The sequence below is a fragment of the Eublepharis macularius genome, chromosome 5 (genome assembly GCF_028583425.1).
Source record: "Eublepharis macularius isolate TG4126 chromosome 5, MPM_Emac_v1.0, whole genome shotgun sequence".
Classification (NCBI taxonomy): domain Eukaryota; kingdom Metazoa; phylum Chordata; class Lepidosauria; order Squamata; family Eublepharidae; genus Eublepharis; species Eublepharis macularius.
The window spans coordinates 55795538-55939716 of NC_072794.1; the positions used below are offsets into that span (position 1 = coordinate 55795538).

Consider the following 144179-nt stretch of genomic DNA (forward strand, 5'->3'; position numbering starts at 1 on the left):
GATCTGTGTTTAATAAGTGAGTGAATTTCAGACTCTGTCACTGAAATCTTTCATACTAGTGATTTTCTATTTTCCATTGTTGTTGTATGATTAGCACTGGGTTAATTAGTCCAACAAGAGATGATCTCTCGCTAGCTCTGTAGCCTTTTTCTGCCCTGTAGGGTCAAGGCAGCTACTAAGAATTCGATTTTCTATGGATGCCAAAGTTAGCTCAGCTGTCCAAAAATCAGAGCTCCTCAAAATAAAGAAGAAAAATGGTTATGGGGACTTGGGGTTCGGCTAGATCTGTTAAGCAAGTCTAGGCCTGGCCAGTGCCTGGATGGGGACCTTGAGTTCCAAGAAAGAAGGTGGGATTTAAATGAATTTATTACATGTTTTGTGCCTGATTCATCACAACATAGTCCTTGTATCTGTTTTCAATGCCAAGGGCTTACGCTGGCAAGATATAAATAAACAATAGGACAAAGTGTCTGTATATAGTACAGGATACATTTACTTTACTGTTGAGTCACTCTTTGTTTTCTTATGATTTGTTTTGTGAATTAGTATCTTACCTTTCTGCCTCAAAGCAAATGGCTCACAAAATCATACAATGCAGTTAAATAAGAGATTAAAATTCGAGTCATTTTCCAAAGTAGAAGCTTTTGTGAATCAAAGCTCACTTCAACAGATGAAGCATCTGACAAAGCGAGCTTTGACTTATGAAAAGATTATACCCTGGACAATCTTTAAGGTGCTACTAGACTTGAATTTTATTTTGCTAGCACAACCACCTACATAAAAGATTAAAATATCCTAAAACAGTATAAAAAGTCCTCAAGTAAAACTACAATCTTAATACACCTTAGCTATGAAGAGCCCTTGAACATCAGGAAATAGGGAAGATACAGACGAGAGATTTCAGCCCCTTGCTACAATTGCGCGAGGAATAAAAACATGTTTTGCAATCTAGCTTCTTATATTACCTTGCAGGGATTTTTCAGACAAATGGTCCAATCTAGCACAGAATATATGTTAAGTGCCTATAGTTATCTAGATCAAAGTCTAGTTTGTTTCTCAGCCAGTAGTACTTGAAAAAACACTGCTTTATACTGAGTCAGGCCACTGACCTATCAAGATCAGTACGGTTTGCTCCGAATGGCAGCAGGTCTCAGCTAGCAGTGTATCTTATCATGTACTGCCTGGTCCTTTTAATTGCAGATGCCAGGGTTTGAACCTGGGACCTTCAGCATGCAAAGCAGATGCTCCACTGCTGACCAACACACCCTACTTGTACATTACGACTAGTCCATCAAAACAAAAATGACCTGATGATTCTGATAACTTTAAGACTGATAAAACTGCTCCTTTATTAAAGATATTTTAAAAGTACGACGATTTCACAACCCATTGTGGCCAAGAAATCAGCGGGATCTTCAGCACAGGGCAAAAATACTAATTTTAGCTTCAAGTGCAAAAACCTTCTGAGAAATATTAATAGCATGACAGTATAGGAGAGCTCTTTACAGATTCAGTTTAAATGTAATAGAATCCCCCTTTGCGTTATCAGATTCATATGTCTTAGATAACCTGTGTCTCATTGGTAGTGGGGATTGTATAAAGCAACTATGAGAAAGTGTGATTAGAAATGCCATGGGGAAGGAGGCTCGCCCTCTCTCTCTTGCTCTATTGGCTGGAATACAGATAAGGTGGCTTGTATGACTCCATAAGCTTTAAAGTGGTCTTAGACCACTTTTGTGTATTTGAAAGGGGAGCGATGATTTGCTTCATAAAATTTGCTTGAGGATGAATAAGTAAGCATTGCAAAGAACTATGTACACTTAGATCCTCCTGACTACCATCTGCCATGGGGATAGAAATTCTGCCATGGGGATAGAAATTCTGTGATGAAAGTGTTTGAAACTGGCGTGAATTTTTCCAAAGGAGTGGATTCTCTGGGTCTTTTACAAATTAGCACTGTGGCTTCTTATAGACTTAATAGTGCTGTTTTCAGTTGGGGAAATAAATCCTTCATTGCATGAGAAAGACAGATGAAACGGATCTCTATCTTTTACTAATGTGGGCCTAATGGGGAAGGAGAGATGCAAAAAAAAAAGCTGCTTTTAGGATTATTGAGCGTTTCAGACAGCTGTATATTGTCTGTATTCATGACAATACCAACATTTTGAGACCTTGGGTAGCATTTGCAACGATTAACACAGAAAGGGCTAGACTTCAGGCACGTCAAAGTGAAACTTCATAAAGAGCTAATATCCTAATCAACCAGGCAGTGTGTGCAAAAGAGGATCTGAGCTTTGCTCTGCCTGCTGATTGAATTTGGCCCATGAAGATGCTTGATGATTAATCTGTGAGGGTTTTTTCCCCTCCTTGAACTATTAATGTTCCCTGTTTTGGAGCAGTGGCCCACAGCTCATTAAAGCGTAGAAAATTTGAATTTAAGTGTGAAGGACAGTACAAAAATATTCTCTGCACATCTTGTACTTGAGCCTTGGAGATTAGAAAAATAAAGTGGTGAAGAAGTTCATCCTGTGATAACACTGACCCAATGCTTAGGAAAAAAAGTGTCAGGCCTGTCAAGAATTATTTATATAGATATAGGCAAAGGAGGGACTGATTATAAAGCTGTCAAGAATTGGAGAATATAGGAAAGGCAAGCAGCTGTTAAGGTACCAGTAGATACTTCACCTTATGTTCGTACTCATAGAAAGGCATGTGCCTGTTTAAACAGGACAACCACAGTACAAATATAAATTGGTTATTTTAATTCAATGTAACCCTGATGGTTTCTCCCAAAGGAACATAGTTTAGTATGCTGAGCATTTTTAAGTGAATGATCCAGATCTACTGGGTTACTATGACTGCATTCTGGAAGGTGGTGGGCCCATTTTTGGGCTTCAAGAACTCTCTTTTTGTACCTCCAACATAAAGATTGCACTGTATGATAACTTCATTGTCCTAAGGACGAGAATGTGATACCTAGAAACCCAGTAGGCCATATCCCATGCTTACTTTGTTCAACAGTATTTTCTCCCTGATGTAGAAATGGACACACGCTTCCCTTACCACCACACACCACCTGCATGGATTACGCATACCTGCAGTCACTGGGGAACTGTGAACTTCGGGAAGCCTGTCTTTCTCCCTAGTGAGGGCACACCTGTCAAAAACTGGAGGACTATCTTAATCCAGCCCCAATATGTATCCCATGATGAAGACGTCTGAGTTTACAAACGAGCAGGGAATGGATTCCTATCCACCAACCAGCATGTGAACAATGATATAGCAGTGGAACATTGAACACTGTCAGGAGTGGAATTATGAATACAAGTTAGGTGCAAATGGTTGCCAACTCTCTTTGTATTCCAAGACTCTTGTGCCTTTGAAAGTTACATTGATAAACAGCAGAACCCGCAGGTGAAGCTGTCTTTCCTCATCACTATATGTGGTGGTTAAACAATGCTCTGTTAAGCAGTTTGCAATTGTGGAGGAGCAAGATGAGAACAAGAAAGTTGGCACCTCCTTGGCAGAGCAGTTGGAAGCACACTGGTCCCTCAATGTAGGCCCAGCAGGTGGTTGAGCCTATAATGTAAGTAGATTCAATCCTTGCCTCTAGCCCCTGTTGATTTGTTATAATTTTTATTTGAATTAATTCCTATTATTTTTAACGGAAATGTCACACTTGCCATGCCTTGATTCAAATAACCCACCCCTCCCATTCTATTGGCAGTAGTTAACTAGGTTGGGAATATTGATATTTTTCACACATTCAAATCACAATTTAAACAACATTTAAGGATTTATTTTTACTCATTCTTTAAAATTCCACCATGCCAATTAAAGGGAATTCAAAAATAATACTTCTTTATCAGTCTAATAACGCAATAAGACATTAACAACAATTTAAAAATCCGCTTTCTCCCTTCATATATTGTTTATCTTTGATCACCTGTAGACAAAGTAACCAGCTAAATAATGATCATCTTATCATATGGACTGTTAAGTTATTAATTTCTTATCCTAATGCAGTCACAGACTGCTTTGAGAAATTACAAGTACAGCTCTGAAATTGCAAAGAAAAAACTCCAATGTCAACTTTCTTTTGATTTGAAATTTACCAGTCACATATCATGGTGAAGTCCTTGAGCTATTTACTTAGATGAACTGATTATATCCCTTTTTGAAATAGTGGATATGTAAGATTTCGCTATTAAAGTGCTGGAGTAAAATTTAAATCCTCTCTAGTAATACCTAAAGACAAAGAAAATCTTTCAAGAAAATTAAACACTTCATCAAAAAGGTAGAAGGGTTATTGTTGAGATTATAAAGATTATATAGGAAGCTGAGTTTTCTTTGACAATAACCATCAGTTTACAAGCAGGGAACCTTTTATATAAAAACAGCTCAGATTACCTTCTTTTGCTTATACAACTATTTCTTTTTCTTAACACAAAGACATGATTACAACTCAACCGGGTATAGTAGTTAGGCTGTTGTACTAGGATCTGGGGGGCCCAGGTTTGAATCTCCACTCTGCCATGGAAATTTGCTGGGTTACCATGGGCCGGTTACACACTTGCTACCTAACTTACCTCATAAGGTTGTTGTGAGGATAAGATGGAGGGGAGAAAAGCAACACAAGCCCTTTGGGTCTCAAATGAAATAAAAATGCATTTCAATTGAAGTATGAAATAGCACAATCTTTATATGTGAGAAAAAAACCTTGGGGAAAGTTGAGATTACAAGAAGGGGGTCCACGAGGAATTAGGAGGCACAGTTTGTAAATTCTGTTTCAATCCTCAAAACTTCCTTAGCTAGATTTCTGGAAGCTCTCATGAGATGTGAGCAGGATAATGTCCTTCTTGCTTTGTTTTACTTGATTCCTGATTGCTCTTGCCATTTCATGCTCCTGCACCTCTTTTTCTTTAGGTTATTTTTCTTTTTTAATGTTTCAAGTTATTTTTTACTTTAATGATAACGAGAAAAAGGGACCCCCTTTGAAAAAATACACCATGAATACTTGTTACAAACTTTCAAATAGCACAGGAGATAAATTATTGTTAATCTTAGCATCCCTTGACATCATAAACAAAGTTCATCTTTCTATAAAACTATCAGCCCTTTAATTTTCTTTATATTTTACTCTGGTTAAATTTCAAGGTTATATTTTCGATATACCTGGGAAGTTCCCCAAGTATACAAATATCTCTACCTTGTCTGTGGATGGCCAGCATTGCTGCTTTCATTATCAAACAGGGAGTAGTCTCTTCAGTAGCAGATACAGTGACAGGCTTGGGGCCCGCAAGGAATTGTTGGCGGGGTGGGTATGGGAACAACAACTCCCTTCAAAGTCTTCCCCTCCAGAATTTTCTAAGTCCTTAGGGGCTACTTATTCCCCCCATTTTCCTCAGGTTTGCCAACACTGGGTTGTTTCCAGGAGGTCCATAAGCATGGTATCAACAACCCTCCTCTGTTGTTCCTTTCCACCAGCAGCTGCTATTCGAATGTAAATGTCTCTGAACATGAAGGTTTCATTAAGCCATCATGGCTGATAGTAAACGTTAGACCACTTTATTCATTTTATTACATCTGTATTCTGCTCTCCATGAAAACTAGGCTCAGAGCGGATCACAGAATAAAATACAAAACATTGCACAGCAATTAAAACACTTCAGTAAAACCATCATGGCATTCTTAATGCACAATCCCTCTATATACAAGAAACCCATGGAGATGGGTACCAAGCTGCCTGATGTTCAGCAGACCAGGGGGGATTATATCCCCCACCCAGTAGGAGGCCGACTGAGAGGGGAGGATGCTCGCCTCAACCACCATCTGCCTGGCGGAATAACTCCGTCTTGCAGGCCCAGCGGAAAGATGATAAAGCCTGCCACATCCAGGTCTCTACAGACAGAAAGTTCCACTAAGTGAGTGCCAGGGCCAAGAAGACCCTGGCCCTGGTGGAGGCAAGACGAACCTCCCTGGGGCCAGGGATCACCAGCAGATGTTGATCTGCCAAATGAGAGGCTCTCCAGGGAACATATGGCGAGAGGTGTTCCTGCAGGTATGTTGGTCCCAGTCCACTAAGAGCTTTAAAAGGTCATTACCGGGACCTTGACCAGGTATCCAGAATTCTACTGGGTACCAGTGCAGCTGGCGCAAAACTGTTGTTATATGTGACTGGAATAGAGTCTGGATCAGAATGTGCACTGCCACATTCTGGACCAGTTGCAACTTCTGGAGTAGGGACAAGGGCAGCCCAGCGTAGAGTGAGTTGCAGTAGTCCAATCTGAAGTCCATTCTTCCATAGTTTTGCCAAATCCTCTTTTAACTAATCAAAGATATAAATACTGTAGTACTATTAATACTCGTTTATACAATACTTACAGTGCAATCCTAAGAAGAGTTATTCCAGTCTAAGTCCATTGAAATCAATGGGCTTAGACAGGAGTAAATTGTTTAGGATTGCACTGTTACTGTGTGGAGTTAGAGAACATTATTTGGTAAACAACACCCGTGATTAAATTTTTTCTTCTCCAGGAATTAAATTCCTTCTCTGTTAGCAATCCTATAACTGAGAGGAAAGGGGAAAAAAAAGATTGGGTGTAGGGGTCTAGAGAGAAGGAAGAGTTCCAGTAAGTTGAAAATGATGAGATGCCCTTGTATTTTGGCAAGCTATGGGAACTGGAACAATGCCACTTCTTCCTTCACTGTTAGGGTAATCTGAGTAGTCCTGGACCAGAGGGAGGAGCCACTGCACTTTATTTCTTTCCTCCCTATGACAGCATGATCTCGCTCTTTATGACTGATGTTCATCTGAGAAGGTATACTAGAGCTTCTCACTGTGGTGTTGAACTATATCTAACATCACAGGTCATAAGAAGGAGCTAGGGCTGCCAATTCTGTGTTTGGAAATTTCTGGAAAACTGAGGATGAAGCCTGAGGACGACAGAAAATGGAGAGGGAAGGGAGCTCAGCAGGGATGTGATGCCATAATGTTCACCCTCTGTAGTCTAGAGTTCGGTTGGGGTTGCCAGCACCAGGTTGGCAACTGGCAGGAGACTCAGTGTGTGTAGGGTGGTAGTGGTAGCAGCAACACTCTGATGGCATTTCCTTGCACCTGGAAGTGACATTAGCATATTGCTAATGTCTAGCATTTGGGTAGAACTCTGCTAGAGCATCCCCGGTACACATTACCCCTTTGTTTTCCCACCATTTTCCTTCCACCACCCAGCTGAATGGTGGCAGGAAACTCATGCTGGATCCCCTACCACCACGGGGATATGGCAAGCCTAAGATCACTTGTAATTCTGGGAGAACTCCAGGCTCCATATAGTGGAGCAGATCTCATTATCATCAGGATAACCTGTTAAGGTGAAGTTAGTAGTAGTACTGATAAATTCATGCTCCCCAGGATTTACTGTTAAACATTAAGTTCTCCAACCTCTCCACAGTACCAGGTACTGTCAGAAGTTATTTGTAAATGATCACATCTGTTGTTTTACAGAATAGCAAAGTTCTTTCTTTCTTTCTTTCCTTTCCCTGCCTTCCTGCCCAGTGGGGACCTAAAGTGGCTTACATTGTAATCTTCTCGAATTTATCCTCCCAGCTACCCTGTGAAGCAGGTTAGGCTGAGGGACTGCAACTCGCCCAAGGTCATCCAAAGAGCACAGACTACATTTCATAAATATGATAAATTATATAAGTTTATATGTTAATTAAGTTATAAATGATATATATTTACTGATATATTTTTTACTACCTAGTTATTCTGCTCTCTGGACTGGCTGGTTCCTTTTCTTGTTAAAATTTCAAATTGCTGTTGCTTTTCAGTTTTGAATTGCTGTTCTACACCCTGTTATTAAATAGTTAATAATCAAGTATTTTTATGAGATTATGATGGTTATTTTAGTATGTTGTTAACAGCTTTGGCCATTCTGGGATAAAAAAATATTTCAAAATAAATAATACAGCCATCTTGTTCTGCAGTTTAAAGTGAATTAAGTGCTTTTTTTAAACCACCCCTTTTACGTTTTATTGTCAGAGTTTTTTTTTTCCAGGGGGAACGAGCGGAATGGAGTTCCAGCACCTCTTTATAGTGTTCTGACACCCCTTTATGGAGTTCTGGCACCTCTTGGGCATTCAAACATCATGAGTACCAGCACCACTTTTTAAGGGAAAAAAGCAGTGTACTATTAAGAAATGATAAGAGCATTTTTGTCTGTACACTGAGTTACTTAGTGCTATTATTGCTGCTGTAATGCGACTTTTACTGTTGCAATTTTAGCATTGTTTGGGGGGATACACTTTTGGTGAAAGGCGGGATATTTATTTATTTATCCCGCCCTTCCTGCAAGGAGGTCCGTGCTATTTGCTGCACGGCCGAGAGATAAGTCACTCACCCAAGGCCACCCAGCCCGCCGAGACCAGCAGGGATTGGAACTTGGGCTTCCCTAGCGGCAAATAAGGCGATCTTTCCACTGACCCACCTTTTTGAGGAGTTATCCCTTGAGCTACCTCCTGCCTTGGATGGCAATACTTGCATAACATTTAACTTGCCCTGGAAGGAGTTTTGCGAAGCAAGAAAGAAAGGAGGGCAAAGCCGGAGCAAAAAACAACGCGCATGCGCCTCGCTCATCGACCAGGGCGAAGGGCAACGTGAGTGAGCGAGAATCAGAAGTGGCGTAATGTCGTCATGACGCCGCACGTAACCCCCCCAGTGACGCACGCCCTGGCGAGCCCGTGAGTTTTCCGTTATGGATATTATTGTTGTTGTTGTTGGTTAGTGCAAGTGACGGGGGGGGGGGCCGTTGCGCGGCGTCGAGAGCCGTTGAGAGGGCGCGCACGCCGAAGAGCCGGGGAGGGAGGGGGCAGAGAGGCGAGTGGGGGAGGGGTCTCGGCTCCATCCTGTCGCATCAGGGAACATGGCGGCTGCCGCTGGTGCAGCAAAGGGACTTGACCAGGCCGGGCCGCGTCCGCCTGGGGTGAGTGGAGACAGCGGAAGGTGGCTTCATAAGTGGCGGTGTTCCTTCCAGATGATTCCGGGAGGTGACAGAAGGGAGCTGGAGCGGCCTTGTCCTCCGAAGCTGCCGCGGTTCCTTGAGTGGGCCGGACACAAAGGGCTGCTGCTCCGAGGAGGGTTTTGTTCGGTCACATGAAACGGCGTAGCCAGTTAGTGGGGAGACCACCGGGCAGGAACTTTGGATGGTGGGCGAAGGTAGAGTCCAGGGTAGTAGCTGTGGCGACCCTGCGAAGGCCGCAGAGTGAGGTCACCCTGGCAGCGGACGGGCACCGCGCTATAAAATCCTACAGGGAGGGAAGCATGTACCACCTGGCCTCGCTTTTCCCTCTCTTGCCAAGCACGGGGTTATAGATGTACATATTTCCTAGAGGGAGGGAGTATTTCGTAAGGTTTAATTGCTGGTGCAGCGCTTCAAATCCACGCAAGCTTTGCCCCTGTGCAAGCCACCCCAGAGTCAGCTGGTGATGACTTAAAGCCTGCAGCCCAATGAACGCTTTCTTGGTAGTGAGTCCCATTGGACACAGTGCCTCTTCAGGAAACATTCTTAGGGTCTCACTACGTGGTGGCCCGTACTGTGGCTCCTTGTGGAGTTCAGAAGCTTATTAACTAATGCCATGTGTGCTGCTTTCTTCAGTGTTGAGAATGGAATGCTCTAATCAATGCTTTTCTCTGTTGTGCGCGTCTTAAATTTTCTGTTCTGGTCTCTGTTGACTAATGTGGCCTACCCTTGCCTTTTGTAACTGTAATCTTTAAAAATGGAGGAGAGCAGTTCTAGTACATGTAAAGTTGGGGAGGAGGAATAATGTTGATGTGTAACTAGCACAGATCAGTGGTACTTGGTATCAGCAGCAGCCTTTGCACTCTGTTGTAAGGCATGCTAACTTGCTAGGTATTGAAGTTGCTGTGTATGTTATGTACCTTTCTTTATGTGTCATATTTATTTGTGTAGTAAGAAAAGAGTTTTAGTATATCAATTCTACAGAGCTTCGTCACTTTTAAAGGAATTAGTAGTTATACTGTGTAATGTTATGTACAATCATTATTTAAGAATGTAATTACTTGCGTTGTATTTTGATTGGTGAACTAATGTTTGGAAATTTTTACTATATGTTTTTCTTACAAAGGTGCAAGATTCAAGATGTGAAAGAATTTGGGGCAGAAGAATTTCCTGCTTGAGCATAGGTAAGCCTCAGGTACACCTCAGTTTAACATGTTTTGCTTACTGCTGTCTGATGAGAAAATACTATGCTGAAAGTCCAGAGCAAGCTGTACCTCTAGGTGCACCAAAACAATGCTATCATTTTTCTTACAGGATGATAGTGCAGAGAAGAGTGACAAGTCTTTTGTTTGCTAGCACAGGTGATACTGGTGGTTCAGTGGAAAGTGCTGGCTCTAGAAATTGACATTTTGTTCAGTTGTAGGTGCTGTAGAAAAAGTTCCTATCTGTCAGAGCATCTCCAGATTTTGTTTTTTTCCCTATATGTGTTTAAAGGTTGAGATGGGAAACAGAGAGAACAAGGGTCTAAAAATGTGAACTTGGATCATGTCAAATAATGAGATTTGACAGAAATTTGCCAAGCTCTAGAAAGTTTACACCACAAAAAAAATATTGTCCACCAGTGGCCCTCAGTTCCCTCTTTGTATAATGAGAAGAGTAGTGATTTCTTTTTGAAATGTATCATGATGCCTCATTTCATAAAGATGGTCAAGTAGCTGACATACTACTACCGTAAAAACAGTAAGCGTGGTTAAGACTCTAAAGTGATGTGTATGCCCATGTGGATTGTAAGTAAGTAAAGCAGTTTCAAACTACTTTCTCTCATAGGTTGCATTCCTCAAACCAGTGATTTGGGAATTTTGCTATAGCATTCTTATAAGTTACTAAATTACTTTCCCTCCAAACACAGTTATCTTCTCTGTCCTTTACTTATTATCACCTCATATTGTCCCCAAGGATATCATTCAATCTATATAGAGGAATCTGTATGTAGAATATTGTTTACATACAGGTATACCTTAAGAGGCTTTGTATTAGCACTGGAAGGAAAAGTACTTTGCAGTGTCAGTCATGAGTAATGATATTAAAAAAATGGTCAGGATTGGTAAAAAGCAGTGTATTGAGCAGCCTGTATATCTGGTAGTCCAATTGAAATTGTGTAGGACCCAGCTGTAGAAGGATTGCATAATCATTATCATGAGCAATTAAATGGTTCTAAACAGTGATGGGTACCCTCAGTTTGACTTTGATGTAACTTTTTGTTTAATTCTTAGAAAGAATGTTGGACTTGACCAAGGATTTGAATTCTCCCTCAGTCATGATGCTCATTGGGGGACCTTGAGCCACTCGCCCACTCTAAGCCTAACCTAGTTTGTAGGGAGGTTGTGATAACTGCCTGAGTGTCATTCTCAAATTATTTGGATCAAATGAGCTATGCTTGTGATAACCTTTATCAAAACTTGACAACATTATCTTTGAATTGGCACATCTCACTGCTTTTCTGGATGAGGTCAGTGCATTTCAAAATGTGTTGAATTTACATTTTTAAAATTAAAAATCCTAATGAGAGCAGTAGTCAAATCCTTGCAAATTATGTTATCTCATGAAGGTAAAGTGGTTTAGGAATTGTTATGGGACCACATTTTGATGGTCTTCTAATAAGTTTTATTTTCAAAATTAAAGGATATTTATTTTGAGTACATCTGCATGTGTTCTGACTTGGGTTTAGTAAAGTCTGTGGTTAAGTACTTATCTACATAAAGTGAAAGTACACTGAGTTTCAGATTTTGAAATCACATTTCAGCCATATACTCACTTGGTAGCAAACCCTTTTAGCCTCTGCCCTTATTTGCGAAAAGGGGATATAATACTGACCTGCCTTGAAGGGGAGTTGTAAGGATTACTATGATAATGGTTATTAAGCACTGAGTGTTGAAAGCCATATATAAATACCAAGCATTATTATTTATCTTACCAGAAAAATGCCTTTTATGTTTTGAAGAGTAAGGAATTTAGCATAATCTGTATGTTTTATGTCTGATCTCACATGTTTCGCAAAGCATATGCTCTTTGAAGTATCTAACTCAGTTTTATCCTGCCTTTTCTCCAAGTAGCTCAGGGTAGTGTACATGATTCCCCCTTGTGTCCTTAGAACAACTCTTTGAGGTGGGTTAGATTGAAAAAAAGTGATTGGTTAAAGGTCATCTCGGGAGCTTTATGACTGAGTGGAAATTTTAACACAGGTCTCTTTTCCCCTTTACCATACTAACTGATGTAATATATATTTTTCAGCTCATTCCCCAATATTTTCTCATAGATACATTATTCTTTGGAGTTTAGTATTCAAGATCATTAAAACAGGTTATATATGTTCTTCCTTTAGATGCATGAGAATTAATAATCCTATTCTTCTGTATTGGCTAGTTGAAGATTTTACTAACACCATAAACAATTTGTCAAGATGATAGAAGCTTATAAAATTATGCATGGTGTAGAGAGAGTGGACAGGGAGAAAAACCTCTCATAATATTAGAACCGGGGGCCACTCACTGAAATTGAGGAGTGGGAAATTCAGGACAGACAAGTACTTCTTCATAAAGCATGTAGTTAAATTGTGGAACTTGGTGCCACAGGATGTGGTGATGGCTGCCAACTTGGAAGGTTTTTAAAGGGGAGCGGGTAGATCTATGGAGATGAGTCTATTAATGGCTCCTAGTCATGATGTATATCTACATTATCCAGTACCACATGCATTATGCTTCTTTATATCAGTTGCAGGAGGATACTGTTGCAGGCGTCCTGCTTGTGGGCTTCCTAGTGGCAGCTGGTTGGCTACTGTCTGAACACAGAGTTGGCCTAGATGGGGCTTTAGTTTGATCCAGCATGGATCTTCCTATGGCTAAACTTCCATATTATTAGAGTGCCTTTGAAATTATTATTGTTTGGGATTATGGTAGTTTTAGAACTGATGAGTTATATGTGTACCTTAAAAATAGTACTTGCTTAAGTATTCGTTACTTTGATAATTTAGTTTCCTTGTAAGATCTGAGAAAAATGCATAATGTGTTTGATAGTATATCACTGGCTGACTTACCTATTAAAAAAATACACTGCCCCTCTAGAGACTTCCTTGACATTAGTGAAATTAAGATACCTAGGCCCCTTCTCCTGTTCCTTGTACATGATCCTAGCTTCCTTGCACGTCCATTCCCTTCTTTGGTGTGCATCTTAAATAGATAGAGGAAGTGGGTCCAGGAGGCAAAGTGGGGGGAAGGGGAATGCAGCAGGAGCTTCTCCTGCATCGAAACTCTATAATGGCTTTGCTCCCACTTCCTGTGTCCTAGCCACCATCTAAGCACTGTACAGCCATCTTTTATCTTTCTGCAGAGGGGAAAACACAGAAGTGGAGCAAGTGAGAAGGCACTTGGGCAGGTGCTAGTTATCAAGGTGCAGGCCCACCTCTCTATAAATTCAGATTACTCCTAGAAGGTGAAGAGAATTAAAGGAATTGCTGCAGTGTGCCCAAACAGGGTTCTCAGGCAGCTACTAGTTTTGCTAATTTCTTCCTGCCTCTGTGTCACCAGCGGAACACCTAAACAATCTATCATATTTGCTAACTCAGAAATAACACAGTATGGTTAGGCAGATTCTAGGCTCCATGTTTTTTCTCCATTGGAAGAGAGGAACTAGAAGCTGTGCACAAGGTTACCCCTTTCTTCCAGGATTAGCACTGTAATATTAAGGCTAGAACAAGAAGTGAAAGTCTGTACAATCTTCAGAATGTAGTCACCTTTACTACAAAGTCCTTATCTAGAGATGGGGCTCAGGGCTATTCCTTTTTCTCAGGACTATTCCTAATGGATATTGGAAACACCATGGTTCTAGGGAACAACTTTGACTTGACACAGGCAACCAGGTGAGCAGCTAAGCCGATGGCAGCCAAAGTAAGTGGGACAAGATTGCAAGTCTTGCGTCAGTTGGTTATTAAAGCAGAGCAGCCATCAAAAGAGTGAGTAGTCAGAAGCTAGCATTTCTTGCACCCTCAGGCCAGAGACTTTAAAAAGCAGTGAAGATTCAGCTGCTGGATTATTAGTTAATCATAGAACGTAATCTTTATACATGTTTAATTGGCATGATTGTTTAGGTTTGAGGGTTTTGTTGCATTAAAATGTTGTATATGTATTGTCCAGAGGCAAACCGTTATCATTGGCAAGCTATTGGAATTTCTTTGCTAGGAATAGGAAACTGTGGCTAAAAATGTGAAGGTTAGAAAGAAAACTGACCTCCAACATTTTTTCTCTCCTGGTGAGTTGCTAAAGTGTAAAGTTTCCTCCAGTTGGGTGCTGAAAAAGATTCTTTTAATGTCCCCTCCCCCCCTTTGTTTAGCTGCTATTGCTAGACGGCAAGCAAATTTACCCAAATTTCTCAGTTTGCAGATGACTGGTTTGTAGAAGGAATGAGAATATCACCTCACTTTTGACTCTTTTAAGTGATTATCTGCCCTCTCTGATTAGTTTTAGTATCAGTCTCTCATAGTATCTGTAATAGTTGTATGAAAGAGTTTGAATGTATCCAAAGTTTGTGTGTTGTAATGGTAAATTTTATAATTGTATAAATGTACACTTTAAGTTATAAGATGACTCTGGAATACCTCCTGCTTTTTTATTTATTTGTTCCCTACCTTTCTCCCCAGTGGGGACTCTATAGTGGCTTACATTGTTTTCTCCTCCATTTTATCCCCACAACAACCCTGTGAGTGTTGTTAGGCTGAGTGTATGTGACTGACCCAGAATCCCCTAGCCATGGCAGGCTGAGGATTTGAACCTGGTTTTCTCAGATCCTAGTCTGACACTCTAACCAGTACACTACAGTGGGTTCTGCTGTGAGTTCTAAGATCCACCCATTGTCTTTAAAAGCTATACTAGCATTATTCCAAGAAAACAATTTCTATATAAAACTTTAAATAGATTTGAATATAACATTTAAATCACAGTGAATTGATATTTTCCCTAATCAGATCTAGGACATAAAATGAAGATAGTATGGTTTTAAAATTTTGGTTACTAGATATGGTATAAATAAATGCTTTAAATCAGATCACATGGTGTGTGTGTGTGTGTGGGGGGGTTATGGCAAAAATATTTCAAGCAGTATCTCTAAGACCTTGTGGACTTTTGGAAATACCACCCAATACCACCCAAATTGTGTTGTGATTGCCCTGCTACAATGTAAGGAAAGCCACAGTTTAATTAAAATACTTTTAAAAGTATTTGTTTTATTGGTATGCCTCTGGATTTGGAGAGAAGACATAGAAATGTGTTAAAGCTTATATATCACCTTCTTTCTCCCAGTCCATTCGGACTCCACAGCAAAGATAATCCAAAACATTTTGCTCCACAGAAGTTGCAAGGTATGCTGTGTACCTTCTATTCTACAAGGTTATAGATGCACACAGTGAAATCATTCTTCTGTTCACTTGAATGCGCAGTAGGAATTTTGGTCCTGTTATGGAAGAAGTAAGAGCAAGCTGTCCAGAAGCTTCTTGATAGTTGTGAGATTATCATTTTCCTAAATGAAAGTTTTACTATGTGCACTGGGTTCTTCACTAGCTGTAATCACATAAACTGTGTAACTAGCAGGAAGTATGCTCTTTCAGTTTAATGTTTCGATGTCTCTTGGTTGGTGTCTCTCCGTTATGTCATCTAGAATGTAGATTATGGAAAGGGAAGAGGTTTAGAATCTGAAAGGCTCAACAGTGGTTACATTTCATGGGATAATTGTGTGTTTTATTCCTGCTTGTTGATGTGGGTTTTTTAAAATGCTTGCAGTGACTTTAAATGCAAGCCTCTGAGGAAAGAAGGGGGGTTGGATGGGGGAGTGGAGTGTGATCTGAATAAGCTGTAGCTCAATCCTAGGGGGCAGAGTGAATGGAGGTTTTTAGTCAGTGCTGAGGGGAAATTTTTCAGTCACTCTTTGTATATCTTCGAGACAGATTATTCTAGTTAAGTCAGGTAACCTGTGTGGATCCTGAACTGCTTCTGAGAGAAAGTATTTGTTCTGCCAAGTTCGGTGAAACTGTGTGTTCCTGAGAGAATCTGTGTGTTTCTTGGAGAAAGGATTCGGGCTAAATCAGGCAAGCTGTGTAGAAGCCTGAGAGCCTAATTCTTTCGTAAGTCAGGCAAACTGTGCTCCTGGGTTAGTCTGTGTATGTCTGAGCGAAAGATTATCTAGGTCAGGCAAGCTGTGTGGAATGGCCTGAGTAAATCTATATCTGTGTGGATGTGATGAGAGTTTATTCTGTTAGTGAAGACCTGTGTGGAAAATCTCTCTGAGTTTGTGAATATATCTTTAAGAAGAGAGAATTATTTGCGAAACCACCAAGCTTAAGAAATATTCTGAAACCAATATGCTTATCAAAACTTTGCAACTATCATGCTTCTGTTCTTAAAAGTAAATTCTACTTTTTTCTAACTGCTTTTTAAAACTTCACAGCATCCCTCACATGCTAACCATCCTTTCAACCTGCTATGTATAACAAGCTTTCCTGTATTACAAGTTGCACTAAGGAGATCTAAGGCAAAAAGCTTTTGGTGGCAAGGAAAACCTTTTGAGGGAGTCAGGAAGGGATCAGCATACAGGTCATGCAAACACAAAAGGGAAGGTGTACTCAAGGTAAAATTAAAATGTGTGTTGGCTGTGACCAGAGCCCTCCTGAGGTGTAAGTTTAAGTTAATGTAAGGAAGACCTGAATTTAAGTTCCAAAGCCAGCCATGAGTTTCCTGGCACCTATTGCTTTTTCCACAAAGCAAAGAGACAATCATGTCTCTCCTTTATTTCATTGAGGAGGAGGTATCATTTTTGTGTTTGCAGGGACCATTTATGTGGAAGCAGCTTGCTATATCTGAAGAGGATGCTTGGTTTGGAAACTGTTAAGAACCTCCCAGTATATTATGATTGGACCTGGACCCTGTGGCTGTTGTTTTTGTGGTTGATTCCATTCACCTCCAAAGCAGCCATTTTATTGTAGTGTCCACTACCTGAAGAATACAAGTTAATTGAGAGAAAAGAGCAATCATAAACCTTGATTTATGATTTAGTTATGTTAAGATATTGTGTGGATAATAACTGATCATATGCTTGCATTTTAACTTTATGGGGAGATGAGGTGATGTGTGAGACTGGCAAGTTACCAGTTTATCTTCAGTTCTTGAAGCCCTTCAGTCGTTTGCCATTCTAAAGTTTAGACAACAGCTGAAAATGAAATACAGTTAATTGTCTTCATATCTGGGGCATTCAGTTACCAGAGATTCTTGTGGAAGGTGATAAAATAAAATCTAATTTATTGTTCATTTATTACGTAATGTATTACTTGATGTTGGGGATGCCAGTGCAAGGTTAAATGATTGCTAAAAGAAAAAAAAACTATATGAAGGGATTAAAAATCAAAGTGGAAGAATATTCAATAGAATACATCCTGGTAATATTATCCATTGGAGTTTCAACAAAACCTAACATTGAATGTTTTTTTGTAGATACATACTGTTTTTCAGTGGTTAAGGTGGCAATTTAAGTGATAGGGTCTGGTTCTGATCTTGTATTAATATAACTTGGAAGTAAATGAATATTTCTACTGCAACTGGCACTTTTGGTTTACTCTTACTACTTTTTCTCATTCTCATCTTTGAGCTCTTTTCTTCAGTTTTCAGATCTGCCACGTAGCTTGCCTTTTCTGCCTCCTGGTTTGATCACAATTTTTCTTTCTGTTTGGCAGAACAGAATACGGAACAGAAGTTTAAAACAAATGCAGTAAAGAAACAGAACCCAAGATATATTCTAATCATACTGAAAGTTCATCATGTAATCTCAGATAAACCCCTTATTAAGTATCAGAAATTCATTGTTGTCATTCAAGGCCAGCCAAAATAAAACCTAGAGTAAATCTACTTGGCTAAATGTTGTATCATTGGAACAGGGTATTGAAAGTTTGGAGTGCAGTGAGGATTGTGAGGAAAGAGACTAAAAATAATGCAGTTGAGGATCAAGATAAGGATAGGCAGAGCGGAATGGTAAAAAGACATGGCTGGAAGTCTGCCTGACAGTCCTCATGCCCTAGGAGCATTGGTTGAGTGTCACAGAACAATTTGGAAGAAAATCTTCACATTGACTAGAAACTGGTAGGGTTCTGTGCCATTTAATGGGAGTGTCTGGAGGAGCAAGAAGACTTAGAGTACTCTTTTCTGTGGATTTTTGCTTGTTTCCACTTCAAAAAATTCTTATATATTGTTTTTGTATGTTGTAATGTGGTTTGTTCCTTTGGGATGAGTAGGATGAACTATTAGCATAGCATGCATTTAAGTTTGTTGATAAATTATTAAAGCATGGAAACTTTCATCAATTTTAAAATCAGGTTTTGTTCTGCAGCTGTATGTAGCTGAAATGTGGTTGTATGTTGAACTAGACAGCAATAGTACTAACTTCATAAAGCTTGAAAAGAACACAAGTTAAATCATTGCCACCTTCAGGCTTAAAGAGAGAGTGCAGTAAGACGTGTCAGTGTTTGATATGAAAAGAAAATGGCTGCCACAAATCAGTCCTGGTATGACAACATGCCCTGTTTTCATACTACTTATCAATCTTTGCTGTGGTTCTGATTCTAAATCTCAAAATAATTGAAAAGCATTATATATTTGATTTTTTTAAAATAAAGAATAACAGTGACTAAATTTTAATCCGTCTGAAACTAAACTTTCTAAACATAGTGGTAATCAAAGCATTTATAGCATAATAATGGTATTTTTCAGAAAATACAGAAGATAATGAAGACACTGATCATTGTGTTAACCCTTAAAGTATCTCATCCATATTTGCAGATGACCTGTGTTACTCACGAAAGTGACAAGTCAGTCACCCTTCTTTATTTTTATTTTTAGTCTGCCTTTCTCACTGGGAGTCAAGGTGGATAAAACTGTGTAGCCAAAATCCAGAGTACTGCCATTAGTGACATGGCTCCATAGGGCTGGGAAAGGATTTTTACATAAAAGAAAGATTTAACACAGTTGCTCTAAAGTCTGATGGTTCTAACAGCTTTGAATTGGTCTTATGAACCTCACTGTATTGAAACCAGTTGGACAACTGAGCACTAACATTCAAATATTCTATGAAAGTGGGAAATTTGGTGTTCTGTTCGTGACCATTGCTGGTGGAATGAGGACTGGATCCCAGAACTTATCACTCAGGTAATAAGATATTTTAGAATTGCTAGGCCCTATGTCTAGTGTGTTGATGTATTTTTTATTTTCACATTTCCTCAGCCTGTGTAGATTTCTAACTGCTTCCCCATTGGCTTTCAAATTTCACTTTTTGCTTTTTCTTTTTATACCCAAATAAACTGTGCCTAAATTTCCATGTGGTGGATTGTTTCCAGTGATAGAGAATAGAAGACAGTGAACTTTTGAAGAACACAGAGAGATAACAGATATGTTGAACATTCTTTTTCCATGTGCATCTGTGATAGCTTGGTATCTGTATTGTCTTGGTGCGAGAGTTTGGTGACAAACAGAAGTATTGCAGAGTTACAGAATAAAGATTTTATATACGTGAGCTATAACTGCAGTTGAAGGGTCTGTGATGAAATAACACTGGGCTGCTGTCATTTCTCCATGTTTATGGTCTTCAGTTGGAGCACAGAACACAGGAGATGGGCCTCAAATTATATTCTTGACATAAAAAGCAATTTGGAAAAAAACCTTAATTCCTCTTTGTGGAGATTTATCTCAGTAACTTTCAAAGTATTTATTTATTTACATTATTTATAGTACACCTTTCTCAGTGAAACTCAAGATGGGTTGCACAGTCTTAAGTCAATACTATTCGCAGCTGGGACAGTTAATAAACAATGCAATAGGAAATGCAAATGCAACATTTGCAGAAATTAAAAAAACAGGCAATCCAATATAGACCTGAAACAATGCTAAACAAAAAGCATAAGCCTTTGAACATTACATATTAAACAGTGCTGAAATTACCCAGTAGGAACATACAACAACAGACAGTATTCAGTAGTATAATCTATAGTCTCTCTCTATCCCTTTACCAGTGCACTTCTTTAAGCCATTTCCTTACAGTACAGCCCTCCTACTTATATAAAATTGGTCTACTGTTGTGGTTATTGATATCCTGATTCACTTTTGATGTATTATGGAATATTTTATCAATTCTTTGTATTTGAGTGATGACAATGCAAAGCTTTAAATTGAAAAATACTTTCATTTCTAAACTAACATGTATCTTTCTATTAAAATGTCAGAGTATTTTACCACCCTCATAATTTCCACATTTATTACTTTAGTGATTTACAGTGAAATCCTAAGCAGAGTTTCTCTAGTCTAAGCCCATTGATTTCAGTGGGCTTAGACTGGAGTAACTCTGCTTACGATTTCACTATTAAGATTGTAATTGGGAAACTTGGAAGCAAAAATGTATGTGTTAGATTTGTCATAATTGGCATACAAGTTTTAAGTGTAAATTTGAATTCCATGTAGTTGCTTTGTTAACCTCAGTTATTATTAGTATCTCCTTATACAGCCTGTTTCCTTATCAACATGGTTTTAAGATAGATTTTATAAAGTCTTTTATTTTCTGTTTATAGGTTTGTCTTTGTAGTGGGTTTGAACTTGCAGCTTGAAGATAGTTAACCTGAAGTAAGTACTGAAAACTTCTATAAATACATGGCTCAATTGAACCAATAAAAGATAATAAATTACTCAAAATGAACTGTTGCATTTTTAGTTGCTCTTCTTTGTGATATTCCATGAGAGGAGTACAAGTTACTGTTTCCTCATGAATATTTGCTAATAGAAAAGTTGACCTGAGTAATTGAAAAGTCAAAATGTATATTTAAGAGACTGTTCTAGTCAAAGAATAGAAAATGAAACTTCCTATTATACTGTTGCCACTATTCATGATATCTCAGTAGGTAAGAGAAGAAAAAGAATTATAGCAGCAATTCCTTGAGGAGGTTCTGGGCAGAGAGAATGAAGATGGAGTGGTGGTCAAAATAGTACAGAGTTAAGTCATACATGGTGGTATGGCTACACATTAGAATAGATTGGGATTTGGAATGGAATGACGTGCTGAAAGGAAGGAGCCTATTTGTACTTTCACGGGAAAGGGACAGGCCTTCATCATAAAGCTGCTTGGAATATCTGATAGAGGGCAGGCAAAAGGAGACAGAATACATACGCTTGTTTCTATTGGAATATTTGTTTATTTTAAATTCTGTTTATTCTTTGTACTTCTTTGTACATGTACTAGCTCCTTATGTCTTCCTCAGTAGATATCTCTCTGTTTAGGTGCATGTTGGGTGCATTTGATTGAAACCTAAGATGGGTGATGGACTTCTGTATCCAGGGAACAAATATGTATGTGCTGTCTATTCAGCAGTTGGATTGTAATCAATCATGTAAGCATGGCTTTTGTGGAATAGGAATAGAGTATATGATTTGAATGATGATGTAGACAGTAAAGTTAATATTGTCATTAGATCATCTTATTTTATATTGTGATCAATAGGTTTTATTTTGAGATTTCTGGATCATGCCAGTGGTCAGAATACTGAACCAGATATCAACTTTCTGTTGATCTCCTTTTCCCTGGCAGATGTTAATCCATTAATAACTCATTCTGTTGTCAGATTTTTGACAGTGGTGGTTTCTTTTAGGGTATTCTTATGATAGGTTTTAATTTATTCTAGTAAACAACTAATTTATGATGATCTTATTTTTTTACTCTTATATTTATTCATTGTTCTTCTCCTGTATCCAGTCTCAACTGTTTTTAAACTGATTTGCAAATGGTTTTATATGTACTGGTCACAGATTGTAATAATAAACTTGACTATATGCTTATTTTACGTATGACTTTGTTATAGTATTTTATTGATTTTATTGATTTTTGCCCAACACCTGATTAAAGGAGCTTATTAATAAAGAAAAAGTCAATATTACCAAACTTTCTTATTTCATAAACATTTCAGCATACCTTTCATTGCAAAGTATTCTAATATAAGAATTGCCTTACTGTTTCAAAGGAAGTTGCATCTGTCCCAGCATTGTTTTATGGAACATGTGATATTTATTATGGTTTTAAATGATGTGATCCGCCCTGAGCCTGCTTGTGAGGAGGGCGGAATAAAAGTCCCAAATAAATAAATTTCAAACAGTGGTCAGGCAGGTGTTCATAACCAGCAGGGTGATAATTGCATTTGTACCAGACACACTTGCTGGAGCAGGTTGAGGATCCATCTAATATAGTGTCTTGTTTACAACAGTTATTAGCTAGATCCCATGGGAGATTTGCAAGCAGGATATGAAGAAGCACTCCTTACTCTGTCACTCCTTAGCTGCCAATGTTCAGAGGAATATGGCCTCTTAACAAGTACATTTCACAGCAATCATAAATGATACAGTTGTCCTTCATGTATTTGCCTAATGTTTTTTTTTAAAAAAAAACCTCAGCTCTATGTGGCCATCACCAGTGGTGGCCAGGAGCCTGCCTTTCACAAGCTCCAGCTAGTGAGCCAGCCATGGCTCTTCCTGGGCAGGAAAGATCTTGCCATTGTGGTACATGTCTTGGTAGGATCAAGATTAGATTACTGCAGTGTGCTCTGTGTAGGACTTCCTTTGAAGACTGTCCAGAAGCTGTAATTGGTACAGAATGCTGTGGCCAGAATGTTGGCTAGAGTGGGAGTGATTCCGCACACGTTGGATAATGCACTTTATCAATCGATTGAGGTGGATTTTTCTTTACACAAAAAAATCCGTTCCAAATGATCTATAAAGAGGATTGGAAGTGCATTATCCAACGTGTGCGGAATCACTCTGGGTTGTAAGGACCATATCATTCCAGTCTTGCTCCATCTATACAGGCTCCCACTTTGATTTTGAGCCCAATTCAAGGGATTGGCATTGGCCTTTAAATCCCTATATGGCTTGGGGCTAGCATACCTTAAGGACCACTTTTTCCCAGTATGAACCTACCTGTCCATTTCATTTGTCTTCGGAGGCCTTATTTCAGTTTCCCCTGCCATCTGAGAGCCAAAACACACGAGAAGAAATACCTAGGTTCAGCACGTGTTCTCTTACCTCAAGGTTTGCTGGGATCTGTAGGCGTCCTGGAAGCTTAAAGTTTAGCGTTTACAGAGCAGCAGGAAGGGAAATACAGGCGCCTGTATTTCCCTTCCCCTTCCTGCTGCTCTGTAAATGCTAAACTTGTTCTCTTACCTCAAGGTTTGTTGGGAAGTGTAGGTGTCTTGGCAGCTTAAAGTTTAGCATTTACAGAGCAGCAGGAAGGGGAAGGGAAATACAGGCGCCTGTATTTCCCTTCCTGCTGCTCTGTAAATGCTAAACTTTAAGTTTCCAGGATGCCTACAGATCCCGGCAAACCTTGAGGTAAGAGAACACGTGCTGAACCTAGGTATTTCTTCTCGTGTGTTTTGGCTCTTTGTCTAGATGAGTGGCACCCTAAGAAAGGACTTTCTCAGTCATGGCATCAAAATTTTGGAACTCCCTCCCCAGAGAAATTGTGTGCTTTCCTCAGTCACTCTTCTGCCAACAGGTGAACACTTTTGTTTGGAGTACTCCCAGTAGCTCTTATTGGCCTCTTCCCTGATTGTGCATGTGTTCATTTGTTTGTATGTCTGTGTTTTTATTGTATTTATATATATCTTTAAAGGTTATTTTAATGTTTTAATATGTATTGTTCACTGACTCGCAGACCCTATTTGAGTGGAAAGTTGGCATATAAATGTTTTAAACAAGTAAAATCAAAAACTTATATAAAGATTTATTAAGCTACCTTATCTTATGACAGACCGTTTATCATGGTTCGTATTGTTTGCTGTGACTGTCAGTGACTGTCAGTAGGCCACATAACCTACTACCTGATTCTTTTAGCTGGAGATGTCAGGGATTTACCATGTGATCTTTTACATGCAAAGCCGATGCTGTACCACTGAGCAAGACCCCTTACTCATGTTTCCTTTGTAGTTTAGAATGAAAAGTCCTAAATGCCTTTCTTGTAGAAAAAATACTCCTTTTTCATCATGTTGGTTGTTCAGTTTTATACCACTTCCAATGCTCAGGTAGTCTTCCCTGAAATAGAATTGTTGGAAGTGTATGCAGTATTCCAAATATGATCACACCAAAGCTTTATATAATGATATTACAATAGTGGGAGTTTTAAGTCGCTTCTTAATTTTCATCATTATGATAAGATTAGTGAGCTTTTTTTCTGTAACCAAGATTTTTCTTGGGCAGTTACAGCCACTTCAGATGCTATTAGCAAACATGCAGGTAGCCCCCCAGTGTGCATTGCTTTGCTTTTACATTGATTGAATTTCAGTTGGTGTATTAATGCCCATCACCTAGAAGATCTGTCAGTTTTTCATTGTCTTCTTTGAATTTTACCTTCCTGGATAATTTGAGGTAGAAGACAATGATGTTGGGACCCTCTCTGTTCACCATGTGTTGGCTGCCCTTGGAAATAAGTCTGCTTTACTGGACTACTAAATCTACACTTCTAAAACTGAGTATTATCTGTTAGATGATGATGTGGTTGGCAAGGTATGAGCTGCAGAGCCTTCAAGGACATCCTTCATTCCAGCGCTGCAGAGCTCAGTGCCTAAAGCCTTATTGGGAACCCTGCCCATAGCCCCATTGCTGTGCCAACAGAGGGCTTGAGTTGTATTGAGCTCTGACTCTGACAGCAAGGAAACAACTTACAATGCACTACTGTAAGAGAGCTGGCTGATCTGGTGGAGCTACAGCCAATGTATGGAACTTTTTTTACAGTGTAGTCATCTTTACTCTGGTTTACTTTCTCACACATTTCTGAGTTTTCTGTACAGTAACAATGTGTAGGCATCCAGAAACTGAGTTGTTTTTCCATGGCTAATGTAGAAATGTTCTCCATCAGGAATTACATTAGGATGGTATTGAATGATTTGGTGCTTCAGTCAGTAGTTACAGGTGGAAGCACTCTTTTCTTTAGCACTGTGGATGAGCAGGCAGCGAAGTACCAGAGAAGAAGACACAGAAGCAGATCAAACATTCAGAAGAGGAGGATGGTGATCTGTAGGCAAGAACTCGCAAAGTATTTATTGTAGAATACCAACTTGCTTCTTATGTTAGAAGTTACAGTAAAAGTAACTTCATATTATAATTTAGTTTGTATAAAATTGTAGATATACATTTTATCTGGTTCTTTAAAATACTTGTAGTAAAAATTGCTCTCTGAATTACAAAATGTAAATAAAAATTAAATTTTATATGTAATTCCACTATATTTTCTAAAAAAAAAAGTCCAGTAAAAATAACCAATCATTTTCTTTTTGTCATACATAGAGATTTAAAGGCTGGATGAACTGTAAGGATTGTTTGGGTTGTAGTTGTAAAATCAGCTTGGCATTCTACTTAATTGCATATTAGCGACATTGTCTTACAACAGCTGTAAAAAAATTCATTATTTTCACTACATCCTTACCTCATTCAGGTCCGCATGTTCAATAAAACTTGTGTGAGATTAATAATACAAACACATTGATACAGAGATGTCTCTGTTGGGCCTTGCTAGCAGTACTGAATATTATTGAATAAGTGTTGTTGAAATAAAAGAAATATTTTTATAGCACAGAAAATCAGATACATGAACTTAATTCTGTAGGAGTTAAGTCCATTGGTTTCTCAGTGGTTTTAGATTTGTTATCCTCTTTATAGGATTTGTCTGCTAGGGTTGCTGGGTATCCCTGGCATTGGGTGGGAGGGAGCTGATTCTTACTAGGCTCAACTTTTGTGTGTGTTTCCAGCCGGGGCACAATGATGTCACTTCTAGAATTGATATCATCATGCTGTCTGCTGAAGTGCTTCTCAGCTTTGCTCAAGGCTGATTTTTTTTTTAACAGTTGGCCTGTGGGGTGCCAAAATTAGCCCTGTGTGAAGTGCATGACCACTCTCACAGCCAGCACAATGTCACTTCTGGAAGTTCCCTGGTCAGTGTTACCCAGTCTCCTAATTAGTTGGGAGAAATTAGCTTAAAGGAGACAAAGCAAGAGAGGGTAACTAGGATTCTCCATCAATGTTTATGGGGATTTTTCCTGGAGAGAACTCTCAAAATCAACCAACGAGATGTTCAGCTGGATCAGGGAGGAGATGGAAGAAAGCAATTTCAGGGAAGGCTTAATTACCAAGATGGAGGTCTGCCTCTCTCCCTGCCCCCCCCTTTCCCTCCCCTCATGTAAACATAGTGGGCTTAAATAGGAAAAGTTTCAAAATAAAAGAACAGATTAACAGCCAGCTATTTTTGTACTGCCTCTCTGAGCAGTGTCTCAGACCCTTCTCTCTCTCAGTCACTCTAAAGCCTCCTTTTCCCTCCAGCGGACCTCTAACTCTGATTGGCCCAGTATTCTACCCACTCCCATTGGCTGTCTTTCAGGATAGGCGAAGCCGGAGCCAGTCCTGTCCATTCCCACTTAGAAAATTGTGAGCCTTGAATATTTTCACCCATTTCCCAGGGCCTTCCTTGAAACTTGCTTAATTGGAATTTCCGTTTTGCAGTAGGCAAAATTGTTTGGGAACATTTGCTCATTTCCCTTTCAGCAATAGTAAAAATAAAATTAGTGCCTATCAGTGTATATGTGAAGCAGACTTTTCTCCTAATGTGCATTGCTTTGTATTTACTTGAATAAAATCCAAGCTGCCCTTTTGATATCCTCTAATTTGGTTATGAAAGATCCTCTTGTAGGTCTTTGCATTTCATGTAAGAATTGTTTTGCTGAATTACACCAAAGATGCTAGTGGAGTATTCTGTTTATAAAAGTAGTTTCCAGATGTTTCTAGCCTTCTTAGGAACATAATGTTATTGTTATTCCTATTAAGAATTCTGAGAGGTCTGTTACCTCTGAATTTATAGGTAGCAGCCATGATTGACGAATCCTCAGTGAATGTATGTGTTGGCAAATCCAAAAGTGTCATCACCCTTCATGGAATTGTCTCTTTGTAAAACACCTGCCTGATCTTGTGACTAGGGGTGTGATAGATATTATGGATAACACAGACTGGATCTTGGGTCCTCACTGTGAGTTCTGAGTAACTGTCACATGTGAATTGTGGATTCTTTTTGGTTTTTGGCTGTGTGGTGCCTGATTGAGTAGTGACTGTGCCACATATAAAGAACGAGCTTCAGCTTCCCTCCCCATTTTCCCAGCCTGCAGTGGGCCTGGGAGTGTGCTGTTTAGCCTTTTGGGGAAATCCTCATATTTATGAGTTCTTTTAACAGGAAAACTGTTGCTGCCCCCCCTGCCCAGTTGCTCTTTTATTCTGGGCCCCAGGACCAAAGTAGGCATGATGGAGGCTTCCCCATCTAACAGTGACTGCTGCTATTTTAAGAGTGCATAATTTAGCGAAACTGAACCCTGCATTAACTCCTGTGTAATGAAGTATGATGACAGACTGAGGCACTGTTTATCATTTTTTCTCCCCTCTGCCTTTTTTGTATTTAAAATATTTCCTACTGTATGAACCGGTGGATACATGCATGAATACACACTGATCCCTCTCATGCCATGTCTAGTCTCATATTAGCTGCTTTTTTTCTTCCTGACATTATGCCCTCTTGCCTGATCTGGCAACAGCTGAGAAACGTGGAAGGAGAAGAAATTAGTTTTACTGGCTTACTGATGACTAAATCTTGTTATCACCAATATCGTGTGAAGAAATGCCCTTCACCCTAGAATTTACCCCAGTAACTCAGCCATTGGGACTACACTCTATAAATTGGAACTTTACTGCAAACTTAGCTGGTGGAAAGGAGGAGGCTGGGGATGAGCCATCAAGCCCCAAGAACAGCATAAGTTAGTGATTGCAGATGCTAATGGCCTTGTCTGAAGTAGAACAAAAGGGTTACCATCTCACACCTCAAGAGACAGACATGAACAATCAAATGGCTAGAAAATAATTCCTTTCTCTTGAAGGAAGATCCGAATGCCACAGAGGTGAACTCCCAAGGGTAGATTATAGATACGCAAGACAAAGGGGAAAAATCACTGTACCATCTTGCTTTTTGCCTTTGGATGGGCACAAGCCTTTACTTAAGAACTCCAGCTTGTACATGTGGCAAAGGTCAATAGAGAGAAGTCCTATTAATTAAAAACTAAGGTAATGATGGACTTTTAAATTTTGCTGCTTCAAGAGTTACTAGCCTACTCAAAAACACCGTTTAGAATAACTCCTGAGTGCAGGGTGAGTCGATGGTATGTTTTCACCTTTTTTTTGTATCCTTGCTCAGCCTAATGTTTGAACAGACCATGTGCACGCTATTTTTGTTAAACTTTCATTTAGTTTCTATGCTTGAAGCCTGATCTCTGTATACTTACCATACCAATTCAGTCTTGCTTTCCAAAGAGTGGTAACGGGGAGGAAGAGCAGGTAAGCTTGCCATCCATTGAGTGCAGTAGGTTAAAATTGTGAAAGTGTGATTGATTCTGGGCTAGCTTGTAGAAGTGAAGTGGGAGACGTGGCAACTAGGTGGAGCCTTCAAACAATGCAAATAGAGTGCTGGATGTGCATATCTGTCCAGCAGGAGACACCCTCAAATTTGCTGGTCTCAGTATTACTACCTAGATTCATTTTGGTACCCATTTAGAGTAAGGGAAATGGGCAGCATGACTGAGTGAGACTTAGGATGACCGTGGGGGTTTCTGATCCAGAACCAAGAGAGTACAGTTATTGAAAGTTCATTCCTTCACAGCAAGAATATGTATCTTCTTGTTGGCTAAAGGACATCTGTGCCAGGATAGACATGTATGATCACGCCAGATCTAGGCAAGGTTCAATATTCCTCCAAACAAGTATGAAGAAGAGACTGATGCATAACACAGCAAGGTACAGAGTAGCAAGAAAAGTAATGGCTTGGACTCCCTTGTGCTGTAAATGAAAATCATAATTACAGTTTTTATTGTATCAGCAAATAGCAACAGCACACGGATTCCATCATAATAAAACCCTGTCTTTAATAAAATAAATTTAAGATACATAAAACACAAGATAAAACCATGATAGTACACCTTACAGATAAGCAATTTATTAATCCAGTGCCTAATGACCTAAAGTAGAGCAATTAATCTGCAAGCCAACTGTGCTTATATCAATGTGTCTATAAAGTAAGATCACAAATCCAGGCAGTTTAGTTATAAAATATAGTAGATTTACTTGTGGCAGCCCAATAAAGCATCCACCTTGTGAAATCCTAGTGTCCAATTGTAGTTACTTTAACTTGAAACGACGTGTGCTTTCCACATGTCTAGTCCAAGAGAAGAAACCACCAGTGAGCAGAGAGTTGTAGGGCTCTCCTGGCAGAAATGCAGAACTGTGATTGATATAGGAAAGAAGTTTAGTCAATCAGAAATGAACAATAAAAAATGAAAGATTCAATTGCTACATAAGTAAGTAATACAACATAAAGAATAAAACAGATAAACATTGATAAATTTTAGGAAAGAGAGGAAAAAAGTTACCCAAAATTATTCACAATCAACTAGGAAATACCTAACAACTTGATTAGTACAGTAAGGATTCTGGTCAGATAAAAGATAGAAAACTAACTGCTCAACAGGATGACCTTTAAACTTATATAAAAAGGGCTAATTAAAGAATTCTATCAACTCAGTATAAGAATTACAGTTAAGCAACACATGAGAAACTCAGGAACTCTATCCCTACATAGGCAGAGTCTTCAAGAGAAAAGTTTGGATGAAGTATGGTTAGGAGAGTGGGGAAGGGCTATCAGGGACAGGTGGTCACCTGGAGATTGGGATGGGAATTTGTTGATTAAGATAGAAGCCACTTCTTTTCAACCATTAAATGGTCAGTTCAGCATCACACTGGAGATGTAAATTCCCCATAGAAAGTATAACTGATACGACGGGGGAAATGTCATATAACATCCTCTTTCAGGCATAAAAAGGAGAGAAATCAATTTGTTTTTGTATTTATCAACCGCCTTTTCTGCACATGTTTTCCTTTGGGAGGAAGTAAGCCCATATTTCGGAGCTCAACCCTGGATAGACCAAATGGATCCTGAGAGCTGCCGCTATGGCAAAGGACTAATCTTAGTAAACTGGAAAAATCCTTTACTACTGGCTATTAGCAGAAAAGGTAGGGGAGATTCTTAAGTTGTCTAACCATGATCACAAAAATGAAGACTGTTACCAGGACATATGACTCACCCTTATAGGAACATATGCCTGAAAAAATATTCCCATATTTATTTCCCTACATTAAAGTAATGTTTTGAATAAGGAAAAAAAGTGATATATAAAAAATAACCCCCAGAAGACACTTTACCAATACACATGGTTATACAGATCACATAGCTAAAACAGTACCTTTACCGGTCAAGGTGTGTATGTCCGTAAGTAGTCATCATACTCTCATGTTTCTGTCTACCTCTGTGAGTACCCAGCTCTCACAAGAATTTGAGCGTTTGTATGTGATGTTGGGAAAGGGTGTGCGCTGAAAAATGTTTCAATTTTAAATTGGGGGTTTCTGAACGAACTTCATTCCATTATTGGTTTGTTCTGGGTGGGCTTTTTCACTGTCTTTTGTTGCATGCACACAAAGCAGGTATTGGCTGCTTGTGAACACATGCATGCTGCCCTTTTCAAGAGGCATTGGGGAAACAAGGCTCTGGAGCAGGTGTTTTGCACAACAGCACCAAAACAGAACAGTTCTCCCTCCAAATTATCCATCCATCAAATTTGAGAATGCACACAGCAATGGGGTTCGGTGTTTATGGGCCCTGGAGAATGCTTAGGGAAAGGCATCAAGGTGAGTGTTGGGTGGGTGAGCACATGCACTCTGTTGTTTTCAACAGGGAGTAGGAAAATGAGGGTTTATTCACAGATAACCCAAACCTGCATTGTTAGCAACTATTAGTCCCTCCCTCCTAGTCCAAAAACCCACTGATCCAACGAGTCCCTCTTCAAGAACAAAACACACACAGAACAATGGACCCTGAAGAAGGCAAGTGTTGGCTCATGCACACAATGGCGGGAAACTGGTTGGCAGAGCAGAGGTGGGACAGCTCCCAAGCAGGAAAGTGCTCTGTTGCCAAACAGTAGTGAAATTTGTAAAAATCCTGCTTTATGAGATAGTGCCAGCAACTAACCTTTTCACTCTGATGCAGCAACAGAGTGCTGTTCCTTTGCGCTCTGTAATTGTGCTCCTTCAGTGAGTTGCAAATCTTTCCTTTTGAGGCTGAGGAGTTGCTTGCCATCCGACTGAGCTCTGCTCTCAGTTCTGATCTGAACTCCTGAACCAAGAAGAGCATCGTAGAGCTTTTTCCAGGCTTTAAAATTAATAATGAAGTGTTCCCATAAAGGCCTTCATCTTCTTGTCACAGTGGACCTGCTGTCACAGTGGAGAGAACAGCTGGAACTGTGGCTGGTACTTCGCTCGATGCCCCCTGCCTCTTAGCACTTGCTGTTCTTTGAAAGTTACTGGTTTTTTGACCAGAATAGACCATACATATCACATTACCATGATTGTTTGCATTTGGCCCTCAATCTATTTTTACCTAACACTATGCCATAGGTTTCACGCCGTGCCCAAAACATGATAGAGCACTGGCAGAGAAACATTGGGGGGTGCTGCTATACCATCAACATGGGAGTCAGTGTTAGGTTTATATAGCTTATATATAGCTTATATAGCTTATATATATTCATAGCTTCCTACACCAGTGGTTCTTCTCTTTCCTACAACAGTCTACCACGTTGAGATTGGGAGCAGAGAGTGTTTTTTTAAAAAAATACTACATTTTAAAAATTTATTTGTGCAGAACAACAACAAAACAATAACACTGCTGGCAAATCTATGCACAAGTTTCTATAAAAAGGTCTCCAAATATCTAAAAATAAGTCAATACACAATTGCTGTCTGTATGTGATACATTCAAATATTGATAAGTTTATAAGGTCTTCATTTAATGGGACAATCTGTGTCCACATGCAACTGTGTAGTGCACAGACCTGCTATCTCTGCTCATTTAACAGTTAACAGTTTCAATCAGAGCCCAGAAAAGACTTGTAAAAGTGGGACATTAGACAGGTCACTCAGTCTTTCTTTACTACTAAAACTATTAACCCAGAGTTGAAGGAAATCAGAGGAGGCAAAATGAATGGCAGAGCATTATGAAAAAATTGGGCCAGATTGGTCTCTCCATATGAAATACTCATCTGGAAAGATGTGGTGTGCATGTGTGACTGTGCATAGTGTCTGCTATTTTCACAACATTAACACTTGTTTAACAGTTTTAATCTGAACAGCCCAGAAAAGACAAGTCTTTCTGGACAGGACGAAGTTCCTCCTGCTGTTCCTCAACCTGTTGTCTTTGGAAGACATTTTTAGTCACAGTGATGGCACCTAAGTGAAGGACAGCAGCAGAAGACCACTGAACGGGCAACCTCCTCCACATGCCAGGGCCCTTCTCAGTGCAGCTGTTCTTTAATAATAATTTATTATAAATAAAATAAATATTTCCAATTTTCATCCTAGTCTGCATAGCATGAGCCTTTGTGGCAGCCAGGGATTCAAGAGGCTGGAGGACACCCTTCCTTCCTCAACCCTACATGTGCATGTCCGCGTGGACATCGGTTGCTTACCAGCCTTATTTGCATTCTGTATAAAAGTGCACAGAAAGGAATTGGTGACACAATGCTGATGGTGCTGTGGTGTCTGCAGCACCCTTTCCTGGTCTTTTGTGAATGAGAGCCACCCAATGCCAAGGAAGAATGGCGAATTGATGAAGTAGTTTTGTCTGCAGCTCCCTGATCTCAACTAACAGAGGGTGTCTTACCTATGATGTTGGTGGGAGAGAAGGTGATTTTTCTCTCTCTTTGCTCTTCTGGTAGATGGCACAACTCAAGGTGACCTGTTATGAGGCAGATAAGTCTCTAATTGGCCTGATTTTCATCAAGTCTGTGAGAGTTTGAGATTGGCTTTGCCAGAACAAATCTGCTTTATTCGCTATTTTCGCCCCTTCTCTTCTTTATATATATATTTGTTAAATGCAGGATTATAGGAGGTTGGGGTGGGGTGTTTTTGCTTTTGTTTTCATTTTTTTTAACCTATTACAAGGATTTTGAGAAATAAGTAGAAGCTAGAATCTATCTAAAGAGCTAGAGCCGGAAAGGATTTACAATCCTCTCCACTGTTGTTTTCATCCATGGCAAGTGGAGTTTGAAAAAAGGAGGGGAAAGAAGGATAAAAGAATATAAGGCTCTGTTTAACATTAACAAACTTGAATTTCAAGGACCTCAAGAACAGAAATAAGAAAGGATGACATGAACTTCAGAATCATAACTACATCACGAATCATTTACTCCCATTCTCTGAGACACCATTATAAGTTGTTAATTACATTTGACTCTGAACCAAACCTAAAAAACTTTTGGAATCTCTACTGTGAGACTACTTTTTGTATAAAAATACTGAACTGAAAGACACTCGAGTGAGAAGATTTCAAGACATACCTAAGTGTTAAAAACATACTATATTCAGCTGTATTATTTTACTTTGTATTTACTTGAACTCTGTATTGCAATTGCTTGAAGCAGCTTTTGTGAAGAAAGCTTCTATCTTTCAGTGTCAAGGGATTGGAAAGCTGAATATGAACTTTGGAAGATTGTTAGTATCTGAATAGTGAAGAATCTCTGGATTTGTGTGTGTGTAAATTTAACCACAAAATCTTGAGGTTTTTTGTTCCTAATTGCATATTTTGAAATTATATATCAGACAATATCTAGGAACATTCAATCTTAAAGTGATCTTGTAATAAAGCACAAAATTCCTTTTCCATCCCCCCCCCCCCCGGAAATCTTCTGAAATAGACCTAAAATGTAGAATTCCTTGTTTGAACAGAGTTTCAGTCTTTTGATTTGCAGATTCCAATTGTTGAAAAAAGGCTCTTTGATCTAGTTCTAAATCTTTGTATTGTTTTTTGACTTTCTCAGTCTTCTTGGCATTTCTTAGAGCTGTCTTTTGCACCTCTACCAGGCCTGCTGTGAATTCATGCTTTAGGTCTAAAATATCTTTTTGATCTTATCATACACATTCATCCCTTCTTGTTTAATACTCTCTTGTGTTCTTCTGACTTTTTAATAGCATCTTTAATTTTAGCAGTAATAGTTTGTGATTGGGTAGTCAGGGTCTGTTGGATTTTTTTCCATAAAATTCGCCAAATCAAAATCTTCTTCCGGGTCATCTAGTTTTCTCTTTCTTTTTTCGCATAGCAATTTTTGGTATCTTTTTAATCTCCTCTCTGTAAATATCTCAAACTTCTCATATGCTTTTTAGACAACCAATTTTATGACAGACACATATATTATGTCAGCATCAAATTATCCATCAAATCAATATCTTACAGTTTTACCACTTTCCAAAATACAAGAGATATAAACAATATTATATGGAAATATCAGTGGCTGTTCAGTCCAATTTCTCTTTGTTTTCGTAAGAGAGATAAGAAAGTTAATTTTAAAGGGGAAATAGGAAATGTTCATTTGAGACGATAAAAGAAGTGGAAGAATAAAGATAAGACCGAATGGACAATTTAGTAAATATTAGTATTACTATATTTAATTTCAAAGTTATTCATATATAAATTTTAGTACTGTTAATTGAAAGTAAATTCTTTTGACTGCTTGGTATTAAAAGTAAATTCTTTTGTCTGTTTGATGTGATTTCTTTTTCAGCGACTTGATGGCAGCAAATAACCCAAAGTTCAAAAACCGAACTATTTAGACAAACAAAAACCGAACTATTTAGACAAACAAACGCCAGAGATTTCATATTGAAAAAACAGGGTATTGGTGCTTGGTTTCAGGTGTAGAAATACAGATTTTTCAAGACTTTCCAGAAACCTTGCTGAGAAAGAGGGAAGATTTTAATTTCTTAAGAGAATGAAATAAAATACTTTGGAAAATTCCATTTACTCTTGAAGTGATATTACCGAAAGGAAAAAGATTTATATCAATAATTGAACAAGCTAAACAACTTTTTGAGGAACTGTCAACAGAAAACTCCCCTGATCAAAAAGATAAGAGGTAGAGAAGAAAAACAAAAAACTCCAGAAAATGATCTATTAGAAAAATGAGTAATTGGAAAAATAATATTAGAAAGACATTCGAAAAATGAGTAAAGTCAGTATTTTATCTATAAATATTAATGGTTTAAATTCCTCTATAAAGCAATCCAAAACTTTTAATTTGTTAATGAAACAAAAAGTAGATACTATGTGTATTAAAAAAAACTTAGGAAAGAGAGTACATGAACATATTTTAAATAACAAAATGGATAAAGTCTACTAATCATCAGCAAATGAGAAGAAAAAAGGTGTAGCGGTGTATATAATGAACCAAAGAATTAAAATGATTGAAGAAATGAAAGATACCAAAGGGAGATACATTATGTTGAAAATAAAACTCTTAGACAGAAAGATTAGCATGTTAACATCAATGTATGCACCAAACAAGGCGAAAGAAAAATTTTATGAGAATGAAAAATTATTAGATTTTCAAGAAGGGAACATTCTGATTTTTGGGGATATGAATGGAGTAATTAATTTAAAAGATGATAGATCCCAGAAGACAAAAGGAGAAAGGCTCCTCAAAATTGTTTTCCGATATATGGAAATGTTACATTTGGTGGATGCCTGGAGAGTTGCAGATCCAAAGTCCAGAGATTATCCTTTTTTTTTTTTCAGAAAGACACCAAATGTATTCCAGGATTGATATGAGTGGGATATCGAAAACAATAACGAATTTTAAAAAGGTTGAAATTCAAAAATTTATGCAAATCACAATCCTTTATTGATTGAGTGGCAAGGAGACAAAATTAAAAGAAGATGGCGACTGAACAATAACATATTACTGCATGAAGACGTTTTAAGGAAGTGTAAGAAAGATTTGGAACTTTTCAAATTGAACCTTGTAAATGAATTCTCTGGTACAATAATTTGGGATGCAAGTAAAGCTTTCATGAGAGGAAATTTGATAGCTGTGATTTCACAAAAAAAGAAAGAAAATATGACTGATGAACGAAGTAATAAAGAATATCCAGTTTTTGGAAGGGCAGCATAAGAAATCACTTAAGAAGTCTATGTTAATGGAAATTAAACAATTGAAAAACCAATTGAATATGTTGCAAATTGAAGAAATGCAGAAAAAGCTAAGCTTTCTGAAACAAATATTTTGAACATTCGAACAAGCCTGGTAGATTCCTGGCTCACTGCTTAAGAAAAGAATCGGAAAGAAGAATAGGAGTAAAAAAGTCGGACGGAATAACATATATGGAAAAAGAGATTCACCAACAGTCTCTCTCTTTCTGTCTTTTACAAAACTATGAAAAAAATTTAAGAGAATAAGGTATGGAAGATTTCATCAAAGGAACATTAACCTTAAAGATTACACCTGAAGATAATTAGTTAAATCAAAATATTGAAGTACAGGAGATCTCACAGGCAATAAGAAGACTTTAAAAAGATAGATCTTCAGGTCTGGAGAGGTTATCAGCAATGTATTATAAATGTTTGGAGGAACAGCTGATACTGCCACTTTAAAAAGTAATGAACAAAATAAGCGAAGATAAGATCCTACCTGAAACCTGGCAAGAGACTCATATAACTTTGATTTATAAAGAAGATAGTGACCCTGTTACCTCAATCTTATAGACCCATTTCATTATTGATTATAAAATCTTCAATGTTATTGAAGTAGATTATAAACTCTTTACTTTCAATATTGGTAGAAAGGCAAAGAAAATGTATAGCAAAAATAATACACCCAGATCAGACAGGATTTATACCTAAGAGATTAATGAGGTATATCGTTAGGTTTGTAGTAGATGTAATGGAATTTGTGGAGAAGAAAAGTTACAAAGTTTTTAGATGCTGAAAAGGCATTTGATCATCTTTCTTGGACTTTCTTACAAAAAATACTAGGAAATTTAAATTGTGGTCCCAAATTCGAGAATTGGATACAGGAAACTTATACAAAGCAAAATGCAAACATTTTGATTAATGGAGTGACAACAGAAGGTCTTCAGATTGAAAAGGGGACCAGACAAGGATGTCCACTATCACCACAACTATTTATTTTAGCAATGGAAGTTTTTGCATCAAAGATGAGACAAGATTCTGAAATTAAAGGTTTTAAGTGTAGATGGTGAAGAATTCAAATGGAAAAATTATGCTGATGATGTGGTCCTGACAATCTTGAATCTACATGAGTCAGTATTCTATGTCATAGAACATCTGACAAAATTCGGCTCCTTTTCGGGATTTAAAGTTAATAAGAAAACAAAATAATTTCTAAATTTTTAACGAAAGAAGAAGAGGGGGGAAAATCAAGGAAATGACAGGATGTGAGATAGCAACAAATCAAGTGAAATACTCGGGCATTAATTTGACAGGACAAAAAGACACATTATTTAAAGACTACTGTGAATACTCTGATCGATTGATCGATCGATCGATCGATTGATTTAAGTTCTCTGGAAGAGATTACAAAGAGATCTTGAAAGATGGTCTACATTAAAATTATCTTGGCTAGGAAGAATTTCTACAATAAAAATGAGCATTTTTCCAAAATTTAATTTTTTATTTAAAATGATTCCAATTAAGATACAAGAAAAGACATTGAGAAACTGGCAAAAACAAATAAATAAATTTATCTGCAATGACAAAAGAACAAGAATCAGATTCAAGGTGTTACAAGACAAAAAAAGAAGAGGCTTAGGTGTACCAAATACTAAGCTATATTATCAAGCCTCAGGCCTGATCTGGATTACCGATTATATCTGGAATCCAAATGATAGGTTAATAAAGCTAGAAGCGGCAGAAAAGAAAGAAATATATGCGGAGATTCAAAAGATCTTAAAAATGGATTTTGCAATGAAACCAGAGGTTACACTGTTGGGAATAATGCCAGATAATATTGAGAAAATACTACATGAATCTTTGAGGTATATGCAATGGCAAGTAAATGGAAAGATGAAGAATGCCCAAACAGAGAAAACTGGAAAGATAAAATAACAATTTGTGCAGCCAGAATTGAAATGTACAAATCATGGTGTGTTCTGTGCTATTGGTTCGGAGTTAGGAGGGGTACAGTGGCAAATATTGTTAAATACTTTATAATAATATTTTGGTGCTTGGTTTAATAGTGTGATGTAGTGGAAGAGAGAGGAAATGTCTCTGAGAATGGTTGTTGTGGGCTTGAACATGATATTCAATTAATGTATGGTGATTGTGCTTTAGACTGTCTGTGTAAAGGGTATCTTAATTTCTCCTTAGTATAATGGGTATTTCTGTTTTTTTCTTACTTCTTTCTGTATCCCCTTTGTTGTTTAGAAAACTAAAAAAAAAAAGAGCCACCGAATGCCATTACCTAGGAAGCGTTGAAGAATGGAGTTATGCTATGCTAGGTCTGACTCCCCTTGGGATTGGATTGGTTGGTTGCTGTGAAGGAAAACAGTTATAGATGCTGCCTCCTGCTGCTGCTGGCTCAGTTCCTGTCTACCTGTATCAAAGCACATGTACTTTTTGGTGTGTGTGTGGGGGGGAGAGCATTACATCTTCGTTTCCTAAATTTGTTTCGCCGTTCAGGAAACCACTTTAACAAACGGGTTCTAATAGAACGTGTTGTGCTGCCAATATATATTAAGGAACATGTTCATTGGTCAACGACCAATGTAATTTACATCATAGAATGCACATGTTCCTTAATATATATTAGCAGCACAACACGTTCTATTAGAACCCAATTTCAAGAACACCTCTCAAGAATCTGTACTAAAAACATGGAGGCATCAGAGCACAGCACTTTGCACTTTATCATAATCATGAACGGGAATTTAAATTTTCATTACAGCAAGTTTTTAAGGCTGGTGAGAGTACACACAGATTGTTAAATCAGGCAATAGCCCAGTGGATTTTTAGAATGGACAGTTTTGCTCCTAAAGGGCTTAATAATGAAATTGATTTTTCAGTGTTTTTATAAGATATATTTTTGTATTACATGTATAGATACTATTTTTGTACTAAAGCGGTATTTTTGTAGTAAAACTAATTATTTCTCATGCAATACCTTTAACAGGTATTACTAGGAGACCCCTTTAAAATGAATTGAATGGTATGGTTTCCAGGCTTCCTTTCTGTCAGTGAAAGGGAGCAGAGCCCTTTCTGGAGCTGTTTGGGCCTTTGAGAAAGGACTAGGAGTGTGCACCAGAAAAAAAATTTGGTTTCTCGCTTTGGTTTATCCGAAGCAGGAAAAAGCTTTGTAAACACCTGAAACCCTAAGTGGCAAGCTGCTTTGGATTCGGGTATTTAAATTGCTTTGGTTTGCTCCGTAAAGATTCCGAGCATACTGAAGTGAGGGGGAAGCTTCCAGCCCCCCGCCGCCAACACCCCTCCACCCCACTTACCTGACCCTGAAAAAGGGTATTTAAATCCCTGCTGACAGCTGCTTGGCGAGGATTTCCCTGCCAAACAGCTGGTCCCAGGGTTTAAATTCCCCTTTCTGAGCCGATGCGCAGCAACATGGGAAGGGTCATTTAAACCCAGGGATCAGTTGTTTGGTGGGGAAATCCCCACCAAGCAGCTGATCCAAGCTGGCTGGGGTTTAAATGCCCCTTTCCGTGCTGAAGCGAGAAACCCGAATTTTTTTCTGGTGCACACCCCTAGTCCTTTCTCAAAGGCCTAAACAGCTCCAGAAAGGGATCTACTCCCTTTCACTGACAGAAAGAAAGCCTGGAAATCTGGAGAAACTGATGCGCGGCGGCATGGAAAGGGGCATTTAAACCCCACCCACTTGGATCAGCTGCTTGGTGGGGAATCCACCGCCAAACAACTAATCCAAGCCGGCTAGGGTTTACAGTGCCCCTTTCCATGCTGCTGCACAGTGGCATGGAAAGGGGCATTGTAAACCCTGTCCGGCTTCCATTAGCGGCTTGGCAAGCTGCTGATCCAAGGGGGGAAAGCCCTTTCCCCGCTGCTTTGCAGCGACAGGGAAAGGGCATTTAAATGTTCCTTTCCTGGATCAATCTCACAAATAATTATGGAAACAAAGTACAATTGATGTAAGAATTTTGCTATCAATTTTAAAGTGCTCAGTGCCAAATGAATTTTTATACAAATTTTATTTTATTCAAATTTTACAATCATTACAATACATAAATTACAAGTGTAAAAGGTAAGTAGTGACCATGTCCCTTTAAGGTAATCCAACAGGGAAAAAACTTTGAATCTTCAAGGTTACGTTTGTTCTTGACATCAAACCCTAGAGGATCCCTTATAAAGTGTGGAGTATTATTCCAACATGCAGTCTATGGTGGACAAATGAAACAACCCGATAGGGCTGGTAGTCGGTGTATGACTGAAATTGACAAGATTCGTTCTCTCTTCTTTCAATCAGGTGGATATCAAGGAAGAACGGAGAACCCGCTGGGGGCTCTCCCGACCCTACAAGCTGCCAGCTTGAACACTCAGCTTGTTTCACAGCTCATTCCAATTCCTCTGGGGCTAATTTTATTACCACCAATACAAAACTACAATCAATCAAGAAAATGTTCACGTGCTGTATTCAGCGCACATCAGGGCGGTCTCATTTGGCACTGAGCACTTTAAAATTGATAGCAAAATTCTTACATCAATTGTACTTTGTTTCCATAATTATTTGTGAGATTGTTCATACTTTATCGGCAGGTGCTGTTGGTTGAGTAGCTGATTAAGTGCACCTTGCAAGACACCTTTTGTATTACTACAGCCTTTCCTGGATCAGGCAGCTGATCCAAGGGGAGGGATACTCCTTTGCTTGCGGCTTCTCAGTGGCAGGGAAAGGAACATTTGACCTCCGCAGGCTGGTTCGGGGGTGAAATGCCCCTCTCCATGCCGCTGCACAGAAACCCCTGACAAGCGGCTAATTTGGGGATTTAAATGTCCCTCTCCGTGCCGCTGCGCAGAAACCCCTGACAAGCAGCTAATTTGGGGATTTAAATGTCCCTCTCCGTGCCGCTGTGCAGCGGCAGGGAGGGGCATTTCACCCTGGCAGGCCGCACTCAGCCGCTTGTCAAGGAAACCCCTGACAAGTGACTGATTAGGGGATTTACATGTCCCTCTCTGTGTCGCTATGTAACGGCAGGAAGAGGGGCATTTCACTCCAGCAGACTGCACTCAGCTGCTTGTCGGGAAAACCCCCGACATGTGGCTGATCTGGGGATTTAAATGTCCCTCTTCGTTCCACTGTGCAGCAGCAGGGAGAGGGGCACTTCACCCTGCAGGCTGCACTCAGCGGCTTGTTGGGGAGACCCCTGACAAGTGGCTGATTTGAGGGTGAAATGCCCTTCTATGTGCCACTATGCAGTGGCACGGAGAGGGAAATTTAAACCCCCGCAGGCTTCACTCAGCCACTTGTTGGAGAAATCCCTGACAAACAGGTGCTCCTGCGGTTTAAATGTCTCTTGCTGTGCCACTGCGCAGTGGCAGGGAGAGGGGCATTTCACCCCCGCAGGCTGCACTCAGCCACTTGTTGGGAAACCCCCGACAAGCGGCTGATTCAAGGGTGAAATGCCTCTCTCTGTGCCGCTGCGCAGCGGCGCTGAGAGGAGCATTTCAAACCCTTGACCCGAAGCTTTCTAAAGCTATACAGATAGCTTCAGGAATCTTTGATTCGTTGTTTCCGAAATAGCCCTGGTATGCAGGGGCCGTTTCGGAAATCCCGAATCTTTGCAAATCGGATCCGATTCAGGTATTTTTCCTGAACTGGAAACCCAAATCCCACACTCTTAGAAAGGACTCATCAGGGCCATACTCCAGCAGCAATCACCAAACAGTTTGCTACCACCTGACTAGCATGACTCACCCAGGCCTGGCTGCTTGCTACTGTTGAACAACAGCCATTTCATGAAAGCTAGTGTGTAGTAGTGGTTAGAGTTTCAGATTAGGATCTCAAATTCCCCTTCTGCCATGGAAACCCACTGGGTGACCTTGGACCAGTTGCACATTCTAATTTTAATTTACAGAAGTGGGGGCGGGTTGGCCATTAAGAATGCCAGGACCCACTCTGCACAACATATTTTAAGCTGGCGATTCTGAGCAGTCATGCTGATTGGTGCTGAAACAGCTTGGGGTCCCATCATTCTGCACTGCACAACCTTATCAACAACAACAACAACAACAACAACAACAACATTCTCCTTGAGGCGATTTGGTGTCTGCTGATGAGTTGAGATGTGTCTATTTGAAGCTGCATTTTGTGGGGGCTGCAGCTATAATAATTTTAAAAAAACTATTTGTCATAATGTTGCAGTGTTGGGAACCCCCCCTCCACAATCCCTGTATTTGCTGATTGGACTATCTCATGGCCACTGGAGAGGCAGTTGGTGGCAGAGTTCTGTGGAAAAACAAGTACTTGTTTGTTCCATTCTCATTTTTTTTAAACCCCAGCCAGGAAAGGGTTAAAATGCTGCTGATTCATTCCCTCCCAGCAACTTCCCTGCCACTTTGTTTCACAAAGGTCCCCCCCCCCTCTTTGGCATTAAGAGAAGCCATTTAACCTTTTCCTGGATTTTAAAGCTAGGAGGAATGAGCAGTAACTTTATGACTCATTTCTATCTTTGAAAAGAAATAAATGAGAGTGTGTACATACCCCCAAGGGAGGAAGAGAAAAGCAGCCATTTAACCCTTACCTAGCTTTTAAAGTCAGCAGAGAATAAGCAGCAATTTTAGGACTCGATCCCGCCTTTGAAAAAAAAAGTGTGTGTGTGCATACTTGGGAAGAAGGAAACAAATGGAGAAGCAGCCTTATGACTGATAAAAATGGCAGAAAAGGAGTTCAGAGAGCTGAGGATGGTGGGAGTGGTTACCGGTAGAGAGACCAATCAGCTCCTGGGGGGAAGGAAGAGGGAGGCATGAGAAGCAGAACAGGAGTTTTTGATTCTGCATGGACATAACATGTGCCAGCGGCAACTTAAAGTAGCTTAAAAAAAACCCATGGAATGTGTGCAGAGGAAAAAAAGCTAGGAAAAGACGAACAAAAACCGTTTCTGCTTTCCATGACTCCCTTCTGTGTGCAGAACTCTGGAGAACATGGGAAGCAGAATTGATTCTAAAACACTGTAAAGTGACTGTGTGGAAAACACTCAGGATACGTTAGCCAGTCAATACTGGCAGGAGGGGTCAGCCTGGCCTTTCCAAACCCTGTAGCAGAGGAGGCAACGGCACCCAGCACACCCATGGCAAGGGAGGATGCAGCATCCAGCTGCTTGCTGTGATGGCATTCTGTGAGACGTGGTGAAGAGGAGAATGATGTTGACTGTTTTGGAGTACCCATTGTGGAGGAAAGTGGGGTAAAAATGAAGTGAATAGATAATAAATATAGCTAAGGTGATAAATGCTAGTTTTGTGGGTAGGTGGAAAGGAGAGAATGAAGCAGAGAAGGGTGAGGATACGGGGGTTGTCAGGAGAAGGGAAAGAATAAATAGTGTTGGAAAAGGTGGTACAGGGGCAAATGAGGTGTCCTTCACAAGCCCTTGCAAGTTGCCTAATGTGTAACTGTGTCTGGCCTAGCCTGGCAACTGTCACCACATAGTGTTTCCAAGTAGAGAATGCCGGGATAGGGAAGGAGAGAAAACTGAAGAAAAGTTGTCCAAAATAAAGCTAGGTTGACTAGTAGGTGAGAATAAGAGGAGGAGGCAGAAAAATGGAGGCTATGGGACCTTTCCGGGAATGTAGTTTTTAATGGAAACACTTCCAGATACTGTCAGCCTGATTACAGTAAGCTATGTCTTATGATGTGTTACAAAGAAGAAATAAACTGATACTGAATCAACTGAAGGAAAATTGGAATTTGTTCAGATGGTATGCATGATTTTAAATAAAATCACAGCATTTAGAAATCAGTATAAAATTCCTTGGTGCTATTAGCTTTATTGTATTGCATTACTTGCACATTAGAAAGGTTTTATTTCATTTTAAATATTTAGCATAAGCTGTATGGGAAGCGTGCAAGTAGTTCCATGTTTTGAGTGGTGCTGCTCAGATTTTCAGATGTTACTCTTATTTTGGATGTTTTTCAAATTAACAAAAAATAGATGCTAGAGCAGCATCTATGGATGTGGCTTTAAATTATTGAAATTTATACTAAACGGATGTCTCAGCAATAGTAAGTGAAACAAAAATTGAGTATGTAATAAGCAAAAACTTGTTAGCAGCTTTAATGAGTGTTGAATCGCAGCTAGAGGAAACTGCTGGTTACTTGCCGCTGAAAAATATATTCATTTTAAAGATAGTCATGTGACAAAGGTGCATACTAAGCTCTTAGTTCACAAAACAAATTTTCCGGTTCTTGACATTTCACTACTCTAAATGGAAAACACTATAGTGTTAATTTAGCTTAGGGCATTTTTACCTTTTTACAAATAGGTTGGTTTTGTTAATAGAACATGCATAATACATGTAACATAGGTTAAGAAAGAAGAATCCATCATTTTATAGCTAAACTTTAAAGGCTCTGGTTTGTTGGGATTTATAGCACTTCTACATGCTGGTCAAATGCTTATTTTGTTTTATTATTGAGGTTGCAGGATCAAGTTAAACTTCTTATGTACATACTCCGGCAATTAGAAGTATATAATTTTAATTTTGAAGGATTTGACAATAGAGATGGGCATGAACTGAAATAAGAACCAAAATTCGTGATGAACCAGGCCAGTTCATGGTTTGTGAACCTGCGGTTCGTCAGATCCCATTTCTGACAAACCGCCATGAACTTTAGGCTGGTTTGTTTGGTTCATTTTTCCGTTCATCACTGCAGACAGCCTGGCGCCGGTCAGTCAGTTTCCTAGGCAACAGAGGATGGACTTCCTGCAGAACTTCTGCTGATCCGGAAGTGACCTTCTGCTGACCTGGAAGTGGTGATTTGGTGGCTCAGAAGTGACATTTTCACGAACCAAAACCAATTCATGAACCGGGGCAGGTTTGTGAAAGTTCATGGTTTGTGAAACACGACGAACCTCATGGTTCATCTTTTTCTGGTTCGTGCCCATCTCTGTTTGACAATACTTTATGCCCAAATGGAGGAAAATAAATTTGACAAATACTACAGGGATTCTTAAGAGAACACTTTCCATGCTCAAGTTCTTCTGAAAATAAATACTATTTTCAAAATCTCAATAGAAAACTGACATGTTCCAAAGCATTTGAAGACCTTTCAATTCTGGTATGAAGGTATGTAGGTCTAGTTGTGTAAATACAGCAACATATAGTTGTCATATTTGGACATTTTTCCATCCTGATATTTAGAACAGATTTTTTTTCATCTAAGTTATTAATGGGTATAAATTCATTTGCCCTGTGTCATAAAAATATAATCCAAGTAACTTTTGTCTATCATGAGTAATGAATCTGAATGGCATAAGTGTTCTTTCCCCCTAATGATTTGGGATGTTGCTTGTAATTTGAGTCTTGCATTTATAGCTTATAATGTTTGAAATTGCACACAACCCTCTAGGACTTATTGAAACAGCTGATTCTTTGATATTCCTGTTTTTGTTGTATGGTGGTGTAGTGCCTTTGTATGAAAATGGATATTGGAAGAGCATCATTTTGTTTCTTTCAGACACTAAACAATGTATATGTTTTACTAGTTCTGTTACCCATACCTGCAGTTTCTGTGGTGTTTGTATTACCTTTTATAACATAAAGCTGAGTTTACAGATGACCTTTTATGTGTGGAAGGTGTCTTCTACTCATGGCTGTATCCAATGTAGCATTAATGAGAAAAATAAAACTTAATCTGAAGATGTGCTTCTGTTAGTGCAAAAGGAAGATAGATAAGTGCTTGTCTATCAATAATAGCACTGCAGAAGCACTTCTGCTAGTGCTCGTCTAAGAATTTGCAGAACAATGCTAGTGGCTATACTTCTGCTCATGGTCCTTAAATCTAACCTATATTGCTTTCTAATTGAATTTGACAAACCCTTAAATGTAACTGTGCCAGTAGGCACTAGCATAACATTTAATTTGGTTTTGTGTTTAAATGAGTTAGCATTTGAATGAGGATTCTGTTACAATTTGTGTAACCATATTACATGGAAAAGGTTGCCATTATAAAATAGGTATTCAGTGTATATTAACCTACTTGTAATAAATACAATTAATAATGTACATAAAAGAGTAAAATTAACTACCTTTTGTTTCAAAGAATTCTTAATGAACAGAAAGTGGGCAGCATAGATATGACAGGAAGGTTGAATCTAATCTGAATTACTGAGTGACCTAGGAAGTTTGCTCAGAGGGGATTACAGAATAATTATGTTAATATGCAATTATCACCTCATTTCTTCTGTAGTAACCTCAAGATGTAGTGTGGTAAGGGTGTTATAGCAAGTGCTGATAGTTTGCAAAAATACTGATGTTTGAGATTTCCGAGACAATAAGACTAGCCTGAGGCATTTAAGTGATGATCTGTCATCTTGTAGACAGATCTGACCTTTGTGCTTCATTTCTTAAAGCTTACATTATATGGCTACAGGCAGCTATAGCTACAGAACTCGTTAAGATTTTTCTAGAAAATGAAATGTTTATGCAAAAAATGAAAAGGAGATATTTAAGACCTGCTTTTTTCTTACTTCCTGAAAGAAGAATTGTTAGCTAAGTTACTGCCATACGGAGTAGTTATTAGAAATCTGAAATTGTGAAATGTAACCTGAATTACATTTGTAGCTGTAATGTATGGAGACCCAAACAAGCTTCAGGCCTGCTTGGAAGAACATTTTGGAAATCCCTTTCAAAGTCTCCCTCAAGCATTAATTAAACTCTCAGCACGTATCCTGGGCAAACTGGCTCCCCCATTCCTTTAGCTGACACTTCAGTTGCTCTTAAAATTCTGTCCCTTCTGAAGATTATTTAGCCCTCATTGGACTGTTTTAAGTATATTTTTGCCTTTTCTTTGCATACCTACGGTATCCCCCAAGTATGCAAAAACCCCTACCTTGGCTGTGGATGGTCCCCTGTTGAGTAACTTTGGGTTGAGACAGTTTATTAATTAGACATTGTGTTACTATGGTTTAAATTACTTTTAGCCATAACAGCATGTTATTTTGAATCTTCATTTTTCCCAAGAAATGTTTTTTAAATGTATTTCTACCAGAGGCATATGCATTCAGTTTAGTGTAGTGATTTGTAATACTGAATTCTAGCGAAAGTTCTTTATAAAATTGAAGTTGATTGAACAGTTTGGTTTACAAACTTGTGTGGAAATGTACAGTGGGAGTATAGAAGTCAGTGTAGTGTAGTAGTTAATGGTCTGTATAGTGTAAGAGTTTTGGAGTTTGTCTGGAGATGCCTGGATTCAAGTATCCACTTGGCTATGAAGTTAACTGGATGATTTTGGGTGCCTCTCTCATCTTTTAAGGAGGGGAGAACAAGCTGCTTGTTGTAAGCTGCTCCACACTGTGGAGAAAGGTAGGGTTTGAATGAAGTAAATGTTGGCCAAGGATTCCCACTGCCACCTGAGGTCCTTAAGGAATGGATGATGTTGTTGATGGCATCTTGAAGAACAACTATGCTCAGACTCTTCAGAGCATAAACGTTTTTTACAATTAGACATTTTATTACTAGCGTTTGAGATGACATACATATTTAGTTATTATTCCATTTCTACAGTAGCATCTCATTTATTGTTTTCTTAACCATTACAGTATTCCCACACAAATGCTTTTTAAAAATCTTAACTTATTCCTGAAATTGAAACAGATCAGTCCATTAAATGGAATACAGGTCTAGGCTGAAACCATCTATTATTTTTGCTTTATAGTTTCAGATGTCTGAAACGTAGTGCTTATTTCACAGTTGGAATAAATTTAAAGACAAATGTTGCTGATTCCAAGAGTGTAATCCATAATTTGTACGCATTTAAAGTGCAGTATATGACCTAGTTAAACATAAAAAAACCCCAAACCTTGAATCCAGATCCATCACTGAGAAAACTGTAATAATTTAATTTTGGTTTTATCTCAAGATCTGCACATCAGTGTTCCATAATCTTTCTGCTGCATTAGTGCATCAGGCAGTGTTCCTGAAAAAGACTGGCATTGTTTCTCTGAAGTACCTGTTTGCTAACTACATGCAGATGGCACAGCTGAAGTATGTCCTGTAGTAACCCCTTAGATGTGTAGATGATGATATAATCTTGGTTGAAATTTCGGACTTGTGTGGATTACAGGGATTGGATATGCGACATGAATGCATCTGATCCCTGAAATAAGTGGTGTGAATACTTACTCTGGAAGTAGATTGAGGGGAAACACCAGTTTATTTTCTGAATTTTTAACCAGCTTCTTTTAGCTGTTTGATTCTCACAAAAATTCAGGGCCTGTATTTCATTTAAATTAAAATCTGAGTCACAATTTTTATCTAATGTATATAAAAGTGTTCTGTTACACAATTATAATCCAGAGTATTTGTGCATTTAAAATGTCTTGTATGTAAAAGCAACACAGCTTGGTATCTTCATGCAGACTTGTGGAAGGTTTTCTTGAAGCCATTCTGATAATGAGAATTGCCATCTCCGAGCTAACATGATATTCTTAGTTTACCACCCTGCTGTTCAGGGGGTACCAACAAAGTTGCTTTAAATGGGAAGCGTCTGTTCTTTCTCTGAACCCCTAACACCAGAACAGATGGATGGAACATGGAACATGAAAGGTTTTACCTCAGAGGTGGCAACAGTGAAGCCACTCATTAACACTGAATTTACCACTTCGTTAGCAACGTTGCTTCCTGTTGAGAAACGCTAATACAGACTTTCAAATTGACTGAGCATACATTTGTCTACTTCTGTGACTGTAATTCACTGGAGAAAATACAAATTTTTTCAAGGCAATAAACATCCTAAATTTTTTAAAACTTCATTTTGGTTGTTAAGGCTTAAACGTAGTAAGTGCAGTGAGTGATCCTGGTCTTTGCATTTCATCTCACTAACCTTTTTGTAGTCTTGCTTAATAGCTTTTGTACTGCCTATTTTTCACCGCCTTGAATGTACTGATGTGACTCCTACTGGGTGCTGCATTATCGCCATTTTAGGGTGATAAAGTTGAATATGATTTATTCAGAATCTATTTTTTCTCTTTGTAAATCTGTTAATATAAAAAATGCAAAGTTGTTAAAAGCAGGTAAGTCTTGTTTAATTAAAAGCTTAACAGAGGCCAGCACATAAATCACTTTTAACAATGGAAGATATTACCTCCATAAATATTTATGACTTTATTTTCAGACTTACATCAGCATGGAAACCTCACTATTCAGTTTTTAAAATGGGCTATGATCTGATTTGAATCACATCTTTTGCCCATAAAACGTATCCATCACTTGTTTTAAGCCACTTTTACACATTTCTGTATTTGGAAAATACAGTTAAGGTGTCTTTCACAACTACTTATGATTTGTTCAGTGTTTACCTCATTTGACAGGATCCAACTCCTGAGTTTTTTAGAGGTATATAATTTTTTTCTACCAATTTAAAATAAGATGATACAAATGTGTAGTGCTTTTGAGAAAGCCATGGCAACTGCTTACCATTAAAAAAAAATTCTTATGCTGTGTGTTATGCCACACTTGTGTAGTTCCTGTATATAAATATAGCTGCTTCTTGGGTCATATGTTGATGATATTCCTGTGGTGGAATTGCTGTGGTTGGCATACTAAGCTGTATATACAAAAGTAATGTGATAGATAAAGAAAAACTGTATGGATATGAAATGGTAATACAGATGTAGATTTTATGAAGTGTATGTGAAGTGGGGGAAGCAAAAACACTAAAATGGGATTTTCTTTACTTACACTGTATAGCACATGGTGTCTCTAATATAAACCATGAGCAGAAGGAGCTCTGGAAACAGATCTTCCACTCCTTCCTCTTCTCTTTGTGCCCCTCATGACACCAGTCCCTTGTGACCCTAGAAAAGTTGATGCTGGTAGTCAGAGATTTATTTATAATAACGTGCTTATATACTGCTCTTCTATACAGATTAGTGCCCCATTCAGAGCAGTGAACAAAGTCAGTGTTATCCAGCTGGGGAGCTGGATCTGAGACAAGTGGTTACCCAAGGCCACCTACTGAGCTCATGGCAGTAATGGGATTTGAACAAGCACAGTGCTGATTTGCAGCCCAACCACTTAACCACTGTGACACAACAGCTCATTTATATCCTGCCTTTCTACACACTGGTGACCTAAAGGAACTCGTATGCTTCTCTTCCTCCATTTTATGGTCTCGGCAGCCCTGGGAGGTGGGTTAGGCGGAGAGTGTGTGACTGGCCCAAGGTCACCCAGCAAGCTTTCTTGCAGAATGGGGATTCAAACCAGGGTATCCCAGATCCTAGACCGACTTTCGAACCACTGTGCCATGCTGACTCTGGAGTTTACAGAGTCCATCCTAATGTGTTTTTATCTTCTTTGGTGAGATTTCTTACACTTCTACTTTCTTAAAAGTAATATGGAGGATAAAATATATTTTGAAATTTGACAGTTTTCATAGAAATTGCCCACTTTCATTAACTAATATCAAGGTTGTAAAATAAACGATCCTTCTCGATTTGAAATGGCTTTTAACTAATCTAAATTTAAAACTGAATTTGCTTAATATAAATGCAAAAACTGTTTTCCTCAGTTGTATAGGAGAAATTCTAATAAGGATATATTTGTTTTTGTTCTAGCATAAATGAGCTTAATGGGCAGACCAGGAGTATGGATGAGATAAATACTGAGATTATTGGTGCTAAAGGAGAGCTGCTAGATGACAGCAATTTCATCTCTGGAAAAAAGAGTGGCATTCCCAAATCACAAGAGACTGAAACATCACTTCAGAAAAATACGTTGCCTGAAGAGCTATCAAAGGACAAGTCTGAAAAAGCCTTAAGTGGAGGCCAGACATCTCTATTTATACACACTGGTGCTCCTACTGTTTCTAGTGAAAACTTTCTCCTGCCTACAGAAACTGCTGTTAATGGACCAGTTTTACACTCCACTTTATCTAAAACTTCCATGATGAATAAAGGCAGCATTTCATTAACCACTGCACAAACTGCGGTCCATCAAGCAGATTCTTGCTCATCTACGATAGTGGTACATGATCTCCAACTTCCCACAAAGACTTCATCCCAAAATTCAAGTCAAAACCAAGTTTTGTTTTTGTTACCTGAAACAGCACATTCTAAGAACCTGACACATTCCTCAAAAAATCTACCTCCCTCTGCTTCAGTTGCTTGTGATACACAGTCGTCTATAGGAAAAAGCATAAAATCAGACAGCACTTTAGTAAGCCAAGTAGATGCATGTGAGGATAGCAAAAGTTCACTAGCAAAAGATGACAGTAATAAATCATTAATAGGCACTTCCTCAGGTACAGGTGAATTCCGGGCAGAAAATGATGCAAATTGGGATCCACAGAAAGAGTTTATAGAATTTCTCATGACAAATGAAGAAACGGTAGAGAAGTCACCAGTTCAGCCTAAAGTGGGTGTACAGAAAAGGAGAAAAAGAAAGATGGATGTTAGCAAAATAACACGTTATACTGAAGACTGTTTTAATGAATCAGATTATATTCCTGATAACTCAGAGTCACTAGATGTTGAGTTTTTGGAGCAGGGTGAGAATCTTCAAGTAGTAGAAACACAGAGATTTTCATTAGCAAAAGTGAAGCCTGAATCAACAGATGAGGAGTTGGAAGTTGTGGATGCCATCCAGCAATTGATCTATAATCCAAGTAATAAATGTGCAGGTGATGCTTCTCCTGTTCACACTAGCACTTTTCTTTCTAATACTCTGTTAAACAAATGTGAACAAGATGATTTAGAATCACCATCTAATTTCAGTACTGATGAGCCATCATTTTATCCCTGTACTAAGTGCAATGTGAATTTTAGGGAAAAGAAGCACCTGCACAGGCACATGATGTATCACTTGGATGGCAATAGTCATTTCCGTCACTTAAATGTTCCAAGGCCTTATGCATGTAGGGAATGTGGCCGGACATTTCGAGACCGCAATTCCCTTCTTAAACATATGATAATTCATCAGGAAAGAAGACAGAAACTGATGGAGGAAATTCGTGAATTGAAAGAGCTCCAAGATGAGGGTAGGAGTGCACGGTTACAATGTCCACAATGTGTATTTGGTACCAATTGTCCCAAAACCTTTGTGCAACATGCCAAAACCCATGAGAAAGATAAAAGGTACTACTGCTGTGAAGAATGTAACTTCATGGCAGTGACAGAAAGTGAACTTGAATGCCATCGAGGAATTGCTCATGGGGCAGTGGTAAAATGTTCAATGATCACTACAGATTTATCTGAGAGAAAGATACAGAAGAAAACATTAGTGAAAGATTCCTTCATGGAATCAGCAAAGAAGTCAGCTGACTATTTGTGCAAATTGTGTCCATTTACTACGTCAGCCAGAAGCATTTTAAAGAAACACATGGAATACCTGCATCCAGCATCATGCATAGATCCTTTTGGTAGCCATCTTAGGTTAGAAAAGAGAAAAAGTCATATTATAGAAGAACCATTAGATTTTGGTAGTAGGACTAAACATTTACTCAAACAGTCATCTGCCTTTCCAAAGAACTCTGTTTTGAAACAGGATATAAAGAGACCGTTTGGTTCTGCATTCCAGTCAAGTAACTTTACAAAACTTCACAAGAGACCCCCCAGGATACAGAAGGCTCGGAAAACCGTTGCACAGTCAGCTGTAAGTGTGTACAGTCAAAGCTCTACAGACAAGCCTATTTTGAATAAAAATAGCTCTGGCCAAAAACTTAAATATTTACATCATGCAGGAAAGCAAAAGGCTAGTGTCAAAGCTAGCAGTAATTATTTATATAGGTACAAACGTGAAAACCATAAAATTAAAAAATCCAGCAGCCCTTATCTTTTACACTTAAAAAGGGAAGCTGCAAGATCTGTCAGATCTTTACCTTTATTGACTTCAAATAATTCTCATAATAGATTTATTATGGATTCTCTTAACTATGATGCAAAAAGACCAGGAGTCTATAAAGATAGACATGTAACTGTAAAAAGATTGGTTAAAAGACCCAAAAGGGAAGGCTCTGTAACAGGAGATGATTTGGACAGTTATCCAGACTTTCTACATAAAATGACTGTTGTTGTTTTGCAGAAACTTGCTGGAAAAAAAGACAGCTATGAAATGGAGGATGAAAGTTCATGGGATAATGTTGAACTGTGTGATTACACTACACGGTCTGTGGAGGATGACTCTTACAGTGATATTAATCAGGAACATGTAAACCTGTTCCCTTTATTTAAAGGTAAAATTGAAGAAGAAGCTGGCAGTAAATCTTCTCTTAGATATGAGCAAAATGATGGATTTTATTTTGAGTATTATGAAGATGGAGAAGGTAGCAATTACTTGCATGACTTTCAAGATCCTCATAATTTAGAAAGCATAGGCACAACATTGCCAAAACATAATTCAGTTTTCCATTGGACTGACTTATCACTTGAGAAAAAAAACTGTCCGTATTGTCCAGCGACTTTTGAAACTGGTGTTGGATTGTCTAATCATGTGCGTGGGCATCTTCACAGAGCTGGGTTAAGCTATGAGGCTCGCCATGTTGTCTCACCTGAGCAGATAGCAACAAGTGACAAAATGCAGCATTTCAAAAGAACTGTGACAGGAACCCCAGTTAAACGAGTTAGAAAAGGTAAGAGTCTTTTTTTAGTAATGGTGTGCTGGATGAAGGGGATATAAAAATGTTTAACATTGAACTAGTTTTGCCTCTCTCCTGTGATGGCTTTTGTTTATTATCTTGGGTGAAAGCTTAACATGTACAGCTTAAGCAGGCTGTTAGTGTCTGATACATTGATAAATCAATATATTTTTCTTTCTCTAGCTATTGAGAAATCAGAAAGTTCTTCAGAACACACGTGCCAGCTCTGTGGAGGTTGGTTTGACACTAAAATTGGATTATCTAATCATGTTCGAGGACACCTGAAAAGGCTTGGTAAAACCAAATGGGATGCTCACAAGTCTCCAATCTGTGTTCTAAACGAAATGATGCAAAATGAAGAAAAATATGAAAAAATCCTGAAGGCATTGAATAGTCGGCGTGTGATTCCCAGACCATTTGTTGCTCAGAAACTTTCCTCCAATGATGATTTTTTATCTCGAAATGTTATACCTCTTGAAGCATACCGCAATGGCCTAAAGACTGAAGATATATCAGTGTCTGCCTCAGAGGAAGAAGGGCTGAGTTTCCTCAATGAATGTGATGAAGCAAAATCAGTACTACGTGATGAAAAAAAAAATCAGTCACTTACACTGATAGAACTTTTGAAAAATAAAAGGTTAGGAGAAGAAAGAAATACAGAGATATCTCCTCAAAAAATCCATAATCAAACTGCAAGAAAGAGGTTTGTTCAAAAATGTGTTCTTCCATTAGATGAAGACAGTCCTTTGATGTATCAGCCGCAAAAAATGGACTTGACTATGCAGTCAGGTAAGATGCTTGTTTAGAGCTAGTTTTATTATTCCATTATACATGTTTTTCCATAGAATTTAATTAATAATCTAAATGTAGTTTTTACTGAAACTTTTTTCTTTGCATAATTTTCAGCAGAAAAAGTATTTTGCATGAAAAGTGTCTTACTTTGTGCATACAGCTTGAGTTCTGAATATAACATTGCTTATGGTCTGTAACAATTGAGGATGCTCATAAAGAAGAAAACAAGAAGTCTGTTTAACAAAACATGATGCATTTCTCAGATACTTCACATCTGGGGGAACCCCTATATCTTTCAGAGACTATAGGTGGTACAGATGTGTAATCTGCTCATATTGTTAGGATTGTTCTTAATCTTGGGTAGGGGAAGAGACTGTAAACATTTATGCAAGTTTAATGCATGCTTGGTTGGGTAATGGTGGATGATGTGTGGAATACTCTTAGATTATAACTATCCTGTGAGTACTACTAGTTACCTGTAGTCTTGTTTGAACACAGTTGTTGCCATCAGGGTTCTAATACAAAATCCTTGTAACTTTATGAACTGAGATTTTCTTAGGAACTGTGCAAACAAATTTATACTCTAGACTGCTTTTGTTCATAGTCCCTATAGCATAGTTTTAGAGTGCTCTTTTTAAAGATACCTTTCTATCTTGGCTCTCATGGCTCAGGGACGCTCTTCTTGGAATCCTTTGACAACACCTCTGCACAAACTTTCTTGCAGCTATCATTTCTTGCTTTAGTTTGAGTTAATATTTATGTAATATATTCTGCAGGTGAAGAGCATGATCTTGTATAATTGTTCTGCTGGTTCTTTCAGTACTGCAGTATGATACAGTAATTGTGCTAGTACCTGGTTTTTTTCTGGGAACAGTTATGTGATCAGCAGACTTCATGTGTTGGGTCTGTTGTTGCAGAGTGCCACTTCAGGCTGCAGGTGAAGTTCTAGGTTTTCATAATGGGAACTTTGAAACACTAAATCCCACACCTGCAGCATGAAGCTGTAGAGTACAGCAATGGGTACATTTCATGATACTGCTGATTGTGTTCCAGTTCTCATTTTTTACTTTTCACTGATATCTTGGCATACTAAAACTTGCTCTGTATGATGGAGAGAAAAAAAAGCAGGTTATGGTATTTAGAATCTACACATGGTTCATTTAAATATTTTGGTGAAGTTCTTTAAAGTAATTTTCCCAGTAAATCATCAGTAATGATGATAGTACCTGAACTAATGTTTTGCTGCCTTGTATCAGTGCTGCTTAATGTTAGGAGGCATATTTCCTAAGCTTCATTCCAAATAGAAAGGCACTGGCATCATTATAGTTATAAATAGGGCTGCTTAGCTAAATTTGATTAACATAAGTACTGACTATTAAATTGCATTGCTGCTTTAGTTACTAAAATTAATTATCTTAAAATTGTCCCCAACAATAATACCTTTCTTTAAATATATTATATTAAATAAAATTTCATTTTTATTATCTAGCTATTCTTTGATTTTTAATATTTTAATATATCTAAGAATCATTTTATTTTTCTCACCTGGCTTTTCTTTTGATAAAATGTTTTGAAATGATTCCCCCCCTCCCCAGTGTGGTGTAGGAAGTATGAAGAAACTTGTGTTGCCCAAGTCAATATTTTCCTAAGAAGTGCAGTGAAAACTTTTATTTGTGTATGAGTCAAGTTGAGAAGAAACCGTGTGTATGAAAGTAAAGTTTAGAAGAAACCACTTGTTCTGGTTTCTTTGTCTGATGTAGTTTTGTATTGTTTCACTGTGTGTTCTCTCCTGTGATAGTTAAGATGTTAGTTTGTTGATCATTTATTTAGCACAAAGATTTTAGCAAAAACTACAAATCATTAACTTTCATTATTGATTGCGCATTCAAAGTAATGAAGATAAAATGCACTGAATAAAATGTTTTGTCTAACAGCTGTGCAGTGGTGTGTTTTACCACCTTTTTCTCCCAGCCTTCATCAGCAGCCTAATTTAGTATTGAGCCTTTTACAGTCGTGTGGGTAAAACACTTTAATTACCACTTTGTCAACTAGACTTTCTAATTCTCTTTATTGGGAATGTTGCAAGCTTTGAAACTTCTTAACAGAATTGTGCTATTCAAATCACAGGATTGTATTTTGGGGTTAGGAAATAATCTGTGTAATGTGAAGATCAGCAGGAAAGTGATAATAGGTGTTAAATTCAGAGAAGCTTAGGGATTCAAATCGCGCCTTCCATTTTTCTCACAAAATAGCATGTTTTGTGCTAAATGCTACATATGAAAGTAATAGCCATTAGCTTGGATCCTCTTGGTATATGAAACAATTGTTCCAATGCAGTGAAGATACTTGAAAGCAACTTTTAATACAGAATTTTTCAAAACGCTTTGAGAGTTTCATTTTTTTTAAAGAGAACTGGATTATAGTTTTCTTTTGAATGATAGGTATGCCTGTGAAGCTTAGAACGTGTGTGCATTGCAATACGGCGTTTACAAGTGCTGTTAGCCTGTCCAACCACTTACGCGCTTATACACGAAAGAAGAGTGCTGGACTTTTGACTGGGACAGGTATGTTTGCTATGGACGTACAATCAAGTCTGTCTATACGTTTTTCTCATCAGACTTGACAAATTCATTTACTAATTCAGTTGACATTTGAAATTCTCTGAAACAGATGCTAAAATTTGAGACAGAACTTTAGCAACTTGCAAACTTAGGTTGCTATTGTCCATTTTTTCATGCCTTTTTTAATTCTCATTGTTTTATTTTTGATCCAGCATTATTCCATGTATGTAAACTGTTGAGAGCTGAATGCTTTCCGTTTTCTGGCTAAATTCAAAAGTGGCTGCTTCTGCTAATGAGAGGATATGCCAGCTTGATCGTGCGTTTTTTTTTCTTTCAACCTATCATTACAACTCATCCTTAGGTAAATTAATATAGAAATAGGCTAAACATGGGCAATTACATGTTTGTACAATTTTCAGTACCTTATGTTTGATTATTATTTTCCCCATATAGTCACTTTTTCTAGTTTATGTTGGTCTTTCACAAACATAAATTGGATAGTAACATCCCAGAAAAACATTTTCTTACTTTTTCAGTACTTTGTACTGTGACTTGGATTTTGCTTGCACTGCATGGGATCTTATATGAAACAAATATGCCTAATTATTGTGGTCTGTAGTGGCATAGAAGAAGCAAGAGGAACAAAGAAGATTTCATCTGGATATTAAAAGCACTATAAAGACCGAGACATAGAGGGGCTTGAGTAGTCAAACTTGATGTGTGTATATAAATGAGATTTCTCTCAGGTGAAAATACTTAAGTTCTCTATACTGCCATCTAAAAAACCCCATCAAGACTACTCATTGGGGCTAAGCTGGTGGAAAGACAAGCATGTTAGCCCTACAAGTGGCTTGTAAAAAACATTATTAATTAATCCATGCACTTGTAGCAACCCACAGATAAGCTTGAAAAATAGTATTTCTATCTTATGAATTACCAATTGGTATGTTTACCTATCTCTCTCGGAGCATACCAGTATACTAATTACTTACAGTTGAGTTGCTTAATCTGCTGATTGCAACAGGAGGTTTAAAGAGCACGTCCCCCCCCCCCAGTACTATACCTTTATGCTTTCTTAGAAGTTGCTGCCTTGCATAACTGTTCTATGGTGAAAGGATGAGGCAGGACTTTTTTAACTACTGCAGCTGTTCATTCCCTTTGGCCATAGCACATACTATTGTCTAACAAGGAGTCAGAAAAATACCTAAATTCAAGCATGCTGATTTAAGAACCTGTGCATACATAAATGTTGTTATCAAATAGCACATCACTTAATCATGGTAAAGGATACTGTGTTCTTGCCACTTCCCTCTCTCCCAGCCTTAGCCATAGTTGTTGGCTAAGCAAGTGCTACTGTTAACCAAGGTTGATGTCAACCTGGGCTTGCTTTTACCCATAATTTGAAGCTGGTCTTAAATTTGGTTAAAAGCTAACCCTGCTTAGTGTTACCCATGGTTAATGTTGGTACCAACACATCCTTAGGGAGAGAAATTGGTATGCAGTAGGAGGAGGGGCTAAGAGCAGATGGCTGTGCAGACTACAGGTGATCCCTTCAAGCATTGTTTCCTAACTGTTTTTTCCATGGAGGAGCCTGTAAATCCTGAGGAACGTTTACCCATGAAAATGTTTACAGTTCAGAAAAAGTTGATGGCAGAGAGTGCCATTCAATGATCTCTAAATTATTGTTAAGAATATTTATTTTTAAATAGCTGTTATATATGTGTGTGTGTGTCAGCTTACATAACCTTAATAACAATGATATTTCAAGGGATATCTGGAATTTTTTTACAGTATTTCAAAAAATTTATTTATTCCCTGGTTTCTTACCGAACACCTGACCGTGAAACCCAGGGTTCCATAGAACCCTCATTGGGAAACAGTACCTTAGAGTTTCAGGAATGTTAACATCTGCATAATTTTTTGTAAATTATCAAAGCATCTAATCATTACCTACTTAGTTGTCAGAACTAACTGTGACAGTTTCCATATGTTACTCGGCTGTTGGGAAAATCGTGCTTTGTCATCACACTTGCAAATCACTTCATAATCAAAATGAACGGGAATATTTGTAATTTGTACCGAACTTCCATATGCTGTTGGCAAACTTAGACTGCAATAGATTTTGTGCCTGGGTTCTTTGTGTTACAAATTTGTTAGGTTCTGCAAATCTTGAGCTGTCTACAAAGAGGAAATAAATAACTTATGCCTATTCGTTATAGATTTTAAGGTTAGATGCAAAGGTCTAAACTTTGCTCATCTATTTCTTCCCATTGCAACCATCTGTGTTCCCTGAAAAGCTGCTCTAATGGGACACTTGCCAGGAATAGCAATGGGTACAAGGTGAGGATCTGCAGTGAGAAGAGGGAATTGGCAAAAGTTACCCCTCCTTATGTGAGCAGAAGAGAACTGTAGCTCCTCTGTGCTTGAGCATTCAATGTCAGCAGTGTACGTGAAGACTTGTGTATATATTTCATGCAGAACGACTGATATTTTCCCCAACAAGCTTCAGAGGAGGATCTTGGTTTTAGTATGTTTAGCTACCTTAGAAATCATTGCAATGTACCCCTGCCTATTCCTATAATAGACAGTGCTGCTGCAAAGGAAGAAAACCTTTTCTGTAAATTACAATTCTGTTGTGATTAAAGGTCAAGGGATATATCAATGAGAGTGCTAAGTAATTTTTTCATGTTCCCTTTACTTTCAGAAACGCTGCACTACAATTTTTGTGTGACTTTACATAGTTTTCAAGAAAATATTATTGTCTTAAATTCCTTTCAGCATCTTGTTTCTTGCCCTAGTTACATAATTGTATGCATAGATGACTTCCATTTGTATATGCAACAATTGCTGTGGGACCTGATTTATATTTTGCTTTTGACTGAGATTATTATCTACCGTCTAATTCATTGAAGATGAAAGGAATGTTTTCCCAGAACTATATTGTTTTTGGGGTGAATTGTTGGCGCTTTTCACTGTTTCTTGACTTTTTATAGCTTTGTTAGTGGCATCTTTAGAATATTGTATCTTAAGTGGTTGGTTTGGACAAATACAAATGCTACAGTAGACAGGATTAGATTTTAGTTAAGTAATGGCTAATTTTAGCCATGGAAACAGGAGTCTCCTTTGCCAGATTTCTCAGGAAATAAACTCTCCTCCTCTTATTAATGTTTAAATTTTCATTTTATTGTAGAAAAATTAAGAGAGAGAACAGAAAGGAAAAGAAAATACATATAACTAATAAAGGCCTCGAGTGGCTTACGCAAAGAAACCTAAAAAAGAAACTAATTCATATTATTAGTCGTTACAGTTTTTCTCCTATGACACTTTATTCTTTTCACATCAGTCAGCTTCTGGTCTAATTAATTTCCTTTTTTCTTTAATATATATATATATATGCGTGTGTGTGTGTATATATATATATATATATATATATATGCATATATATATATGCATATCTTATCTCATCTTCTTAACATCCCATCTCCACCGATCATTAATTCATTTTTCTTCTCCATTCCCAGAGAGTCATCAATGGCTTCCAATTTGCTATGGATACAAACAGTACTTTTAGATCTCTTTGTAACTATAAGTTTGGCAATCTCAATTAAAACCCACATCTTCTCCCTCTGAGGCAGAGGACATCTTGATGGATGTTTCCCACCCTCTAGTCAGGGAGGCAGGAACAAGTTTTCTGTTTCCTGTCTTCCTAGTGGGAGTTACCCTTTCTTTCAGTTTCATTCCTACCTCAACAGGGAGAGCAGCTTCATCCGTGCACTTCCTTGCCTTTCAACTATTTTTCTTCCTTTCCTTCGCTTCTACTTTCCAGAACCTGATTCTTGCCTTGTTTGCTCCTTTCTACTCTACCTCCTTGCTATTCTCTTTCTCTCTGCGCACCCACTAGAAGGCTTGCAGGGGAAACTTTCTCCTTCCTTCCTTTCTTTGGCTGTGGTGGCCATTTCATGGCAAGACAGAATCATGGACCAGCAAAACATGCTCTTCCATCACAATAGGATTCCTCTCCGAAGGAGAGTTGGAAGCCCCCCTCACCGCTGCTTCCTGGCAACAACCCCAGAGTCAGTGGGGCAAACAGCGAGGAAGCCGCAGCTGCGGCCACTCATATCGCGAAGATACCGGAAGTGCAAAAGCCGCTATTCCTCCCTGAGCAAAGGAAACATGGCAGCCATTTCTGACCTCGCAAATGAGGTCAACATTGCCAACCAGCTGGGAAGTGGCTATGGAGTGGATTTCTCCACATCCTTAAGCCAGTCTAATGGCGTAAGACCCAGTGCGGGGCAGCCAAGCTGGTCTGAGATTCAACAATCATTCGTGCCTCCAGAGCCTATGGTGAATAAAGGAGGGCTACTCATGAGTAATGCGATGGGATCGGGACCCGTAGTAGTACCTCAGGAATTCCTAAACATCATTAGACATATTAATAAAAAAAAGAAAATGCTCAGGACCCAGCGAGAGCACCAAATAGCAATGGTCCCAGGGTCCATTGATGGTCTACTTGTGAGTAAAGCAATTGGATCAGGCACTGCAATGCTATTCCCAGATTTCCTAAACTTGATTACATAAACTGAGACTGCCAATTTTTGTCAGAGTGCTGAGGGAAGAGACAGGCCTCCCTCTGGTCCTTCCTCTGGTCCTTCCCCCCCACCCAAACAGGGAACTGTGGAAGAGGCAATTTCTTACAAAGGGAATCCTAGCAGGCCCTCTGAGGCAGCTAGAAAGGAAACCTATACAAAAAAAAGAAAGGGAAACTGAAACTTTTGCAGACAGTGAAGTTTTTTCTCCCTGTTGGTTCCATATATGCCTCCATGCCCTTTTTTCCTCCAGGGAATGGGGCCTGCTTTCCTCAGGGTTCTCAATCTCTTAATCAGCACAGAGTAACTTTATTCTATAGAAACAAAGAAAAGAGCACAAGGCTTAGCAGGCCTTCAGAGGCCTAGCAGGCCTTCAGCTAGCTCATGTAGACATGAGTAAACCCTGGACTAGCGTGGAACTGCTGCAGTTTTTAGTATCCTGGGACCAACATAAAACACGAAACAGACTCCATAGGATTACAATTACAAACGTCAGGAATGACCCACTCCCAAACCACCGAAGAATGGAAAATTTGTATTCACTTACCGTGAAGATACATTCTCGGTGGTTTCGGGCGTGGGTCATTCCTACCCCCCCCCCCAAAAAAAAGGGTGACGAAGGAAGACATAAGTGACAAATTTCATTTATTAGTGGGGAGGGTGATAGTACAGTACAGGTCAGAAAAGTTAAGTATAGCAGATCATAGCTGGAAAAAGAACTGAAGGACACTGGAACAAGCCCCTCCCCATCCGGGATCAAGAAGGAGTCGGCTGGCCCTGAAATACGAAGGAGGAGCTATGTTCCCAAACATCAGGAATGACCCACTCCCTAAACCACCGAGAATGAATTTTCACGGTAAGTGAATACAAATTTTCCATTCTCATGCCATTCTCCTTGGGAGACCTGCCTGTGGCCTTTGATCTGTGGCATTCTCTAGGCCTGGCTTACCTTTGGGTTTGTTGTGTGGCTAGAATGGAAAGATATGAAATGCTGTATACATCTTGGAACCCCCACTGGGGCTGAAAGCTGGGTTTGGATAAACACAACCATCTTTATACTCAGAAAGGTGCCCCGGGGCAAGAAGTCCTTGATGAACAAACTTTCACTGAATTGGCTACTGGCAGGCCTCTGCTGTAACCCTTAGTAAATGTATTCTTAGTTCCAGTGGTCATTACTATTGTTGAGGATCTACAGATTAAATCGCACCTCATCTCTATTTCAGTCTCTGTAGACAGCAAATGCTATAAACTGTTAGTCTATGTGAGAACCAGAATTCTCTGTTGCAATTTTTCCTTTAAGCTGCTGATGAACAGGTCATTATGATCTCTCTTGAAGGGAGCATGAAACGTGTTTAACCCTATCCTAGGGCATAAAGTGTATGGGCCAAAGTGCTTTGAATTGAGGCCATTGATCATCTCTTATAGCAGATTGCATCCTTGTAGGAAAAAATTAAAACCCAGTGGCTCCCTAAGAACTAATGTTTATTTGCTATGCGTTTTTGTGAGTTCACTTTACTTTTTCAGATAAGTGACTGTTGCTGTGACTTTACAGAGACTCTGAATTATTCGGTCCAAATAGACAGCACTCTTGTTACAGGTAAGTGCATCCCTCCTTTTTCATGCCTCCACTCCTGCAGGACAAGAGGAAAAGGAGTGTACACCATATTCTTCACAGTGTCAAAAGAACGGAGAGTGGAGGGTGATACTAGACTTCAAATATTCAACAAGTTCATAAAACTTGGACATCTCAGATTGGAGATGATGAGATCCATCACAGAATCCCTCCTAATGGAGGGCCCATAGCACAGTGGCAGATCACCTGCCTTGCATACAGAAAGACCCAGGTTCAGACCCTGGCATCAGTTGTTCATGGATCTCAGGGCTGACTTACACCAAAGGAGTACCTTACTGTACTAGATCTAATGGAAACATATCTCCACATTCCGATCTTGTCCAGGCACCTCAATTCCTGTGCAACGGGACTCCATCTACAGTTCAGAGTACTTCCATTTTGCCTCTCTAGGGCACTGAGGGCCTTCACAAAGAATTTGATGAACCCAGTGTAAAACTAAGGGAGGAAAAGCATTAATCTACACACTTACCTGGATGACTCGCTGATCAGGTTAAGCTCTGCATGCCTACAATCTTACAGTTCCTGATCAATTTACAGAGAAGTTCTTTATAATCTAAACAGTGATTAGAACATCTGGACGCCCTATTAGAACAACACACAATTGTTTGTTCCTAATTGAAGCAGTGGTAAAGAAGAGAAAGGAGATGTCACAAGGGATCATCAAGGCCAGGTATTTATTGATAACGTTGGTGAAACTGATGGGTCTACTGATTCCGAGTATCAACACTATCCAGTGATTCCGAGTATCAACACTATCCACCTTACAAACTTCTAGACCCTTCCAACTACAAATTATGAACAAGAAAAGTCTTTCCATTCCATTCCCCCTCACAGTAAAAATAAATAAATAAAATAATTTTTTTTTTAAAAAAAGCCTCGTATGGTGGACAACTGTGACCAGCCTTCTGCAAGGAAAGCAGCACTGCATTCCAGTAATGGAACAGGTTCCACAGACACCTGTCTGTCCGGATGGGGAGCTGCACTAGAAGATCCACCAGTGCAAGGTCAATAGTCCAGCTGTGAGATGAGACCCTCTGTAAACCTACTGGTGCACTGGGCAATTTATCTGGCCCTACTACACTTTAGACCACAAATAATAGACGAACACGTTCTAATCAGAACAGACAGCATGTTGACCAATTTCACCAGGTGCTTCCATCCCAAGGACAAAGTAACCGATGCGTTGACATCACAGTGGCCAAGCATTCTGCTGTTTGCCTTCCAACCACTCTTGATTCTCCTGAAGCCAATCAGGAAGATAAGAGAACAAAAACAAACCAAAAAAGCAGAAATCATATTGATAGCACCCTACTGCCCTCAGCTCCCATAGCTCTCTGCTCTTCAACAGCTGTCAACACTTCCACCACTGACTTCTCCAATATCTTTGGATATGCTCCAGCGATGCCAAGTTCTATATCCACACCTGGAATAGCTACATTTAACTGTATGAAGAATGAGCAAGACTCTCTCCTCTAGTTTATTCTCAAGAAGTAACCAACATGCGACTGGCCTCTAGGAGACAGTCCACTAACAGGATATATAATGCATCATAAAAAGCCTTCACAGGAGATGCAAAAGAAAAAGGGGTTAATGTCATGAAACCCAAAACCAGATCCATTCTATACTTCCTACAGGTCAGTCATGCAAGCGGTCTCAGAGCCTCAATCTTAAGATGTGAGGTCACAGCCTTAACAACAGTACTGCCACAGTACTAGAGTCTGAGTCTGTCCAGACACCTCACGTATGTAGCTCCCTCTAGTATGATACTCTGAAGGATCCACCACAAGTTCACCAATTTCTGACTTGGAAAATGCATACAGTTCTGTATGCTGTTACCGAACACCCCTTGAAGAGCCTGCCAAGGAAATTCCTCTTATGTGCTTAAGGACTTTGTTCCTTTCCACAGTTACATCTGCAAGAAGGGTATTAGAACTGGGTACCCTGTTAATTAGCTTGAGCTACGTATCTTACACAAGGACAAAGTGGTCCTGAGAACAGATCCTGCCTTCATACCAAAAGTGATCTCTCCCACAGATCACTGGAATTAGGTCTACTATCAGTTGACCAAATACGTTTCATCCCAAAGAAGAAATGTGGCATGCTTGGGACATAAGACTTATTCTAAAAGCATTTATTTGTAGAATAGAGCAAATCTGGAAAACAGCTTCCTTATTTATCTCTATATCCTCACTGAATAAAGGGATGAGGATGTCTAAATCTGCCATTAGCAGTAATTTCAAGGCATGCATTATCAAAGCACACAAAATTCAAAAACTAGACATACCAGCTAGAATTACTACTCACTCAATATGAAGTGCTTCACCAGTGCAGCATTTGCCAGACATGCTACAGTTAAGAGGTTTGCAAGGCAGCTACTTGGTCATCTGTATCTACCTTTATTAAACACTATAAGATGAACACTTATGACTCAGCTGATGCAGCGTTTGGCAGAAGAGTATTACAACATATTTTATGACCAGATGACAATGACCCACCCAGAAAATAGGGACACTGCTCTGGGAGGTCCCATCAAGATGTCCTCCGCCTCAGAGGGAGAACGGACCATTGGATACTCACCGTGAAGGGTCCTTCTCCTCTGAGGAAAGGAGGACATCTTGCTCCTCCCGAAGTCATTGTCTTTTCACTCTCTTCTGCCTGACAAATTTACTTCCTGACCTGATGTTTCCCCTTAACATGTTTGTTCTCACCTTTCTCTTTGTTATTTAATTCTAGAGTCTCATATTCATAATTATGACGCTATAACTGCTCGGAGTTGCCAAAACTGAAAGAAAGGGCGACTCCCACTAGGAGGACAAGAAGTAGAAAACTAGTTCCTGCCTCCCTGACCAAGATGTCCTCCTTTCCTCAGAGGAGAAGGACCCTTCACGGTCAGTATCCAATGGTCCATTTCCAATCCAATCCCTCCTCTGTCAGCAAACAAACCACTTCAACGTTTCCCCACATGACATTAAAAAAATACTCCCCCCCCGTCCTTATTTCCCAACACATACAACTCTGGTCTAGACTAAAAATTAATCTTTCAAATATACATTAACCAACCAAAATAATAGAATAATACTTCTATTCCTCTTTACAATCTTTAATCTACAAACCTTTAATCCTTTTTGCTATTTTATAAAAGCATATATGATCTTATTTTTATAGGAAATTCTCTTTAAAAATTTTACAAAATAAAATTGAGGCCCTTTTATTTACCGCTCAGCCCTTATTTATTTATTCCCAAAGTTCTTTGTTCAAATCCTCATGACTGTTCTATTCTTATTTCCTCTTCCCCTTCCAGTCTGAAATAATCTTCCCATTCTTTCAAATCTTCACAACCTAAATTGTGACTTCTCTTGTTAATTTATTTTTTTATTATTGTGCATTTCTTTTCCACATTTAGGTTGCCCATCTAGTATGAACTTTATGCATTCCAAGTCCACATTTGGATTAACTGTCTGATGCAGTGTTCCCGCTAATGTGAGCACGTGAGCAATCGCTCACAGATTCTGACTCCTCCACTTACAGCTTCTCAGCTGTAGCTCACAGATACTAGCCCTCAGGCGGCCCTGTCCTCCCATTCAGCCAGCATCTGCAGGTGGGCCCTATAGGGATGGAGCAGGGATGGAGCCTCATCCCACTTCTCTCCTCCCTTCCTGGCTGTGGCTGGTTTGGCCCCCAGGGTGGTGCCAGAGAGCGCCTCCAGCCACTGCTGGCTCTCTAGCTGGGCAGCAGAACAGAGCTGAGTGATCGGGTCTGGCCTGACCCATGCAGCCTGAAATTGCTAGCATCCCCTCAGCCCCAGAGAGCGGAGGAGAGGAGGTAGCGCCTCAGCCACCACCATGGTGAAGGCATCATTTAACTTGGCCTTGGTGCAGAAGGAGGCTGGCAAGAGGGATGACAAGGAGGGTGGAGGGCTGGGCCAGCGCTCATTGTGCCTGCTGACAGCCAAATGATGAAGAGGAGAAGGCTGTTGCAGTGGTTGAGCTTTGCCGTTGACGAGGCCTCCTTTTCAAAGCCTCTTCCAAAGTGGCTTTTACAGCCTGAAAAGCAGACTCGGGCAAGAACCAGATTTGTCTGCCCTGTCTCAGCAAGCTGAGCGTCTCCATCTAAAATGAAATCAATGGACGTAGACCACAGTAATTCTGCTTAGGATCGCACTGTTGGGGGTTTATTTTATTGCAGCCGCTTTCAGGCTGGCTCCAGATTGGGTCTCTCTTTTTCCTTTTTTAAGCCACATTCCTCTCTGCAGGGCCACAGGCTCATATAGTGCTTCTTCGCCCCCCACCCCATTTGCCCCAGAAAACTGGCAAATGGACTTCGGGCTATTGAAGTTGCATGCACAAAGTTACTAAGGCACCAGGTTTGCCATTCCTGAGCTTTTGTGAAAAGAGTCAATGAGCCACATTTCATTTGTGACATGGAGAAGAATAGAGATCTATGAGAGATATTATACATTTGGACAGCTTTTATATGTTTTGTAATTGTCGAAAGCACTGTTGTTCCAAATGTTGTATGGTGTTAGATTTCCAGGTGCTTGTATAGGGTAACAGCTAACTGCCCGAGCTAAGAATCGCACCTGAACCACAAGAAAGCCAGTCAGCATGAATGTAAAACAAAAGCCCAGTGGCATCTTAAAGACTAACTTTTATTTCAGAATGAACTTCTGTGAGTCACTGCTCACTTCTTCAAATGCAGAAATCGAACTTAAAATCCGTCTTATGGGGCAGGATGGGGATTAAGATCAAGAATGAATTATGTAATGAGTCTTTCAAGTGCAGATTCATTATGTGGAAAAAAGAAAATGTAAGAATGATTCTCAGGTTGATTTCCATATATATCTGAAGAAGTAAGCACTGACTCAAAAGCTCATCTTGAAATAAACGTGCTAGTCTTTAAGGTGCCATTGCGTATCAGCTTTATTCTGTAGCAACAGACTAATAAAACTACCCCTTTGTAATCACCATGAACATACCCATTTTTATACAGAAGTATACTCTAATTTTTGTGGCCTTTTTACCTAATGGCTTTTATTATTAAATTGTTTTGATTGTAATCAAAATGTATTACATGGTTTTTGTTTTTGGATTCTACAGAGGATAGACATCAATGGGCTTAGACTGGAGTTTGTACAGAATTATACTGTAAATCTCTGCCTACCTGCTGCAATCTTGTTGGAATAGAGAAGGCTAACGTGCCCAGGATGGGATGTAGATCCTAGCACATGTTCTCAAATATATTTATATCTGTATATCAAACAGTTGGGAAGGAGAAGTATTAATAACTTTACCTGCAAAGTAATTTAGTTTGGTATTTAGAATCCATGTATGAATGACTGCTTGCATTATTGTTTCCAAGCGAGAAACAATACAAATTAAAGTAGTTTGCAGTTTGTTTGTATGTTTTGTATGTTTGTAGACTGAAAAACATTTTTTTTAAAAAAAGGTGCTCTCGAAACTTTAATGAAAGTTGTTGTTTCGGCTCACAAAGTAGATTTTTAGCTCACAACTCTGCAAAGCTTAGAGGGAACATTGGGTAAACTTTGAACAGTCCAGTCCATTTCCACTCCTTGGGTATATAGCCATAAGAGGTGAATAAAAACTTCAACTGTTTTTTTTTCCTTTGGTCCCACGAATTAGATTCCTTCTCTGTTCATCTCCAGCAAAATCCAATTATTTTAATGCAATTAAAGTCCAATTTCATAGTGTTATTTCTCATAGATCCAGGAATTAATGTTATTAAGCCAGAGTTTTATAGCCAGAAACATAAAATCATTTCAGGAGGAAAAAAGAAGAGAGGGAGGGACTTCCCAGGAAGATTTGTTGTTGTTCAACTGGTTTATCTTCTCAAGGCTGTTGCTTCACATTACATTCCAGCTTCCCAAGCCACATTTAGACTTGCCAAGACGTTAAAAAAACCCAAAAACATAGGCTTCCACAAACATAGCAAAAAGTCACCTATGTTCATTTGAAACTTTCTTTTTCCAATATAATTAAACCAAGCGTGTATATTCATTTCCTTTAGTTCTTATTTTTCAACATAAAAAGCACTTCCAAGTTAGATGACAGTTAAGCAAGAGAGATTTTTTCACCCAAGCTGCATAAACTTCATTCTGTATCGCAGATTCCAAACTGTAGTTAGAAGTTCAAAGAAAGAGATTAGTGGATAAGATTGGGAGGGTTCATCCTTCATTCCAGTGCAGCTTCAGCGATGTTCTGTTCCTCGGCACTTTAACATCAGACACTGCCCCAACATGGTCCAAGCAGTAAATCTTTCCGTTGAACTCGCCAAATGAGGCACAAATGGGTATCTTCTGATCATTCCCTTGTCAAGAGTGATGAACGGCTGGAAAAAGACTCTCCAGCTACAAAAGAACAACAACTGTGTGTCTCTCCCACAGACATGAGAGCGTCCCGAAGGGGCCCGGCACAACTCTCCTCCTCTTATCATGATATTACTTGGTTAGGAAATGGTGGGCAGTTCAGTTCCAACGTTTGAACAGTTTGTTCATGTTCCAAGCAGCATAGTCATTCAAGTCATTCAATTTAAGAATTATATAGAAAAAAAGTGGGACATTAAAGGGAAGGTGTGGTCTTTGGATACTTTCTGAGGGGAGGATAGTGTTCTGTTACTTTGAATTAATATAGAGGTAGTAATCATTATATTATAGTAGAGGTAAAAAATCTAGTTTGTGATAATATACCATTTTATTGATATATGTAGGTACAATATGTTATAATTTACTAGGTTATAATGTCATGAATTGGATAACAATATAAAGGATATTAATAATTTTGAACATTATAGATATGATAGATATATGTAATAGTGCTATCTAAAGATATGCAGTGGTATAAAATATATTACTATGACCCATTCTTAGAATGTAGTATATAGCTATTAATATAGGGGACATATTATATTGTAGGTTATTGGATATTATTGATAGATAGTACTAAAAGTTATGGGATGTTAGATAATGGTATTTATCATTAGATAGGTATTATTATATTATATATATTTTAGCTTGGTTAAGGTTTTATTTAAGAGGTAATAAAGGGAATGGAAAACTGTTGGAAGTCAACAGAAAAGGGTGGGAAGGGTGGGGGGATATTACAATATAATGGAAAGTTAACTGTGTATGTTCTTATATTTGTATAATGACCCATCCAATAACATTTTTAAAAAAGAAAAGAAAAGAAACAGTGCTGATAAAATTAAAAAAAGAAAAAAAAGAAACAGTGCTGATTAATTAGATTTTCATTCTACTTTCACACTGCCAAGCACTCCCTACCAACCAGAAATGACAAGCTGACACAAAAGCAGTTAACATCACTGCATGGAAGAATGACCTGCCAGTTTAAAAGCAGTGTCTTTTATGTAGTATGTTTTATCCTGGTCTTCCTCCACTGAGTTAAGGGGCAATGTATATGGTTCTTTCTCCTTAATTTTATCCCCACAGCAACCCTGTGAGGTAAGTTAGGTGAGTGTGTATGATTGGCCGAGTGCTACCGTGTAAGCTTGATGGCAGTGGTGATTTGAACCTGGGTCTCCCAGATATTAGTCTAACCACTACATTTTGCCATCAGCCATATTGGTTGTAGAGCTCTCTAGGACAGCCTTTCACTTCTCATAGGCTATCTGCCTGATAAAAAGCATTACGTTGCACTGATAGCCCAGTACACAGAAGAGTAGAGAATGCTGAAAGAGGCCCACCCGCTTGGCTTCTTTTATTAGGATATCAGTAGGTTATTCTGTTCTTGTCTAAATATTGAGGACTTCCTGATTCCCAACAAACCTGTTTACCATGACTTCTGAATCAGTTTAAATGAACTGAGGTTGTTATCTAGGATATAAGCTAGAATTTTGAGCAGATTAAATCCTGATTGTTAGGGAAGAGAACAAAACCACAGTTCACCATCTATCTGATTCTGATTTTACAACAAATTAGGACTTGTTGGCAACTAGGTAATTGTCAGTAAATGTGTGTGCAAGGGAAGAGGGAGTATATGAGACCAATGACTTCCAAGACTTGTTTGTACAACAACAAGCTATTGTTTGCTGTTACATCTGAATGTAGGCCTTTCTCTATAGTATAAGAGGAAAAAGATAGGGGTTTTTACAGATGCTAATAATCAGTTTGGTGTGGTTGGGAATAGCAAAGAATGTTTTGTCTCCAGAGATTGTTCTCTTTGATTTGCAGTTCTCTGTACTTGTTGAGATTCTTCCCTGTAAACCTAGTGCCACTCTATTTTTGCTTCTTCCTTTTTGCTTTCTAAGACTCCTTTCTTTCATTTGTGTCTAATTTAGTGAGCTGTACTCTTATAGTTGTTTCCTGTGCTAATGCAGTGAAACAAAAAGGTTTGATAGGTTATTTTTCATAATTGATATATCTGAAGTTGATGAATCAATTGAAAGTATCAAATTTCCTTTATGGTGATTACATATTTCAATTTAGCACTTATTTCTCAGGTGCCTTACAGATTAGTTTGGCAAACAGGTAGTAAGCAAATGAATTGAAATATAGATAAATATTCTAGATGGAGAAAGTTACGTCATTGGAAAAACATACTATGATAAGAGAGAGGGAACTCAGTTTCTGGGGTAAACAGGTTCTAGGAGACCATGAGTTAAATAAAAATGTAACTTCCTTTCAACCGATAGTTATCTGCATAATTGGTTTAATAGTTTATTCTAAACAATGTAATCATTCAGTATAACTTCTGTTGGTTCCAGCTTTCACTGGGCATGCATAATATTCCAGTCATTTATTTGGACACACTCACAGACTCCTTTTTGCATCTGTTACAATTTAAAATATGATCTCTGTGGAGCATATGGTTTACACATTGTGTATTCTTTTGAATGATGTAATTGGATTGTACTTACAAGAGACTTGTAGTCAATTTTCAGTGAGTCTTTTGCTTAAATTATTGATTCATCTGCTTTTGCCGTGCCTGAAAATTGAGAGTACATTCATTCATTGCATAAGCTACAATTAAAGAGAGAACATGGATTATGGAAAGGGAAAGTCATCTTCCGATTTTGTAGTAAATAGAACTTATAAAATGTACTAAACTGACATTCCTAGAGAATAGATTTACAGAAAAGCTATGCTTTAGATTTTAGGAAGGCAATGTCATTGTTAAATGTCAAATTCCAAACATATTTGGACAAAAGGCTACAGTTGCATATTTCATATATATAAAACTTAGTCTGCATTATTTTTAATGAACATGACAGAACAAACTATGGTTTATACAAATACTGCATTTCAATGGCTTTCTTAAAATATTAATTATGAATATGGAAGACCTTAATCAGACCTCAAGTCAGAAGATAATACAGGCTTTGAAGTCCTGGAAATTGTATAGAGGAGCAATGAAGTGAGAGAGGTTTGAAATGGAAAGCAAGGAAGAAAAGCCTCTCTATAAACTTAAGGATCCGAGAAATGTAAAAGCTGGGACATGTAGTTTTCCATTGCCTTTCTGTTGACCATACAAGTGCCAGGCATGTGTCTTGTGCTTCAACTGGGAAAATTCCTTAGAGAGAGAGAGAGAGAGAGAGAGAGAGAGAGAGAGAGAGAGAGAGAGAAATCTGTTGGGATGAATCAGTAGTTGAAAATAGGAGGTTATTGAAAAGATTCTCTACATCCTGAACCTTTGTGTTTCAGAGAGATTTGGAGGTGGAATTGTTTTTAGTACAGCTTCAGAAAGGAAATTAGTGGTCTTCTAACTACCTACTTAGATGCCTGAGAGGTAGTACTTATGTAAAGCCTGTCTGTCTTGTGTAGTCAGCATCTGTCTATCTGCTCTTGTTGCCATAGGCCTATTCCATGTCCTTCCATCATAGTTCTGTTACCCTAGTCAAGATCTATTCTGTTACTGTCTAGCTTCATCTTTCAGCGCTTTAAAACTAGCAGAAGCAGAAAAGAAGTGGCATTGCGTGTGCAGTCGTAATGTTGTAATACTTTTCACCTGCACTGGAAAGAGCCACTCATTTACTTTGAATCCCTGTTCTAGCCTTAACACATTGAGAGATCCAGTTAGGAGAGTACATTAGTCTTTTTTTAAAAGTTGTTTTTATCTGAAAAGGGGGAGGTTGGAGGGCTGTGGAGCTTGCCTCAAGTGAACAGGTAAGTGGAAATTGCATCACTTCAAATAATACACAATAGATTGTTTAAAGCTTCTCTTAATTTCTTAGTATAAGTTGTCTTTGTAGCAGTTAACTAGGCAATTTTAAAAACTATTTAATTTTAAATGTATTCACCCAAATAGGTTGCTAAAATACATCAGTCACTGCAGTATTTGTTTTATATTTTATAATAGAAAAGTGGTGCATAAGCTTCCTAAAAGTCGTTATCAGTGTATGTCATTGTAACACAGAGATATGTGTAATCTTTTTAACTGCGTTAATTGAAGAACTAGAAGCATATCATACAAGTGTCATGAAAATGTGTTGCATTTGTGGTGCTTTATTTTAAAAAAAACTTTACAGGGCTAGATTTGTCCATCTTGTAAAGTTACCCTTCAGCCCGCAGCTTTACTGTTTGTGTGCCTTTGTTTATAACATTTCTATGCAGCCTCCCTAGAGAAACTTCTCAAGGCAGCTTACAAAGTAAAATATAAAACACAATAAAAGTTGTTAATAATTAAAAACCCAGCCAGAACACAACACAGCACCAAACATTGAGCAGCTAAAAGTGGGTCTTAATGAGTTACTCTTTGGGAAAACTTACTGCCATTATCTTGGTTTTCATTTCTCATTCCTGTATGTTCTGTTGTTCATGAAGCATGTCATTAAAACATGAGATTAGAATAACTTCTAGATCATTAGTTTGGTAATATAAAGCAGCCAATCATTATTGTCTGTGGTATACAAGACACCTGGACTTATTGTTTTGGGGAACCAGCATCCATGCTGAGTGTTCCAACTCAGGATTTGCCCAGGAATTTTTAGCTTCCCTGGCAACCCTGGGTCTTTTTCAAATAGTGACAGGCCTTACACATGAACGAGGCCATACCTTGGACTTAATATTTTGTTCTGAGCCTTTGAGGGAAAGTCTTGTTTCAGAGATTCAGTCTGAATTATGGTCAGACCATTATCTGCTGAAGGCAAAAGTGAATATGGCCCCAACACTCTGCAAAATAGGGGGTCCACTTAAAATGATATGCTCACAAAGGTTCATGGATCCTTCTAGATTCCAAAATGCCTTGGGGGATTTTAGAATTCAAGACACATGTTCTATGGAAGCTGCTGTAGGAGCGTGGAATGTGAGGCTCCTTGAAGCAACTGACACCATTGTTCCTTGTTCACCCCTCCAGCCCTTGGGACAGAAGCCAGCTCCATGGTAAACCATGGGGCTTGGGGACCTAAAGAGGGTTGGAAGATGCCTAGAAAGACGCAGGCGGAAAACTTGCGCGGAAACTTGTTAGCATGCCACGGAACCAGGGTGGATTTGATTTAAATCAAACTGATTTAAATCACGATTTAAATCACTAGTCAGTAAGGCTTGATTTAAATCATAGTTTTCTACATAAAGACTAATTCTTGCTGGTATAACTTTAATATGCAAGTAGATTAAGATTTGTAGAATAACAACTTTTCATATTAGTTTTACAGTTGTATAAAATATTGATTTTAATACTATTAGAAACACATTATAGTTAATTTATTGTGAGATGAATTATCCCCAGTTTAGGTTAATCATTCATATTTGGACAACTTTTCTGTTGTACTTTATTGGAAGGAGAAAAATAGTCATTACCTTAATAATAACAACAATTTAAATAGTTTTATTTATTCAACTGAAACAATAACATTACAGCATATGTTATTTGCTTAAACAAACATCCATGTTTGTTAACTCCTCACACTTAGTTTCTTCTTGTGCAGATCTATTCCACTCCAAACAATCAGAAAAATATTGTTTCTATTCTCTGAACTTCTTGAAACTTAGCACTGAAGGGGTTGATTCTGTCTTCATAGGTTTGTAGAACAATAGGATTAAGGGCTTTTTCTCAACTCTGTTCATGTTATAACATTTTTGCTGTGAAGAAGAGGCATGTGATCTCTGCTGAGCTGACACAAATTCAGTTTTGAGAACTGCAAAACCAAGCATCTTTGATAATATCTTGTAGGCAGAGAAACTGCCCAATAATCTTACAAAAACCTCTGGAAGAGCATGACATTGTGAATGGATTATTGGAATTTATTTACCAAAAAAATTAAACATATACAGCCTTATTCTACATAATTAAAAACTAATCTTTATTTCATGATGGAATAACCTTTGGATGGTAATATATTTTCCTCAAAAAGCATTTTATTTTAAAAAATCCAATTTAAATTTAAAAAATCCGATTTAAATAAAAAAAATCTGATTTTTTGATTTTTTTTTAAAGAATCATTGATTTTTATCCACCCTGCATGGAACCCATTTGAGGACCTATGAAGCAGAAATGAAAGAGGCAAAGAAACGTTATTTCTCAGCAACTATTACATCAGCTAGTTCACAACCATCCCAATTGTTTAAGGCATCTCGACACCTTCTAACCCTTAAATCTGAACCTTTACAGTCTCAATTAGCTGTGAGGCCTTTGCTAAGTTTTTTGCTTATAAAATAGCACAAAGACACTCTGATGTGGATGCTAGCTGTAATACAGATGAGATGGAAGAAATGCTTAGTATGCTGTCTGGCTCACATATGGACTGCATTGAACCAGTTACAGTGACAGATCTTAACAGGATCCTGACATATATGAAAGCCACAACTTGTGCGCTGGATTCTTGATCATCTTGGCTCTTAAAATCAAGTAAGGACCACATAAGTGAACCGCTGAGGTCTATTGTAAATCAGTCGCTAACTCAGGGCACCTTTCCCCCTGGATTTCAAACAGGCAGTTATCCATCTGCTAATTAAAAAAAAAAAAAAACATCACTAGACAAAAATGATGTGGCAAATTATCACCCAGTCTCTGTGCCCTTTCTGGGCAAAGTAGTTGAGAGAGCAGTAGCTGACCAACTCTAGGTCTTTTTGGATAACTCTAGTGGATCCTTTTCAGTCTGGATTCAGACCAGGTCATGGGATAGAGACAGCCTTAGTAACCTTAGTGGATAATCTCCATTTGAATATAGACAAAGGCCATGCCTCCTTATTGCTCCTCCTGGATCTGTCTGCAGCCTTTGACTCAGTAGACCATGCCATCCTGTTGAGGCTTTTAGAGACAGAAGTGGGCATCAAAGGATGTGCTTTGGACTGTTTTAGATTGTTTCTCATGGACTCAGAGGGTTGCCGTCAGAGATCAGCTATCTCCAGAATGGGAATTATCTTGTGGGGTTCCACAGGGCGCAATCCTGTCTCCCATGTTATTCAACCTCTATGTAAAGCCCCATTCACAGCTACGGAGTGGGATGTCATCAATATGCAGATAACACCCAACTCTATATCTCATTATCCAAGTCCCCACCGGATGCAGTAGAAATCTTGGTTCTCTGCCTGACAGCTGTGGTCAAATGGCTGAAAACGAACAAATTGAAATTGAACCCAGAAAAGACTAAAGTAATGCTCATTGGGAAGACAGAGATCTTGAAGGACATTGTACTCTCTCCACTTTTGAAGGAGTTTGTCTGACCCTTGCAGACTTGGTTAAGAACCTAGAGGTTATACTGGATGCAGTGCTACTGCTAGAAAAGCAAGTTAAGGTAGCAGAAAAAAATGCTTTCTACAGCCTCACTTTAACCTGGAAGATGGCTTCCTACCTTGACATGGCCGATCTGGCCACCTGGATCCATGCTATGGTAGCATCAGGACTTTAATATTATAATGCACTATAGATAGGTCTCCCATTTTAAGTTAACCAGGAGACTTCAGTTGCTGCAAAATGATGCAGCTCAGCTGATATCAGGAGCAAGCAGGAGCATGAATATTACTCCCGTCCTGTAGTCCCTCCGTTGGCTATCAGTTACTGTGTTCAGTTCAAGGTATTAGCTATCACATACAAGGTTTTTCATGGCCTCGCTCTGGCATACCTATGAGACTGCCTCTCTCCCTATGTCCCTTTACGGCAGCTTCGCTCATCTGAACAGGGTCTCCTGCAGGTGCCACCCTGCACATGAGTGAAATCAACAGCTGCCCATACATATTTGTTCTCTTGTGTTGGCCCCTGCCCTATGGAATGGCCTGCCTGAGGAAGTGAGGAGAGCCCTCACTCTCCTAGCCTTCCACAAATGATGGAAAACTTGAATTATTCAGAAGGGCTTTTTACACAGATAAGCAGGCTGTATTCTAGGGAGATCTCAAAGAGATGCTTCATTAATGAGTCAGGGACTATAGACTTCACCTCTGTGTTGCCGCACAAACTATCTATTACTTTAAGTATATGCTCCTATGTACTACATGTTGCTTTAACTACTGGGTAGTTCTGTGTTGTCTAATGTCAGTCCTAGAATTGCTTATGCTCTATTTCAGCATATCTTCAACTTTGTATTGGATTTTGCTCATGTTATGTCTTTGTAAACTTGCATTTATTTATACTATGGCATTGTTTATTGAAATGTCCTTGATATTGATTGTGGTAATCTCACTCTTATGTAATCTGCCTCCAGTCTCAGTGAGAAAGGCGGACTATAAATGACATAAATAAATAATAAAACAATAATTAAAGAGTGATGTGCCCAGTACACTGACCAATTATGCTTACATCTGGCCAGACTGCTGGTGTTTATCAAATACAGAATAGGAAAATGACTTTTAACAGTCTATGATCACTTGAACGTTGCACATTTGGTTCTAGTATTTTGTCTTGGGAGTTTAGTACTGGAATGTCTGTGCTTTGGTTGCTTTGTCCAAGCGTATGAACTGGATGTCATTACTGGCCTTCATTTGCAGTTTAAACTAGGCTGCCTGTGCTGTGGTTTCTTTTTCCAAGCCTATGAACTAGAAATCATTACTGGCCATAAGTTTACAAAACTTACACCCTGCCTTTCTGCCTTCAGGGGCCACCAAGTTGGCTAACAAATTAAGACAAATATAATCACATCTTTGCTAAAATACATGCACATAAAATACATACACATACACATAAAAAACCACCATTAAAACATTAGGCAGGAAGGAGGGATCACTGAGGGAATGCCAAATGAAACAAAAAAGTCTTCACCCTCCTGGCAGAAGACTACATAAAGGGACAGACAAGTCTCCCTCCTGAGAGCGTTCCAGAGGTTTGGTGCCACAATTGAGAAGATCTTCTCCTGGGTTGTCACCTACCTAAACTCGGAAGGTGGGGCACTTAAAACTAGGCCTTGGAAGATGAATGCAGTGGTCAGGTAGGTTCACTGCAGTGACATGGTCTCTGGACACACTCCGGTCAACATCCCAGCTGCAGCATTCTGCGCCAGTTGATGTTTCCTAACATTTTAAAGGCAGTCCCTCATAGAGTGCATTGCAGTAATCTAATCTAAGTGTAACCAAGTTATGCAGCACACTGCATAGTTTTCAGGAAGCTTGTACAAGACATCCTACTGTTAGTACAGATACTACTGGTGTTGTAGTATCTGTAGTAGGAGTAATAATTTGCCTGTAGTAGGAGTAATAATTATGATGAGGATTTGGAAGTAGAATACAAATCTTGTTTTGAAAGATGGCTGGGTTAGGAAATGAAGTCCTAAGAAAATTTGAGCAGTTGAACATGTATCTCATAACAATGAGAGTTGTCTGTTCTTGTTCCTACTGTTCAGATAGGAAAAGTCTTCAGTATCCTTTCAGTCTAGTTTAGTCAGTCTTATACTAGAGACAAACATAGGAATGTAAGTATAGTACAAAATATAGATTCTTGTGTAAAAATAATGATCTACCAATGCAATATATCACATTGTTTTCTGAAGAGGCAGTTTGCTTGCAGATGCTGGTGTTCAGTATTTTGAAAAAAACACTCATACACACTTTTCTGCTTTTCTATATTTCTCTGTTTCCTGTAACATAGGAGGTGGCATGAAACACTTCATTCTAACCATGTCTGTAAGGTGACAGCCTCAGTCTAAGGGCTTTTAGTTCTATTTAAAAAAAAAATGTTTGGGCCTGGAAGAGTCTTTGTCATTAAGGTTTTTTTAAAGTTATTTGAACCCCAGTTTTCCTGTGTTTTGTTTTTACTGTGCAGGGGGATTGTGAATATTAGATCTTGATAGCCATCAGTTAGAAAATGTAGGTTTTCCCTCTTACCTTACCATCTTTCTGTCCATGAATAAACAAATAAATAAATAAATAAATGCCTTAGTAGAAGAAACCTTAGGCAATAGAATGCTGAGATCATTAACCTTTATAATTCTTGACATTCTCATTTGGTAAAAGAGATGTATATTAATATTTATCTGGGAGTTAGAGTTCTAGCTATTGCGTATCCGTAATGTTACTTTCATTTATGTTTGTTGCTTTTGTTGGGAGGGGCGGGGGGGGGGGGAGAAATGTGAAATGTCACTTTAATAAATATCCAGTCATTGGATATGTGAGGTATAATTTCATTAGGAACTAAATACAGCACAGTTTTTATGCAACTTTTTTAGCATATAGAATATTAAATGCCTTTTCCTGAACAGAAATTCCAGCTGGGAAATTAGTCAAAACTTAGTTTACATGTAATTGTCAATCCTTATGGTTGCATGAATAGAATACTTTATCTTGACATTCCCCTTGCAGCACAGGACTTGGTATTGATACAATTCATGAATAGATTGTGTAATCAGTTTTAGCGTAATATTATGAAGATATGATGTGGTCAACAAATATGCACATTGTAATAAAACTTGAACAGCAGAAATCAAACATGCAGGTAGCATAAACACTTTGATAAGTGGAATATGATATTACAAAGTGGTAAGAACAGAAGGGTCTCCAGCATGGCGGGGGTGGGGATAGGAATCAGAACAAAAAACTAAGCACTCTGTCATTATATATACCTATATGTGAACTTTTTTTTCTTAATAGCCATAGATTGTAAGCAAAAAAAATCGAGATCAAGATCTGGGAGCAAGAAAAAAATCCTGCCATTACCTCATGGTGCTGATGAAGTTTACATACTCCGATGCAGGTATGTAAGAGATTATAATGGGTGAACAGAAGTTGTTGTGGCTGGTGTAAGGTTTTTAAAAAAATATTTATGTCTATATCCTATATGTGTGCTTGAGAGAACTGTCAGAATTAATTAAAATGTAGGCCTCTTTTTTGTGTAAAAACCCATGTAAAAAATAACCTGAAACACTTGCATAGCTTAGAATATGAAAACTCAACAGATTACTCTCAGCTGAAATCCACGTGAAATCCATCCAAAAAAGGTGGTTTTGAAATGGTTATAAAACACCTGCAGAATTGGGCTTTGACAGGATTTGAGGATAACTCGGCTTGATAGGCATCAGCACCTTTGATGTGCCAAGAACTTTCATTCTGTGCTAGTTGAAGCTTCCAATACTTCTAAAGTTAAGCATCACATAGTTGGCCATTCTTTTGCTATGTCCTTGCAGTTAGAAAAAGCACTCTATAGTTAGTTGATGATAAAAAGGATGATTGGGACCTGTTAACTAAATTCTGCAGGTAATCTCAACATGGGAGTCTGGGTCTCTTCGCTCCCATCAGGGTAGGACGTAAGTGTGAACTTCGGAAGTTTGAATATTGTATTTTCCTGGCCATGTGATCTATCTCCACAGTGGGGGTCATGATTAAGTATTTGGGAACATGTCGTATATGTACTTAAATCATACAGCTCATGCTAAGTGAGACTTTTCCTTAGATTGAAAGGGGAAAACAGACCCATAGATTCAGCTGTAACCAAATATCTGAAAGCAGTCATTATTCCAGAAAGATCCCTAATCTGTAGGACGCTCCCTGTTACTACAAGACACAATTTATTTCGATTAAATTTCAGCTCACATTCCATGTCTTAGGGAAGAGAGCACGCTAAGTTCCACTTGGAATGAACTAATAACGATAGCATGTAACATATGATGTATAATTTGTGGTGTGTAGGTTTCTTTTTTGTATGACTCCAGATGTTTGAAATTACATGAAAATTTTTAGATTCATAACCAGAAAGTCTGTTTACATTTAATCAGTCATACATATACTTTTTCTTTAGTTGTGTTGTGAACTCACTATATTTATCACAACACTAATGTACCTTATTTGGATGCTTTTAAAATCTGCACAGGTTTTGTGGTCTGGTCTTTCGAGGTCCCTTGTCTGTTCAAGAAGACTGGATAAAGCACCTGCAGCGCCACATTGTCAATGCAAATCTTCCTCGGACTGGAGCTGGTATGGTGGAAGTCACATCACTGCTTAAAAAACCTGCCTCAATTACTGAAACTTCATTTTCTATCCTGATGGCTGAAGCAGCTTCATAGAACATGAAAACTCTACATTTGCATTGGATGTATATTTGAAATACTTTTGTTAGTTTTTTTAAAGTTAAAATAAATTATCTGTTTATAAAACCTGAAGCAGGAAAATGGGGCAAAGAACGTCAGTTAGCATCCAGACAATTGAGTACTTAAAACAATTACCGTAAGTAGTCTTTATATTTTATATAGGGTGGAAGATGTGTTTTTAAAGTTTACTAAGTTTTTTGTCAATTACTGTGTTCACTATTGATATAAGCCCATTACATGTAAGCAGCCATTTTTAAATTGTTGCACATGGGTACTTAAGACTGGTTTTATGAAAAGAAAACGTTCTTTACAGTGTTACCGAAATCAATGCTCTGTTTATTAAACAAAAATCCCCTTGCTTAGTAAAATACTATATTTTGTTTGTATGTATGTAGTGTTTTGTACAATACCAAGAAATGCTAATGCAACTTATTCAGTTTAGGGCATTAAATATCATGTACTTCATAGTTCAAGAGACTGTTCCATTCAAATAGGGCAATTAGTACTATTCTATCTAGCTGTGTAAGTGTTTTTTAATCACACAAAACTCTTTTGTACTAAAAGTGGAGGGAAACTTGTTAAACAAATTTCTAAAAACTATGTATATAGTACTGGAAACTATTTGTGGTAAGGAAATATTCTTCACTTGCATTTCTCACTGACAATAAAATGGTGCATCCATGCTACCTCCAACTTTGTCAGCTGTAATGGTATATATCCTCTGTTGCATCACAAACTCACATTTTCTTTAATGCAAGACTTTGTTTAGTTAACAGGCCCTTTTCTGTTGATGCTTTGCTTAAAGAGATGAGTTGCTTTTGCCTCCTCTTTTAGTTCATACAGTAGAAATTTACTAAGAAGCATTGCTCACTACATGGCTAAGCCAACACTTTTTCTTTTACAGTTACTTAGAGAACTCATAACCCCATTGGACACAAATAGAAAAGTTTCTACATATGAAGAGAATGTTTACAATTCAAATTTTAGAACTTGTTTTGGATGTAATTATATGTATGAAAACTGTAACACTATGCTCATGCTAAGGACCTATTTACAGATTTATTGAAATAAATGTGCTGTGAGGATGGGAAAATATGGTGCAGGTGTCTTGATCACGATCAATATTGGCTGTTAACAGAAGTGAAATGTCACTTTTCAACAATTAAGCAAATTCCTTTTTGAAAACTGGTTCTGTATGCAAGAAATGTTTCATTTTATTCATGTAGGGTGACTAATACTGTAGTTAAGCCAAGGAGATGCATTGATATTGTTTTGAGTGTAAATAAAGTTATAAAAGCAGTTGAGATGTGAGGAGTATTTTGGTGGAGAATATACATACCTCACAGCCGGTGAAATTGCTTTCCTCATGGTATATCTCCTTACCAAGAATATATCTCTAAATAAAAAAGGTTAAAAGAAAATTAAATTGTCTGTAATGTGAAGCATTTCTTATTTGAGATATAGAGCTGGTGTGTCTGCCTTGAGTTTTAAATACTGTGAAGGACTGCTTCAAACGTGATGTTAGTTCACAGATGACATACATATGACTTTGCCAGTTTGTAAGAGAGCCTATACAAGTGAATTCGTGGGGTCTCTATAAAGGTATTAGATCCAGAGAGTTAGCTGTGTTAGTCTGTAGTAGCAAAATAGAAAAGAGTCCAGTAGCATCTGACAAAGAGAACTGTGATTCTTGAAAGTTTACGCTACAGTAAAGTTGGTTAGTCTTAAAGGTGCTACTGGACTCTTTTCTATAAAGGTATTGGAAGTCTCTGGACTGACATCAGGCAAGTTTTGAGTTTTTGAAGACTGCAATACAGGGAAGTCCTTGAGTTGAAAAAATCAGGATGAGATTGCACATAATTGGTATAATTTCTAGTAAAATGAAGTTGTATTTTGCTTGCTGTCCCAAAATTTAGATTTGTACAGTGGCAAACTGGAACTTCATATACATCTATTGGATTTTTATATGGAAGGAACTGCTTAGACAACAAGACTATATCAAATCTCCATTTAATTAGATTTGGATTTTACGAATATAATTCTACTGTACTTTACCTCCATGATAGATAGCATTTTAGCATTGAAACCTCTAGTCGGGTGAGATTTCAGCCTCTGTTCTGCCTTTCAGTTCTGGGCAAGATTGCAGGGGAAACTAACTATACCAGTGGAGTAGGATAAATCCAGTTATATCCCTTGACTATCATAAAGGCTTTCTGGACCAAACTTGATTACTGGTCTAAGCAACGGGGAGACCTATTGTTTCTGGCTACAAGTCACCCTTCTCTTGTTTTGCCTTTTCCTCTCCCTGCCATCATGTTTAAGAAACTACATCTGACATCCATCTAGGTAGTGTACATGAAGTTATCCTCTGAAGTTGGTTGAGAGATTATTATTTGTCCAATATCTGAGCTGCACTTTGAAAAGTACAAAAGTGCACACTATGCAGTTTTAAGTTGTTGCAAGTTCTTATATATTTGGGGGGGCATATCTCCCGTTTGCCTGTCCATTTGTAAACTTTTTAATACAAAGTTTATTATGTATTATGATTAAGTTTTATATTAGTAAATTATGATTGGGATTCACCCCACCTCCTTGTGAGTATGTAGCTTGGTAATCTCCCACTGTGGGACTGCATAGAAGAACAAAGATGAAAACAGAGTTGCACATACTTGTAACTGTTGTTCATCGAGTTCTTCTGTGCAGACACACATCCCTCCCTCCTGCCCCATTGTGAACTCTCTAGCAAGGTCCAGTATGAGATTGCAGTGACTCAGGAGAACTGAGGGGAAGGGATCACTCCTCCCACGTAGTCAGGTGACCATTTAGGCAGGAAAATGGGCTGAGATGTGACTGGGAGAAGTGGCTCCCTAGTAGAGCTTTATGGAAGCGATTAAAACTCCAGTCAGCAAGCCTGCACGTGCACAATCCCCAATGTATGCCTTCACAGAAGAACTCAATGAACAACAGTTACAGGTACGTACAACCCTGGTTCCAAAAAGTTTATTATCTACTCCGAACATTGCACCTGATACATCAAACTGGCTTTCATATCTTTGCGGGGGTGTCTCTATTTGCTACTTGAAGGTAGGCCCCCACATAGATCAAAAATCCACAAAGTCTAGCCTGGGCTGTAACAGCCAGTCCTGTGAACCCAAAGGAATGCTCAGGTTTGCACAAAAATCCAAGTTCAAAAACAAAATAAATTGTCAACACCTTACCTTTGGTGAGAGAGATGCAGACAGGAAAAACTCCACAGTTCAGACAACAGTTGAGTGTTGGGAGGAAGTGGAATTAGTGGGAACTGAGGTGGGATGGAGTGGAGATGTACCTAGAGCTGAGAATCAGGGGAATGAGAAAACAACCAGACCCAGCGTAGAACTTGGGGCTGCTGGAGTGGGATCTCCCCACCAAGTCCTTGTGGGTATGTCTCAACCATTTTAAATTTTAAAAAAAATGTTTACAGTACTTGAAAAAGCTTTGTGGTTGATGGTTGAGAATGTGAAAACCCTAAAATATCTCCTTTGCTAATCAATAGCAAACCAGATATAGTTCAGTTGGCAGTGGGATGTTGGTATGCAGAAGCTATTCCTCTGCTAATGGGTTCTTGATTAGCTTGTTCTGCAAGCAGTAATCAACATGCCCGTATAATGCTTATGTCAACCCTGCTGGGGCCTTACATGTGGGTAAGCAGGATTTTGGGTTCGTCCTTAGTTGGATAAGGATCTATGTGTGTTGGTTTTTCAAAATCTAGATGTTGTGTTCCTTAGATGAACAGGGATATGGTGAACAGGGATGTGGATTTGGCTCCTCTGTTTTCCCCCTCCTACAAAGTAGCTGGATATATGTCAGGGCTGTCATATGTCTGGTACAGTTGGATCAAAGCCAGAGTCTGGATATGCCAGTTTGCTAGATAATGGAAGTCATTGCATCATTGCATGTAGGAATTCTTAAACCTGGCTCCTTTTGCTACATGGCATAGAACCATAGACAGATGACATTCGTCCTGGATCCGTTACCTTTGTGGATCCTTCCTTTGTTCTCCCTTCTTCACTGTGGTCGCCATTCACCCTTGTCCTGATAGACTATTACTTTTCTGCCTGCAGTTCAGTTCTTGTATGTTAATGCTGGACCCTGTTTTTTAACTTATCCCTGCTTCCAGACCTGTCTTTAGTCACTTCTGTTTATTGAAATCTCAGATCATCCTCCTGACAAATAACCGATTCAACCGTTGTTTACTAGGCTAGGGTGTTCGCCCAGACCTCGCCTTTCATGTATTGACCCTAAATCTTACTGGATACTGTACCTGTAAGATACTAATCTCCATGGAGGTTGAACACAAGTATGGAACATGGTTCAATCAAATTAAATAAACTAGAAGTGTGTTTTAACGGTTTGGTATGACCACGTTCGTATTCTACTCATGCCTGTGTATGTCAATATCGGTATTATTTGAACTATAAAAGCACTTCATGATTAAGTTGAACTTCTTTAAAAGAATAGCAGTTCCATTGCTCTTAATAGGCAGTATCTTATGGTCATTACTGTTTTTTCACACATGAAGCTACCTTTTACTGGTCAGACCATTGGTGTGTCATGGTCAGTGCTGTAGCAGCTCTTCGGGGTCTCAGATGATCTTTCTTATCACCTACCACCTGATCCTCTTTAAGTGGAGATGGTGGGGATTATACCTGGGACTTTTGGCATGCCAAGTAGATGTTCTGTCACTGAGCCATGGGACCTCATCACTTTGAGAATGCAACCCTAAGAAAAGCTGCACCCTTCTAAGTCCATTGCAGTCCAGTTTTCATTGTTCCTTCTGAACACCACTGATATGTGCTAGGGATGCAGAAAAAGAGACAGAGACCCTTGACCTTCATCACCAAACATATAACATATATCATAGACTGCATCAACCTCACTTTAGATAAGTCATTATTAGGTTGGACTTGCTCTCCTCCCAGAACTCAAAAGCTTCAAGTATAATGGCCAGCTAATCTGTCATTCTCTTAGCAAAATGTTGGGTCAAAAAGCATACATATGAGAGTTCAGGGAGCCTTTTTTTGCTGAACATTTATATTGTATACTTGGAATCTTGTCATCAGTGTGCCTGTTCTTCAGATGTTTGGAATATGCACTTGTTAGAATTTCTGCTGTGTCTCTTAACCAGGTACAGACACAAATCATGTTTCTGTATGTCTGAAACACAACCCAATGCAACTTGTTAATGCCTTCAGTCTGTGCTGCAGTAGCAAATGCCACAGTCCTGATTTCCTCCTTTAATTCTGACTGGAGTGTAAAAGGAATGACTGACAAACAGTATGAGTTAACAAGATTAAACTGTATTTTACCTGAATAAGGAACTGCATGTCAACATGCTGTAAATACCACTTGCTGGAAATGCCTTTCATCTGCCTCTTTCATGAAGAAACCAATTATACCATGTAAAATAATGTATGAAATAGCATATCTACTTATTTGTATGTAGAAACTGCATCAAACATAACTCAAAATGGAAAAAGAATGTTAAAATGGCAAAAAATAAGGTTAGCGTGGATACTTCTGCTACCTTATAGTGACTGATTTATCATTGTCCATTAATACTGATTGAATAATACCTATATAGTTTCTTATTAATGATTAATTTTCTGTAGCTGATGGTTAAGAGATGGGAGCAATCCTAAGCTGGTCTATCCAGAAGTCCCATGGTATTCACTCCCAGGAAAGTGTTTTTAGCATTACAGCTGCTGCCTTTGAAAAAATTTACTAATGAAAAGGCTATAACTGTAATGGTAATACTTGAATGGTTAGAATTTGATTTGTTTTGAGCAGAGGGAACAGAACCTGCATGAATGGACATTCTCTTCCATACACAGCTTCAGATGATCCAAGGACCAAGACTAAGTACGAAGCACTTGAGCACCTGCTTTGCCTTGGACCAAGTGTACAACTGGTTTGGTTTCTTTACTAAGGTGAGATGTATCTTTTCAGAGGAAAATGTAGTGAAAACTGTGGTACAAACATACTGGAGAGTAAATGCAAGGAAGTTCTGTTAATAATGGATGCAATTGATGTCACAAAGCTTTTCATACAAAATGAAAAAACAGTTTCTGATTTTAGCTGGAAGCATACCAGGTATGCTTGAAGTACCATCACTAGATGTAAACAAATTAAGCAACCTGCCGGTTAACAATTTCTGTGCAGTATGGAGCAGATGGCAAATTATTTAATTAGAGGTGGAAAAAGTGCTTGCTTTATGTTTCATCTAAGGTGCTATTCTATGGAGCAGACAATGCATGGTGTGCTATGGGGCTAATGCACTTTGAGATCTTGCCAGCTATGTCATTTTCGATGGTATCATACCTTAGCAATAAGTTAAGATTTGTGGTTTATTTACTGAATTGTTATTTAATTTCTCATACAAGATCTCTTCTAGACTTTATCAGTATCTACTACAACTACAGAGGTCTTGCAACAAACTTCTTTTTTGAAAAACTTTTCCCCTTGAACAAAAAGATGGGCTAAATGAAGGCCTGTCATTAATTTTGAGTTCCAAAGTACTGTGGTGATGTTGCTCTAACTAGTGACTTAAATTTCTTGAACTACAAAGCATATCTGTGGAAGCCACTACACACAGCACAGTTTGCATATGGTGAACATAAGAAGAGCCCTGCTGGATCAGACCAGTGGTCCATTCAGTGCATCCAAAGCATGCTTGTTGAATTTTGGAAAAGTATGCAAGTTAGTTTTCTGACACACCTTATACTAAGGAATAGAAAGCTAATGAAATAGAAAATAAGTATTTTGGATGGGGTTGGTTAGATGGTCCTGTTTGCCAGGAATGAAAAAGAGGAGAGCTTGAATGACATATGACACTGAAATGGAAAATGAGAATGTAACCTGGCAAAAATCACAAGGGGAAAGGGGGCAAACAAACTTTGAAAGGCTGTAATGCAATTTAAATACCATGATGAAGTTGCAGTTGGCAACAGTCTGGTCACCAGAGTGCAAATCATCCTCTGTAGAGATGTTGTCCTGTACAGTAAACATCAGCTGTCTGGCCTAAATTCAATAAGCACTGCTTGGTAACCCAGGGGTGTGTGCGAATTTTGCCTCAACATAAGTGCATTATCATTTTAAAAAGCCTGGATATGACTCCAATTTGACATTTGTTGAGAGTGTTCTTTTAACCCCCCCCCCCCAAATATAAAGACATTTGACTACCTATGAAAAATCATGGGGTTGGATACAGACTTCCCTCCTGAACTTCCCTAGGGAATCTCCTGGAAGAGAACATTTCAGGGGGAATTGGGGGCTGCTGCAGTGAAAGGGGGAGATGGGGAAATTGTGTTTTGTGGGCAGAAATCCTTGTATTTGTAGAAAACGTCTAGTCTGAACCTAGGCTGTTATGTTTGCTTTTTCTATGTAGAGGTAGAAAGCAGAATTTCCTAGTTAGATGGATGCATTTAAATGGGTTCAACCTTATTTTAGGAAAGTTAGTTAAAACATGAATTGTTGCTGAAGATATTGCTAGGCTAAGAACAGAGAGTTAAAATCTCTGACCCAGCATAGGTTTATATTAGTATTCTCTGTAGAAGATTAATATTGTGGAGACATACTTTGCAGTTGTGATGTTAGCTGCCATCCCAAGTTCTTGGAGAAATATTCTCCTTTAAAATGTAGGGGAATTTACTTTTAATTACCCCTTCCTCCTTCTCTTATAAAAACGCCCACCCTGCAGCTTGACTGGGAGAAAAATGGGAGGAGAGGTGTTAGATTCTATGGATCCATTCTGCTAGTACTGCTGCTGTTTTGCACTTGGAATCTTCTGCTATTGGAAGTTTCTTATACTGGCTGGTTCCTTGCCCCTGTAGAAAGCTCCACTTTGGGCAGAATGAATCTATAAGATGCAACCCATTATAACCAACTCCTATGTGTATGTGTAAGCAACTGGCAATTCTTTATTTATTTGGAGAATCTTTGTACGGCCCCTCCAGAGAACCTGCCCGAGGTGGCTTACAGAATAAAAACACAAAACGTAATACAAGTTATTAAAATCTACTCTCCAAAATATAGCAGACCAATAAATTACCATAAAACAAGAAGCAGCTTGAAACAGACAGACTATAAAATGATGCTTAAATGATGTTCAGTTAAAAGCCTAGGGAAACAAATGTTTGGACGTGGCACCTAAATGAAAGTAATGATGTGCCTCAACGGAAAGTACATTCTACAGATGAGGTGCCTCCACTCTGTCTTTAGAGACCTCCTACCTTTGTACATAGTGTCACAGATACAGCTTTAAATATAGGGGAACTGTTGCTGAATTTGACCAAGAAGACCATAGAAGGCATCTTTACACACACAAACAGGGCTAGCCTGGCCTCACAGCTAGACATGCCACAAAGGGAGTCTGGAGGCCCAGAACAGAACAACCTTGGAGAGGGGCACAAAACAGAGGAATAACAGTTTTGTGGCCTTGTGTAGATTAGAAGAGCCATCTAACCCATATCAATATACACTATGTGTTGAAGGCCAGGTACAGAAAGTGTCTATCCAGATTTACAGAAGTGAGGATATGATTAAAGGATAGGTGTACTGGTTGAGGGCCAAAAAATACTCATTTGTAAGAGTAACTTGTAATCACTAACTGTACATAGACTTTAAGATAAAAAGTAGCAAGAATTGACGAATAATATAGTTTAAGAAGCTATCTCAAATACAGACAACCTTGTATGATGTTTAAAGTTATAAGATAATTAGTTAGCCAAGAATATGAGCCTTTAACAAGCGGTACAGTTATGGTTAGGAGATGATTCTTAAACCCCATAAATCTGAGTTGTTGAATTGACTAGCAGCTTCTTCCTAGAAGGGGCTCCTTCCCTGTGCCCTACTAAATGATCAGTAGGTGGCTATGTTTCAAACTGTATGCTTGGGAATAGGCAAGCTATGATGACTAAGACTTCAGGAATCATAGAATCATGGGGTTGATAGGTACTTCTAGGGTCATCTAGTCCACCCCCTGCACAATCCAGGAAATTCACAACTACCTCCCCACACCCTCAGTGATCCCTGCTCCATGTCCAGAAGATGGAAAGTGGTGCACCACAGCCCTAATAATTTTGCCTGGTCAGCTGCAGTCCACGTTTCAGCTTGTGGGAGTGTGCTAACTGTGACTGCAGATCTGCCAGAGAGTGGCACTTGGCATCTTTAGGCCTAAGGGATTCTCTGTAGCAAGTTAAAAAATAAGGATGAGTGGCAAGTACCACTTTGCTTTCCTTTGCAGTTTTCTGAAGCCTGCAGAGCACACTTAGATGAAGGGGATCGAGGGGGAATGATCTCCCGTGAATCCAATGGGTATCTTCTGAGATAGCTTTAGAAGATAGCGCCTGCGTGGTCCGGGTGAAGGGGTTACAGTCTGCTCAAGTGAAAAAGGAATTTCAGAAAAGCCTTCCTTACTAAATGCTTATCTGTTCACAGGTTTCTTCTACTCTTTTACTGCTTTTTGGGAACGCAGCAGAGGAAGTTCTGAAGTCTACAGTGTGGTCATAGCAAACTTTTTGGTGAGATGATTCTATAAAAATGTACCTCCTGCATGCATGCACATAGGTACATTTTCTTTCTCAACATAAACACATATACACACACCCTTATCTTTCTTTCCTCTGCAACACAGTACACCTTGGAGATGCTTGCCTCAAAATTTGAAAGCTATGGTTTTTTTTAATATTAAATGAGTAGCAGTAATAAATATTCATTTGCTAATCATATATCCTGTTATACACAATATAAGCAATATACACAATAAGCAATATACGCAATATAAGCAATATAAGCATAATACAATACAACTAGAACACCGCTGGAGTTTTACATATACCTGATAAGCTCTTTGAATCGCTTGAAAAGTCCTTTTGGAGCAAAGTACACTTCTACAGACATGGCAAACTCAACTCTAGCCAACAGCATTTTTTCAAGGAAGGAATATGAAACAAGTATCCTTTTTAATTATCTTGATGGTCTGATTTGTTTGGTTTTATCATGAAGAAAGTTAATATAGCATTCTAGGGTGATAAAGCGCTAAAAAGACTGTCTGACAGCTGTTGATGCTTTTAAAATAAACAGTTAACATAAATTCCTCTACCTCTTAAATTAGTTGCCCTTTTGTTTCATTTATATGGAGATGAACTCGAGTAGGCTAATAAAAAGGCTTGGACTGAATCTGTAGCTTATTAAGTTCCTCAAGGATGGGAATCAACAGCTGACCAACTATAGCTCAGTGACTCTTTGCTAAACTGGCCTTGCTGAAAATGTATTGAGCAGATGGTCAAGCAATATTCACGGCCTTATGTGCCTGAGTTGTTTAAGACTCAGACTGGAGCCTGGGAAGAAGTAGGATTTCTTACCATGTCTCTTGGGTAAGGATAACACATAAATTATGTCTGTAGCATGGTGGTTTATCTTCTATCTATATTTTTAAATTGGTGATTATTCAAATATTTTTCTAATATAAGTTTTTTTAAAAAAAAATCACATGGCTTGCCTTCATAAAAAATGAGAATAATGCAGCTGGTAGACCAAGTGAGAAAGTGTGCCCCATGTGGGAAAGAATACAGAATTCATAGGCAAGGATATTCATCATTTAATCAACAGAAAATAACAGTACGTCTTTAAAATGGCATCAAGGCACCCTCCGTAACATACTATTATTTTGAAAAATTTTATGCCACTTCTTCAGAGATCTGTTCATGATATCTCATGAACAATAAAATCATAAAAACAGCAACATAAAAATTATGAATAATAAAGCCAGAAAAACTAGCCATCGTAAAAACAGCATAAAGCAGTCCTTGGGCTAGAGGCAGATAATTACAAACAGCTTCAGAAGATAGAATCCTTCAGTTTAAAGCCTGGGTTAACAGAGATGTTTTGGCCTGACACCAAAAGGATAGTGTTATGACCCTTTCTATTGGGTGGGTTTGGTCTTTAAGCCTTTTTATTCTTGCCCCCTTTTGGTAGATTGCTGCCACCAAAAGTTGAATTTCAGAATAACTTAAATTTCCTTTTAGTAATGTGTCCAAGGGTCAGGCTTTTCGTGGTACTATGTGGCCCTGAGGATAGGAATGGGATATGGGAATGACATATACTCTGGGATATTAAAAAAAACAAAGTAAACTTTTATTTTTATAAGAAGCATATCGGTTTCATATTATTTCTAAAACTTGATGGTTTCAAAAGAATAGTTCTCAATTCTTAAAGATACTTTACTTAAACTCAGCCACACAGATCTTCTCTCAGGCTTCACACACAGTTTGCCTGCTTTTGATACTAATTTCTCTCTGAATTACAAGTAAGACCTTTTCTCAGGCGCACACACAGTTTGCCTGCTTTTCCCTGACTGAATGTTCTTTCACAAACACACAGTTCAGGTTTCCACACAGTTCATATTTCTCTCAGAACTGCTTGCCTCACACAGCTTGCCTCTCTTGCCCTGACTGAATCTTTTTTCTCCACTCTTAGTCTAAAACTGCATTCATTCCACCCACACTCTCAGTCATCAACCAATCATATCACTCATCCCTCCTTTTCACCCCCACTCTTCATCTATACCACACCAAGCATTTAAAGACACATACTACATTTACTTAAATTCATTACAGACAGTACAGCAGGTGCTTTGAGCGACACCTTCCTTCAGCCAGACTCAGAATTGCCTGTGGGACATTTAGATAGGAACTAAACTAAACTGAACGCATCTTTCTGCCCATTCCACCTTCCCTCAACTATCCAGAAGATGCTAAAATGCACAGTAAACAACTGAGCAGAATACTCCAGAGGGACAACCCAAAATTTTGGAAACTGCAGCAATATTTGTGAAATACTTGTGTACTTTTATTATGTAACAGCAGTTTCCTCCCAATGGGGGCTGCCATCCATGCAGATTTGTCTGCAGCAATAATAGAAAGTCAGCTTTCCCTGGAATGCGGCTTTCCTGGTTTCCCCACAATACTGACACACACATTCACTATTTTCCACAAGTTTTAATGTGGGGGAAAGTACATAATGGTAATTATTAGGGGTGTGCATCTGAAAAAGATTCGGGATAACCCAAATCCTGAAACGGCAAGCCGCTTCAGGATTTGGGTGTTTAAAAGCTTCAGTATGCTCCATAAAGATTCAGGGATCTTTACAGAGGACACCGAAGCTCAAAGCAACCCTTTTTGTGCAGCTTGCAAGCAGCATGAAAAGGGTTGCTTTAAACTTCACACCCCGCTGCTTGCTTCCTCCAATGGAAGGGGAAGAAGGTTCTCCCATCAGGTGAAGTAAGCAGCACGGCGTTTGAAAGCGCTCCTTTTCGTGCCACTTGCAAGACGCACAAAAGGGGTGGCTTTCAAACTTCCCGCCCCTCCCATTGGAGGGAACACTCCCTCCCATGGGGGGGGGAGGAAGCGGCAGGGCAGGAAGTTGGAAAGCAAGCAGCGTTTTTCTTGCTGTTTGCAATGCTGCAGGAGTGGCTGCTGCCGCTTTACTCAAAGCTTCCCGAAGCGATACAAATCGCATCGGAAAGCTTTGATTTGAGATTCCTCAATTGGCTCAGCAATGCTAGGGCTGATTCAGGAATCCCAAATCTTTACAAATAAGGCCCAATTTGGGTTAAAAACCCTAATCGGAAACCCGAAGCGCACATCCCTAGTGATGTGTTCACAAGAAACATGTCATGAAATGAAATCGAATAAATTCCATTTTTATGTGGTTGTTCACCACGATTATAGTCACACAATGCTCTTAGAGTAATATTGACTGCTAGTCCTAGGATATAGATGGCATGTACAGGATATAGCAGTGTTGCTGAAGCTAAGCAGCGCTGAGTCTTCCTGAATTGGAGACCTTCAGGGAACTCTATGTTATGGCTAAGATAATGTTATTAATGGTAAAGAATAGAACAAGAAGAGAGAGAGAAAATGACTTTGGGTTTAGTGACTGTATTGTCACTAAAAAAATCAATCAAATATTTGATGCAAAATGCATTAAACAATGGGTTCAAGATACAGAGCACCAACAAGGCTTACTGAAATCTCCAAATCAATGAAAGGGAATAAAATTGAACAAGTAAATAAATGTACTTACCCGGGGTGGTCTTGCAAGAAACTGGGCGAATACATCACATTGTGACTTGATGGTTGAGTGTGCAGAAAGATCTGTGTATGCTGTTTTGAGATTCTTCTGCTCTAAAGGAGGGCTATATATTCCAGTGGTCTTGAAGCTATACCAGGCTAAGGTTAGAACACAGAATGGGTCTTTCGCCTAGCACCCTCTTGTCTCAGAATAGTGACTTAACAAAACGCATTATAAAGCAATGTGTTCGAGATACAGAATGCCAACAATGAAATCTCCAAATGTTATGGCTCTAGTGAAATCCAGATATGTTATGACCATGGCTCATTATCTTGCCCAGCTTGATGTCCCTTCCCGTAGGAGGGTATTTACTGTAGCTAGATGTGAAGCTGTGCCATCAATGGTACTAGAAGGGAGATATAAAAAGATCCAGATCCTGTATGCAGAGAGATTTTTGCCCTTGTACTATGAGTGAAGTGAAATCTTCACTCTTCTTTCATTGCCCCTTTTACAAGGAACCACAAGATAAGATTATTCTCTTCTTGACAGACCAACAATTCTTGCAGATAAGGGGTGCTTGGAGAATATTAACAATTTTAATGTTTTTAATGTGTTTTAAACCTTATGATGTATTTTCTATATTTCATATTTTATATTTCAGAAATGTAATATGTTTCCCATTCTTCTGGGAATGCTGTTATTATGTATTGTTGATTCTTAATGGTCATTGACCATAATTTTAAAAAATCTACATATTTTATGGCGCTCGCAGAATCTAGATATGTCATGACCATGACTCATTATCTGGCCCAGCTTGATGCCCCTTCCCACAGGAGAGCTTTTACCCTTCTAGTACCATTGTGCAGCTATGACGTCAATGGTACTAGAAGGGATATATAAAATGATCCCGTATGATTTTACCCTTGCACTATGAGTGAAGTGGAATCATTGGAACATGTCTTCTTTCATTGCCCTTTTTACAAAGAACTACGAGATAAGATTATTTCTCCCCTTCTTGACAGACCAACAATTCTTGCAGATAAGGCCTGCTTGGAGAAACTTGATAGATGAAAATTCAACTATTACTAGGTTTATAGCCAAGTTTTGTGTTAACATGATAAACTTTCGAAGCAAGCAATAAGGTTGTACATAGAGATTTATTCTCCCTCCTTTTAGTATGATATTAACAATTTTAATGTTTTTAACGTGTATTTTAAACCTTATGATGTATTTATTATATTTTATATTTTGGAAAATTTAATGTGTTTCCCATTTCTCTGGGAATACTATAACTATATATTGATGATTCTTAATGGTCGTTGACTGTAAATGAAATAAATCAATATTTGGGCATATATATAACAGGGCAAAACAATAATTTATATAAAGATAACTATCAAAAAGTTTGGACAAGTATTATTGAAGATCTGCAAAGATGGGAAAGACTGGAAATTTTGTGGCTAGGAAGAATTTCTGCTGTTAAAATGAATATATTAACAAAGCTAAACTTTCTATTCATATGTTACCAATCCATATAGATGAAAAGTTAATTAAAATGGCAGAAAAGGATAAATGATTTTATATGGAATGGGAAGAAGCCAAGAATAAGATATTACAAGATGAAAATGGAGGAAAATTTGGCAATACTAAATATAAAACTATTGTCAAGCCACTGCTCTAGTTTGGATATCAGATTGGATTATAAACCCAAATAGAATATCAAATTGGAGATGACAGATACTAAAGACAGAATTCATAACTGTTTATGGATTAAGAAATCATTAATAACTATTCAAAGACAAGACGGCACATATTTTGAGGGATAGACTACTAAGAATATGTTCATCTTCGTTCTTCTGTGCCTCCACACATGGGGACTGCGCAGGCGCAGGCCAGCCGCCGGAGAATTTTCTAGAGCTTCCATGGCTCCGAAGGGGCCGTTTGTCGCGCGCCTCAGCGACCGTTTTCCCGCCCAAACGGTCACGTGATCCTCCAGCGACCAACGGCCCCTTCCCTCAGTTCTCTTCTTGCCGCCGCTTGGAGAGAACGTGAGCTTCGTTGCTCTGTGCTTTTGTGCTTCGTGCTTTATTCTGACTGATTGCTTGGCTTTTGACTTCGGACTTCGTGACCTCGACTATTCTTCGGATCTCGTTTGGACTTTGTTGTGGACTCGGTAATTTGACTCGGACTGTTTTTGACCTTCCTTTCGCGTGCCCCTGAAGATGGCCTCAAAGGCTCTCTTCAAGCATTGCCTCCAATGCCACACTAAAATGGCCAAGACCGATGGCCATGAACTGTGCCTGTTCTGTTTGGGGGAGACCCATAATGTAACGGCCTGTAAGATTTGCCAGGGCTTCACCAGCAAGGCCCGACAGGAACGCAAGGCCCGTCTTAACTCCTCCCTGTGGCAGAAGGTCATGTCCGGAGGCGCCCCGTTGCCCTCCTCCAAGGCCGGCCCTAGCCCCTCTGCCGAACGGCATTCCAGAGCTGGCTCAGTGGCCTCCGCGAGGTCGGGGTCGAAACCGCGTCCCCCGAGTGCCTCGGCGTCGAGAGCGGCCTCTCCAGCGCAGGGACCGGTGCGGCCGCCCCGTAGCGCATCTTCCACCAGATCGGATCCGAGACCGACATCGGAACCGAGGATCCGTCTACCGAGTCCCCGATCGGAACCGACGACCGGGTCGATTCCGGTAAAACCTAAGAGGTCGAGGCCGAGGTCCCCTTCGAAGGCGAGGAGCGCGTCGGTTCCGAGGTCTTCTTCGGAACCGGCGAAGAAGAAGAAGAAGACCAAACATCATCGGTCGCCGCATCCCGCTCCCCAGGGGGAGGTCATCGTGCTTCCTCACACGCCTTCCCCTCATCTGGATTCCCCCGAACCAGAGGAACTCGCCGTGCCAGTGCCGGATCCGATAGCCTTCGAGACGGTGCCCGCGGAATTCTCGTCGGGGCCGGAGCCGAGCCCGCGCCGTCGGAGCCGACCATCGCCTGCTCTTCGGTCGCCGAGGCTGGAACCGAGCCCGTCTCCTCGTCGGAGCCGTCCTTCCCCTGCCCGTCCATCTTCACCAGCTGCCGGTCGTGAGCGACGTCGGTCTGGGGACAGTGTCCGATCGGCCCGGTCCACTGCGTCCCGACATCGACAGGCCTCCTACCTCCCCTCGCCATACCGTTGCCAGTGGGAAGGGGCACCTGCGGGTTTCTCCGTGTCGGAACCGAGGCCTTCGACATCGAGGTCGGCGTGGGCTCCCCCTCCGCTCCAGGTTCCGGAATCCCAGCTCGGTTCCGATGAGGAGGATGTGGAGAGCTTTGGCTACCAGTCGGAGTCCTGGTCCGAACCATCGCCGGCTGAGGAGCTAGTGCCATCGGCGGACTCGCCTTTCGAGGACCTCCGCATCTACGCCGACCAGATGGCAAGGATGGCGAAGGCTCTCGAGATGGACATCTCCTCGGCAGTCCCCCAGACCAAGGACAAGCTCCTCAAACGCATTTACGGAGACAACCCGGCGTACGTTGGCTTCCCCATGCTCGAGGGTATTGAGGAAATCGTGGAGAAGGTATGGCAGGTGCCCTGTGATCAGCCTCCAACATCCAAGAGGATTGAGCAGCTCTACAAGATCAAGCAGGGTACCTGGCCGGCGTTGGTGAAACACCCTCCACCTTCCTCCCTGGTCACAGAGGAATTCAACCCCCGACGATCGGGTCACTCCTCGGTGCCTGCCGATAAAGAGGGCAAGAAGCTTGATGCCATGGGCAGGCGCCAGTACATCGTCTCTTCGCTGGGTCTGAGGATTGCCAACTACCAGACCATCATGGCAGGGTACCAGCTGTACCTCTGGGAGAAGTTGGCATCCTATACCCGGGACCTCCCTCCTGAGCAGAGGGCGGTGGTGTCCCTGCTGCAAACAGAGGCTGTCCGGCTGTCGAAACAGCAAATGAACGCAGGGAGCCACGCTGCTGACACTGCTGCTAGGGGGATGGCTTCGGCGGTGGTCCTCAGGCGCCACTCCTGGTTGCGGTCTACGGCCCTGTCCCAAGAGGTGCGTTCCAGAGTGGAGAGCATGCCATTTGAGGGGGACTCGCTCTTTTCCAAAGCGACCGACGAGACCCTGAAGAAAAAGAAGGAGGACCGGCAGACGGCGCGGTCTTTGGGTCTGGCTCCAACGGACAAGCCCTCCTCCAGGTCACGGTACGCTCCCCGATCTGGCCCTTACCATTACCAGGGCAGATACCAGCAACAGCGGCCGGGCTACCAGCAGTATCCTGCCTACCAACAGCGGCCCTACCCTCCCGCACAACAGCAGAGGAGGCGTCGGCCCTTCAAGCCTCGTCCGGCACAACAACCGGCCCAGCAGAAGGATCAGCAGGGCACCGGGAGGCAGTACTGACGGGTCACGCCAGCCGTATCCCCGAACTTTTCGGACAGACTTAGTCCACTCCTCTCTGAGTGGGAGTCAATAACATCTGACTCATGGGTCTTAACTATTGTTGAGCTGGGATACGGACTGGAATTTGTTGAGCTGCCTAGATGCAGTTCACCCCTGACAGCTGTCAATAACACTATGGCCGAGCTGGATGCGGAGATCGTGTCGCTCTTGGCCAAGGGTGCTGTGGAAGAATTGCCCTATGAGGACTCTGTAAAGGGATTCTTCTCTAGGTTCTTCCTGGTCCCTAAGAAGGATGGGGGCTTACGTCCCATCTTAGATCTGAGGGACCTTAATGCCTTCCTCAAGGTGACCAAATTCAAAATGGTAACGTTGGCGGCTGTGATCGCCTTGCTGAGACAGGGGGATTGGTTTGCGGTTCTTGACTTAAAGGACGCATACTTTCACGTGGGCATACGGAAGGAGCACAGGAAGTACCTGAGCTTTGTTTACCGGCAACGGGTTTTCCGGTATAAGGTGCTCCCCTTTGGCCTGTCCACTGCCCCACGAGTGTTCACTAAATGTGTGGCCCCTGTGGTTTCCTTCCTACGGGAAGAAGGCTGTACCATCTTTCCGTACCTCGATGACTGGCTCATCGTGGCTGAATCGGAGTCTAGGCTGGTGCAGGACATTGGCTTGGTACTTAGCACTTGCCAACGCCTGGGGCTCCTGGTGAACTTGGAGAAATCCAAACTGGTGCCCAACTGCAAAGTGTCCTACATTGGTGCACTGTTAGACTCTGTGGAGGGTAAGGCTCTGCTCCCTTTGGAGAGGGCTCGGTCCCTAAGGGGTCTAGTGTCCATGTTTAAAAGGAACCGATTCCAGTCTGTGCGCACTATCCAGTGCTTACTAGGGCATATGGCAGCGGCCACCTCTGTGGTGCCTTTCGCTAGGCTGCGTATGCGCCCTCTCCAGAACTGGTTTGTGCGGAGGTACAATGCTCTGCTGCACCCTCCGTCCCTCAAATTCTCTATCCCGAGGGTCATCCTCTCCTCCTTGGACTGGTGGCTGTCTGATGACAACTTGTTTAGAGGGACCCCTTTTGGGTATCAACACCATGACATCACGGTTACCACTGATGCCTCTCTGTTGGGATGGGGGGCTTACTGTGGTGATGTGTCTGTGCAAGATGTCTGGTCTGACAGGGAAAAGACCCTCCATATCAATGTGCTTGAACTAAGGGCCATTCGTTTCGCACTTGTGTCTCTTACAGCACTGCTGAGAAATCGTCATGTCTTGGTGCAGACGGACAACACGACTGCCATGTACTACGTGAATCAGCAGGGGGGCACAGTGTCCATGGCCCTGTGCCGGGAAGCCACACTCACTTGGCAGTGGGCTATCAAGAACGGCGTGTCGCTCCGTGCTATACACGTGGCTGGGTCGGACAATGCCCGGGCAGATGCCCTCAGCAGGGTCCCTTTACTGGACCACGAGTGGGAACTGAACGTAGAGTGCGTTGGGCCGATCTTCCAGATGTGGGGTCATCCAGTGATAGATGTGTTCGCCACTGCGGCGACCACCAAGGCCCACACGTTCTGTTCCAGGGCAGGGAGCGACCCCCTCTCTATTGGGGATGCCTTCCAGTTTACGTGGACGCAGGGCTTGCACTACATGTTTCCTCTGTTCCCCTTGATTCCCAGGGTCCTGTGCAAGATAGAGGAGGACGGGACGGACTGCATCCTAGTGGCCCCCTTCTGGCCACGGCAGGTTTGGTTCCCGAAGCTCCTGCGGATGTCCCAACGGACGTATGTGAGTCTGCCCCCTCGGCAAGACCTTCTCCTAAACGGGAGCCTGGTCCACCACGATCCAAGGAAGCTGCACCTAACGGCTTGGCGGATCGTTCCTCCCCGATAGGCTTTACTGACGAGGTACAGAGGGTCCTCCTGAATGCTCGTCGGCCATCCACTAGGCGCGCTTATGCGGCCAAGTGGCGCAGGTTTGAGCTCTGGGCACTTGCCAGAGGAGTGGTGCCTGACAGCAGTCCCTTGGGGGTTGTGTTCGAGTATTTGTGCCACTTGCGTGGCCTGGGCTTGAAGGCTTCCTCCCTCAAGGTCCACCTGGCAGCGATATCAGCTGCTCACACCCGAGTTGAGGGTGCTACGGTGTTTTCTCACCCACAATCCCGCCAGTTCCTTAAGGGCATGTACAATCTTTACCCGCCTGTGTCAGCGCCAGTGCCTCAGTGGTCGCTGTCCTTGGTGCTCTCACGTCTCATGTTGCCTCCATTTGAACCTATGGCTACCTGCCCCTTGGATATGCTATCCTACAAGGTAGCATTCTTGGTGGCCGTCACATCGGCCAGAAGGGTCAGTGAACTGTCTGCACTGCGGTCTGACCCTCCCTTTCTTGTGTTTCATCCCAACAAGGTGGTCCTGCGTCCCTGCCTTGAGTTCCTGCCCAAGGTGGTGTCCGCCTTCCACCTCTCGCAGGATATCTCACTGCCTGCTTTCTTTCCTCAACCCTCCTCTAAGGGGGAAAAGGCCCTCCATACCCTAGACTTGAAGAGGGCCCTAGCCTATTACCTGGATAGGACGAAGGGATTCCGCTCCAGTCCTCACCTGTTTGTATGTTTTGGGGCCAAGGACAAGGGTAACAGGGCTTCCTCGCAGACCCTGTCTAGGTGGATTGTGTCGGCCATTAGCAAGGCCTATTCCCTGGCAGGGGTGGCTTGCCCGCTTCATGTCAGAGCCCACTCCACGCGGTCCCAAGCATCCTCTTCGGCACTCCTCAGGGGGGTGCCCCTGGTTAACATTTGTAAAGCAGCCACATGGTCCTCTGCAGACACCTTTGTCAGGCATTACGCCGTTGATGTCAATGCGGAGCAGGATGTATCTGTGGCCAAGGCTGTCTTACACTCCCTTTTTTCCTGAGGGAGTTTTGGTATGACTTTCTTGGCGTACCTGTTGGGTACCCTTGAGTGAAAGTGTGTATATATGTACCTGGGGGTGTGTATATATGTAAATATTGAGTATTTATGTGTCCTTACACAGTATTTTTACATAGATGTATATATGCATATCTATTTATTGTTGATCTTGTTTGCTTAATAAAATTGTGTTGGACTTCACCCCCGCCTTCCTTATTGTGTGAAGCTTGGTACACTCCCATGTGTGGAGGCACAGAAGAACGAAGATGAAAACAGGGTTAACATACCTGTAACTTATGTTCATCGAGTTCTTCTGTGCTGACACACAACCCTCCCTCCTACCCCGCTGTGAACTCCAATGCACAATACTGTGATGGCTGTAACGGATATTGGTGTTTTTAAGGTGTTACGGCTGAAGTGTGTTGGTCAAGCGGTGGCAAGGGAGAACTGAGGGAAGGGGCCGTTGGTCGCTGGAGGATCACGTGACCGTTTGGGCGGGAAAACGGTCGCTGAGGCGCGCGACAAACGGCCCCTTCGGAGCCATGGAAGCTCTAGAAAATTCTCCGGCGGCTGGCCTGCGCCTGCGCAGTCCCCATGTGTGTCAGCACAGAAGAACTCGATGAACATAAGTTACAGGTATGTTAACCCTGTTGTATAATTGCAGAAATAGAGTAAGTCCACCAATTTCGTTATTGACATTTCCAGTTGATGCCTATTGTGACATTACTATAAGAAATAAAATTTATTATATAAATTATGAATATATAACAGACAAACAAGGGAAAATAAAAACATGGCATGAAATTCAAGCTGAAGGGGAAAAAACATTCCATGCTTGTTGTTATTATCAAATCATGACAAAATTCAAACAATTAATCAAAGAAGGAGGCCAGTTAAGAGTGAAAACATTTTTGGACAAATAATCATTGGAGAGTCAAAACACCTGTTAGGAAAAGTATATAAGATATTATTGCAATAGGATACAGAATCAGAGCAAGTAAAAAAATGTATGATAAAATAGATGCAAAACTTTAGAGAAAATAATATATATGAGCAAGTGGGAAAATTTATGGACCAAAGAAATCAAATTTACAGAACATCAAATCTTAAGAGAGCATTGGTATACAATGTTCTTCAGATGGTATATTACTCCCAAGGACATTGCAAAAACTAACAAGGACTATAAGGGAAAGTGCTGGAAATGCCAAAACACGGATGCAACATTCTATCACATGTGGTAGACTTGCCAGAAAGCAAGGAAATATTGGATAGAAATACATGAAGAAATGCAAAAGATACTAAAGTTTAACCCGTTTGTGATGAACTCCAAAAATATGTTATTAAATATTTTTCCAAGTAATATTACAAAACTACATAGTGAACTATTCAAATATATGCTGACTGTGACTAGAATAGTATATGCAGCAAAATGGAAGGCAGAATGATGTCCAGATTTGATAGAATGGAAGAATAAGCTATATGAATATGCATTAATTGCAAAATCTTATATACATAACAGGCCAATTTCAGAATTCCAAGAAAAATGGAAAATATTTTTGATTGTAGCTGAAAATTAAGAATAATTCAGAACAGTTATTATTAATATGAAGATAGATGGAATGATGTTTAAATAGAAGTGAAAAAATATAAGCAAGTTCTATATAGATATTTGATCTAATTGATAATATTTTCTTTTACAGGATTTAGATGTTGAGTTTCAGTTCATATATGACTTAGAGGATTATTGATGACTGAAGTAGTGGATGACTGCAGAGATATGAATCAGATGACTATATGATGTCGTTCATGTTTGAGTTTATTATTTGAAATAAATAAATGATTATAAAAATAGTAATATATTTATTTATTTTCGACTTTTATTCCACCCTCCCTGCATTTCCAGCAGGCTCAGGGCGGATTACAAATACATAAAGGTTAATATATATAAAACAGTTATTGTAAATTAACAATACTAAAACATCCAAATTTACAGTTAAAATAAAAGTAAAAATATAAACATCAGAATAGCAGCACAGAATTCCACTGATCAAATTTAAATCAACTTCAGAGCATCTTTGCAGTAAAAGAGTTTTTAAAATGGGGGTATTGGTGGTGGGGAGGGCCCAATCCATCATCTACCAGCCTGGAGGGCTCCGCTTAGCACTGCCCATATGCCTGGCGGAACAGCTCTGCCTTGCAGGCCCGGCAAAAAGACAACAAATCTTGCCGGGCCTTGGTCTCTTCAGACAGAGTGTTCCACCAGGCTAGGGCCAGGACTGAAAAGCCCCTGGCCCTGGTCGATGCCAGGCGGGCCTCCCTAGGGCCAGGGCCAGGGACCTTTAACAGATGTTTCTCACTAGAACGGAGGGTTCTCTGGGGTTCATATGGGGAGAGATGGTTCCGCAGATACGCTGGTCCCAGTCCGCGTAGGGCTTTATAGGTTAATACCAAAACCTTGAACCTGATTCGGTACTCCACCGGTAACCCGTGCAGCTGATGCAGTGCCAGGGTTATATGCTCACCCATTGGCAAGCCTGTGATAACACGTGCCATCACATTCTGCACCAGCTGTAACCACTGGATCAGGTTCAAGGGAAGCCCTGCGTAGAGCATGTTACAGTAGTCTAACCTAGAGATGACTGTTGCCTGGACCACTGTAGTCAAGTTGCGGGACAAAAGATAGGGGGCAAGCTGCCTGGCCTGTCGAAAATAGAAGAACGAGGACCTGGCAACCGCCGCGATCTGGGCCTCCATTGTCAAGGAGGCATCCAAGACTCTTGGGGCTGGCATAAGCACCGCCCCATCGAATGCAGGAAGCTGGGGTCCCAAATCCACGTTTCCGCGTCTCAAGCACAGGATCTCTGTCTTCACAGGGTTTAGCTTCAGCCGGCTTTGTTTCAACCAGCCAGCCACAGCTTCAAAAGCATGCTCTAGGACATCTGGGGCAGATCCAGGCCAGCCGTCCATCAACAGATATAGCTGGGTGTCATCTGCATATTGGTGGCACCCAAGCTCGAAACTCCGCACCAACTGGGCGAGGGGGCATATATAGATGTTAAACAGCAAAGGGGAGAGTATCGCCTCCTGCGGCACACCACATACTAGTGGCAGACGGGACGATAACTTCTAGCGCCACCCTCTGTCCCCGACCGTGAAGAAAGGAAACAAGCCACTGTAGTGCTGTCCCCTGAATCCCCACATCGGCGAGGTGGTGGGTCAAAAGATCATAATCGATCGTATCGAACGCCGCTGAAAGATCTATTAAAATCAGCAGCACCGATCCACCTCGATCCAGGTGTCTGCGGAGATGTCTGTGAGGGCGACCAGCAGTGTCTCCACCCCATGTCCCAGGCAAAACCCAGACTGGAAGGGATCTAGGGCTGAGGTCTCCTTCAGGAAATTCTGCAGTTGGTTCTCCACCGCCTGCTCAATCACCTTACCCAGAAATGGGAGGTTCGAGATCGGGCGAAAACTGAGCAGGTCGGCTGGATCCAACGATGGCTTCTTTAAAAGAGGCCTCACCACAGCCTCCCTAAGTGCTCTGGGAGAAACCCCAGAGCCCAGGGACAGGTTTGACAATGGCCTCCAAGGAGTCCCATAATCCGTCAACACTGGCTTTCATCAGCCATGACGGACATGGGACCAGGAGGCATGTGGTAGGCCTCATTCCCCGCAGAATCCTGTAATAATAAAATTGCTTTTATTTTATATCAGTTGTGCATTGCAGGGTGCCTCTTTCACGGTAAATGTTCATATTGCCTTATAATAAGTGAAGTTTGAACACAGCCAAAGGACAAGTATTTTCCTCCTGATCTATTCCTACTATCTAGCATGGGTCATGTAATTAAAGTATGATAATAAGACTCTCTTGCAAAGAAAGAGGTCTAATAATTGTTATTAGCTATGACAGTTAAATGGAATGTCTGTGTTCAGAGGCATAGTGTGCCTCTGGGGCAGGTCACTACCATCATGCACTACTTTAGGGATTTCCTGTGTTATGCCAGAGGGCAGGTAGTTCTTTTTAGGATTTGGACACAATAAGCGCACTGATGTAGAAGGAAAGGAAGTTTGTATTGTCGAAGGCTTTCACGGCCGGAGAACGATGGTTGTTGAAAACCTTCAAGCAGTATTCAGACCCACCCGAAAAATACAACAGATGCTATGATCAGCAAAAGACAGTAGAGACCCCCTCACCTCTGCAGGAGTATACCGTATACCCTGCAGCTGTGGACAAGTTTACATCGGGACCACAAAGCGTAGCATCCAGACAAGAATAAAAGAACATGGAAGACACTGCAGACTTGGACAACCTGAAAAATCAGCAGTGGCTGAACATAGCCTAACTCAAACAGGGCACAGTATCTTATTCCAGGACACCAAAATACTGGACAACACTTCCAACTACTTTGTCAGACTGCACAGGGGAGCCATTGAAATTCACAAGCATAAGCAAAACTTCAACAGGAAAGAAGAAACCTTAAGAATGAACAGACCATGGTTTCCAGTTCTGAAAAACACCAGGCTAACAAAACACTCTATACTCGACAACAGCCCTGCAGAGAAGTTTAGCACATCAAGCACCAATCCATATGCAAAAGAACCTCCTCAGGATACAGTGAAGCCTCCCGCCATTAGCATTCCACACCCTGGGAAACTCTTACAGGATGACTCACCTCAACCCCACCCTTCTGAGTAGATACAAATGACCTGCCAACATCCTTTCCACACTGTGACACTGAGAGATCTCTGTCTTTTGGTGCGACACCTCTGAAGATGCCAGCCACAGCTGCAGGCGAAACGTCAGGAACTACAATGCCAAGACCATGGCAATACAGCCCGGAAAACCCACAACAACCATTGAAAGGAAGTTTATTCCACAACACACAAATGCAATACAAGACAAAGAAATAAGTACTCAAAAAGTAACGTACAAAGTAACAAGCCACAAGTACAAAGGAAGACATATCACAAAAGGAAGAATATCACCAGTGCAATGCACAGCACTCTCTCAGGCTTCTGGGAACCCCGTCTCAAAACAGCAGCGACTGGACTCCTTCAGCCTGGCTTTGCACAGCACTTGCTGCAGCCAAGTCCATGCTGAGATTCTGTCAGGGCTGTCTCTGTCTCAGATTTACATACTTAAAGCAGCCTAGTGCCCACCTGGCCACATCACCCTCTCCAGAAGAAGGATGGTTAAAGGGAGGGCGATTAATCAGAGAAGGAGAGCGCACCAAGGCCAAGGAATGTTTTTAATGTTAGGGCATCTTGATTGTCCGAGGCCATCTGATAAGACACAACGCCTGACACCCGTTCAAGGTCTGATTGCCTGGGCCTCTCTTCTTAATGCTCACACTCCTGGGCCAGGTGCCTAATTGACACCCCTCTCTGTATTGTACTTGGGACGGGAAACATACCAGCACAAGGTCAAAAGCTTGCACCAGCAGAAAATTAGAACAAGCTGGCAAGACAGATTCGTATGAGTATACGGCACATATTAAAAGGCATGTATAGGCCAAATATGGCTCCTGAGGCAAGATGGACGGATTGTGGGACCACTATCTCCTCGGAATACAATCCTCTTCCACAATTTTCCACTACATCCTGAGCTAGCTGCTGTTGGGAGCAGAATAGGATGCCAGATTAGATGGATTTTGCCAGAAGGAAGAGTATACAACAGGTAAGGGACTGCAGTCTACCAAGACCAAGAGAAGTTCTGAGACAATGGTCTGTTCTTCGAATTCACATGCAAGATATACAGGTCTTACAGTTCTTTTGGGTTGTAAAGAGCATGCTGGTTGTAAATCAGATCATGCTGATTTGGCCTTCATCCTTGAGCTGTTGAAGTTCAGCCTCTCTATTGAGATAAAAGGGAGAGAACACTGAAAGGTAAAAAAGATTTATTCCATTAGGTAGAATTCCAGGTTATCCCCCATCTGTGCCTGAATCCATCACGTTTTATGTCAACCTTCCTCCACAGAACTAGAAGCTAACACATGGGTCGCCACTTCTTCATTCCATCCTCATCAAGAGGCTTTGAGATAGGTTAGGCTGAGTAAGAGTAATTAACCCAAGTCACCCAGTTAGCTTCATGGATGAGCAAGGGTTGAACAAGGGTTTGAAGCATGGTATCCCCAGTCCGCTCTTCCTACTACTGACTTCTCATGCCTCTGCCAACCATGGCAGACCTTTGGCTATTGAAATAATACAGATGCAGAAAAGCAAGAAGACGTGGTATTTTTCAGCCACTAGGACCTTCAGGGGTCCAGCGAAGTTCAGTTTTCCATAGAAAAACAATGTATTTGAAAACTGAGTCACTGCTGATGGTCACTGTGAATTTCTTAGGTTCTTTCAAATATTGCAGTTGTAACTACTTGTTGTAAACTTGCCGTCTGCTCGTCATTTGAATTGGACTAGTTGTTTAGCATGCACTGGCTTGAAATGGCCTTCAAACAACAGAGGGTGTGCGCTTATTTTTTCCGTGCAGCCTATGTGATAGAGATTCAAATCTCACAAGTGGCTAATGGAGCTTTTCTCTTTTCAAAGAAGATCAAGATGAGGAATTAGAATTGCCACTTATTCCAGGGGAAAAAAAGCTTATTTTGTTAGTTAATTTCTGTTGGGATAATTTGTGCAAAGAAGCATTCTGTCCTAGATTCTCAGCCTCCTCCGGACACAGCTGTTAACAGTATTGAGACTGAACTTCAATCACCTCCACCCGCAGTCTCGACAGCTGAGGGATCTACAGGTAGTGCTAACAATCTTAAGTCGTATTGCAATCCACTGTCCCACCATTAGAACTGGATCCCTTTCCAGTCCCAAAAACCAGAACAAGAGAGAGAATATATTTTTGACAAGCTAGTAAATCCATTAAAATATGGCTATTAATATGCTATAGGTCTAACTCTGAAGCACCTCTAGCTCCAGTGAGGGGAGAAAAAGCCAGGACTGGCAATTTGCTTCAAAGAAGAAGAAAGTTGGTACCAGAAAACACTGTGGAAGTCACCATGCTGGGGATTACTGCTGTGGGATGTCTTCTGGGACATTTTTATGGCATAGTTACAGTGGAAACCAATGCAGAGTTACTCTGGAATAAGTCAAGGGGATTAGGTTCTCATTACACATTGTACAATCCATGTGTTTTCTGTCAACTTGTATCTCCTTTTTGGCCCTGTAAGATAGATGGAAGCAGAGGAAACATTCATTTTGCTGCTGGAATACATCTACAGGATCTAATCCTATAGTTGATTTCTCAGGATCTGCTGCTACTTTTGGTAAATAAAGTTTGAAATAAGATGAGAACCTTTATCTGTATCTACCATCATTACCACCTTTTTTCAAATAATTCGTAGTCATTTGTATGGACTATACAAAAGATGGAATGGGTATTAACACTAAACTAGAAGAATGTTCGCCAAGATGGGTATTGTGTACTTACTCATACAGGAGCTGTATTCTGAGTAATGGGATGTCTTTGACCTTGCCAAATGTCTGGAACAAATCCAAAAAGGAGAAATAACTCTTTAAAAACTCATCTCTAGCCAGCGACAGAGTAGTCTAAGGGGTTGGTATAACAATACTTGACTTACAAGAAAATCAGCATAGCAAGCTTCTGTATCAGCAAATTTCAGCTCTGGCCTGACTACTTTTTTACTCACATAGAAGGATAACCTCATCTCTGAATCCATGGTTCATCATCCTTGCAGCACAGTGACCATAAGATGTTTAGATCAGACTTTGGATAGGAAGTTAGGAAAAGGATCTCTTTCTTTAGGGGGTGGCTTTAGTTTTACAGAAATATATCCATCTAAGAACTATTAGAACCACTGAAGGGATAAAACATCAAGCAAATACCTGTATCCATTCCTTTGCAAGAAATTTGGGGTCGGGTTTATTCAACATACAGCTTCTTATGGAAGTTCTTAATGCAAGCAAGAGCAACAACTCTTTTGAATATAAAGTTGTGATGGACTCAGCGTCAAAAGCTGGGATTGCCAGACATTAAAGAGGATGATTGACATGTCCCCCGCCCCACCTTTGGGGCTAGCCTGAAATGGCAGTTGGTGATAGAATGTTAAAGGGTTTGACCCAGTGGAGTACCCTAAGGTCTGGAGAGGAAAGGAAGTCGTGCTGTGTCTGAGTGTTAAAAGTGGAGCATTTGTGAAGCAGTGCCAACCTCTGAAAGAAATCACTTTAACATCTTTAAATCTGATAATACCAACATCTTTAATTACAAGCCAGCAACATAAGAATAATATCAAGTGTTTTGTGCCTCATATCAGTGAAGTATTCTGTTTAAAAACCTCTATGTTATTTTCAGTTCAAACCTCTGCCTACCTGCCTTCTTATTTTACCTTTTTGTAAATAAACCTTCTGTTACACTTTGAATCTCCCCAAGCCTTGGGTGCCAGTTTCTGTTTATGGGAAGCGCAAACCCCTGATCTTTCCCCTACTTGGACTTGGTTGGGTAACCGTACTACTTATTTGGTACTGAAGGATGGGACAAGAAATAGTTGAAGCTTAACATCAACCACACTACTAAAGGCTTCCTAGCCCAGTATACAGCTTCATAGGCTTAGAGAGGAGAAGTTTTACCTCAGGGTAGGGGAAGGTCAGCCCAAGGTTGAGATGTGGGTTTGTGACAAAAGTGCATATGAATCTAATGTTTAGAATTAAAAATGAACGTAAGTGTCTATGAGCATTACCATTCCCAAGGTGAAGTGGTCACTTTGATGAGATGAACAACCTCAGAAGCTAAAGATACCTTAATTACTTGATGACTATCACAGTCACATCAATACAGCAAATTAGAGGAACAAAGCCAATCCAGTATCGAGTGAAAATGCTACAGTACATTGTGTAATACTATGGTACTTGTAGTAATGGGCAAACTCCCATGAAATGCAGTTGTAGTTCAAAAAAATCTAGCATGAAATAAGGGCAAATATTCTGTGCATTCCTCTTAAAACTTATGCGTAGGACCTAACATTCCATTACTGTCCTTACTGGGTTCCAGTGCTGGGCTGTACATCTGCCTTGTTCCAAAAATGGGTCACATTGCCAAGCTTGTATCAGTGGTCTCTATATTTTATGCCATAAAATGCTCCAGTGTAAATTAACCCAGTTTAGCATGTCTTGTTAATATGAAGTACATGTCTATGGTAACTGGACCACTCCTCCAAAGGCTTACCTTTGTACCACCTACACTAAGTGACTCGATTTCTTGTAAAAAGGTGACCTAAAAGAATCCCAGTTATATGATTGCTTGTCCCTTGCTAAAAGTAACGTGTGATTTCACCCTTATTGTTTAACCCAAGACTGATTGCTTGTGGTTTACTTCTGGGACAAGCTGATAATGTCTAGTTTGTGTTTTTCGCAAGCAAACTGTCAGTCCAGGCAGAAGATCTTTTGGTACTATGTCTATTTACCAGGCTCCCAGGCAATTGATGACATTACACTGGTCGTTCATTTCAGATCTGCTGAGCCCCATGAAAATCAATAGTTTTCCATTATCAGGTCTGGCTGGGTCATTGGTCTGTCAATGAGCTGTTACAATTGCTGTACAAGGGTGAACCTGACCAGTCAATTGCTGCTGACAGGAGGAAAACATGCTGACAGCCAATAGAACAAGTCAGAACACAGATTTGCACTTCATCGGAAAAGGCTCAGAGCAAACCCATTGACAAGATGTAGGGCATGCATGATTTGGAATGGAAGTGTTTCCTTTTGCCCTGCTTCAATGTATACAAATGCATAATCTTCACAGAAAACTATACCCTAGCCTGGTATAAGTCACAGGAGAACAAGAAGGGAAAACCCCTAATGGAGGGCAAAAATATACTGAAAATATGAAGAAAATTTATATAAAGTGCTAAGAGTGCTCAAAACAGTGTGGCCACAATAATAAATACAATATTAGGCACATTATCTCTATCATGTATAAATACAAACTTAAAAGACAATTAACATACAAAATTAATTGTCCCGATACAGACTCACACTGGCAGCATGCGAGGGAAAACTCCCAAGTTGTCCGAGCAGGGCAGCACCCAGTTCCAAGGTTCAGGCACCAACTGGGCACACTCACGGCTTCAAGTCCAAAGGGGGATTCCAAAAACACATCCACAGGAACAGGCCAAGGTCAGGGACAAGAGAATCAATTCCAAACACGGCAGCAAGGTCAGTAGTGAGCGGACTCATTGCTTCCACGCAGCCACTCCCTCTTCGGCTGCTTTTAAGCCTCACAGTGCTCAGCACCTGCCAGCTATCTCAGTCCTGCTCCTGCGAGCACTCATCATCACTAATGATGCTGGGCCGGTGCTGTGCTGCTAGCCTGGCACTGCGCCTTCTGGCTTGGAGGGCTCTTCTAGCCCTCCTCTGGCAGCGCTCCCGAGGCTCTGGTGATGAAGGGGGAGAGCTGGCCTGCACCTGGCTTTCTGTTGCCAGCCCAGGGCTGGGAAGCTGAGGAACCGATGTGCTGGGACCTGGCTGTGGATCAGTATCTGAGCCTTCAGAGCCTGCCTCCTCCTGCAGTGCCTCTGCCACTGGCTGTGGATCTGGGTCAGGTTCACCAGCTGCCTCTTCCTCAGAGGAGTCCTCTGAGTCTCTCTGCTCCACTGGGCCAGGTTGGTCCATGACATCAATTCTCAGAAGAATATATAAAGTCACAGTGGACAAAGCACTACCGGATTCGATGTACGCATAAATTGCTATTCCTATGACAGTAAATAGAAATCCAATGTTATTGAAGTTGTATCATTTAATTTCAGCTGTGTAAAATTTATGCAGCAGTGACATCGGATATCTCATCAGAAGACAGCCTCAGTGTTAGATCTTGGCATCGAGTAGAAGATGGGTGGAGCCTAATGGGTGTTTGCCAGCATTATAATCCCGTTTCATGTACCACTCTTTTTCAAAGGCTTAATTAAACATCACCAGTCAATTCAGCATCTCGCAAAACATATTCACAGTCCCCAGTAGGCATATTTTCAATGGAATAATCATTGCCCCTTCCTTTTCTGATATAAGTCACAGACAAGCAGACAATTGGGATTGTACGGAGAAATGCTATGTTCTAAGGACAATGGCCTCTTGGCACTTGATCTTTAGGATGTGGATACCATTAAACCTGAGGGATTACTCTTCTAGAACATTCTGTCTTGAGGTAAACCTTAGCAGAACAAGTTCAACTATTCCCTATAGATCCAGGGAGTCTGACATTCTGTTTCCCCCAACTCTTTCTGTGTTTCATGTTTCTAAGCAAGCATTAATAAATACATGTATAGATATTATCCCAATATTATGATACTTAATTTTCAACCTTTTATTAGATCCTTTCAAGTATTAAGGCCTGGGCTTTTCATATATTTGTGCCGATGGTCCTGTTTGAATCATTTCAAACTCAATATTCCACTTGCGTTCTTTCATCAAACAGCTACAATAATTAGTAATCACTGGGAGCCAAATTATCTTGGACGGGGGGAGGAACACCCTTCTCCAAAAGAAATCTATGGTATGTTCTTTTTATAAAGAGGAAAATGGTCTTTTAAAAACAGAGCTGAGTAAAGTCTTCTTTCTTAGTAATCATCATAATTAGACAAAAACCCACCATATGACTCGCAGCGTTTGGTAGCTCAAAACTACATCAGATCCCTTATAGCATTAATTAAAAAGAATTTATTTTTTTAATAAAATGATTTGTGGTTGAGTCCCCTCCCTCCTTTTCTCCCATGTGAGTCTGTGGGCTGAAGGGAATTCAGGTTAATATGTTGACACACTTAACAATGTAGGGTCATGTTGCACCATACGCTTGACTGCTTTGCTTGAGCACCGCCTCTGACAGGTTCCTAATCAGCCACTGCCCTAAAGGCAGAGGCAAAAGAGAGGGATTTTAATTACTGCTCCAGCCCAGGCTTTGCCAACTTTAAATTGAGACATAATTAGGCCTCCGAATTTTAATAATTGTCCTAGCTAATTGGGCAGACAAGTGCATCTCTGCAGTATGGCGTGATTAGATAATTAGTATTTCCAAATGACAAAATTGGGCTCTTGATTACAGAATTGAGAGGAATAAGTTAGGCTGTGGGGGGACAAGAGAGGGCAAGGTAGCGAGGTAAGTGGCTCGTTATGAGTCTATTAAGGGAAAGTTTAGCAACGAGGGGTAATTTGCTGGGCATTTAAAGATGCTGGAACCCTTTACAGAGAAATGTAAATCAAGGGATGCCAACTTGAAAACTGTCCCTGTTTCATTTCAAGCAGAGAAATCATGCGTTGGCAGTTTTACCTTGGTGTTCTGAGCATCCATGGAGTTTTATTTATTTCATTTATAATTTATAATTCTGCCTTTCTCCTTTGTAGGGACCCAAAGTAGTTTCTATAGTTCTTCTCTCTTCTATTTTACATGTGACTGACCCTAGATCACCCAGCAAGCTTCTATAACAGAATGGGGATAGTATAGGAAAAAGATAGTTGGTGTCAGGTCGGCAACTTTAGAGGTTGGCTATGCCTTTAAATACTGTGTCATTTGCTGCATTACACTAGCTCACTTGCCTACCTTCTCTGGCCAAACAGAAACAGAAGGAAACTCCTCCGAATAGAACCACAGAGAACAGAGAGGCGCTGCCTCACGGAGGAAACAACCAAAAGTACAGTACAAAATCCTAATTTAATAAATTGCTATGAAGTGCAAAAGGTGCTATAGAGTGAACTTATCTAAATGCAATACATATACTATTTCATGGAAATAAAGTCAAAATACCATCACTATAATAAGTAAGTCAATTCAATAACCATGATAGATATAAATGGAAAAGATAAGAGAATCAATCAATTACACTGTACACCACTGGTAGGGTCTAGTATAGAATACAAAGTATAGAAAGTCCCATGTGTAGTAACAAAAGTTTCTGTTGCAGCAGATGTTTCCATTGTCGGGTATGCACAAAAGGATCAACTGTGTATTCTTCCTTCTTTCCAAGATGTATTCAATTAAGTTCAATGTTTCTTAATTCAGAGTGGTAATTCATCCGCTCAATTCATCCACCTACTGGTGTGGTTAATTTCTGTTGAAAACCACACCAGTAGGTGGATGAATTGAGCTTCTAAACATTGCAAAACTAGTCGTGGTATTAATGACCCTGTGAACAAGTGTGATACACGAAACGGGACTGTAATGCTGTCCCACGCCCGTCAGCTCCACCCATTTTCTGGGTAAAGGAATGACCACTCTGAATTAAAAAACATTGAACTTTATTGAATACATCTTGGATAGAAGGAAGAATACACAGTTGATCCTTTTGTGCATACTCGACAATGGAAACATCTGCTGCAACAGACTTTCTATACTTTGTATTCTATACTAGACCCTATCAATGGTGTACAGTGTAATAGATTGATTCTCTTATCCAGGGCTTTTTTTCTGGGAAAAGAGGTGGTGGAACTCAGTGGTGGAACTCAAAACCGCACAATGACATCACTTTGGGTCATCTGGAACAAGGCGCGGAGGGCAATCTAAACTCCCCTCTGTCTGGAGATCAGGGGGTGGGGCCACCAGCCATGTGACCATTTTTAAAAGGTGCTGGAACTCCGTTCCACTGCATTCCCGTTGAAAAAAAGCCCTGCTCTTATTTCTTCCATTTATACCTATCATGGTTATTGAATTGACTAACTTATTATGGTGATGGTATTTTGACTTTATTTCCATGAAATAGTATATGTATTGCGTCTAGATAAGTTCACTCTGTAGCATCTTTTGCACTTCATAGCAATTTATTAAATTAGGATTTTGTACTGTACTTTTGGTTGTTTCCTCCGTGAGGCAGCACCTCTCTGTTCTCTACCTACTCTGGCCAACATGACTTAATTTTGTCTTGCAGCAGTCAAGGGAGGAGGACAGAGAAGGGGACCAATGGATGAATGAGATGGGAGGCACAGTACCTGTATGCTGTCTTACGGCTTTTAAAGCTCTAGATTCTGTTGTTTGGATCTGGAAATTCCCGTTGATGGCACCCTGCAACAGCTGCAACCACTGATGGTTTTCCACCAGGCCGGTTTGCTGCAGACGTAAACCAGAAATACTTATTAAGAATCTATGGGTTTTTCTGCACATTCTTCTGAGGTATATGCTGTACTCAGTGATGCAGCCAACCCTTTCAGCTTGGTCTACAGGATGTGAGACATTACAAAAGATTAAGTGAAGGAAAAAGTGCCCCTTCCTTCCTTCCTTCCATGTTAAATCAGAGAGAGAGAGAGAGAGAGTTGGCCTTTCCATAACTTCTTCCCAGGAAATAGAGATTGAGACCAACTAACATTCCATAAGTTGAATGCACAAGCCCCAGCAACTATGGAGGGTGAGAGTTTTGTCCTCATGATTCTTTCCTATTTATCTGTTCTCTTAGGACATGGAGCCTATCTATAAGAAAAGTATCCTCTTTTATGGCTCTGTGGAGACAGTAGAACACCATTCCCCACAATGCTGCTCAGCTATGAGCATTCTAAAGATGGTTTAAAATCTGTTCTTCAATCCCAACATTCATTTTCAAGTGCCATTTCACCCACATGTATGTACATGACTCGATAAACTGTCATTTGATGGCTTGCAGCTCAGTGAACACTCTCCTTTGGGGAAACCATGTGTTTGAGATGATGTGAAAGTTCTACCCACAGTGTTCAATCTGTGACGGCTCACTCACACATGCAAGTTGCAGCTTGATTTTGCAGTGATGAACATTCATGTGTTAACTGACCCCAAGATCCTTTGCTCATAGCTGTTGCTTCTAGCTCTGATAATAAGATCCCAAGTAATAAAGTGACCTACCTCCACTGTACCTCCTCTGGGGAGGCACAAGGATTATGGGAAATTGTAGATTTCTACTCCACCACACATCAGCGTGAAATTATACAGCTGAGACACGTGGAAAATAAAGAGATGTAAAGGGGATTGGAGTAATTCCCTGGAAAGAATACACTGTAGTCTATGGTACAGTCTCTATGTAAAAGGATGGGTGGAACTAAACCTCTGAAGAGAAGCAAAGTAAAACACATTTGTCGATCTATGCTTCTAGTGCACAGTCTAAAATTAGTTTTGTGAATAAGGACTACCTCAGTTTTCTGCTACTCTCATTCGTAAAAGAAACTGCATTTCGGACAGTACTAGTGAAGATTTTATATTTTCAAAGGGAGAGACGTCTTGATCTCAAATTTCTTGTTTCTGTACAGACCCTGTCTCCCAGCTCTTACAGATTTAGGGATTACAACCCATGGTGACCTTGAAAGAACCATCTGGATAGGCATCACATTGTGTTCCATCGAAGAAGTCTGCCAATGGGGTGACATTAGAAATGTTCTGCTCATCCCTTTGACCAGGAGTTGGGTTCAGATCCCCTTAGAATGTTTGCCTTTACATGCTTTGGTTATCAACTAGCCAAGAAAACCCCCAGGTACCACTAGATGAACTGAGAACCAGTATGGTATAGTAATCAGACTGTGACTAGGTTCTGGGGGAGACCCAGATTTGAATCTCCACTCTAATATGGAAGCTCACTGGGTGACCCTGGGTGAGTCACACATTCTTGCCCTAACCTACTTCACAAGGTTGATGTGAGGATAAAATGGAGGATGAATGATGGATAAATGGAGGATAAAATTAGGATGAATGGATAAAATGAATGATGTAAATTCCTTTGGGTTCACATTTGGGAGAAAGGTTGGGTAAGGAGTAAATAAATAAATATGGCCTAGATTGTGAGGAAGGGAAGGGGGAAATGATAGGCTTGGAATGCCAGTTATTTTACTGGTCAATGGCAGTCTGTTTTATGATGGTTATTCAAAAATAACCTTATGTGGTAGTTTAAGAACCCTTGGTCTTCAGTCCTAAAAGATTTAAAAAACATCTAATTTAGGAGTAGGTACCCTCTCCCTTCCTGATCAAGTCATACAGATAGATTTCTACTGACCATGAATGGAATCCACATAGCTAATCTATGTATGCCCAAAGGATTACACACATTGCCATGGGATTTATGGCTCCCTTCTGCTTTGAACACCAGGCCTCCGTGTAGGCTACTTATGACACTTCCTTTTGTTTTGAAAAAAGTTTGCCTGTGGCTTTCAGGGTGGTAGGGGTAGCTGCTCAGAAAACACACCTCTTGGGACTACCAAATGAATTGCGTAGCCCTTTGGATCCTATCCCATTTTAGTAATGGTAGGCATTGCTAAATATGAGAAGTAATACAAGGCAAAGAATGCATGGAACAAAGATAGTCCCCACAGTGGCACAGATCACAGATGCCCAAAAGTCCATTCCATCTACTGTGGGAAGCAGCCGTCTTCCTGAGATCTGGTACAATTTTTTCTAAAGCTTCTGGGAGGGGCTAGAATCTGGAATCGTCTAGATGATGTTTGGTTTTGTAATCATAATCCTCTTTGCAGAGGCTAGAGCACCAAACTAGGATCTGGGATGCCCAGGTTCATGGAAGCTCACTGGGGGACCTTAGGCCAGTCACACACATCCTGAACTACCTCTGAGTTGTTGGGAGGATTAAATGGAGAGGCGATAACAAGGATGCTTCAAGCTGCTTTAGTTCCCCATTGGGAGAAAAAAAGTGGGATATTAATGTCTAAAAACATTTTTTTAATTCTAATATATCAATGTTTTAAATACTTGATTATTTGATTGGCCAAGTCTAAGTTTAATTTTTTTGAAACAAGACCAACATTAATTCTGAATAACCCAACAAAGACAGCCTGCTTTTCCAAAGCCACGTACCACCTAGAACAAGCACAGATCGCCTCAGCTGAGGCTCCATGAAAACAACAACAACTGCTACATTGGCTTGAAATGTCTGGAAATCTCTAGCAGTCACTGGGCTCCCATTTTGAGCTCACTTCTGCATTCCCCAGATAAAATCTAACACCCGCTGAAGGAAGGTGTAATATCAGACTGTCACAAAGATTTCTCTTTCCTGTATACAATGCTAAGACTCTTTTTGTTGTTGTTGAAGAATTGCTTTTATGACTGATCACTCAACACCTTGTTGGCTCTGATTGCAAAAAACGCACCTTATAAATATATGATAACCACCCTGTAATAGGGAGTGTGACAATTTACTTCACAGTGCGTTTCAGGCTGCTAATTGATCGTTTCAGTCCAGGGACTATGCAGAATAAATTACAGCCATCAAAAGGATATCACAGTTCATTTTTGTAGAATGATGGCTGTGTCGCTTCTTGTTCATCTTTTGTCGAGTAAGCCGCATTAACCTGATGGAGCTGTGGCTCCTCTGTTGTTACTAACTGCAGGATATAGCTCTTCAGGCAGATCCTCAAGTGGCCACCAGGGGGTGCTCAATTTGCATCCTTGAGCAAAAACCACAGTCTGTCTTGCCTGTTCAGGGACTGGGAACGAGTCTGAAATCTTACCTAGAAAAGATTCTGGATCTTTTGCAGACAGCCAGGCTTATTCAAGACAGTAACTACTGTCTGTGCATTACTATTTTTCAAATTAACAGGTGACAATAAATAGAGAAAGAAAAATGTTTTAATATCCCCCCCCCTATTTTAAATTCCTTGTTTATTGTGTGATCAAAGAGGATTCAAGCGGATATGAGATTAATACTGGGCTGGTGAATCATTTAGCTGTTTGAGGTGCTCTCTCTCTCTCTTTTTGCCAGTCCTTAACATGATTTTCTTTATATATGGTAATAAATGAAAACAGTAGAGGTTGGAGCCCACGGATTTCTTCTGCTAACAGCTCTTTCCTCTGGCCACAGTGAGCCTTCTGCCAGCATGAGAGGCTCTAACGGAAGGGTCCTTGCCCCAAAGGAAAACACGGACAGGAGAGGAAGGAATTGATCCATGGGATCGAACTTTAAAACTTTTAACAAAATGTTCGAATCTACTCCCAAATCCAAACAAAATGGCACCATATGTATACATAGAATTTGCCCAAAATAGTACGTTGCAAAAAGCCATATTCAAAGTTAAACCAGGGTTATTAAAGAACTAATTTATTTTTTTCATAAAAGCGAGCAAAAGGACTTAGTTATTTCTCTCAAAAGTGCTGATGGGAAATCACTCCCTTCTTAAATCACATGACGGATTGTTTCAATGATGGATGTTAATCCGCCTTCAGGTCTCCACAGAATCCTATTCTACTATTGGACTTACTTCCGGAAAGTGCTCTCAGGGGTCAGGACTGCCCTGTTACAGTGGCATCCTAAGCAGTGGTACTCCAGTCTAAGCCCATTGATTTCAATGGGGTTAGGCTGGAGTAACTTTGCTTGGGATTTCACTGTAAGTCGTCTAACAGGGCCATCCTAAGCAGAGTTATACCTTTCTATTGAAGAGGGCTTAGAAGGGCATAACTCAGTTTAGGAGGGCATTGTTAGTTCCATCTCTATGTTTGATCAGCTAGAGATGGTGAGGTCTACCAATAGTTATTTGAGATGTTTGGAATACGTCTGAGACAGGCTTGCAAGATCCCAAAGATTCAGTTGGTTAAATTAGGAAGGGACAAGTATTGAGTATGGATTGATCCCTAGAGTCTTTGGATAGCTGTAATGGGAATGGGGCACAGACATTGTATTTTGAGAGCTGTATTCTGAGTGGCAGAAGAGAACCCTCATTATAGATGTAAGTTTCTGACAAGGCAGGAATATTCTATTATCTAATCTAATAATCTAATCCTTCCGTTTTATTCATTTATTCAGTCTCATTGACATAATGTTAGCTTTTACTTCAGTCGAAGACTGATAACCAGTACGTATCGCCAAGCTATATAATGCTAATGATATACATGCTGTACTAGTGAGAAATTCTCTAGACTGCAAAATCACCCAGCCAGGGATTTTGAAGGCACGTTTTTGTTAGTAACAAGCCTTGAAGATTAAAAGATCTATTTAAATATAATTTTGTGATAACAAATCTATATTCAGAAAATAGTTTTTTTTTTTTAAAAAAAAGCACAGTTCGTGTATAAACACTTGTTTAGAGAAGAAAGAAATTTAGAAACCTGACTGGCATTTGTACTTGTTCTTCCCAAAAGGAAGGCATTTTTACTATATTGTCATTGCAAACATATATATCTCTGTGTTACATAACGCTTCCCTTTCCGTTATTTATTGCTAAAATATTGGAACAATGTTTTTTAATCCAGTATTTCCCTGCAGTGGCATGTAATTTGTATTACTTGAATTAGTCATGGCAAAGTTTGAATCCTGCAATATAATATAGGAGTAACTTCTATGATTAAGTGTTGCTGAGCAACAAAGCAATACAATTAAAAATGGAAAAGACAGACCTCCTCTTTCCTCTGTTTGATAAACCCAAAACATAAGCTCTCACAGTCAATAGCTTCCTGGAATCTGTACTATACGAATCCCTAGCATTGAAATAAACACATAATATCACATATCTAAGATATATTTATTTATTTACTGTATTTATATCCCATCATTATACCCAATGGGAACCCAAGGTAGGAAACCTACTTCCTGTAATTCACTAGACTGAAGACCATATAAATTTATCAACATTTGAGTGCATTGCATATAGAAGGCAATTGTGTATGGAAGTTATTTTAAGATATTTGGAAATCTTTTATAGATGCTTATGTATAGATTTGCTAATAGTGTTTTTGTAGCCAGCACTGTTTTCTTTTTTCCTTTGTTTGCTTTTTTTAAAAAAAATCTATTTTGCAGTAATAAAATAATAAACTTTTTTTAAAAAAATATCCCATATCTAAGAATTATTTATTTATCTGTTTACACCCCACAATTCTCCTCGATGGGTAACCAAGGTAGGTTACATAATTCTTCTGTCTTATCCCAACAGCAACCTTGCAAGGTAGGTTAGGCTAAGAGTGTGTGACTGGCCCAATGTCACCTAGCAATCTTCATGGCAGAGCGGAGATTTGAACCTAGTTCTCCCAGATCCTAGTCCGACACTCTAACCACGACACCACCACACTGGGTTTCCTCAACAGCTGGCTATATCCTCAAGAGATGAATCCCTCTCTCTATTCCCCCACAGAAGAAGAGTTCATTACTTCTGTAATTTATTATCAGGCCTACACATAGTTTTGAAACATAACTCTAATGTTTAATCTAAGTATTCCAGAAAGTTTGGTCTTTAAGGTGGCACTGGGCTCAAATCCTACTGCAGACCATCACAGCTACACACCTGAAACTATCCAGAAAGTTTAAATCATAGTATACAACGTTACTCCAGCCTAAGCTAGCTGATGCCTACAATGGCAGATTGCAGTAGACCTAGGATTGTACTACTAGGAAAATAAAGAATTTTCTTTAGAACAAGAAGTAGACTTTCCCCTACATTTTCCCGCTACCTAACTTGTAACCCAGTCATTCTCCCTCTGCCCCCATTAAGTTACATAATTGACCCAAGGCACACAGGAAATATTTGGATGCTATGAAGCTCAGCTGAAAGTGTGTCCTTTTTATATAAATTCACACTGACCTGGCGCTGGATACGGTAACCAAAATATGTCTACAACATCCTGTAAACTAACGTTTTGTGCTCTAGCAAAGACCTTTCAGGCATCTTATTTATATTTATCCATCTATCCATTCATATCCTGCTTTTCTTCCACAATGAAATTCAAGGTGGCATCTACTGGATTCCCAAGGTGGCTATGTCCAGACACTGATTGGCTAAGCATTGGCAAAGTTACTGTGTCATCTGTCTTTCAACCATAACCTTAAAAAACTACCATTTTCAGATTCCTCTGGTGGATCCATTTCAAATTGATAGAATAGATGTTCTCTAATATTACCCTCCTCCAGAGTTTGTTAAAACTGAAGTCCAATTATGTATTCTTGACATCATATGAAACAGTTGGACATGAGCAAGTATGTTATCTTTTCAGCATGTAATTTCTGAAATATATATTTTAAAAAATACTATTTTACAAATGTTTTTTTAAAAATTCTGTTTCTCGCCCGTTACACATGCCACGAGTCAAGAGTATAAATAATTGCATAACATTTCTAGAGTTTTGGGTAACTGATCAGATGTTTGAGACCTGGACAGTCATCATCATGATGCTCTAGGATTCCCTGGAAATTCTATGGTTTTACCATAGAGTTTCCACTGAATCCTACAGTGTTTCACTGACATTACTTCTGGGTTTGCCCTGGAAATGTTTTTACATTATGGAGATTTTCAGCTTATTTTGTCCACTGCCTCCCTACTGAGTAGTGGCAGGGGTCAAGGGCCTCAGCTAGTGGACATCCTATAGGCAACCCTAATGAATTTCTGAGTCCAGAGATCAAGGAGAGTTCCTATTTTTCAGCTGTGTTAATAAAACCTTTATACCCCATGGATACCATAATAACATTTTTGGAAAGATGAACTGAGCTTGCTTAGCTTCAGAGGTCTAATTGTGCAAACAGAAGATTGTGCAGTAGATTTTTGTCTGGATTTGACTAAGTTCAGACTAGAGGTAGGGTTCAAAACACTGAATGCTTTTCTACACACATACACACACGTATACACAAATACCTGCAATCAGAAAACTAGATAGCAAGGGTTGTAGATCAGCCTCCTTTGTGCTAGTTTTCTGTGAGGAGGATTTTCTGTGTGTTTGTATGGAGGAGCATTTCAAATACAGCTGACCAGCCCAAGACAACCTTACCTCCTCAACTGCTGTCTGTGAGATCTAGGCCTAAGATTCAGAAAAGAAGGTGTGGGGTTCTACCACATACAAAAGAACATGAGACCATTTTTTTCATTACCATTTAAGATACATTTTGTGTATTCTTCTGTTCGTTCGCAATATGGCAACAGTATGTTACAGTTGCTTCCTACTCTAACTCATAAATTTCACGTTCTTTATTGATTTCCATTTTAAAAGCCATTCCTCCTCCTGCCATTAAACAATGTATTCTGTGACTGTTGTCTGCAAGCACAGAAATTAAACTGGATACCAGATCCAGCATCCGGACAATCCCTCCACCCCGCCCCAAGTGTCTCATCTTTAAGGCAACAAAGGCGTGCACAAAAATGGTGTGAACAAGTCATGGTACAATCACAGGATTTTCAGGGGGCATCCCACCCTAGATGCGGAATAACAGAGTAACAGACACAATAACCAAGCAAAGATATGCAAATAAGACCTTGCAGAATCTAGTTTTTCTTGGTGTTGTACACACTATATGGAGGATTGGATCTAGGGTTGCCAGCCTCCAGTGAAGGCTGGAGTTTTTTGGGAAGTACAACTGATCTCCAGAGTACAGAAAGCAGTTCCAGGAATATCCCCAATTGGCAACTTTACTAGGATCTAACGGACCATTTGTGCAGATAAGAGGGTTTCCACCTACGTAGTATGAATTTTTCTCCCTCTCACTGTAGCTCAAAATGCCCCCACATGAGGGGAAGAAAGAAAATTTCAGGGACATTTTGAGTTGTTTCTTGTGTAGGGATGGGGGGAGGGGGAGGAAGTCACTCTCTCAAGGTAGAAATCCTTCAGTCTGTCCAAGCTCCTGTTTATAGGGACTCTTAGCCAGCCTAACTCTTAACCTTCTAGAAAATTCTTGCTCTCAGTGCTATCTTCCACCGATTCTGTTTGTTCAGCCTGCTGCCCAGGCTCTCCATCCCATAAACTGGTGATGCTTTTCACCCATTGTGGGGATGGGGGGACATTGTATTGACAAAGCAAGCCAATAGGATGGACTGTTTCCTGATAGCTTCTTAATGAACATGGAGGTAAGGCGAGAAGGCTGATGGGAGCTAATTGCTTTAATTGGCTGCAGTTCCATTAAAATTTCTTTTTGTAATTAGAGGGGTTTTTTTTAACATTGTAAGAAACTAATTTATCTCCCCCTCCCCCTGAAGCAGGGATTGGGAAATGTTTTAGGCACTTCCAGATAAATTATTCAAGCCTCTCTCCTCACTCCAACCTCCAGTCTCTCATATATGTAAATCCCCCTCCAGCCCACATAGTCAAGAACTGAGAGGCCTCTGCCTGCTTCTCCTCTTTCCTCCTGAGGCAGAGTGCGTTCTCCCAGGAGGTGGTTAGCTGGGGGGACATTGCTGGCAATGTTCCCATCATCCTAACAACACTGAGGCCTGAATCATGCTAAAGCTCCCGCTAATGGGAAGTCTCACTGACCTATTATTGAAGAACTCCTACAGCTATGGAGTTGTGGGCCTGTCTGGTTCCCCTCTGCTGGCCTGGAGGCTGCTGCTGTGCTCTTGCTCTCTGCCTTGGGGGAGTGTTCCCTGATATTGCCACTCTCCTGCCAAAGAGCAGTTCCCTCTATTTTAATGTGTGTGTGCATTTCCTTTTCCCTCCCTCCCTTCAGCAATTTTTGTGAACTCAGTCTTGCTCCAGAAGCAAGCTGGGTCAGCAGCTAAAGCTCATTTTCCAAGGGACAGGCCAGGGAGAAATGATACCCGTTAAAGCTATTAAAAAGGATCACCTTGCAGGACAGAGCATTTTTCACTCCCTCCTCCAACTGGGAAGGGTATGCATGATAGTAATAGAAGACTGAAACTAGAGGAATTATTATGGATCTTTTATCCTCTGTCAAGCAAGAAAGATTTGAAATGCTTCAAATAGGGGGTGGGTCAAATATACGGGAAGCTGTGCCTCGGGGGCTTTGTCATAAAACCCTTGCATCTTGCATTCAGATTAACTTAAGCAAATGTAAGCTATGTTCATGGGATTCTAGAATTTATATGCAGCATTTTGCACCAGTATTTTGCTGTTCACGAAATGCATTGATGAGGTCTGTCTGGAAGGGCAGAAGGAAGGAGAAACTCAAAGAGGTTAGATTAACAATACAATGCACCTGATGGGATGCTTATGATGAGCTTCACATTTTTCAGCACTTAACCTCAGAATTTGCATAAATTAGCATGTGTCAGAATGTGACTTTATTGATGTAACTTCTGTGAAAGTAAGCCACCACCCTGTGCTGTAAATAATTGTGTGTGTATAAATATAAAGTATATAGACAGCATATAGACAGTATATAGAAATCTCTCCCCATTTAGTAAAATCCTTGCCCAATCTTCACTTTGTTTTTTGAACTCTCCAGAACGGCTTCATGTTTGAGTTTTTTTCACTAGAACAATACGGATTACAAAATTTAATTAACAACAGGTACAATAGAAGGATTTGCAGATCCCCATGCAGAATACTGCCATTAATTTTTTTTAAAAAATGCCTATGAGTTTTTGCAAGAAAATCTGCTAGGTTAATTGGGAAAACATTTGTGCTTCTAGTCCCTAATATTATATAGGTTGTTGCATATGTTTTTTGAACATTGTTGCCCTGTATCAGGGGTTCTGTCATCTACAGTAGATTTCAAAATTCTAGTCAGGGTGAACTTTGGTAATAATCCTAAAGGAAGCTCTAATGCTGAACATCTCTCTCTTTTTAAAATTCTGGCTATGTTCATAATTCATACAGTTTTGTGTATAGATTATTTCATGCTTCTTTGCATCCTGTTTAAAAACAAACATGAAAATAACATCCATAGTTATGCATCAGCCTGGGCTCCCTCCCCACCCTTATTGTGCTGATTCTGATGAGAGAATCTCGTTTCCTTATTACAAAGGAGTGGGCTAAGAGCAGCTGGAAGGAAATATTGCTTCGGAGGCTCTGTGACTTATTTTTATTTGTAAAGATTTATGAACAGAAGAAGAAGCTAAAGTTTAATACTTCACAGAAGATGGTAGTGGCAAAAGGGACACTAACAAAAGGAAGTGACTGAATAGCAAATACATTTTTATGTGAGGGGGAATTATTCTTTAAGCATTGAGAATAAGAGATATGGCAATCATATGTCCAACTTGCCTGCTTTCTGATTGGGATGCAAGGGTGAGATCTTGCTAACAACACACAGATCTGTGTATTTAATTGCGACCTGGTTGTATATTCCTGTTGAGGAAGGATGCAGATGACAAGCAAATTATATATGAATATATAGATATATATATAAAGTTGACAAAACTGGAAAGGATATAACTGACAGATGAAAAGACAGTCAATGCTGAGCTAACAGGCAAACACATCAGTACAAAGTCACCTACTTTCTGTGGGGAGCAGGAGTTTGTTTTATTCTGCATCTCCAGAGTTTTATCTACTGTCGGTGTGATGGGTAAGGGAGAGAGAGAAAAAGGGACAAGCTAATGTGCCCAGTTTAGGATATGAACATGCAGATGAGATCAGAGATCTGACATGGTGCTTCACTCAGGACTTTAAACAGAGGAAGAAAACAGGCTTGCTCCCATGGTGGAAAAAAGAAAACAGAAAGTGAAAGACGGAGTCATTAAAAAACCCAACTTGCAGCTTGATCCTTATGCATATTGATTGTCAGAAGAACCATTCAACTCCATGGGACAGTTCAGGGGAGGCACCTCAGTGCCGGAGCATCTGCATTGCATACAGAAGGTCCCAGGTTCAATCCTCACTATCTCCATTTAAAAGGACCAGGTAGCTGATGTGAAAGAGTCCGCTGGAGACCCTGGAGAGCTCCTGTCAGGCAGAGTAAACAATGCTCACCTTGATAGACCAAGGGTCTGACTTAGTATTACACAACAACTTCATGTGTTCACTTACTCCGAAGAAAATATTTCTGCCTTCAAGCCTTCTGCATACAGAGTTTATGCATATACACACCTAAGTAACATTCGATGACATACCCTCCGTGGAGAAGGTGAGTCCCAGCTACTTTGGATATGCACGCACATGCACATATAATACAAAATTGATCTATATACCGTGTGATGTAGGAATGGCCATTTCATTTTGGATAGTTCCAAAGAGGGAGGGAGAGCTCTGATTCTCCCTTTGTTTCTTCACATTGTATAGTATGCTGCAGCCTGGAGGCTGGCGCAACTAACAGTAGATTAAAAGTGTAAAACATTGCAGTAATAATCCCTCAAAATATACTTAACCCCATGAAAACACAATGGTAGAATCCTTATAACAACAACAACAACATTCAATTTATATACCGCCCTTCAGGACAACTTAGCGCCCACTCAGAGCAGTTTACAAAGTATGTTATTATTATCCCCACAATAAGACACCCTGTGAGGTAGGTGGGGCTGAGAGAGCTCCAAGAGAGCTGTGACTGACCCAAAATCACCCAGCTGGCTTCAAATGGAGGAATGGGAAATCAAACCCAGTTCTTCAGATTAGAGTCCTTCAGCTCTTAACCACTACACTAAAGTGGTTATCTATTGCCTAATATCTGTCCCCAAGTAGGAAGGAGTTACAACACTTCCCAAAGTGTTGGGAAGTTGGGCATATCTCCAAAAAAACACCTGTTCCGAGATATATATGCATACTGTATATTGCTGGAGAGGGTATACATACACATTTGTCTAGAAAATATAGCTTAGTGTTCATGTGGTCAGAAGGCTAGAGTGATGCATGTGTGTTGGTCTAGAACACGGTATGTATATATAAGACACCAAGCTATCTATGCAAGAGGATTGAACCCACCGCTTGGATAGGTCTTCATATAGGGAACATGACTGGTGCTGCTCACCTACACTGGAAGGGGCCCTTTGTTGTGCCTGCAGCAACTTTCTGTGGTCCTTTTGAACCCAGATGAGGTTCCAGTAGGGAGGCCCTTAAGCTTCCAGCCTTTATTGTTTAAGATGTAGGGAGGCCCTGCCCCAGTTCTTTTCATTTGATCATGTTTCCTTTTTTGTAAGGCGACGAGTGGAATTAGGAGACGTTTAACTTTTTGCCAGATGCTTTCACTGTGGCTTTGCAGCTTGTCCCTTTGCTTTTAAAGGAACTAATAACATTCGCAGTGAGGGGCAAATCCTGTTAATGAACAAATTAAAGTTCAACCTGTTATTCAAGTTCACAGTGATGGCCCCACTTGCTGCTCCTTTAATAATAAGAGTTATACATGTTACTTTCTCTTCGCTCTTTGATTAACTTGTCAAGCTTTTCAGACTCATTCCTTGGCTAGAGTGGTGGTTTCTACCCAAGGCTAGATGGAGAGGACCCTTAATCCGACCTTAATTTGGCAACTTTTGTAAAACACATAAAAGACCCTGTGCAACCTTTGTGCACTCAAATGACTCCATCAGAGCAAAGCAACCCTCAGGAAGGACCCCTCCCCCCACCCGCCTAACAAGGTCTTGATGCGGTCTGCCTGGCTCTCTCCCATGAGGGATATCCAGTATATAGATTCCTCCCAATGAATGAGTGGGAGGAAGAAACGACACCTCCAAAGAAGGGAATTTAGGGCTCTGACCTACGGAAAGAATGCTGGAGTCATTCCCCTGCACCCCTCCATCACTAATTCTTTTCTCTGATCTGGTTGGTTTGCATTTCTAGGGCCATTACTGGAGAGTTTGGGCCAAATGGCTTCCCTAAGTAATCCTCACCATCATATTTAGATATATATACTACATAGGGTCTCCATTCCCCATCCGCTGGCTACTAAAAAGTGGAGCAAAGTCTTGAAGGTTTTTAGTGTTCGCCGAATGGAGGGCTGGGCAGGATTTCTTTGCAACAGAGAAGTAATTTTGATGGCCACCTTGTGATGATTATAGCTTGTGTTCTTCTGACCCTCCTCATTTAGTTTGTTTGTTTATGTCATTTATAGTACGCCTTTCTCACTGAGACTCAAGACAGATTACACAGTGTGAGATTAGTAGAGTCAATATCAAGGACACTTCCATAAACAACACATAGGGTAAATAGTACAAGTTTACAAAGACATAGCATTAGGAAGAATCCAATACAGAACTGAAGAAATGCTGAATCAGAACATAAGCAATTCTAGAACTGACATTAGACAACATGGAGCACAGGTAGTGTATAGAAGCATATATTTAAAGCATATATAGGACCACATATTTAAAATAAATGCGTAGTATGTAAGGCAGCATAGTGGTGAAGTCTATGGTCCCTAACTCATTAGTGAAGCATCTGAGAGCCCCTCCCTACAATACAGCCCACCTATCTGAGTAGAATTCCATTTTGTATTGTTTGCGGAAAGCCAGGAGAGTGGCAGCTTTCCTGACCTCATCAGGCAGGCTGTTCCACAGGGTAGGGGGAACCATAGAGAAAGCCCATGTACGGGTTGCTGTTGATTTTGCCCACGCACAGGGTGGCACCTGCAGGAGAACCTGTTTGGATGAGCGAAGCTGCCATGTTAGAAATCTGTTCCAACCTTAGAAACCTGTGGATTTGGATCGAATTTTCTCTCCAACATAGCTAAACTTTGTGCCCTTGTTGTTATTTTACTTGTGAGATTTCCTTCCTACGTTGCCAAGAAGACGTGTGAGTTGTTAGCAGTGGTAAGGTACTTGTACACTCCAGCTTTTCTTGGCACTGTGTAATTCTATGATCTGCTCTTGAAAGGGTACAAGGATAAAGTGACTTGGCCAGAGATGAATATGAAATAGAGGATTATACAAAATAGACAATTGTAGGAAGATGGCATGGTAGAGGAAAGGTCAGAGACAATATTTAAGTTAAAGAAATAAGAAACATTCATTTGGGGACCTTGTCAAGCTAAATGCAATAAAATGGTCAGAAAGTCTGAAGCTCTTTGATTTTTTTTTTTGTGCAAAGGGTATAGATGATTTTTCTATAAAAGTACCCACTGTTAGGAGATAGTGAGGCCTAACTACACATTATAGTGTTTTCGGGTCTTGTCAGATATGCACTGGGAGCTCTGCGTTCAAACAATTTTCAGGGATGTGGGGTCCAATTGTGACTGAAACTGTAGATCATTTTCCTGACCTGAAATAGCCCCAGGATGCCACTATTTGCCCTTATAGGGAAATCTATGCATAGCCTATCAGTACACATAAGTTTCCCCAATAGTGCATATAGCTCCCAAGGTCCATTTGAGGTTGGGGAAATGGCATGATGGGAATGGCTTAACCCCCCCGCTTTCAATGTTCCACAGTTTGATCTGAATCAGACCCAGATGCACAGGAAATTAAGTTTCCACATGGAACTCCCAGTGAATATGTAACAGGAACTGAGGTAACAGTAGCAAAGATGAACCTGAGATGGAACTGTAAACAGTGTAATGTGGAGTTAGGCCTTTATGGTTACATAGACATCTACAGGAATAAGGCTGTCCTAAGTATAGAAGGCTTCAAGCAACATTATTTTTTTACCATCATCATCATCATCATCATCATCATCATCATCATCATCATCATCATCATCATCATCATCATCCCTGCAGAGGGGAAGAAAAGGAAGAGAGTGAATGAGTAGATATGTTCCTGACAGGTACACTGTACACTGACAGGACACTAGGCCTGTATTTGTACCAAAAAGCATTCTCTCCAACTGGCATTTTTTGGCACACAGCCTTTCAGTCACACTGCTGACTGAACTGGGAAGGTCTATCATTCTGAATAGCCTAGAGTGTACTTTGTGTGAATCTTTCTAGTTTTCAGATGCTCAAGAATAGTCAAACATTTTGCTTGGACACTTTAAGAAACGGTAGGAATGGCGGGGAGGAGAGGCAGAGTTTTCCACAACTGTGTTCAGTTCCCCAACTAACCCTGGCACTTGAAGACAGAGGCAAAGACTGCTTGTATCCTCTATAAGGTGGGAGAGTAGCTGCTGCTTTGAGGGGGGAGTAGTGAAAGAGCCAAGCTCCCCTCCCCTCCCCCATGACAGGCAGCCCAATTGCTTTGTACAGCAGATGTTAAAGCTTCTGCCCTTCCAAATGTAAGAAACATGCATACGCATGCCTAGTACTACATGAAAGGTCCATGGCCAGATCAGATCTCTCCTTATATAAGGATTGCATATACGAGTCTGCCCATTTACTTGTAAAGTGGTGGTCAGGATGGGTGTATTTTCTTTATTTAAAAAAGGAGAATGGAAGAAAATAAGGAAGGTAAAGCGCGCATCCTCCCATGCCTTAATTCATTTTTCACCACTGTTTTAAGTATCTAATTTTCTTCAAGCAAGCCCACTGGGACCTCAATGGATACCAGGAAAGCCAATTAAATTAGACTTAGAACTGAAGAAAAATGCTGAAATGAATTAATCTAGCACAGAGCCCATGGAAGTGCACTGGGTTTAGTTCCCATAACAAAAACCATTTGGGATAAAGATGGAGGAAAAATTCATTACCACACCTTTAGGTGTCCACTTTGCAAGACAGAATTTTAATGGTCTATAGAGGCTGGGAGGCTTTCTTTTATATGCTGGACACTTAAGAGAAGAGGGATGATCCCTTGGGTGAGGGCTACAGAGCCAGAATTTCACCACAGTTGGGTGGGAATTGAAGTTACAGAAAGAAATGCATTTCCTGATGTAAATATCATCCAAATACAAAAGCTACAAATGCTTAATGATATTAAAGAATCAAAATAAAAAGATAAATGAACAAAATGAGCTAAACCTAGGGGGGCGGAAATATGTTCATATTCCTGCTACTCTTTCATCTGGTCAGCTGGATTAAAAGGAATGTGTTAAAAATTCTTACATTAATATGTCTTAAATATTCTGCTTTTGTTTATTGATAAGTTTATATTTAGGAACCTAGATATTCACTGAGCATCTGGGAATAATATCAGGAATGGGGAAGTAGTGAAGAGTTAAGATATTTGTTGTGGATTTTCCGGGCTGTATAGCCGTGGTCTTGGCCAAGACCACGGCTATACAGCCTGGAAAATCCATAACAACCATCGTTCTCCAGCCGTGAAAGCCTTCGACAATACATAGTTAAGATATTAATTGCTTTTTTTAAACTGTAAATCACTTAAAGCAATGAGACAATGTAGTAGAGAAATATAATAAATTAATGTCCATCTTTGAAATTGGAGGCAGTGAGAGGGGCTGGAAGACCCATTGGATATGATGGGAGCCACGAATGCCCATTGACTTGCAGCAGCTCCATTGAAATACATCACTGCATTGAAAAATGCAAGGAGAATGCAGAGTGGACCTTGAGAGCCGTGCTCTGGTGCCAGAATGACAGCCCCCAGAGTGGAATGATGGCCTCTTGGATCAGAAAAACTGCTCTGGGGGCTGTCATCCCCCAGAGCAAGAGTCCCCAGTGCAAGAGTCCCAAAGTCCATCCCCGCCAGACATGCACAGACAACATTCCAAATCCCACCCTGCAGCCTGCAGAGAATTTGACGGGGGAAGGGAAGCTAGGCAGAGCTGGAGCCTCCAAGGTGCCACTGTACACTGGCTCTTTTTGATAGCAGAGCCACATAAAGGCATGGAGGCACTTGGAGCCTTTTCAGAGCCAACCCATCTGTACCAGCCCAGAGCCAGAGTCCATTCACTGTAATGTATGAAAGGGCAGCCCTACAGGGAAGTGTAGGGAGGGGGGCTGCTGTCTTGAACAGGCAGGCAAACAGACAGGGAGGAAGTTGTTGTTTGACACTGATTTTATTGAACTGCCAAAAGTGGAGAGTATGTCTGGATGTGTGTTGCCAACTTCCCTCGCCTGGGTAGGAAGCAGTACTTGTTAGCATTACAGTCGGGGTCAGGAGAGCCATTGTGCTGCTTTCTCAGGAGCAAGGATGTCTTGAAGGCTTCCTGGGGAACCACTCCTGGGGCTAGCTCGAATGGCAGTCAAGAAGGACTACTGGCTGGGGGCTGGAACAGACATGCTTCCCAGCCTCCCTGACAGGTCTTTCCTAGTTCTCCTGCTAGTGCTGAAACTGCTTTTCTTTCAGTTCCTTCACACTGGATCTCTCTCTGCCAGGACTGAAACAAGCAGAGCTGGATTTAGATGAAGAGAGGCCTTAGGCTACTCTACTTGTGAGGCCCCTCCCAATCCCCCACCCTCACGACTAGAAGAAAATAGAAGAGTGTTATAAACAAAACTGAGTGAAGCCAAGGATGACGACGGGTATTTAAAAATCTGCAATTCACAATTTCTCCTTTAAAGGACATAAGATGTTATTGTTAAATACCGTAGTGATTGTAAAAAAAAATGCATAAATGTTAAAATTAACACACAAACTTTTGCAATAACTGAATTTTGTAAACCTTTTGTGGAATAAGCATTAATTTTTCAGAAAATGAAGTTGTAATGTTATTCTTAAAAAAAAACCTTGAGTTTACAAATTATATTGCCTGGGAAGTGTAAATAATATGATCATGATTACCTGACAGTGTGGCACTTTTAGAATCAACTTTATGTTGTCATTAAACTGTCAGTTTTAAAATACATATTAAGAAGTAAATTACAACCATCAAATACAGTAAGACTTAAAAAAAATTTCTAGCCTTCCTCATAGCAAAATCATCCAAAATTTCATCAAAATTTGTTTGTCTAAGTCTGTCACTTTCAATGTACAGAATGCTCAGTGCGGACAACCTCTCTTGAGACATCGTGGCCCTTAATTTATTTTTAATTCTTTTGAGTCTTGAAAAACTCCTCTCTCCCGAGCAGTTAGTGACCATAAAGCTAAGAAACAGCTGCAAGATTGCTTCCACATTAGGAACGGCCATCTGAATTTTTTCCTTGTATATCATTTGATAAAGGTCTGTATGAGACAGAGAGTGCTCTTTTGTAAGCCTATGGCTTTGTCTCACGTACAGATGAAAGTGCAAAAGTTCATCAATAAGTTTCAGGTCAATATCTTCTGTGTATGCTTCCATCAACAGTTCAACAGCTTGCTGAATTTCTTGCTTAGATGCTGTCAGATTAGCAAGAATGGAAAACAATTGTGCAACATCACTGTACACAGTACTTCTCTTTAAATTGGCTTCAAGTGTATCTAATATAGGAATAAAGGATTTTATCCTAAACTTATCTCTTGAAGAAAGTGCATCTAAGGCATCAGGTGCACTTCTGTTATTTCTTTGCCGTTCCCTTACTCTTTGTCTCCTTGTTTTGTAGTTAACATTTGGCAAGGTGGCTTTTGCTTGTTTCTCAAGCTCATCAAAATCTTCTCTAATTTTCCTTAAAAAATCCAGAAGTGAACTGTACAAACTTGGACAAGAACTCAATAACAGTTCTGATTTCTGAAGGGCTTTTCTGACCTTGTGAAAATGACCTAGCACACGGGTCCAAAAATGCAGCATAAACACAAATTCCAGTTCTTCCATTTTCTGCAAAAGATTGTTAGCTTGAAGTCTGATCTCCCCCTTCCCATTAATGTCAGCGTACAAATGACTGAAGGCATCAGTGATAGCACTGTAACTTTCCAAAACAGCTTCTGTGGCTTTTGCGTGTGCGTCCCACCTAGTGTCTGACAAATATTTAGGCACTTTAGACTGAGGTGGCAAAACTGATTTTAGAACTGCCCCTCTCTTTGTGGAGGATGAAAAGAAGGTATAAATTTCATTGATAATGCCAAAACAGTTCACTGCATTAAGGCAGCAATCCACAGCTGAACGGCCCACCAGATTTAAAGAGTGACCTGCACATGGAATAAATCTTGCAAATTGGTTTTTTTCGATGATTTTTTGCTGCATACCGTTGTACTTACCAGCCATGTTGGCAGCGTTGTCATAAGACTGCCCTCGGCATTTTCTAAAGTCAATTTCAAGCTCAGTAGTGAAATAGTTGAACAATAAATCAGCCATGCTTTCTCCTGAGTGGTCGTTTAGCTCAAGGAAAGTTAAAAATCTCTCAGTTGGCAAACCATCTTCAGGTGATACATATCTGATAATTAAAGTCAACTGATCAGTATGTGAAATGTCAGGAGTGGAATCTACTGAAAAGCTGAAATATCCAGCCTCTCTCACATCAGCCAGAATTGCATCCTTAACTTTTTTTGCCATGAGTTGAATAATTTCCTCACATATAGTTTTTGACAAATAAGAGGGATTGCCTGATCCAGAATGATCAGTATGTGAAATGTCAGGAGTGGAATCTACCGAAAAGCTGAAATATCCAGCCTCTCTCACATCAGCCAGAATTGCATCCTTAACTTTTTTTTGCCATGAGTTGAATAATTTCCTCACATATAGTTTTTGACAAATAAGAGGGATTGCCTGATCCAGAATGTCCATACCGATTGATATGAGCAAGTAAAAATGGATCAATTTTTGCCACTAGTTCTAAAAGACCAAGATAATTGCCGTTATTTGGACATCCAAAGTGTTCATTGTCTCCTCTGAATGGTAAGCCTCGTTCTACAAGAGTGCATATTACAGCAATAATTCTCTCCATGACATGCCGTCAGTTCTGCTGTTCTGCTTTTATTTGTTCCTCTAGCTTGGAAGTTAACATTTGCCCTCGCTTCCTTGTTAGGTAGGCCAACATGGCATTCCTATGCTTCTCTGAGTTTTCATGAGTTTGGATAAGATGGGGGTTTTGCCAGTCATCAAACCCTTCAGTAGCTAAAGCTGTGGAAGAAGATGCAAGGTCTGGAAAGAGTTTACAAACAAAGCAATAAATCCGGCCTTTTGAGGGAGAATATACAAGCCACTCTCGGCTATATGTTTCCCCATTTGCTTTTGTTGAATAAAAAAGAGCTTTTGTGCAAAACCTGGACTGCTTTTTGTACACTTGCTTGGAATTTGAAAATGGTCCACAATGATGCAGAACTTGACAGAGACCCCTCTCTACCCAATAGGATACTTCCTCATGTGATAATTCTGACCACAAACCAACATCTGTTACAGTAGATATATGTTGGGTATTATCTTTATCTGCATCCGGAACACCTTGGACTTGCCCTATCTTACCAGGTGTGAACTGCAAAATCTGACTATTTACATTATTTTCTTGAGGCTCTTTAGCCTCTCCCTGTCCAGTAAGTGACTCTTGAATTAGTTCTATATTTTCAGTTTGAGCCAGCATCATGGCTGCTTCCTCATAATCAGCTTGCTGTTCCACATCCTGCTTCGCTGTTTCTCTTTCAGGGAGGTTTTTGTCTGGTGGCATGCTAGTAGTTGGCTCAGGCTGGATAGCTTCACTGCTGGCTCTTGTTGCTTCAATGAGTGGTTGATGCACGAAAGCAGTGATTGGTCTTAACTTCATTACCATAGCATTTTCAAGTCTCTGTCTCTTGCACTTGCTAGCACCACTTTCAAATCTTTTACTCATGCTCAGATTAGAATCTAAAAATAAAAATTAAAATTAATCTTCAACTGGATAAACACATGGATCAGAGGTCCACCAGTGGCTATTGGCACAAGGCAGGGCTCATTTGGAGCCAGAATGCACAGAAACGACGTTCCGGTAGATCTGAAAAGAGGTCATGTGGGTTTTGGCCCCGCCCACGTGATTTCTTTTCCTCCGAGTGCAAGGCGAGTGGGGCTGGGCTTCAAAGGAACAGTAAGCTGCTTGGATTCATTCTGCTCTGCTCCTTTACTTTCATTTGTGACTTGGGGCGGGGGGAGAGAGAGAAAATGAGTGAATGAGTGCAAAGCGAGTGGTGCTGCGCTCCAAAGGAACACAAGCTGCTTGGATTCATTCTGCTCTGCTCCTTTACTTTCATTTGTGATGGGGGGGCGGGGAGAGAGAGAGGGAATGAGTGAATGAGCGCAAGGCGAGTGGTGCTGGGCTCCAAAGGAACGTAAGCTGCTTGGAATTCATGCTGCTTTATTTTCATTTGTGACTTGTAAGAGAGAGTGAGTGCATGGGTGCAAGCAGGGCTGGCTCAGAGGAGGGTAAGCTGCTTTGAGTTCATTCTGCTTTAAGGAAATACCTGGAGATTTTTGCAGAAAGGGGCCTGAGGGGTGGATGTTGCCTTCTGACACACTTCCAGTGATGTCAGGGGGTGTGGCATATGATAATGAGTTTTGCTAATGAGTTCCTGCAGTTCTTTTTCTAGGAAATGACCCCTGGCACAAGTATAGATGGTTGCTGCTGAAGGTTTACAGAATTCAGTTTGGCACCTGCACATTTTGGGGCTTTTCCCCTCCCAGGACCCTTCTTAAGGTGCTGGTAGCGGGCAGAGCGGGGGAGACTCCGTGGTCAGAGAACCAGACTGGGGTTTTAAACAAAGAACAAAGATTTTATTGACTATTTACAAGTAACAGGATTTTAAACACAAAAAGGCACTTTAAATCAAACACAGAAAGGAAAACACCACCAGGCACAAATAAAATAAGACAAAATGCAGTTCCTATGTCCCTGAACTGATCCCTATACTTATTTTCCTTCGGGATGAGGTTCAGTTACCAACCTGCAGCCTGGCCTGCTGCCTTCTACAGGTAGTTCTGGATCCCTCCCCACTGCTGCCTTCCCTGATCCCCAAGGCCTCTCTCTGCCTGTGGGCAATCTGCAGCAAGAACTTCCTGGCCTCTCTGAGGGTTGCAGGACGACTCCCCCCCTCTCAGGTGGGCTGGAGCATTTATATCTTCTGACTCCGCCCCCTGGCTTTCCCGCACTTTTTGGCCATAGAGGCACCTGGGATTTGTAGGCCTACCCTGGAGTTTTGCCCAACTTCCCAGGGTGGATGGCCATTTTAACTTAACTAAACAACCTAAATTAAAGCAAACACAAGATGGAGTCTATTCTGTCACATCCAACAAGCCAACCCTATAGCACAACATCATTTTCCATTCTAAACATTTTCAAAAGTTTATAAACTCCCAAAATTGCCAAAAGGATTCAAAATAATTTTCTCCAAGACACATGCATTTAGGAGGCTTGAAAATGATGCAAAAACATAGGTTAATAATTAACTATAATTTCTCATCTAATAATTGCAGCAGCAGCAAACACCAGGTTCCCATCCAACAATCAATACTAGCCATTTAAAAGAGCCAACTGCCAAAAAATGTTATATAAAATAAATATGTAAAACTTTGATTAGATTCTGCATTGGCTTTAGAACAATTTATCTACTATTAATGTATGACGCAGCATTGTTTGGATTTATTGGCATGACAATTGACACCATCAATATTTCTCTTCATATCCAAGAGGTTCTGAGAAAGGGGTTGCAAGTGCCTGCTGCAGGCAGGGCTCTGTGAAGTGTGAAAGACAGACTTCCCTGCCTTGTGAGGGGTGTGGCCAGTGCCAGTCACATGTGCTTGCCTTGCTCTGTTCAAGCCAAGGAGGAGGGAAGGAATGGAGGGGACTTGGGAGAGCTTGCTTGCCTGGTCTATCTGCCCCTGCCGGCCCCCCCACTCGCACTCTCCCACTGATTAAAGTGCAGCACGTACCACTACTGACCTGACCCTTGAGCTGGGGAAGGCTGTGCAGCTGGTTGTTGACTCTGGGCTGCTGGCTCTGGAGTCCTGGAGTCTGTACTCTGAATAGTGGCACCAGGGACCTAGAAGGGGCAGCGCTTGTCAGTCCAACCCCTGCACAGTCTTATCAGGGCTGGCCTTAAGGCAATTGGAGCAATTTGGCCAAATTGGGCCCCGTGGGCCGCTCCTAAGGGCCCCCCCGCATCAGGGCAATCTAGATGGATTTTATTTATATCTCTAAGATTCTGCAGACTTTGGCTGTGAACTGGCCCCCCACACACAAATTTCAAGTTGGGCCCCAGAGTTTCAAATTGGGCCCCACTGGCTGGCCCTGAGTCTCATAGTTGCTGGGCCAGAGTTGCCGGCCCTTGCTCTTGCATGAAGTCTTGGGTTTGCAATTTTGGGAGAGGGGAGACTGCTCGCTGGGGGGGGGGCAGAGCTGTGGAGGCCCCCTAGATTTAGAGGCCATAGGCTTCAGCCTACTTAGCCTATACATAAATCCGGCACTGGAAACAAGACCCTCCTCTGTCAACTCAGCTACCCAATCCCGTGCCTTGGAGTAGCCTGCCACTCAAATCTCTGTGATTCTGAGAAGGATTAACCTTTAACAGTCCTGCAAATGTGTGTATACATAGTCCTTTCAGGCTTCTCTAAACCATGCAGACTGTCACACCCTGCCATCCCGAACACCCTCTCCCATCTTACATTCTAAGTCCTCATGGCAGGGTCTTCTCAGACAGAGCCTCCAACCACCTCCCTACTTACCTGGGGTCACAGAAGCCCTGGCTGGAGGTTATTTAGGGTGCCTGAGCTGTTGATTGGGTGTGGGGAAAGGGGCACAAACGGATTGGTCCCTGCGGTAGTCAGCATCCTATGCTCTGCTGGGTGGCTTGGATGGGGCCAGGTGTGGGGTGTGGGTGATTGAATTTTCCTGCTATACCGTCATTTTTTTGTGGTACAACTTTCTGCTGCTGCTGCTGAGGACGTTCTTGTGCCTGAAATGGCTTAGGGAGCTGACTAAGTTGAACCCTGGTCTGCCCCTTGACCTTTCAGCACAAGCACTTATGCCCCAGTTCCCCCTACACCCTGGAGCACCTTGGCGGAGCATCACCAGGCTGCTGTGCCGGCGTTGGGGGGGGGAGGTTATGCCGGTTAAGTCTGGGGTAAGCCGGCGTAACTCCCGGTCAGCTCCAAGGGCACTTTCACACACGCTCACACACAGGATTGTGCTGTTAGTGTATTACAAATGTTCCTAGGTTTAGTTAGTTATTTACTTTTTTATCCTACCCCAAAAAATTCTCTCCCTTTATCTTCACAACAACACTGTGAGGTAGGACAGGCTGAGAGATGATGGGCAGCACAAGGTCATCCAGTTAGTTTCATGGGTGAACAGGGATTGGAACAGAGGTCTCCTGGTCGAAGTCTAACATAATAGCCATTATTCCACACTAGTTCTCAGTAATCCTTACAATAAGGGTACTATTATCCCTATATTGCAGAGGGCAAGGGCTGAGAAGATAGTGATTTTTCTAAGATCACCTAATTTTATTTTAGATCAACTGAGATTTGAACCAAGGACATACATCAGTTGGGCTTAGATGAGTTGGGATTTGAACCAAGGGTTTACACTCTATGCCAAACCAATTCCTGCCACTGCTCCAGAGGATGTCAGTAACCTGCCAACAACCTATAAAGTTCACCTGATGGTTATTCTACTGACAACATAGTGTGAATATCTGACAAAAACAAAAACACCAAACTGTTATGTCTTAATAGGACCATCAGGAGAACAAGGAATGTGATATATACTTGATGGCAATAATGGAAAGGAGGGGAAAAAAGAAAAGAAGAATGAAAATTTCTTTCAAAATAAAGAGGCTGATTTTCAAATGTTGATGCAGGCACCATTTTCTTAATATGGAGCTCTGACTTGAACCTTCTTTTCTGAGAGTTTTTTCTAGGATTTTTCTTAGTTTTCCTGGCCAGAGTCATCCCCCACTCCCACTCTTCTGTCTTGCTTCGTCTCACTTTGGAATGAACTTCTAAACTTAAGAAAATATTTGAAAAAAAGTTGTTTGCCTGCTTTCTTTTCTGGGGCTAATAACTTTTTGTGTGTGTCAGTTTCTAACAGTGAAACCCTGCTCCCCTTGCATCATAGCTGATGCTGAACTGGTGAAGGAGCTATTAGCCTTTTTCTAATGCTGAGAAGAACTGATCTCCTAGCATCACCTCTGGCCTAGAGAGAGACTCCATCGCTCAGAATCAGAAGACAACGCAAATGACATCTAGGAAAATGTGAGACCTCTAGTGGATCTCACTTGCTCTCTTTCAGACTCATCAGTGTCAATGTATTGGATGTTTTGATGGCATTCCAAGATAATGTATCAGAGACACTGAGTCAAAGAGCAAACACCAGTCATTATTTTTGAGCCAGTCTCCTCCTCCTTCATTTTAAAAAACAGGACAATATGCCTGCTAAAGGTACTGGAGCTTGACTGGAGGGGTGACTTTGGAAGCAATACCCCCCTTGGGGGAACATGGTGGTGGTCTTGGAGGCATATAAGGATCTATTGTAACTGCAGAGTCCCGCCTATCCTCCCTCCCCCCCCCCAGCTGATCTTGAGGGATTGGCCAGATGGGCTGCCCTTGTCCCTGCTTGCGCTTCAGTTGCATTTTCGAGCTCCTGGGCTGCAGGGTAGCTTGATATAATCACCATGACAACTTGCCATCTATGAGCATACAAATCATGGAGATGAAATAGACAAAAGATTAGGCTGCCCTGAAAAGTACAATAAGTTTCTTATTTAGCATTTAGATAACTGCCTTGCCTTTCGGAGCAGGCTTCAAAGTTGAACCCAGTTTAGACCAAGAGGATTAATTCTTTCTCCCGCATGCTTCATTGAATCTCTCATTACCAAACTTTGTCTGTATTGATGTAAGATTTGATTGAAGATTAGAGCATTTAGCAAATCTTGCTTTTCTGCATGTATCAGGCCTTTTCAAGCACAGCCCGGCGCTGCCCCAGTGGTCAATACCCTTACTTTTATCCAGTGTCTGCTTCATTTAAACTTAATCAACTCCATCAATGAACTGGAACAGGGAAACGTCCCTGTGGTAAGAATGCTGTTCTCTTCTTAGATAATTCTTTGCTCCCTTTTCTCAATCTGTTGGTGTTAAACCCAAAATTGCACTCTGATGAACTTCATCAATATGATAATGACAATTGGGCTCTATATCTTGGTTGGGTGTGAGGGTGTGCACACAGAGAATGTGGGAGGCTCAGAGGGAAAAAGGTACAGTAACTCATACCCATTGTTCCAACTAACTCCTCTTTGCCTTGCCTTTGTTTTGGGGGTCCATGTTATCCAGTATCCTTTTCCTCCTCTTGCCAAAACTTCTTTGATGATCTTGGATCTGGCTTGAGCAGGCAAGATTTTTTAAGTTAGGCCATAATTTGAAGCTTGGATGTAGTGGTGTAGTGGTAATGTGATGAGTAATTCATTTTGCCTGTAGTGCTCATCAGGGAGTAGTACCAGTGAAGCTTCCGGTGTCCAGATTGCCACTATTTATGCTCATGAAGGTCCAGTAACTTGGCTGAGTTCTGAGCCAGGATTCACTCAGTCTTAGACCCTGAACAAGATTTTTTTTAAAAGTGGTAAAACTGGAGTATGTACTCAGAGAGTACATAAAAGCACTTTGTACATACTCAGAGAGTGTGTACTCTCTGAGTATGTACAAAGTACTTTTTCTCATACTACTGATGAACTACAGCAAATTCAGCAGCCACACAGTCTTCAGCCTCTGAACCCTTCATTATAGAAAGGAACCACCAACAAAGAAAAAATTGAGCCCTGCCTTTGGTTGGAAGGAGGATTTGTAGCCAGGAGTCTGACTGGGCAGGTGAATGAGGTGGCTTGTTGCCTTGAATTATTTGCCAGCACCCTTCCTCCAGTCAACAAGTTTTCCTTTGGTAGAGGACAGATCAATCAAAGCTGACAGGGTACATGTGAAGCTTTTACTGTGTAAATCTGGACCTCTTGTCCCGGCCCCATTGCTGCTGCATCTGTATATCATTTTTATACGGCTACCAGTAGAGCAATTTCCAAAGTATTTGCAAGGAAAATGGATGTCCCCATCTGTTCGCAGCATCATAAATGTGCCACTTTTGGAGGCTTTTCCCTGGTAATCATATCTTTAATGATGAACAAACTTGTGATATATACCTTTCCATAAAATAGGGTTTTCTTTCACTTTATTGTGATTGGCTGGAATAAATAGCTTTTCCATATGTTAGGGAGATAAAATATAAGGATTAGCAAGGCTCGTTTGCTAGATCATAAACAAAGGAAACAATTCATCCCAAAGACTCCTTAAACAGAAACAACTATAGAATTGAGAGGCGTTAATGAGGGAGATCTGTAGCCCCAGCAGTAAAGGAGAAAATACATTAAAAGGATGGCATTTGAAAGAGAGATTTGCACATTTGGTGCTTTCCAGTGCAGTCAGTCCTTCCAAGGAATGGATCATTACTCTTTAAATTTTTAAGTACCACTCTGACCCTTGCTCTTTATTGTATTTTTAGTACTTGGTGTGCCTGTACGTATAAGGTAATGCAAGTTGATGTGATATAGTTGTGGAGAGATTGTGGAATTGGACCAAGAAGACTGGTATTCAGATCCCCCCACTGCATGACCATGGATGAGTCTCCACCTCTAGGCCTAATCCATCTCAAAGGGTAAAAATGGGATGAAGGAGTGATGCTGCCCTAAGCACCCTGGTACCATACAGATGGGAGAAATAAATACAGGCATAGAAACCAAGGTCCAGACGTTTCGGCAGGTATTTTGGATTTT

The 144179-nt window shown here is 40.3% G+C and overlaps 1 protein-coding gene across 4 annotated transcripts; it reads left to right on the forward strand.

Moving 5' to 3' along the window:
* Positions 1–8654: 8654 nt before the first annotated feature.
* ZNF644 (zinc finger protein 644) lies at positions 8655–83242 on the forward strand. 4 transcript variants are annotated; one of them, XM_054980160.1, is made up of 8 exons: positions 8907–8981; positions 10144–10201; positions 20665–20716; positions 50840–53850; positions 54040–54645; positions 57090–57212; positions 80410–80512; positions 81626–83242. In XM_054980160.1, exons 4-8 carry the CDS (start codon positions 50871–50873, stop codon positions 81816–81818), a joined length of 4005 nt encoding a protein of 1334 aa, XP_054836135.1. In that variant the 5' UTR covers positions 8907–8981; positions 10144–10201; positions 20665–20716; positions 50840–50870; the 3' UTR covers positions 81819–83242. The 4 variants fall into 4 exon arrangements, with proteins under 4 accessions (XP_054836133.1, XP_054836135.1, XP_054836134.1 ...); XM_054980159.1 differs by lacking the exon at positions 57090–57212 and having other exon boundaries at positions 50840–52874; positions 53304–53850; XM_054980158.1 differs by lacking the exons at positions 8907–8981; positions 57090–57212 and adding an exon at positions 8655–8739.
* The last annotated feature ends 60937 nt before the right edge of the window (positions 83243–144179 follow it).

What these genes read in the sequence shown, in the direction of transcription:
- ZNF644 (XM_054980160.1), top strand. Translation starts at nt 50,871, where the DNA reads ATGGATGAGATAAATACTGAGATTATTGGTGCTAAAGGAGAGCTGCTA. An exon ending in GGACTTGACTATGCAGTCAG is followed by an intron (nt 54,646 to 57,089) that starts GTAAGATGCTTG and finishes TTTGAATGATAG; the next exon opens with GTATGCCTGTGAAGCTTAGA. An exon ending in TGGACTTTTGACTGGGACAG is followed by an intron (nt 57,213 to 80,409) that starts GTATGTTTGCTA and finishes TTTTCTTAATAG; the next exon opens with CCATAGATTGTAAGCAAAAA.